The 144,179-nt window shown below is 35.9% G+C and overlaps 1 protein-coding gene across 4 annotated transcripts; it reads left to right on the top strand.

Annotated features, from left to right (window-relative positions):
* Positions 1–36,244: 36,244 nt before the first annotated feature.
* LOC149576126 (BTB/POZ domain-containing protein At1g67900-like) lies at positions 36,245–143,192 on the top strand. Of its 4 annotated transcripts, none has more exons than XM_089816392.1 (7): positions 36,245–36,644; positions 78,623–78,692; positions 78,818–78,853; positions 138,641–139,903; positions 140,050–141,294; positions 141,914–141,997; positions 142,403–143,192. In XM_089816392.1, the coding sequence occupies exons 1-5, from the start codon at positions 36,586–36,588 to the stop codon at positions 140,530–140,532; spliced, it is 1,911 nt and encodes a 636-aa protein (XP_089672518.1). In that variant the 5' UTR covers positions 36,245–36,585; the 3' UTR covers positions 140,533–141,294; positions 141,914–141,997; positions 142,403–143,192. The 4 variants fall into 4 exon arrangements, with proteins under 4 accessions (XP_089672518.1, XP_089672514.1, XP_089672526.1 ...); XM_089816388.1 differs by having other exon boundaries at positions 142,398–143,192; XM_089816400.1 differs by lacking the exon at positions 78,818–78,853 and having other exon boundaries at positions 36,246–36,644.
* The last annotated feature ends 987 nt before the right edge of the window (positions 143,193–144,179 follow it).

Raw genomic sequence — 144,179 nt, 5'->3', positions numbered from 1 at the left:
GAGGAGTTGTCATGGAGAGGATTAAGAGTATTGTTATCTCTTTTTTATTGCCATCCTTACATTTTTTAATGTTGATAATGTTTTAAACATGGATAGTAGCTAGGGTAATGAATATATAAGGATATAAGAAAATGAAAATGGGTAACAATATGATTACAGTTTTCATAATTTTTGTAAATGTTTTTGATGAAGTATGTGCATAAATAAGGTGGATAGATATAGGTAAAGTGGGAATGTGTTTCCCTCACTTAGTGTTTGATTAAGAACCTTTTGGAGGTCCAAAAGTTCCTTAGTTGGGAGGAATGATCTAGGTAGAACTCAAAGACCTCAAAATTCAGTAGCCCCCAAATTCACCAAGACCAACATTAATGTATAGAGCACAAAGAAATGTTCATAACATAGTTTAGAGTGTGTCAAATAAAGAAATGTTTTTTCTCAAGTTATGGATGGTCCAATAAGTGAAATAGAAGAGGGTGGAAAATTGACCATCTCAAATCCAAGCAAAAATGATGCCAAATTATAGTGCTCATCATGTTGATTCTATAACTATATTCAATTTTGAAAATGGACTATGTTTGTGAAAGATACAGTCAGACAGAGTTACCGAGGAGAAGTGCTAACTATATGACATAAAATGTTCTAATTTTTGGCATGGAATTACTTGCACTTTAAACATGGCAATCAAGGTGACATGAAAAAAAGTACTTAGCATGGAATCACTTGAGGCTAGCAAATGACAACAAATGTGTGTATGTGTGATGACATGGAGTGGTGGTATCATCGGGTGATATGGCATATGTATGGTAATGTGGCACATCTTTAATGTGTCATGTTTCACCCTCCTCCATTCTTCATCGACATTAAGAGGTCTACCAAAATAATTAGTTAAGGAAGTTTAAACCTCTAATCACCTCCTCCAAAATTAGTGAGTTCACCATTTTCACACGAGAACCTCTTGCCTATATATAGTTTGCAACTCATTTTTTCAACTCACAAAGTTAGTAAAGTACCAAATTGGGAGTCAAGTAGTTAGAACCTCTGACCTCCCACTTACTAAAATCCTTTGCATCAATTCAACCAATATTGATATTTTCAATATTGATTGGTGTTGTTTTATTTAAATAGTTCTAAGTTGACAACCCTTATTAAATAGGGTTTATAATTAAAACCAGCCCCTACATTGTGAATGTAACCAAATTTGTAAAAGTAAAGGGATTCTAATCACAGTATAAGGGATTTATAAGGGGTTTTTTTTTTGTTATTGTTTAAAACTTATTTAGGCATAATTTTATGTATTTAAAAGAGGTGGAAGAGTTTTTGGAGGGGTACTCTCATTTCTTTGTAAGAACTCTTGGAGAGTATGTGTTTCTCGTAGTAAGAATTTATTGGAGAGTTTGTTCATATCAAAGGAGCTAAGTGGTCTCTTGTGAGAAAAATGGAGAGATAAAAACATAGTATGTTCTTTAAGAGATTTTGTACAACTTTTAAAGTCTTTTGTAAAGGCTTGATGACTAATGTATTTGTGTACTCGTTCTGAGAGAGAGTGAGTTGCAATTCAATGCTTAGCATTGTAAAGGTGATGAAGGAACTACGCATGAACATGTTTCTAGATAGATCTTGTCATTAGAGTGTCAAAGCAAGAAGATTTTGAAGTGCAACAATCTTCCTTGAAATATATTGTAACTTGGGGAAAGAACATGGTGATGTAAAAAAATTTTCATCGTAATAATGGCATTGGTCACATGTTTTTGTGGATTTGGAGATGTAGTGAGAGTCTAGTGATCTTTGTTATAAAAATTTCTCTCCTTTTTTTGGTGCATGTTTTTGTGAGTTGATTTGGTTTCCTACATAATATGTGATTATTTTCTCTTTCATGAGAAAAGTCAATTATGATTTTAAATTATATTTTTATCCTAGTGAACATAATAGGTATTAAGTGATTCATTATAAATATTTAATGGATCATAGTGAGAGTAGTGAAATTTGGGAAACAAATAGGGAGAAACTAACAAACAGGGTCCCAACATACCCAAAAAGTATATGAGATGTAATGACACTGTGCTCCCTTCAAATCATCACTACAAAGTAAAATAATAAAAGAGGAATAATTCCATTAGGGAGATCTTCCACACTGAAATTTGATTAGAAATATTATAATTACATCATAGGGAAACTTAAACCTTCTCCACAAGACATATCATAATGAAGGAGTGTGTTGGTATCAGCCTCCAACCTGTCCCCTTTATTCCATGTAAGAATCCTTTTGTTGAAGACCCCTTTGTTCATGTAATAGTCAACAACCATATTTGACTCCCTAGAAGCATGAGATTTACATTTATCAAATGATGCTATAATCTCCTTGGACCTATTAATCCAATTTTCTATAGTCCATGAGGGTTTATGGTTACCATTAAGACATTGAATTATATTATTTGAATTTTCTAATGGTTAAGCATATTTGAAATTATGTTCTCACATCAAATTGAGACCCTAGAAGACACCTATGACCTTGACCATGTGGTTAGTCTAGAAACCCAACAAGATTGTCACGACCAAAATTAACTCCCTATTTTCATTCATAATCAATCCCTACACCTTGTTGGAACAAGATTACTCTCAACTAACCCATATTTCAACTTTTTTAATTGTTAGTGTAGTTAAGAGAGGAGCAAGAGTTGTAATTAGGAAGTCCTAGAAAAAAAAATCTCAACTATAAAGTTGTAAAAATATCTTCTTCTTCTTCTTTCATCAAACATATAGATTTCTTTGAAACCTTGTATCAATTTATGCAAGAGTATCCTATGGTGAGAGACGAAACTTGGATCACCTAAAAGTAATTTATTTTATTATAGTTTTTTATTTGTAAGTTTTCATTGTTATTATAGTCATTGCAAAACTTATCACATTTCATTAAACTTGTATATCTGACCCTGTAATTGTGAACATGTGTTTTAGCTTCATCTTTCAATATTGTATTCAATTCTTAGAATATAATTTGGATCTACACACATGCATAATTAGGTCTTTGACCTATGGCTAAGCATTACTAGATAATACTCAATTTCACTACCTTTTCTTGCGTAAATTCCCTAAAGATTGTGGCAATGCCTAGGAATATATTCCCATATATATTGGACCTAAAAGAGATTATAACATGAACCACATCATGATGAATTATTCCCATTATGTTTATTTCAGAAGAAAAAATAAGATGGTTGAGCAACTACATGTTTCATTAAGCATTAATGGGCGTGTCACCTTATGGCCAATGGAAGATCTCTTAAGGCTAGAAGCTGATATATTAAAATCTTTGAACATAATTATTAGACAACATATAATGTAGTATGAAGATAATGAATGTATAATTTGATATTATCTTTTATTTTCTTAAAATTAAAATTCTATAATATTATTATTTTTCATCAAATAGTTGAGGACCTAGAGTCTTGGAAGGTTGTTGCAATAGACTATAAATGAATAAATAACACATTGTTATATCAATATCACATTGATTTTTATCATTTTTTTTGGTTAGTTGCATAGATGGATAATCTTTTAGTGAAGCCTTTGGTTGTGACTACATCATCAATTTATTTGTATGTTCAAAGTTAACTATGTTGTTGTGTTAGATACTGACAGAAAAGTTGAAACGATCTTATTTCCCCTAGTACCAAATTTACATTCTTTAGGAATACTATTATTCTCTTTTAATTTTTCATTTTTACAAAATACTATTACCTTTTTCAAAAATTTACAAAATCTCTTCGCTTCATTCATTGCTTTTCATACCTCCTATATAATATAAAATGGTGATCAATCATAAACTGCCACTTTACACATACTTTGGAAGGGCCCTAAAATGTGATCCTTATTCCCTAAGTCTAATTTTCACAACCCAAATGGATGAAGGGGTGCTAAAGAAAAATCTAGAAAAAAAGGATACGATTCTAGAGTTTGTTCCCTATATGGACAAAAATGTAGACTATATGCAAGAAAAGTAAATAAAAGATTATCTAATATTAAAAAGAAAGGTATTAGATCTAATGTATCAAAGTAAGCGCTACGAAGGAACAAGGATAATGATGTACTTATCTTAAGGACTAGTAGATGCAAAAGCTTCAAATCTATAGAAACATTGTTAGAATCTATCATATTTGGAAACTATTCTAGATCTAGGATCCAAAAGACTAAATCTGCCAACTATGGAAATCTCAGAGCTCCAAGAAGATGTCAACATTCTCGGTATAAGTCAACTTTTTGGTATAGGTAGACTCATTTAAACATATATATAAGAGGGTAAAACTAGAAGGGTTTGTTATGCAATTTTTGTTTGATTTCATAATTTTACAAATCTAAACATGTAGATCTATCAACTATACCTACACACAAGCGAGAAGGGAAAATTACTGTCGGAAGAGTCTTGCCTTGGTCAAATCCCCTTTTTAGGAATTAACTTTGATTTGAAATAAAGGAAATCTCATCATGTAGTGAAAATAAAATATAGCAATGGGGTATATCATACCATGTAGATGAAATTGTGCTTAGTATGTGATCAAGTATGTTGATGTACAATAGCTTTTGACTCAACACAAAAACCAACAGGAAATTATATAAGATAAAACCCCATGTAGTAGATATTGCAATTTGCCTTAATGTTGAAGTGAAGAAGAAGAAGAGGAAGACTTGAATGGATGAATGTAGATCTCCTTCTTTTATTACAAACTCCTTTGCCTCCTATAAAGAAAGAAGTTAGATCTATGGAAGGAAATGCATAAATTCTTGATGGATGATGGATGAATGCCTTCAATGAATTCTTGTTTGCTTTCTTGAACTCATTGAATGCACAATAACTTGCTTTTAGATTGGTTCCTTCAAAGTGGATGTGATTGCTTGAATGATATGTCTTGCAATTAATGGAATGAGGTTTGAAAGTGAGGGGATAAGGCCTCGTTTTATAGTGATTTTAGAGTCCAAATTTGTGAAAGTTGCCTTCATTGGGAGAGAAAATGAAAAAACCTTGCATCAGGTCTAAAATTATTGTAGGAGCATCCTAGGTGTAAGAGCAATCTTGCATCACCCAAAAAAATATTTCATTTTCAGTCTTTTCTATTTTAATAAGGACTAGTAGATAGGGTGGTTACTATTTATGGGAACTTGATATTTTTAGTGAGTGTTTCATACGAGCTTGAAATGTTCTCATTTTCTATATGAAGGTTCATTTTAGAGTTGTAAGCCTACCATAAAAATCCCATTACTCTAGCTTAAGTATTGAAGAAGTTATTGTGGATTTTCGGTGGAAAATTTTGCAGAAAAATCTTCAAGCTCACTGTTGGAGGCCTTAAAGTGCTCAGATGAGGTCCAAAAACTTGTCCAAAGGGCACTGGTGTTGTTTCGAACCTATAGATCATGAGTTGGTGTTTTTCAAAAGTGGTTATAATAGGCAATCGGAGCAACGGTTCATGCGTTATGGCCTTTCAAAGTTGGGCTACCCGAAATATCTAAAATAATTGTCAAAGATGTATTTAGCTAAATTTATATGTATTGTTAGGGTATGTTTGCCCTAGGTATTGTAGAACCTTCTTGGGTAGCATAAAATTGCCTATTTAAGAAATGTTCAAACATTGTCTAGGACAGCTCTGGGTGGTAGTTCACAGCTTAGTCTTGCAAATTACTGTAATGAAGGCGCCCATGTGGGTTAGCATATTGTACTTGTGAATTCTATAATTTCGCATTTGCAAAAAAAATAAGAAGTCCATATTTTGTTCTTACATTTGTTGTTGTTTCTTTTTTTCTATTATGAGTTTATGGTATCAAGTGGTATCAAAGCTAGAGTTATTGAGTGTGTGGATAAATCACTGACTATGAGGCAGTTTGCACCACGACCGTGGTTTGGGCTGAGCGTGTAGATAGATCACTAATTGTGAGGTAGTTTGCACTAGGATTTTAGTGGAAGCACGAAAATGCCTCCACGAAGAGAACGTTGCAGAAGAGTTGAAGGTGTTACACCTGAGGGTTTCCAAACCCTCCAAAGACAAATGCAAGCATTGGAAGAAAAAATGTACAAAGGAATAAATCTTCCCATAAGAGATGAAAGTGAGGATGAGGACAAATTAGAAGAAAATGTTGAAGCAAAGGAAGTTCTAAACCCAAAAGAAGAGAGGCTTTTAGGGCCATCCCCAAGATTGGAAAAAGACCTCAGTTTGAAGTTGCCACATTTTTGGGAAATCTTAATCTAGAGGAGCTGATCGATTGGATCAATGAACTAGAGGAGTACTTTTAGTATGAAGATATTGAGGATCCTTATAGGGTCAAGTTTGCAAAGGCAAAACTGAAGGGACATACAAAGATCTATTCATACGACATTCAGTTGGAGCAAAATTGAAAGGGAAAGGATAAAATCACCAGATGGGAATAGATGGAAGCTAAATTGAAGTGACAATTCATTGATGTGGATTACGAGCTTGATTTGTTGAAGAAAATGTAAGGGTTGAAGCAAGTGGGAAAATCTATACAAGTGTATACTGAAGAGTTCTATTGAGTTCTCATTAGAACTGGCCATGCAGAAGCTGATAAGGAGAAAGTGGCATGTTATCTTTATGGGTTAAGGCCAAGGATTCAAGATGAGATGATTCTAGTTTGAATGAATAGTATTGAGGAGGCATACCAATTTGCCCTAAAAGTTGAGGAGAAACCGAGCAAGAATCTTGACAACAATAATAGCGAAAGAGGTTGCAGTGGAAGATCTGGCAGACGATCTTATAGATGTCATAACGATGATCAGAAGAACAAGGATGAGACTGGGAGTAGCAATTAGAACCAAAGGGGAAATAATTCCAATAGTTTCCATGATTAGAACAATAGAGATTAGAGAGGAAGAGGTAGAGGATAAGGATCTGGAAGAGGAGGCTTCCGTGGGAAATGTTTTCACTACGAAGAAGAAGGGCATAGAGTATTTAAATGTACCCAGCGCCAAGGAAGGATAGATCAAAGAACTAAAGGGCAAGCCAAAGTTGCACATGTTGATGAAGATGCAAAATCCTCACATTCTCAAGATGGTGAAAGAGGAGAAGTCCTAGTTAACAGAAGAGTCATGTTGAGTGGTGAGAATGAACTGATCAAAGAAGGAGTTTGTTTTGCACAAGGTGCAGATGTGAAGATAAGTGTTTTGATGTGATCATTGATGGTGGAAGTACTAAAAATCTAGTGTCATAAATGATGGTCACCAAGTTGAAGCCAAAGAGACAGAAACACCCGCATCCATACCGTATTTCTTGGGTGCAAGATGACCACAAGGTCATGGTCAATGAGCAGTGCTTAGTGAAGTTCAAGATTGGAAGCTACCAGGATGAGGTACTATGCGATATCATACCTATGGACATATGTCATATGTTGTTGGGTATGTTGTGGTAGTTTGACAAGCATGTTATACATGATGGGCGAGTAGATACCTACACTCTAACCAAGGATGGAGTGAAACATAAGTTAAAACCATTGAAGGATAAAGAAGAAAAGGTATGTAGTGCTACTAGAATATGTTTTGTTGATGGAAAAGAGTTTCTCAAAGGTATGAAGCATGAGCATATGTGTTTTTCTATAATTCCAAAAGATAGTAAAGATGAAGTAGAGGAGGTACTTGCAGAAGTTGCAGATATGTTGGAGAGAATTTCTTGATATTGTATCAGATAATGTACCTAATGGATTGCCCCCAATGAGGAAGATCAGCCACCAGATGAATTTGGTTCCAGGAGCTAGTTTACCAAACAAGGCAGCGCACCAGTAGAAAGTGAAGAGTTGAATAGACAAGTTTATGAGTTGTTACAAAAGGGGTTGATTCGATTCGAGAGCCTGAGTCCATGTGTTGTACCAACAGTATTAGCACCAAAAAATAATAGAGGATGGAGGATGTGCACAAATTCTCACGCTATCAAAAAGATCACAATCAAGTACAAATTTCCATTCCCAAGGATGGATCATATTATGGACTATTTGAGTGGAGCTGAGTATTTCACAAAGATAGATCTAAAGAGTGGGTATCATCAGAATCGTATCTAAGAAGGTGATGAGTGGAAGATTTCTTTCAAGATAAAAGGACTGTACAAATGGTTAGTCATGCCTTTTGGGCTAACCAATGCACTAAGAATTTTCATGAGGCTCATAAATGAGGTACTAAAGGAATTTCTGGGTAAGTTTGTCATTGTTTACCTACATGATATTTTGATCTTTAGTAAGACATTGGAGGAGCATTTGATTCATATTTGAAAGGTATTTGATAAGTTGAGGGAAGAAAAGTTGTTGATAAACCTGAAGAAGTGCAATTTTGTAAAGAATGAGTTGGTGTACCTAGGATTTCTAGTCTCAACAGAAGGTCTAAAAATGGACCCAGAGAAAGTGAAGGCTATCCTTGAATGGCCTACCCCAAGGAGTGCAACAGAGGTAAGATCTTTTCATGGCCTGGCTAGTTTTTATAGAAAGTTCATAAGAGGTTTTAGCAATATTTTTGGACACCTGACTAAAACAATGAGAGGGGATAGGAAAGAATTTAAGTAGATTGTAGAAGCAGATAAGAGTTTTAATTTTCTGAAACAAAAAGTTACTGAGCAGCCTGTTTTAGCACTTCCTAATTTTAAGAAGGTGTTTCAAGTAGATTGTGATGCTAGTGGTACTGCAATAGGAGCTGTTATGAGCCAAGAAGGTAGACCTGTTGCTTACTTTAGTGAGAAATTGAATGATGCCAAGAGAAAATATTTTATTTATGATCAAGAATTTTGCGCTACAATTAAGCTTTGAAGAAGTGGAGATACCATCTTCTTCCTAAGGAGTTTTTTTTGTAAAATGATCATCAAGATTTTTAATATTTAAATAGTCAAGGAAAATTGAATCAAAGGCATTTGAAGTGGGTTAAGTTTTTGCAAAGTTATACATTTGTTCTGAAACACAGGGGTGGGAAGTCTTACAGAGTTGCAGATGCTCTTAGTAGAAGACAACTATTGCTAACAGAAATGCAGATAGAGGTGGTTGGCTTCAAGGAACTTAGTACTTTGTATCTAGATGATCCTGATGTTGGTGAAGTGTGGAAGGCTTGTAGAGAATCTGTTACACTTGACGAGATAAAGTGGTTGGATTTCATGATCCAAGATAGTATGTTGTTCAAAAGAAGCCAATTGTGCATTCTAAGAAGTTCAATGAGAGAGAATCTCATCAAGGAGAAGTATAGTGGAGGATGGGCTGGACATTTTGGCAGAGCTAAGACCATTGCTTTGGTTGTTGAAAATTATTACTGGCCACAGTTGCAGCAAGATGTAAAGAAGTTTTTACTGAGTTGTAGAGTATGTTAGATGGTGAAAGGAGTGAAGCAGAATATAGGGTTGTATCAGCCATTACCTGTACCAGAGAAGCCATGGGAGGATGTGAGCATGGATTTTGTTCTTGGATTATCAAGGACACATCATGGGCATGATTCTATTTTTATGGTGGTTGACAAGTGTTCAAAGATGGCACATTTCATTCCTTGGAAGAAGACTAGTGATGTTGTTCATGTAGTAGACTTGTTTTTCAAAGAAGTGGTGAGACTACATGGTCTGCCAAAGACTATAGTTTCAGATCAAGATACCAAATTTGTTGGGTATTTCTAGCGTACATTGAGGAAGAAGTTGAAGACAGATTTGAAGTTTAGTTCATCACATCATCCACAAACTGATGGATAGATAGAAGTTGTGAATCGCAGTTTGGGAAACTTGTTGAAATGTTTGGTTGGAGATAAGCCAAAGGACAGGATATGATTTTACCACAAGTGGAATTTTCATATAATAATTCTATCAATAGGAGTACTAGTAAATCACCTTTCCAGATTGTATATGGGAATAGTCCCAGAAATGCTTTTAAATTGAGGTAGTTGGATAAAGAAGAGATAAGTAGCGCTGAAGTAGAAGAATTTGATGAACATTTGAAGAACATCCATGAGGAGGTGAGGAAACACATCATAAGGATGAATACACAGTATAAAGCTAAGGTAGATGTGAAAAGGAGGTATAAGTAATTTTAAGATTGAAAATCAAGTCATGGTTCATTTGAGAAGGAGTGTTTTCTAGTCGATACATATAATAAGTTGAAGATGAAGAAGTTTGGACTGTGCAAGATAGTGAAAAGGCATGATTCTGGAAATGCTTATGAAGTGGAGTTTCCTATCGAATTGAATATTTCACTAGTATTTAACATTTTAGATTTGATAGAGAATTATGAAGGAGGTGACATAGATGAAGTTGCAGAAGTGCAATGGAATATTCCAATTAGCTAGTTTGGCTACAAAGGAGATTGAGGAGATACTAGACAGTCGTGTTGGCAAAAGTACCAGGAAAAAAACTTATGAGGAATATCTGGTCAAATGGAAAGGGAGGCCAGTTGAGGATTCATCATGGCTAGTAAAGGAGGAGGTTGACCACCTTGGTTTTCCTCTGAACACTTGACACATGACAGTGTCACTTCTCAAATTACCCTAGGTGTCTGATGCAAGAGCATCCTGGGTGTAAGAGCAATCTTGCTTCACCAAAAAAAAATTCATTTTCAGTGTTTCCTATTTTAATAAGGACTAGTAGACAGGGTGGTTACTATTAATGGGAACTTACTATTTTTAGTAAGTTTGTCATATGAGCTTGGAATGTTCTCGTTTTCTATATGAAGGTTAATTTTATAGTTCTAATAAAAATCTCATTACTCCAACTTAAGTATTGGAGAAGTTATTGTGGATTTTTGGTGGAAAAATTTGCAGAAAAATCTTCAAGCTCACCGTTGGAGGCCTCAGAGTGCCCAAATGAGGTCCAAAAACTCAATGGAAGGGCACTTGCACCATTTCATGCCTGTAGATCAGGAGCTAGCATTTCTGAAAAGTGGTTATTTGCCAATCGGAGCAATGATTCGTGAGTTATGACCTTTCAAAGTTGGGCTACCCGAAATATCTAAAATAATTGTCAAAGATGTATTTGGCCAACTCTATATGTATTGTTAGGGTCTGTTGGCCATAGGTATTAAGTTTCAATGTCTAGAACCTTCTCGGACGGCATAAAATTTTCCATTTAAGAAAGACCCGAACATTGTCTAGGACAACTTTGGGTGGTAGTTTGCAGCTTAGTCTTGCAGATTACTGTAATGAAGGCGCCCATGTGGGTTAGCATATTGTACTTGTGAATTTTGTAATTTTGCATTTGCAGTGCAAATAAGAAGTCCATATTTTGTTCTCATATTTGTTGTTGTTTCTTTGTTTTTGTTATGAGTTTATGGTATCAAGTCTTAAACCCACCAAAATTTAACCCCCAGGGTATAGGTCAAAATAGGTTTGACCTATTAGAGTAATAAAGTATTTTCTTATTTATTAAATCATATTGATTTAATTATTAAGTCACTTATTACCTCTAGTTTACTTAAGCTAAACTTTGGGCATATAATAATTAATTCTTTTATTAATTATTATCATGCAACCTAAGTTAGTTACCTGTTAGGGTTTTAATCTTCTTTTACAAGGATTGACCTATTTGCAATTTATTAGCTCACTTTTGATTATAGCAATCTCTCTTTTTGCTCATCAAGAATGTCTCATAAATGGATATGGTAATTCCAGCCTCCATAGCTTTTGCTTCTCTCTTTCTGTGACAGGTGTTTGCATGCAGGTGATTCTTGGGAGTTGTAGGGTTGATCTTTCATCAACTTCAACATGATATCAAAGCTTCAGATCTTCATGCCCTTGTTTTGTTTATGAGAGGTCTGGCTTGGCTTTCAGATCTGTGCTTTTTCTTTCAAAGGGTTTCATTTTTCAGAGTTATCTTGTATTGAATCTAGGGGGTCACTAATTTTGGGGTCACTTTGAGTCCAAGCAGACATCACCGTTGAGCTTAGAGTGCCCAAAAACCCATATTTTCATATAAAATTTGTCCAATTTGGACACAGTTGGAATCTGAGGCAAAAAAATATTGCTCCACGGTTGGGCACATTTCCCGAGGCAATATTTTGTGATTTTCAGTATGCAAATTGAGGTTTTCTAGCACAAAAATCAATATTTTTTTGGTACGCAAATTAAGATTTTTGGCATGCAAATCAAGATTTTTGGGCATAAAAATCAAGAATTTTTGGTACACAAATCGAGATTTTTGGTATGTATCTCAAACTTTTTGGCTCGCAAATTAAGCCAATTTTGGTACGAAATTGGTACACTTCCTAAGTTCATTTAAAGTACTATCAGGCACATTTTCTAAGGCATTTTGGCTCAAAAATCAAGATTTTTGGCACAAATATCAAGATTTTTTGGTTCACGGATCAAGATTTTTGGCATGAAAATCAAGATTTCTTAGTATGCAAATCAAAATTTTTTGGCACAAAATCAAGATTTTCGGTATGAAAATCGAGATTTTTTGGGTACACAAATCAATATATTTATTGCACAAATCAAGATTTTTTTGGCACACAAATCAAGATTTTTGTTGCACAAATTGAGTTTTTTTGGCACACAAATCAAAGCAATTTTGATACAAAACTAGCACATTTTCCAAGGTAATTCCTGGTGCTAGTGGGAACACTTCCCGATGCATTCTGGCATAAATCCCAAGGCAGTGTTTTTAAAAAAATTTCTAGCACTTTTTTGACCTACCTATGTTTTTTTGTCTTAACTTGCTCAACTGGACTCCATTTTTTGCAAACAAGATATCGCTGGAAAGTTGGTTCCAAGCCCGTCGTAATGGTGTAGTTTATTTGGATTTTTTATGTTGTTTTCAAAATCTAGAAAACACTACAAAGGGGCCTGAGAGGGAAACAAATATGTGAATGGATGGATAAATGGGAAATTGTGCATAGAAATTATAGCCAACATAGATTTTTGAGCAAGATTGAAGGAGAAGGCAGGATCTTGATTTAAATTATGTATGCAATTAGGTACAATACGAGATCCTAAACTAAGAAGTTCATACTAAAGTGGGATAAAAATGGTCCCAAAATGAACACAAAAGTAAGTTCTTACTTTTTAGGACTATACATTACCATTCTTGGAAACATAATGCTATTAGTGTACAAATTTTTGCTTGAGATTGAACTCAATAAGTATCCTACACTATTCAATAAATTAATAATATTATGAACCTAAGGTACCACTTGAATTAAAAAAATCCACTATTGAGAATTTAAATTAAATTTATCATTCATCCACTTATTTTTTTTCTCTTATCTTTTGGCTACTACTATGTTGGAACTTCATTTTCAAATAATGTAAATAATTTTAAAAATATATATCGTATCATTACACAAATGGTATTTTTATCATTTTTAATATCCATCTCATGGTTGTTTAAATGAACAACATTTGTAGACAAACAAGTTCATTGTCAAAATAATCATCACCCTTATGTCCTTCATTATATTTATCATTTTCATATCCAAGTTATCATTTCCATTACATATCATGTATTTTGATGATGCAAGAGTAACCAAGGTTAAAAGAAGTCTCGCATCACCTGGAAATATTGTGAGTTTTCAATAAGGGCTAAAGATGAAAGGTTACTATTTTTAGTAAATTGGCAACAACGTCTTAACGTCTTAAAGAACCTCTTGAATTGTAAAATGAAGCCAATTGCTAAAGAACCATATTAATGGTGTTTCTTCAATAATTCTCCAAATGTGATTTTTAAGGACCATAGAGGCCTCATATTGGTTCAAAAGTTGAACAAGTTTATCGCTAACCTAACACCAATGTTGTAGTATAGCATCTATCCAAATTGACATAAAAAAAAAACAAAAATGTTGTTAAATGTTGTAGATTAATTAGTAAGGATAATAGTATGTTAATTGGTAACACCTTTAACTAAGATTCAAAATCTAGAGACCTACAGTAGGGTTAGGTTAGACCCTTATGCAATTTTTATGGAATAGTTCACCTTGCATCATTTCTACTCTATTCCTCTACCCCGAACCACATGCTTCACGTTTCCCATAGAAACTCATATCTAAACATATGCCTACACATTGTGTTGTCACTCGCTTACACCAATATATATGCAATCCAATATCATGTTGTCTCATATTTATACAATAAATATATGCCCATACATCATGTTGCCACGTACTTATACCAATACCTACACAATGCAATTTTTTGTATCATTAAATACAAAATATACGACAGACTTTTTCACTTCTCACCCCTACCTGCATGTCTCTTGTTTAATATATAAAATTATATTTAAATCTTTACTGCTAACAATTTGTCTCTTTTTTCTTGCAGAAAGTCATATTAAACATATGTCAACTCACTATGCTCTCACATAGTCCAATTTTTCTATCAAAATATAAAAAATATGACATACATTTTCATTTCTTATGCCCAGCCACATGCCTCTTGTTCCCTATAGACAATTGTATTTAAAACCTTAAGAAACAATATTATACAACAAACATATATATGTGCAACATGTTGCCACCTAAGTACAACAATCTTCCTATAGTCCCATATCATGTCGTCTTATGTCCATACAATAAATATATGTCTATTCACAATATTGTCTTCATATCCCTCCTATATCATGTTGTCGTTACATACCCAAATCTACATAACAAGTTGTCCTAATGTCCATGCAATAAATATATGCCTACTCACCATATTGTCCTTACATACCCAAATCTACATAACAAGTTGTCCCCAAGTCCATGCAATAAATATATGCCTACTCACCACATTGACTTTATATACCCAAAATCCATATAAACCCATTAGGCCTACTCCCACCCTTAAAAAAAACATAAAGATACAAGAATCTATGAGATTGCTTCCATTGCTTTCCCTAACCACGTGCTTTACCCTTCCTAGAATTTTAAAACCCAAAACCTTACCCACGTGCCCCTTGTTTCCAAGGAATGTGAACTTTGAAATCATTATGAAATACAAACTCATTTCTAAAAAATGGTACGTTGTGGGACAGAGGGAGTCAGTGATATTTCACATTCCAGGCGTATAATGAGTTGCGAGTGAAAAAGGAAAGTGTTGGAAAGGGCAAGCAGGATGAGAATGAAAAGCGAGTCCAATATTCCCAAGCCAGTCCCCTGCTTCGGAACCATGGCGCAGGCCCACTGACACACGTACCAACATGCACTGTCACACGTGCGAAGGTGCACTACGCGTGCGCACCTTATATATCATAGTCCTCATGGTACCACATTCCTGGATCATTTAAACTTCAGTGGGCAGTTAACCACAATGTGACATTCCTTTACACTTTGTGTATATATAGTTTGGAAAGCATTTCCAAAACTCCTAGGTAAAACTAAATCTAATTCTCATTCTCACGTAGGTCAGTTTGGTTGCTGATATAGGAATTGAAAATTAGAATAGAAAAATGGAATGGGAATGGAAATATTAATAGAAAAGGACAATTTTAATCTTGTTTGGTTCACTTGAAATTCGATTGAGAATAAGTTAATCCTTTGTTTGGCTATACAAAAATAGAATAGGAATAAGGTTAAGTTTTGTATTTTAAAAATATTTTTTTAAAATTTTTTATTTTTATTAATTATTTTTTGGTTAATTGCTTCAATAATGGTAAAAAGGTTAATTTATTTTCATTTTTATTTTATTCATTTCTTTTTTTTAAACAAATATATATAATAAAAAAATGTTATTAAATTTTTTTAAAAAAATTATTATAATTTAAAAAAAAAAAAAACAGATTGAGAATAGGAATGACCTATTCCAATAACAACTATTTTTTGACATAGACATATGCTCATTTTAGGGGCAACATTGGAATATGTCTTCCTATTTCCAATTCTGATTGAGCGTACCAAACAACGAATATGAACATATTCTAATTTTCTCTTCCTATTCCAATCCTATTCCAGCAACTAAACAAGCTGTATAGTTTGAGTTTTAGGGTGCACATGAATGAATTTTTTAAGTTCTTTTTGTTAAGGTAGGAGACTAATGTTTTAGAGTCATATTTTCATATTATTTTGATTCTTTAATATAGTGCATTTTTTGTTTATTCTATGCTTTCAAGAAATTCTTTTATTAAAGTGAAATTTTATTTATACTTTTTTTACTTCTTATTGGTTGTTTTTTATATTGCTTGTAGTCTTTTCTTTTTTTTCTGTTAGAAAATTCATAGAAAACTAGAAGAAAACATGGCATAGTGCATGAAGCCTTGTTCAAGAAGGTAGACGGTTCTTTCCCAGATTCAGTGGGTATTTTGTGACATTCAGGAGTTTGAAGTTTCTATGATGAGGGCAAGCATATAAAAGAGACCTTGAGAATGGATAACCATAGTGGGGCAAATGTTGAGGTATGGCCACAAATTTGAGTTTTGTCTCCGATTTGAAAAGCAATCTTTGTATTTCACCATCTTTGCCTAATACTTTCTATAAGACTCGATGGTATTTTGTTTAAGGTTCAAATTGCTTGAATCTTCAATACATATAGTTCACAAATTTGTAGTAATGATGGAAGAGTTGTAAGCAATTTTGTTGTATTGGTCAATGCTCCCTTTCTTTGTAAGATAGAGAGGTCACGCTTGTTAATCTGATATTTTATATTTTGTGATGTCGGTAGATCATGTCTGTTGGGAGTTATATCATAGGTAAGCACGCATCTAAATGGTATCCCTTTTATTATTATTATTATTTGGATGCCAAATTGAAGCATTGACTCTACATTAATGGAAAACAAATTTTAAGTCAAAATGCTAAATTGTTCTGGAAGCAATTAAGATTGCTTTCTTAACGACTTTATAGTTTTAGATGTTTACTTTTTCCCTCTTTTGTTGTCTTTGCCTCAATGGACAATGTGTTTTAGTTCATTTTCATATAAGTGGTATTTGATGTGTGTTTTATTCTATATATGAACTCTTAGGGCCGAAATTACTCAATTCAATTTTTTTGTTAAAAGCACATAGTGACTAAACCTAGAGTTGCATCTGGCCTTTTGCCATGTTTAAATTGCTAATAATAGAAAAAATGTAGAGTAAAATAACAATGGATAGGGCAAAACTTATGTGATAATTAGGGATATTTGTACTTCTTGTAGATTAGATCCATTTGTTTATTGATTCTAACTGTTGATTCTTAAAGCATACGGTTAAAATGCTAAGCCACTCTAGGATTCCTTAAGTTTTTAGAATAAGAAAGTAAATTTATCCAATTGAGGCTATCTATTAGCTTCCAGAGGCAACCAATCCATTTTTTATTATTGTTGAATCATTGGGTTAAAATGTTAGGCCATCCCAGGATTCCTCAAGTTTGAACTAGACTATAAAGTTATCCAATAGGAGCTAACCATGTGCTGCCAGAGGCAGTCAATCCCTAGTGATTGAGGGCTTTTACATCATTCATTGGAGGAACCATGTAAGAAATGTGAATGGTAGAAGTATAATACTCTTTACACTCACCTCTATATGCCTTGAAAGAATATGCTCATAATTGAGCATTGGACAAATCAATAGAGTGATTCATGTAGTGGAAAATTTGCTTTCTCTTAAATGTCAATTACAATTATGATATAGGTATAGGATATAGTCACTATTTTCATATTACTAAGTAATGCATGTTTTGTGCAAGGGACCTTCGATTGTCTATAGTGATGAGAAATAGACGAGGAATTTCCAATATGTCTCTTATGGTTATTTGAACATAGCAAGAAGAAGATTTGAAGTAAAATAATAAAGAAATTTATTTGTCTTATCAAATAGAATGTGGATAGTTCCACTTCATTATTTCATGTCCTATATTTAACTATGTATTTCAATCCTAAAGGTTGAATCAAAGTGTCCTATGAGACTAATAGAGGGTTAACATGTTGATTCATTCAGTCTTGGATACCTATGGAATTCATTATGTTGGAACGAGCACAAGTTAGTGTCAATTTTTATAGCTTTATGCTATTGAATTGAATGGGTTGCATGCTTAAGTGTCATGGAAATGAATATGACCATTATTTGAGATCTTCACACAACTCTTGCATTTGCAAACTAGATGTCTTGTAGATTGTCATCCATTAAATCTTCTTCAAGATTATGAATCTTTTGAATGCTTCGTGATCATACCAAGGGATTTTCTAATAATTTTTTTGCAAGTCAAGCACAAGAGGGCCCATGTATCTAAAAATGAGCCACTAAAGCTGATCAATAATTAAATCACAATATCCAAAAAGGGGAACTTCACCTCATACCATTAATTCATTTTATAAATGGAAGGGTAGAGAATAACACACAGATCAATTCCATCTTCCAAACAAGCTTTACCATTAGGTTAAAACTCAAGGCCTATAGTGGATGGAACATACAAGGTGGGTTCCATATTTCAAATTTGCATACTAGCTAAGCTACTAATTTTCAACAAACCTTTAAGTTCACTAATATGCTACATGGTATCTAATATCTAACAAACAAAAATATGCAATTTGAAACTTTAAATCATGAAGGTAACTTACAACAAGATCAGTAGGCACAATCTTAGGTTTGGAACTTTTAGGAAACTGACAATATTTTTGTACACTAAGTATTGAAAGATAAAGACTATTAGAAAAGAATAATTAGTTCCCTTATTCTAAATATAGTTCTTAACAAGGATACTAAATTCAGTAAAGAACATTGTCTACACTAACTAATAAAATGATATGCAGTTTTGTACATTGATTATAGACCGTTCAATTCTACATATCAATGATATTTATTGAATTTAGAAAAGAACATTGTCTACATTTGACTTTAAAAATGATATGGAGTTTAGCACATTGACTGCAGATCATTGAATTATACATGTCAATTCTATTTATTATATCCTCACAAGTTAAGTAGAACTTGGGCATATGCACCAAGATGGTGTGTGAAAACGTGGACACCATGAAAAAAAAGTCAAAAGTACACATAATGTGATTGTGTTATGTGTACTTCTGATCAAATTTCTAAATGGGCCTTGGCTCATTAACCAACCAAGAAAAAAATATTTTAAAAATTGGATTTGGAAATAACGTGATCGTGCTATAAATGTGATCATGTTATGCTTTACCAAACATAATCATGTTATTAAGAACTAGAAGTTGCTTCTAGTTCTCCATAACCCCATCAGATTATGAAGAACCAGAAGAAATGCAAGTGAGATAGATGGAGAGAGGGGGATGAAGGAGATGCAAGGGAGGAGAGAGGGTGTGTGTGTGTGTGTGTGTGTGTGTGTGTGTGAGAGAGAGAGAGAGAGAGAGAGAGAGAGAGAGAGAGAGAGAGAGAGAGAGAGAGAGAGAGAGAGAGAGATGATAGAATTCACGTTGCTCCATGGAAAATTCTACAACACTTGTCACTTATCTATCTTTTTTTTTTTGAGTGCATGTGCACTGAAGACCTTCTATCACTACTTGAGCTAATAGTAGATGGTGAGTATTCATCATCATCATCATCATCTAACATTGGCTCCCATGCATATCTTAGTTCTTTCATTTGTTGCTTTCCCCTTTCTAGCTCTTAAGGTCCTTATCTATAACTTTTGTCATGGGTCCAAGAAGCTCTTTCCGCTCATTTCCATTAACTAGGTGGGTTTTGTCTCTTAATCCCAAGTAATTCATTAATAATTTCATTCTTAACAAAATTCATAACTAGATTATCCATAGCCAGTTTTCTTCTTGATCGCTGCAATATTTTCTCTTCGACTAAAATTTTTGTAATCAATTGATATAAAACCATAGTTTTCTCTTGGCCAATCCTTTAGGCATGTAATCGAGCTTGTAGATCCATAAAAGGGTTGAAATTGAGATTTGGTAGAAGAATAGTATTAGATCCACTTAACACACTTAATGGCTATAATGTGTCAAAAGGGGCCATAAGGGGTCCTATAACTTCTCAAAAGAGACATTAGCTCACCCCTTGTGACCCCTTGGGACACATTACAACCATCAAGTGTTCCTTAAGGGGTACTATTCTTCAACTAGATCTAGATTTCAACCCTTTTGTGCATCTGCAGGCTCAATCACATTCCTAAATGATTGGCCAAGAGAAAAATGTGATTGTATATCAATAGATTACAAAATGTTTAGTTGAGAAGAAAATATTGCAGTGACTAAGAAGAAAACTAACTATGGAGAATCTAGTTATGAATTATGTTAAGAATGAAACTATTAATGAATTACTCAAGATTAAGAGGCAAAGCCCACCTAGTTAATGGAAAAGAGTGGGAAGATCTTCTTGGATCCATGACATAAGTTATAGGTAAGGACCGAAGAGCTAGAAAGGGGAAAACAACAAAGGAAAGAAGTAAGATATGCATTTGATCCTATGTTAGATGATTATGATGATGATGATGAATATGTACTATCTACTAGTAGCTCAAGTAGTGACATAAAGCCTTCAATACACATGTACTTAGAAACAAATTTTTAAGGGATCTTTTGGAATCTTAAGGGGTCCTAATGTCCCTTTCAACATACTAGGACCCCTCATGACCCCTTTCAATACATTAGAGCCAACAAGTCTTTGGAAGCAATTATATTTGTCAATGGAGGAGATACACCCATTGGATTTGCAATAATCTTATATATCTCACATCAATTGATGTCACTGGTTCTGAACCTTTCTCCCAACTAGACCTCCTTCTCCTTTTGTAGTACCTACATGAATACAAAAATCTGAAGTTCAATGATAAGCTCTATAGATATCTTGAAAAAAAAGGTGCGCTAAAACACAACTTAACATGATATTATAAAAATACATAGGAGGGATGACAATGTATAAAACATTCTAGTTATCAAAAGTCATATCAAACCTAGCTTGATTCAAAAATGTTATTTGTATCTTGACTTGATACCTTTGTTCATCTCTAAGCTAGATTGTTCTTGCTCTTGCTCTTGCCATTCTAAAGAATTTTGTGAATTAGGATTCAATGGTTGTATAGAAGCTTCATGAGAAATCCAAAAGAAATATTTATTTCATAGAAACAACAATATTTATAGAAATCTGGCACTAATGATAAAACTACATACCCCATTAACATGCATAGTCATAACTACATACTCATGTATACAAGTGACAAAATGATTGTAACATATGAAATTAAATGTACTGCATAGAATAATGATGGTTTCATTTCCATGCCCTCCAAATCTGGTGGTGGTGGCATATTGATAGGCTCTGATGATTCCTGAGATTGTTGAGACTAGGAAGACCTAGTTAACATTCACCTATGTTGCACTTAGCACATGATATGCATGTGAACCCATGTCAAATGATGATGAATACTCACCATCTACTAGTAGCTTAAGTAGTGACAAAATTCTTTAGTGTGCATGTACTTAGAAACAACATTTTAAGGGATTGTAAGGGGTTCTAATGTCCCTTTCAACACACTAGGACCCCTTATGACCTATTTTGACATATTAGAGACAACGAGTCTTCGGAAGAACTTTTATTTTTCAATGGAGGAGATACACCCATTAGATCTACAATAACTTTATATCTAGAGAGAGAAGGTGGTACTACTATACTGTCATGGAAAACTTGTGATGAAGATGGCACCTACAACTACTAGACTTTCATGGAAATCTGGTGATGTAGATGACACCTCCAAATACTAGGCTATCATGGAAAATTTTTGATGAAGATGACACATCCAACTACTACTCTATCATGGAAAACTTGTGATGAAGATGACACCTGCAACTACTAGACTGTCATGGAAAACTTGTGATGAAGATGGCACTTGCAACTACTAGATTGTCACGAAAAACTTGTGATGAAGATGACACCTCCAACTACTAGACTGTCATGGAAAACTTGTGATGAAGATGGCACTTGCAACTACTAGATTGTCACAAAAAACTTGTGATGAAGATGACACCTCCAACTCCTTGACTGTCATGGAAAACTTGTGATGACTATGACACTTGCAAGTACTAGAATATCATGAAAAAATTGTGTCTTGTCATGAAAAACTTGTGATGAAGATGACACCTCCCACTACTATACTATCATGGAAAACTTGTGATGACAATAGCACCTCCAACTATTGGACTATCATGGAAAACTTGTGATAAATATGGCACCTCCAACTACTAGAATGTCATGGAAATTTTTATCTCTCTTGTTTCAAATTTGGAAGAGAGAGAGAGAGAGAGAGAGGAATTGGGGCACCTCCACAATTATATCCATACATTCACCAAAGTGCTTATCAACATGTTTAATTGTTCCAAGATCTACACTAAATGGGCTATCAATGTTGAGCACCAATTTTCCTTTCCTCTTGGCAAGAGCTCCAATAATTTGCCTAGCCATTCAAGAAGAATATTGTTGTAGGTTTCCTTGTTTGTCATGACAATGCACCCTTGGCTCATTTTCAGACCCTTCTTCCTCCTATTCTTGACATACACACAAAAACCCATCACTAAATTTTCCTAGATGATAAAATTAAAGAGAAAGTTGACTAAAATGAATCGATGGACCATAGAGCCTTCACATGAAGTCTTTGTCATTTATTCAGAAGATTATTTATCTTCTAGTTCAACCACAAGAATCTCTCTCCTATATCCTGACCTTAAATTGTATTGTTGCATTGTAATTAGGTATACCCTGTAAGGGTCGCCATTTGGATGAACAACAAACTAAATGATTCCAAGATCCATGGCTTGAGTTCCAGAAGCTAAAATTCCCTTGATAGAATTGGCATTTGAATCTTTTTATAAAACCCACTATGCATTGCCCCTCAACCACACTCTTTCTATGGTGGGATTTGGGCAGTATTTGGTAATACACATGTTTTCCTTACAATGGTTTTTTTTATTGCTCTCACAATCTTCTAAACCAATGATGAAGCAATTGAAAAATGTGATGGTTCTAATGTGTCCCATGCATGTCTCATTCAAAGTTTGAAACTTAGGATTTAGAATTTTTTTTATAGTGCCCTAGTTGATCCAATCATTTATTTGATGAAATCAACTCATTTTTGGGTAGTTGCTTCATTAACTGGGCCTAATTAGGTCTATTGGGCCTCTAAACGATTGACTACACTTTTACATAAACATAACATGATTTCATTATGTCTATTATAGTCATAGTAGACATAACATGATCATGTTATGTATAGTATGACAATTTAGTCATACAAAGCATGACACGATCACGTTTTGTTAACAAAAAAGCATGATAAGATTTAGGCTTGTTAATAGGCCTATAAAACTACCCAAAGGCCCGAGTTGATGTTTTCCCTCCATTTTTCATTGCTTTAGACCTTTTTTTCATCTTCTAAGATCAATTCTTGTCTTTGACTTCATCAAGTTTGAAAATGGTGAAGTGGGTATCTCTAAAATTACCACCATAATCACATACATTTTCTTACCTTTCTAACCATTTAAAAAAAAAAATCGACAATATTAGTATTGTGAAGTTAATTTTTTTCTATATCAGTGTCTTGATAGTCCTCTCAAACATACATCTACCATTTTGTAACAACTTCTGATCTACTTAACCAAATGGAAAATAAATTAAATATTATTATTTTACACTTGATTCTATACACTTTTAAAAAACGTGTTGAGTTTAGATTATTTTGATGCAAGTTACGTGCAGTGCATGAAGAGGTACCAAAATTTCAAGATGGATTCACTTCACAAAATCATAGAAAAAAAAAAACAACTGGTCAAAAAATTATGAAAAAATACACAAATTCTAGATCTCACTCTTATCTATTATCTCACCAAAGGGTTTTTTTAATACTAAATATAACTATATGTTTTGTTGAGTGCATGAAATAACTATGTTATGTTTTTTAGCAAAATATAGGAATAATTTTGTGTGTGTGGGGTTTGACCCTCTTAATCTTATCCATTTTTTCAAAACCTTAGTAGTTTAGAAACTAGATTTAGAGTAATACAATTTTTGCATTTTACACATTTTCTCATTTTGAGTGCATGACCCTCAAATGGGTCTTCCAAGATGAGGTTTACCTGATTTCAAAAAAATGTGTCCACTTATACCCCCCTTTTTGCACATCATCTTGGTGTACACACCTAGTTTTCACAATAACTATAGGAAATTTATTTGTGCAAACATTTTCTCAAGATATATTTCTAATTTTAAGAGGGACTATCTTCTTGATTTTACCATAAAGATATTAACTATCTCTACTTCCCAACATCCTTCTCATTTGTATCAGAATGAAAGCTTTAGAGCAGGGTATGAGCATCCATCAAAAGATGACAAAAGATGAGTGTTATAGTCACAAATGCTTCAGTAGACATATATGAACAAAATATGGAAAACAAGACCAAACATCCTAATTGTTTGAGAGATTGTCTCAAACAAACTTGCAATTGAATTCATCTAAAATTTAATGATAAAGTGGTATTAGCCTTTTGATTGTATGAGATAATCTAGCATCTAATTCATAAATTTAATTTTGAAATGAAGTGTATCCACAATTGTATCTGTAACTATAAGGAGATTGGTTTTGATTCTTTGTGTTAGGGCAGTGATTCGTAGTTTTTTCTTGCATTCCCAACATTGTCATCATGATATTCTGTGTGCAAAATAATCAACTGAGTCACCTGTCATAGTAAATTAAATTTATTTATGCTCATTCTTAAATTTGTAATTCAATTAACATTGTGTTTTCAAACTTTGGCCTTATTAAAGTTCAAAAGAAAAACAAAAAATTACCAAATTTATTTAAACTAATTTTATATATTGTTGGACTCTCCTATTTTCCTATGTCTCCTCTCTATTTTTCCATAAGGTAGGGAATCCAGCTACAACTCTTACAGATCTTGTTTCAAGAGGTAAAGCTTTAAAAAAATTTACAAAAATGATTTTCTTATTTAAAATTCGTTAGAGAAAAGCCAATATGGAAAATAACTTGAACACAGATTAATTTGGTGTTTCTTAGTGTGTTAGACCACTAGGTCTTGTGAACATCATTAAAATACCTTCACTCATTCATTTTGTCTGAAGTATCCATTCACCCAATAGTTGAGCACCCTAACTTTGCACTTTTCAAAATCCTACATGGAAATCTTAAATAATTTCATATTTTTTACTGCAACTTACTTGGCAAGTCCTTTTCTAATAAGTAGGACTAATAATCCCCCAACCAAAATTTCACCTTCTTGTCACCAACATTTTCTTGCTCAATCTGATCGTTCTCATGCTCCTACTCCAAGCTTGGGGAAAGTCTTTGAAAGAGTCCCAACCTATTTGGGCCTTGGCTTTGCATTCCTACTAGTTACTTTAAATGCTCCAAACTAGAAAAGGCTACACCAGTGGCTCCATAATACAAGTGTATGAGTTTTTCCAAGGATGAATTAATGGTAAGAATCCTAAGAATAAATATTATAAGAGACAAATCATCAATAGTTACATAGTTAGTGGAGTCCACACAAAAACACATGGAAATACCATTTACACAACCATCTTTAAACAAGCTATATATCTCTTGAGACTTTTAGATGATTTTCCAAATATACCTGTGTTTTATTTCTCAAATAGAAGTTTGATTTCTTTGATATTCTTTTGGATTTTAAATATTTTTCAAAAATAAAATATGGAAAAATCATCAAGAATCTACAAAATATGATGAGTGTAAATATGCTAGCAACCATCTTAAAAATATTTGTGCTTCAAAAGGGCAACATGTAGCACATAATTTCATACCATCATCAACATCACCATGTTGCAAAATGCAATAATAGATCCTTTAAGAAGATTACAAATTACAAGATTCACTTCAAATATTTTGCACCTCAATATTAGATAGAGGCCATCAAATCTGTGTGGTACTTAAAAAATCATTTTCCTCACAAATTTGTGAAGGGGCAACTCTTGTTAAGCTTGGATTAGTCAAAAACCCATTGTGAAGAACTTTAGAGTGTCTGGTTATGTTGCATAGGATTACATTCCAATTCTTTGCATAATATGCCTTACAAATTTATTGGGTATCCAAATGATGTTAAAGGATATAAACTTTTCCATCCTACCACTCTTGATTTTTTATTATTATTGAGAGGCGTATTCATTTTGAGTAAAATTGCTCTATTTCTTCTCTTAACTCTCCTAATCTTGTTGAGTATTTTTCTTCTTCTAATTCAAATGGCATCAACAATAATGAGGATGCAGATCCCCCACTAGACGTCATTCAAACATTGATTTTTCTCTTCCAAAATATCTAGGCACAATACCTTTGTGGTCTCATGAATAATTTAGTTAGCAAGTAATTAGGTTGGTGATCCACCAAATGCAAGAAGAACAAGGTTACAAATTTAATATAGACTCTATTTCTTTATTACTTTAGCTTCTCACCTATACTTTTTTTGAGAAGCTTTAGATATTATAGAGTGGGATACTAAAATTAAGAGTTTAATTCCTTATAAAGGAATCACATGTAGGATTTTCTCCCTCTTCCTAGATGGAGGAAATTTGTTCATGCGAGTGGATCTATTAGGCAATTTTAAAGAAAATTCATTATTTTATAATAATAAGGCTTGCTTGGTAGCAAAAGGGTTCTCGCAAGTTGTTGAGGTTGAATACTCTAAGCCATTTTCTCTAATTTCTAAGATAAATTTCATCTAAGGTTTCCTTGTTATAGTGACAACCCATTATTGGTAAGATCATTAGATGAATGTGAAAACTTTGTTTCTTTATGGAAACCTTTAGGAGGAAATTTATATGGAGTGACCAAAAGGTTTTTTTGAGATGCTTCATTTGTGTACTAACTCTAGATGTTTCTTTATGGCCTCAAAATGGCTCTTTGAGATTAGCATGCCAAGATCAACTCCTACCTTGGGTTCACTTGATGCCATTATGATCTAAATCTATACTTTCTACATTAGGGTGACAGTTGTATGCACCCTAAAATGGTTGCCTAGACTATAGGCCCCAATTCTTCAATTTATCAATTTCCTGAATCAATGCATTGCAATATTTTATTGAATCAATTCAAATCATTTTCTTTGATCAAATTGCAATTAATTTAATTATTTCAATATTTCCTCAGGTTTGATCATTTCATCAATAATCTTATTTAATTAAAAGAAAACAACCTGTTAAATAAATAAAATAGTTTTATCTTATTTAATTAAAATCTTTCTTTTTATTAAAAATATTATCTCTTTTAATTAAATAGTTTTATCTTATTTAATTAAAATCTTTCTTTTTATTAAAAATCTTATCTTATTTAATTAAAAGAAAATCTATCTTTTAATTAAATAGTTTTATCTTATTTAATTAAAATATTTCTTTTTATTAAATAATCTTATTTAATTTAATTAAAAGAAAACATCCTTTTAAATAAATTAAATAATCTTATTTAATTAAAAGAAAATCTCTCTTTTAATTAATTATTTTATCGTATTTAATTAAAATCTTTCTTTTTATTAAATAATCTTATCCTATTTAATTAAAAGAAAATATCCTTTTAAATAAATAAAATAATTTTATTTAATTAAAAGAAAATCTCTCTTTTAATTAAATAGTTTTATCTTATTTAATTGAAATCTTTCTTTTTATTAAATAATCTTATCTTATTTAATTAAAAGAAAACATCCTTTTAAATAAATAAAATAATTTTATTTAATTAAAAGAAAATATATCTTTTAATTAAATAGTTTTATCTTATTTGATTAAAATCTATCTTTTAATTAACTAATCTTATCTTATTTAATTAAAAGAAAATCCCTCTTTTAATTAAATAAAAAATCCCCACTTAAAGCTCTCTTTTTGATGAAAAAAAGGAAATAAATCAAATAAAGATTCCTTTTTTTTGCACATATATCTAAGTGGTGAGCTTTTTCTTCTTAATTGTCTTTCTAGGGATTTATCCCACACTGCTCTTGTGAGAAGTCTTCCACCTCCACAGTTTCTTTTATAAGGAGCCATCTACTTCTCATTTGGATAGATATTAGTTGCTATAGTATTGTTATGCTGCAGGTTTGGAGAGTGATTTTGGGGAAGGAGTTTGAGCCTTAGAGTTTGGACATTGGAGTTTTATTACAACTTCTCTCTTCTTGTCTTCTTCTCTCATGCATCCATGGCTTCCATCGTCATGCTTCATCCTTGCATTTTCATATCAGCTTAGAGTCATATTTGCTTTCATAGATTAATCTTGCATTGTTATTTCCTTTTCATAGATTAGATTTCATTTCTTCCATTGCTTTGCATTGTTATCATTTAGATTAGCTTGCATATTCATTTGCATGCAAATTCTGATCTTTGAATCTCTTGTTTTATGGTGCACTTGCATGGGCATAAACTAGGCCGAATTGAGGGCCTCCATTAGAAACCCTTGCGCTCCATGAATAGAGAGCTATGAGTCGCCATTTGAGACCTCATTCTTGAGTAATCTTGGATTTAATGACTTATAGAATGTGTCAACATTTTAACACACAATAGTCTCTTGCATCAAGTTTCATGCAACCCTTAATATTTTCAAACTTCACATTTCTCTCATCATCATACAGGGATACTCATTTACTGCATTGTTTCTTCCTTCAAATACAATACACATGTACACATATAACACATTATTCATAAGAATTTGATCCAACTCTTCCAAGAGTAATTTTATTAGAAGGTCAAAACCATCTAGATTTTACCATCATATTATACTTTACATTCTATTTTGAATACACACTTTTATAGGTTACTTAATTTCTCACCCTACGCTATGCTTTTATAGAAAGTATATTGTATCAAACTCTAGTGGTTATTCTTGAGAATACTTTATAGACCAATTCTTGATATCTAACAATACATCATCTATAGATGTCTACAATAATTTTTCTATTATAATGACCAATGCTTTGTATGAAAGAGATTTCATTGCTAGGACTATTCATGGAAATGAAAATTTATTATGGTTTTTATCCTTATTATATGCTTTATAGAAACATTTTAATTCTTATTTATACAGTTCTTTCATTTATAAAGTATTATATTATATAACAACTACATACACTTTATAATGAATTTGTAGAGGCTGGTTTTAAAATACCTAGAATCCAATAAGATCTTAAGGAGACCCTATCAAAATTATTATTTGAAATGCTAGGAATCTAAATATAACAATATGAAATTTATGTAGTATAGAATGTGTGATCTTCATTTGGCATATTTATCCGTGTCCTACTAATCTCTATTAAAGAAGAACCATGTTATTGGGGAATTTCATTTTTTAGTTTATGAAATGCTATTCCATATTGAATTTAAGGATTGGATTGTTGTAATATAATCTTATCAAGATCATACACTCATAACACTTGATATTTGAACACAATAACCCATAAAAAGTAATATGTGATAGAATAATTGTCCATCAAATTATCACATGGATAAAAAAATTGGCACACAATTGCTTATAAATGCCTTGTCTTTATATGGGAGATTAATGGTAAGTGTTATTTGGCTGCAACATGCATCTAGATATGGGGTAATTTAATTTAGTGTTATTTTTTTATCGAGTTATTATTACTTTGGGACGTTTTGTCATTCGATTATTTGGACATGGTTATTTTGTTGTGAGTTATTGTGGTTGTGTTATTTTGTCTTGTAATAATTACACTTCTATATTGTTTAGGACAATATAAGGTTATATAGTATATTCATTATACACTTTATAAATCATACATCATACACCATTTAATCATTAACAAACCAAACAACTATTGAAAGTACTAATTATTTTCAAATAGTAGTTTTGAATGTATGAAACCCACCTTTTTTTATTAATTTTCCATCCATTATCTTATATTTAAGGAGCATCATGTTAGAATATGATATGGTTAATATTCAAATGCCTATAACACTTATACATTGTTAGGTAATTCAAGGTTATAAAACCTTATTGTTATTATACACTATTGGTGTAGTTAAATGTTCTTATTTACACTTAAATCAAGTTAGTTAGGATAATGCACCACATAGTAGTTTTCATATGAGATATTTAGGATTTTTTAACCTTTATTTGCGCATGGTGTAGGTGGAATTTCACTTTAGGTAGTGATAGTTGTTATTGCATTTCCACTTTATGTATTGTCTCCACCTTTAGTGCCCTTATCACATTATCATTGTTCACATGTTGCACTTCATTGCATAATGAAGGATGATCCACCTTGTGGGTGATTTCTTATTTACTCATTATAATAGTCTCTTATTGCCTTGCCTATATAAGAAGATACTTCCACATTGTAAATTATTCAAGTTGAATCATATCAGTTGAATTTAGTTAATTCATTATTGGTTGATTCAATTAATCACATTGGCGAGAATGTAGCCCTCCCCCCACAACCCCCCCCCCCCTTCTCTCTCTCTCTCTCTCTCTCTCTCTCTCTCTCTCTCTCTCTCTCTGCATTAGGCTATATATCTTGGGATATTTCCTTATACACATTTTTACACTGAACCAATGAAAACGTCTTACATACACTTTATAAATCATACATCATACACCATTTAATCATTTAAAAACTAACAAAATATCTAAGTATTGATTTTTCACAAAGATTATAAATTTGGTGTTAAAACCTAAAGACTCATAATTGTACTTCGCCCAACCCCATTAAATTGTCATTCTTGAGTGTTATGCCACTACTCCTTTTTTTATTATAGGAGAAAATAACCTAACCAAAACAATTTGCTCAAAATAACTCAAAAACAAAACATCCTAGGATAAAATAACCCAAAAACAAAACATCCTAGGGTAAAATAGCCCAACAGAAAAAGAAAAAGAAAAAGACCCTACATTAAATCACCCCATATCCAAATGCATGTTGCAACCAAATAACACTTAACATGAAATGCATGCAAAGACAAGACATAAATCAACAATTGTGTGCCCAGCTTTCAATCCATGTGGTATTTTAATTTACAACTATTTTTTTGTTGGGTTGTTATTACTACATATTATTTTGTCATTGGGATACTAATACCCCATTTTATTTTGTCATTGGGTTATGAATACCCTAGGCTATTTTTCATTGGGTTATTTTGGATTGGTTATTGTGTTTAAATACCCCTTTTATTATTTTTTTGGAAGCCATCTTAGTAATAGCTTGTGGGTCCATTTGTTATGTTTTACTATTAAACATAATTATTGGAGTGATTTTAAACATAGAATAAATAAAATTATTCAAGATCATTTCAATATTAGTAAAATAATTTAGTACATCTCCAACATCCATATTCCATCATTGAGTTGGAAAGTAAGTGCACATATTTTTATATTTAGTTTCTTGAATACAAGAGGTCTCAGTGTATCATTCCCAAACAATTCGATTCACCTAAATTCATCATACTTTATTATTCACACTATTTTAACTAACATCATATTGATAATTATTCCCTTTCAAAAATATCTTTAAAAATATTAAGAAACTTGTAAAAATAAAATTATATTGATTTTTAACATTATAATTATAATCATTTAGAGAAATAATTGGATTGTATAAGCATTGACATTTATGTGCTTCAAATAGGTGGATTACAAAATGATGTCCAATTGTAAGTCTAAATTAGAACTCACCCTTCAACTTCATTTTCACGAGTAGGGGACTATAGTTTTACAAGGTCACTAAGGGGCTAAACTTGGATTATGTGCACAAGAATTTAAACTTTCAAAGACACTAAGGAGTTGAACTTAGATTAATTGTGTCTCCAAGAATTTGAACCTTGGTAGATAATGTAATAAAAATACATAACAATCATAAGTAGGGTGATTGGGTTTGTCAAAATCGTCTAGGAATTAAACCTAAAAAATGTGTGTAAAAAAACATAGCATTATACTTACCAATTGAACTCAACCAATTCAATAACAAATTTCCAATTATAATTAGAGTTTAATTGATATTCATAATGAATCTAAATCAATAAAAAAGCCGATAAAATATTAGATCTTCATTATTAAAGATGTGTGAAGAAAGCCATAAAGAAAATCTTCACCATCAATCCCCACACAACCTCCACTTTGCATTGTGGGATACCCTTTACCCCAAACATAGACAACCCATAAAGCATGAGAGCTTGCATGAAAAAAGAACACTACACGCACTGAAAGGTAAATGAAAAGTGTATATTTTAACCATGACGTGTAAGTTTACATGTAAACTAGAAATCATCCTTCGACTTCATTGTCATGGATATGAGAATCTAGTTTGGAAAAGTCACCATAGGTTTGAACATTGATTAACTGGTTTCCCAAGGATTTGAACTTAGGTGGATGATATAATAAAAAACATACCCTCATCATAAGGAGGGAGATCTAGTTTTCCAAAATCGTCGAGGGATTCAACCTAGACTAATTGTGTCTCCAAGAATTTGAACAATGGTGGACAATATTGTCAAGAAAAACACCATTAACCTCACCAATTATACTCAACCAATTAAATGACAACTTTTCTATTATAACTATAATTTGATCAATATCTGTACAATTAATCAAAATCGACTAAAATAATAAAGAAGAAATAGTTATTTTTATAAACGTGAAAAACCTATAAACATCAAGTTTTACTATCAAAATGACAACTTTTCATTTTAGTTCTATTTTGATCAATATTTACAATTGCTCAAAATCAATCTTAAAATAAATAAAAAGATTAGATCTTCAGTGCTAGAGATGTGTAGAAAGTTCCATAAACATCAAGCTTTACTATAAATAATTATAATTTATTTTTTCGTAATGTAACTATAAATTTTTAATGAAAGCAATTAGGTTCACAGGTATCAACATCTATACATCCTTCAAATGGGTTGATAATGATGTGATATGTAAGGGTACATCTCAACTAGAAACCATACTTCAACTACATAATAAAATCATTGCAGGAAGGAACCTAAACTAATTGTATTTCCAAGAATTTGAACCTTGTTGGAAGATATTATCAAGAAATATAATATTATCCTTTCAACTCATACTTAAACGATTAATTATACACAACTTTTCAATTATAAATATAATTTGATCAAATATTTATAATTAATGAAAACCAATCACAAAGTTATTAAAGAGTACATCTTCGAAAAACAAACATAAACATCAAGCTTTACCATCAAAGCGACAACTTTTCCAATTATTAAATTATAATTCGTCCAATATTTCTAATTGATCAACACCAATCATAAGGTTGCTAAAATATTAGACCCTCATCATTATAGACATGTTAACAAACCCATGAATATCAAGTTTCACTATCAATTTGGACACAACCTCCACCTTGCATTGTGGGATACACTCAACCCCCAAGGCACACAAACCATAAAACATGAAAGTGTGTATGATAAGAAAACATTATACCTACTAGAAGGTTGGGAAAATTCTATATTATAATCATGACATGTAAGTGTACATTTAGAATATAAGCAACCCTTTTACTACATTGGTATGATTACGAGAATCTAGTTTAACAAAGTCACCAAGGAGTTGAACTTAAATATGTTTGCAAGAGTTTGAACTTTGGTGGGTAACAAAGTAAAATAGCATACCATTGTCATAAGTAGGGGGATCTAGTTTGTCAAATTCATCTAAGAGGTTGAACCTAAACAATTGCGTCTCCAAGAATTTGAACCATAGTGAATGATATTGTCAAGAAGCATACTGTTATTCCCACTAATTATGCTTAAACATTAAAATGATAACTTTTCAATTATAATTATACTTTGATCAATATTTATAATTAATAAAAATCAACTCCAAAATTATTTAAAAATAAAATAGATCTCCATTTTTATAGATGTGTGAAAAACCCATAAACATAAAGCTTTACTATCATAATGACAACTTTTCATTGCAATTATAACTTGATCAATATTTATAATTACTCAAAATTAATAAAAGATTGTATCTTCATTGTTATAGATGTGTTGAAAAACCCATAAACATTAAGCTTTACTAAAACTAATTTAATATTTTTAAAAAAATAATATAATTATAAAATTTTAATAAACAATTATATTCATAGACATCGACATCTATGTCCTTAAAATAGGTGAATTATGACATGACATGTAAGTGTACATCTCAACTAGAAGTCATCCCTCAACTACATAACACGTAAGAAAACACATACCTTTATTATAAGTAGGGTGATCCAGTTTGTCAAAATCATCGAGGGATATGAACCTAAACTAAATTTGTCTTAGCTTGAGAAACATACCATTATCCTTACCACTTGTACTCAACCAAATAATTGTACTCAACTTTTAAATTACAATTATAATTAGACCAATAATTATCATTAATCAAAATCAACCAAAAAGTGATAAGAAACTAAATCGTCATTATTATGGATATATGAAAAATCACATAAACAAAATGTCAACTTTTTAATAATAAATATAATTTGCCCAATATTTATAATTAATAGAAATTCAATCATATAACTAATAAAAGATCATACCTTCTTTATCATAGATGTTTGAAAATGCAAATAAACATCAAGCTTCATGCTATGAATTCCTACACAACCTCCACCTTGCATTATGGGACACCCTTTACCCCAAAGCTACACAACCCATAAAACATAAATAGTTTGTATAACAAATATTGTACGTACCAGAAGCTAAATGAAAATTCTAGATTTTAACCATGACCATGTAAATTTACATTTAAACTAGAAGTCATCCTTCAACTATATTGTCTTGAGTAGGGGAAGCTCGTTTGGCAAGGTCACTAAGGGGTTGAACTTAGATTCACTACATCTCCAAGAATTTGAACTTTGGTGAATAGTGTAATAAAAACAAATACCATTGCCATAAATAGGGGGATCTAACTTTTGTAAAATCATCTAAACTAGAAGTCATCCTTCGACTATATTGTCTTGAGTAGGGGAAGCTAGTTTGGCAAGGTCACTAAGGGGTTGAACTTAGATTCACTACATCTCCAAGAATTTGAACTTTGGTGAATAGTGTAATAAAAACAAATACCATTGCCATAAATAGGGGGATCTAGTTTGTAAAATCATCTACATGTTGAACCTAAACTAAATTTGTGTTAAATTTCTTGAACTTTGATAAATGACATAGTCAAGAAACATACCATTATCCTTCTGAGTTGTACTCAACCATTTCAATAACAAATTTTCAAATATAATTATAGTTGATCAATATTTATAATCAATCAAAATCAATTGAAAAGCTAATAAAAGATTATACCTTCATTATTATAGACAAGTGAAAAAAAAACCCATAAACATCAAACTTCACTCTCAATTTCCACACAACTTCCACTTGCATTCTGGGACATCCTATTACCCCAAAGCTACACAACCCACAAAAGGGACAGTTTGTATTACAAGAAAACACTATACCTACCAAATGGTTAAGGCAAATTCTATATTTTAACCATGATGTGCAAGTGCACATCTTGACTAGAAGTCATCCTTCAACTACATTGTCATGAGTAAACAAATCCCATTTGCGAAAGTTACTAAGGGGAACTTTGGTGGATAACACAATTAACAAAACATACTATTTTCATAAATAGGGGATCTAATTTGTCAAAATAATCTATGAAGTGAACCTAAATTAATAGTGTCTGAATATTTGAACCTTGACAATGGATATTGTTAAGAAACATACCATTATCCTCACCAATTATACTCAACCAACAAAATGACAACATTTCAATTATGTGTATTGGCAATTAATCAAAAATAAATTGTAAAACTAATAATAATAGAAGTTTAGATCTTCATTAGTGTAGACATGCTAAAAATTCATAGACATCAAATCTTCCTATCACTCCAACAACTTTTAAATTAATTAATTAAAAAATTAGACCTTCATTAAGGTGTTAAAAAAATCCATTAACATCGAACTTCACTATCAATTCCTACTCCACACCACCTCCACCTTGCATTGTGGGGCACCCTTTACCCCAAAGGTACACAACCCACAAAACATGAGGGTTTGTGTGACAAGAAAGCACTATACCTACCAGATGGTTAAGCCAAATTCTAGATTTTATTCATGGGACCATAAGGCAAGAACAGAAGCCTCTCCATGGGACCACGCCCTGAAGTAAAAGACAAAGGTGAGAAAACAAAACCGGCCAAAAGTTTTGCGGCGATAATTCCGGCAAGGCGTAGACAGCATGTACCTATCTGGGCGTCCCGGTCTGTTGGGCTCCCGACAAAACTGGGGCCTACATTTACCCACCTCTAGTTAAGTTGACCCACCTCTAGTTAAGCTGCTAGTTACAATCTAACACCAGTCCATTCTGTTACTCTTCATTAAACAACAAATTTGCCAAAACCGCTCAACCAAAATCCGTCCCTTAGCAACAAGCGGTTTCGAGATCACTAAAGGCGGTTTGGCGTTTTCAAGGCTGTACACAACCAAAATGATTTTATAGGAACTAGAAATGTTAACGGCTTCGCATTATACTCATTTAAAACTAGATGAGAATTTTGAATTTAGCAAAGAATTCAAGGGTGAATTTTGGCTGTGCCACGAGTTTTGCTGCTGCCGTTGCGCCCAAAAATACAAGCTGATGAGAATCGCTCGCATTTCCGAGAAATTTGGAGGCGATGGAATATTTGAAGTATTAAAGAAGAATTTGAAGCATTTGTAATGGGGGAGAGTTGACGAGGAGGAGATATTTCTGGTTGCAAGCATGAAGTTCATGAAGCTTGGATCGAAGCCGGACACCTTTTACACTGAAGATGGTGTCAGGTACGAGGAAATGACTTTGGATGTTTTGAGTTTTGAAGAAGAGTGAGTAGTGATGGTAGGCTTGTGTTGTTATTTATCAGCTGGTGTTGTTGAATTTGTGGAAGTGTTTCTGTATGTATTTAAGTTCGCTGCTTGAGAAAATCTTTGTGTTTTCGAAATGTTGATGCGGGATGACGATAGTACGAGTTTGCCGGGCGAGTGAAGAGATCTGAAGCATTTTAGGTTTCTATTTAACGGTGATGTTGTTGTATTTGTGGAAAATTTTTAAGTATTTATGTTAACGGCGGCATCAGAATTGATTTGGCTGTGTTTGTTTTTGAGGCGCACCACATGCTTGAACTCAAATAGTATTTTTTGAGATATACGGATTGCTGCATTTCCGAAAATACGAGGAAATGATAATTATTAACATGCACCGTGCGTTTGGACAAATTTTGAGGTGATTCGTTGCCGTATTTGTATTCTCAAGTTTTCTAATGTAGGACATGTAGTTTAGGCGTTTTCAAACGCAATTCCTTTTTCGTTGTCTAATAATTCTGACAACTTTCTAAAGGTTGGTTGTTTCTCATAAAAAAGATTTAGGCGCGGCGATTCTTTAATTGCGATGGATGCAATTGCGGTTGCGCTAGTTTTTTTGTTTATGCAGAAATATTTTCTGTCCTTTAGCACGCTGAGACGCCAACGTTAGACACAAAATAAGGGTGGTTCATGCAGATTGATATGATCTGAAACAGGAAAAGTTAAATTTATATAAACGTCGTATAGAATCTTATTTTTCCATTTTCTTCAGTACGTTTAAATTATCTGTTCGAAATAATCCTTCCCTTTCTGAGGTATCTTCCGAGTGCTAGGACTCGTACAATTTGGTAGATCCAGGATATCTTTGTAGCCTCTTTATATTAGTGGAGTAAGTTAAGAAAGGGCTTTACCGTAGCTGCTTTCAGGACTTAGTTTTTCTTGCGGCTGATTGTTCACTCCTCCGTGTCAGGATTCAGACCTTCCTGATCCATAAAAGATAAAAAAACCGATCAACTAATAGTCGAGCGCTGCCTCCCGCCGTACCAAAAACAAAGATCTAGGTTGCATTCGAGATAACTTTGCCATGACGGAGATTTACTTCGGCAGCAACAAAAAAGGATTCATTTGAAAGATGGCGTCTTTAATGACTCATCGAAGAAATGCAGATATAATCTAAAACATTGGAAGTGAAGCACAAAAGGAAAACCATCTTAGAAGGGGTCTCACTGCAGGATCCAATAAAGCTGAAATGTCCAAAAGAGTCTCTTTTTGGATTCTTACCTACTCACAAGTGGACGTCTATTGAATTGTATCAACGTGGCCACAAGCTGTTTAGCTATTTATTATAACTTATAGTTGCAGGTCATGATTGTTTTGGGAATCCCATCTCCTGTACATAATGCTTTTAGCATTATCTTTTTCTCGCAGTGCGCGTTCTTATGGCAACGTTCTTTGTTAGGCACGTTTATCAGTGAAGAAATATGCAATCATGAGGGAAATGAAATCAAACTCAAGAGTATGGAGCATTGGGGAGATATTCAGCACTTAGTTTGGCAAACCGCTGCTGTCACTTTGTACGGATAAAATTATGTCGCAGCATTATATAGGTAACAACTCCTAACTTTGTCTATTTAATGTTCCATCAACAAATAGTTACGATGCAAATATGCAGGTCAAGAAGTTTCCATATGTTATTATTATTATATGGAAGGAATGAAAAGTATAATTGAAAGAATATAGAGCATAAGAGCCTAATTCTAAATCACGTTTGCGAACTTTGTCAGTTGCTCGTTCATGAGGAAACTTATCCGCTAACATTGATAACACCAGAACTGCTCGTCAGCAGATTTAGGAACTGTTGCCCAAATTAAAATGATCAAGTGCGTAAGCTACAATTTGTTTTTGGGATAATAATTGCTGGTGCAGATGATAGGCAAGAATTCTGGTACCATATGACAGAGCAATACTGTGCTTTGGAATATTTTATCATTGCTGGTACAGTTACTATTTAAGAGTTGCTGGTTAAATAAGTACTATATTTTGATGTTAATGTCTCCATAGTTGCCACATCTCCTATGGTAACTACTACCGAAGGTACGGTTTTAATGATACAATTGTTTTAGACTGTTGCCACTTGAACACAATTTTCTCATAAATGGACTCGAAGTCATGCTGGAGAACTAGAGTCAGTTTGATACCAATAACCACAGTGCGACCATTCTTTTGGTAGTTTCTTTCTGAAAGATCGAAAGAGTATACCAAAAGGAGGCACGAACAATATTGTTGTAGTAGTAGCCTTGAAGCCGCAACCACCAAGATCACTTGCATAGAAAAGAACAATATTTCATTTGTTAGGTCAAATTCTTGGATTCTCTTCAACAACCATCTGGGGACGCCTCACCAGACTTACGGGAGTCATTTTAATTGAGAGAGAAATTATTTTAGTTACCATGGTCTAAACATTAATTCATCATGTTGTCAGTTTTTCTCTTGGGATGGAGAACATAAGGATCGTAGAAGGGTCCAATTATTCTCATTCCAATTCGGCACAAAATTCAACGTTAAATGATTCATCTACTGATAGTGTGGATAGAAAAGCTACAAAATCATCCTTGGAACTCAAAACTTTCCTGCTCTTTTTCAGATGAGAACAATTTCATGGACATAATACCAAGAAGATATGCATCCATAACCCACATCAGCTCTATTTAATGGGATTCAGGAGGTTCAGGACTACAGTCGCCTATTTAACTGTTTGTTTAGCGTATTTTTGGCATCTATTCTCTTTGTCACCCATCTTGCTTTTACATAATTTTAAGTGAATCTCTTACTTGAACCTTCTATTTCCTAGTTCCTACTTCAACCTCTCTAAGAAAAACACCATTTTCCTACTTTTTACTTGTTGGGAAGAAAGGTTAAGTACTACATAACTTTGCAGTCGGAAATTAAGTGTTGCTTGTTCATGGAAAAACATTCAATTAAGTGTACTTAATTGTGGAATACCATTAATAGATTTAGGAATGGAAATCAGCGATGGAAGAATACATCAAACTTCATGAGAACACACAATATTTATGTAGGAAACCCTTGTGTGATAAAAACTTCTTCAGGAAGAGATTCAGTTAATTTCTTCATGCAAGATTGCAATGCAGTACACTTCCTGCACTCCTTTGTCTGCAATCTAACAACACTTGTGCACCCGTGAACACTCAATGAAAACAATTCAACAAAAGCTTATCTAGGAAGGCATATTTGGCATATCTTACCACTATCCCAAGTTTTATTCTATAAAGATATAAGGCTCTTGTAGAAACCAAAGCTACACATTTTCCCTCCTTTTTAAGCACCCAACTCGGGGAAGTTAAGGGCAGGTCTCCATGAGCAACCTCAGCTTATTTTAGCTAGCAGCCATTGCTCAACTTTTTGAGCATCAATTTGTGTAGCTGGCAGCCCCATGAATTTTAAACATTGTTGCTTATTTTAAAGAAGTCGTCTAAAATGGCATTCTTAAATGAAATTCTTAATAATAATTGTTACTAAAAACTTTTGTAGAGAAAAATGAAGGAAAATAAAAGGAGAGAAAAATGAAGGAAAATAAAAGGAGAGAAAAATTTGTGCAGCCACATATCAATTTTCTCAATAATAAGCAGTTGCTGCTTATTTTCGGCCCTCCCCGCTCCGCTATGTGTTTATTTCAAAGCTTATTTAGGAGTAGCTGCTCATTAAAAATAGGGGAAAATTCAAATATATCATTTCCTAGTAACTTAATATTTGCATGGCCGGCTGCTTAAATTTAAGTGGAAATTGTACATAAGCAGCTGCATGGGGACATGGGGTAAGAGTTGGTGACTTTATAACAAAAATAGCAAAACACAAAGAGCAGAAAGTACAAAACACAAAATACAGAAGCTACCCTGGAAAACCCTCCAACTTGAGAGAAAGAATCTGCAGATGCTTAACAATTAGAACATAGAATGCTCTCAACCATAGTTGAAAATCTTGTTCTCTGCCACTAATTGGTGAGGCCAAAAAACAAAAAAAGATCTCGACAAATATTGGAGAGATGCATCTAAAGATGACTTAAATTTAATTAGAAATGCATTTTTTTTTGCCAAATTCAATAAGGAGATGCATCTAATGAATCAGTAAATGAGTAAACAAACCAAACAAACTGATCTAGATATATATAAATGCAGTATGTAACAAAATCGCATCCTCATGGCTGACACTCATAGTCAAAGATTCTGAACTCTGAAGCAAACTAGAAGGATAAGAAAATACAAATGTCAAGCACAGTATGAAACTAGTCTACATCTCCCTATTCCCTTTCCCAGTAGCTTTAGTAAAAACTATGGGAGTGGGAGGGGGTCTGGCCCTAGCAGTCCATTGTGGATATTGCAGTGGTTCTGGTTGTGACTTGATATCCATCTTGAATGTAGCTAGTGTTGGCACTGGCAATGATCATTGCATCGAAACTGTGGTGTATATATATATATATATATATATATATATATTTCCATTTGAGATCATAACTCAGTTCCATGTGATGATCAATATAAATCGATCCTTATTTGTTTAAACAATATCGATCTGCAAGTTATAATACTCAAGCCGTGATTGAATGGACACTAATACAGCTGTGGATTGGTGATTAACATTTTTTATGTATAAACAACTATTGAAAAGATATGGCGGTGAATGGTCATGTCTCCATTCAGAGACATGCCCATTCACTCCCATTGCCTTCTTTGATATATATATACACAATCAGCCCGATCTTGCTAGGCATTGAAATCAATAAATGCCAAAGCATATTGAAGGAATATAAGCATCATAATTTGGAGCCTATTTCTATTGTATCACTGTAGTAAAAATACAAAGATTCTGAAGTAAATCAGATCCATTGCAATTGAAGTTTGAACCTGCAAATAGAATAGTCATCAGTCAGTAATATACTGAAATTTAGACATATTTGTAAATCTGATATAAACTTAGTAAAACTTTACATGGTATCGGAGCCTTGTTAAGGAAAGATCATATTAAGATTGAGACATCAGATTTACACTTTGAATTACAATCACATATTATTCTTTTAAAATGTCACATGATAAGATTTGAAGACTGTCTTGCAAATGCTGATAACTTTGCATCATGGAAACTCTGAATAGTAATATTGCTAAAAGAGAACAAATTAGAATCTTTTGTGAAAGAAGAAAAGGAAGAACCAAAAGATGATCCAAAGAAAACTCAATGGATTGAAAACAATGAGAAGGCCATGAAAATGATAGTAGATGCAGTTCAAGATCATATAGTACCTATAGCAGCGAAACATGAAACAACATACCTCATGTTTAAAGCCCTCAAAAATGCATTTGTAGTAAATAAAATTGGCAGAAGACTTGCCCTTAAGAGACAAAAGAATCATATAAGCATGAATAAAGGAGAATCGCTAATGCATTTTTCATGGGAATCATAGATTAAGAGATCAATTGTCATCAGTTGGATACGAAATTGACAGTCAAGAGCTATCCCTAATAGCATTAGGAGGTCTACCAAATTCATGGGAACCATTTGTACATGGGATAAGTGCGAGATTTAAATTTCCAAAATTGGATTGATTAAGATTTGATTATCTTCAAGAGGAGTCGAGACAAATGACTAAAGGAAAAAAAAAAAGCCTATAGATGAAGACATTCATGTTATTAACACCAACTCTCATAAGAAGGGCAAGAACATCAAAAGAAAAAGGATTTTTCATGGAAAGGGATCATCCAAACAAAAGAAAGACCCATCTAAAATCCAGTGCTTCAGATGTGATCAATATGGGCATTATGCATTAAATTGCCCTGATCGATCAAAACTTCAAGCCTCATTTGCCAAAATTGATAAGCCAAATATAGATCAAGATCCTAAGAAGTTTGCCTTCTACTCAGCATTGTCTAGTCAAATGTCAAACAAATCCAACACTTGGATAATTGATAGTGGATCTTCAAGGCACATCATAGGATACCGAGAGAATCTAGAGAGCATGCAAGTAGAAACAGATGAAAAAGTTACAATCAGGGATGATTCTGTACATTCCATGAAGGGATTGGGACTCGCACTATCAAATTGAAATCAAGAAACTCTATTTAACTCTTTGGAATACTATACATACCAGGTATTAAAAGAAACTTAATATCTATATCAGCCCTTGAAGATGATGGATATACAGTTACATTTATGGAAGGTAAAGTACTAGCATGGGCAAAGAATTCAACTATAAAGAGGGCTCAAACTATAGGTATGAGACAAGGATGTTATATGAACTTTGCACTAAATCAAACCAAGCTCTTATTTATGAGACCTCAGATTCAAATGAAATTTGGCATCAAAGATTAGGCCATATCAACTTTCGTGCCCTAACCTCTATGAGAAAATTAGTAACTGGACTACCTAAATTAAGTCAATCTCATAATGTGTCTTGTAAAGGTTGTACCTTGGGGAAAAACATCAAAAGTTCATTTCCTAATAGTTTGAGTAAAACTAAAGATGTGTTAGAATTAGTACACTTTGACCTATCTGGACCCATGTCAATAGCATCCTTAGGAGGATTTTTGTAATATGTAATCTTTGTCTATGACTTCTCTAGGGAGACATGGATATACTTCCTTAAGTGCAAGGAATCAGAAGAGATGTTTAGAAAGCTTAAAGAATTCAAAGCTCTCACTGAAACTCCTCAGGAAAGAAAATTAAAATTCTAAGAATAGATAATGGAAGAGAATACACTTCTGAAATATTTAAAGAATTTTGTACAAATGCTAGGATTAAGACGGAGTTCACAGTTCCCTATAACCCTCAATAGAAAGGGGTTGCTTAGAGGAAAAATAGGACTATTGTAGAAGCTTCTATGGCCATGATATATGATCAAAACTTGAGTATGTCATTTTGGACTGAAGCATTTAATACAGTTATATACATTCAGAACAGATGCCCTCACTCACATTTGGACAAGAAAACTCCTGAAGAAGCCTTTTCATGTGTAAAACTAGACATTAGCCATTTGAGGATATTTGGCTGCCCTGTTTACATCTATGTACCTAAAGAGAAAAGGAAAAAATTAGAACCTACTAGAAGGAAAGGAATCCTTATTGGTTATAGTGAAACTGCAAAGGGTTATAGAGTATGCATACCTGGATAAAAACAATTAGAACTCAGTAGAGATGTTATATTTGAAGAAGACATTGCTTTGAAAAGGGCAAACGATTCAAATGAAATAGAGATTTATGACACGCTTGAAATTATAGAAGGGGTTCTTGCTCTTGAGATTCAAAGGGAGTACCCAAAAGAGATTACAAGTGAATATGAGACTCCTCCCGAGATTCAAGAAGAGAATCTTGAAACTAATTCTAAGAGGCCACTTTGGGCAAGGAAGATAATAGAGGAAGGAGATCAATTTGCCGCACCTAAAGGGACATTTAGAGAAAGAAAAAGACCTCACAAATTAACATCTAATGCTTTAATGTGTCAGATTCTTGACTTTGAACCTGTAGATGTTTCTAAATCTATCAAGCATCAAGTTTGGAAAGATGTTATGACAGAAGAATATCAATCTTTTTTGAAGAATAATGTTTGGGATATAGTTCCTAGATCAAAATGGAAAGTTGTTGTTTCATCCAAGTGGCTCTTCAAAGTAAAACATGCTGCAGATGGTAGCACTAAAAAACATAAAACATGATTTGTAGCTAGAGGATTCTCTCAAAAAGAAGGAATTGATTATGAAGAAACTTTTGCACCAGTGGCTAGATATACCTTAGTTAGAGCAGTAATAGTCGTTGCAGCTGCCAAAGGTTGGAAAATTCATCAAATGGATGTGAAAATTGCCTTTCTAAATGGAACCATTGGGGAAGAAGTATATTTAGAGCAATCAAAAGGTTTTGTGATTCATGATGCAACTTCTTATGTTTGTAAATTGAAGAAAGCTCTATATGGACATAAACAGGCTTCCTGAGCTTGGTGTGAAAGGATTGATAAATATCTATTGGCTCTTGGATTCTCCAAGAATGATGCTGATCCAAATCTTTAGTTTAAAGTAACTAATGGTGATATGTTGATATCGATCCTTTATGTCGATGCCCTTATTACAAGAGAACACCTCATTAATCAGTGTAAGAAAGAATTGGCTTTTGAATTTGATATGAAGGATTTAGGGAGTCTTCATTACTTCCTTGGATTGGAAGTTCGACAGAAGTCAGGGAGCATCTTCCTAAATCAAGGAAGGTACACTATTGATATTTTGAAAAGGTTTGGAATGTGGAATTGTCGACCTATGTCAACACCTATGGAAACCAATTTGCATAAACTAAAATAAGCAACAATCGAGTCCAAACTTATAGATCCCATTCTATATAGGCAGATGATTAGATCTCTGATGTATCTTGTGAGTACTCAACCAAATATCTGCTATGCCAAGAATGCCTTGAGCCAGTTCATGTGTGAACCTCGAGAGATACATCTTGTTGTTGTGAAGCTTATATTGAGGTACTTTCAGGGTACTATTTGGTATGGACTTAGATATGAGAATACCAGTTTGGAACTGCATGGATACTCGGATTCTAATTGGGCCAGAAGTGTGATTGACTAGAAAAGCACATCAAGATGTTGTTTTAGTTTGTGATCAACTATGATCTCATGGATTTGCAAGAAGCAATCTTCAGTAGCTCAAAGTTCAACTGAAGTAGAACACATTGCAGTCGTAATGGTAGCAAGTGAAGTAGTGTGGCTTCGAAAACTTTTTGTAGGACTATTTGGTGAGCCTTTGAATCCTACCATCATTCACTGTGATAATCAAAGTTGCATCAAATTATCTGTGTATTTGATATTTCATGATAGATCAAAGCATATAGAGATTCCTTACCATTACATAAGAGACATGGTGGAAAGGAAGGTAATCCAGTTCGAGTATATTAATACTAGAGATCAAACAACAAACATTCTTACCAAGCCTCTTCCCAAAGTGAAAGTTGATCACTTCAGAAAAAAACTTGGTATGGTTGAAATGTCAGTTTCTGAGATTAAGTCTCAAAATTTGTATTAATATATATAAAGATGTTTTAAGTGTAAACTCTTCTATCATATGTGTGACTCTATGATTTATGGGTCTATCCTATGTATATTATTGAAAGGTGACAATTTTCAATAATGAATTGTTGACTCTAACATTATAAGGTGATGACTTTATAATGATTAGATTACTATCATGATGAATATCATGAGACTTGATATTCATAGACATGTCATGATAGTTAATTGGACATATTGATAGATATCATGAGACTTGATATCAGTTGAAGATCATTATGTTTCTTATCATGGTAGATAATAGATATTACGAGACGTAATTTCTATGGATATACCATGACCTCTTATGGTAGACATTGTGAGACTTGATGTCAGGGCACATACCATAACTCAGATATACATATAAGAAGAATATCAGCTGACTTGATGTTCTTAAGCATATTATATCCTTTGGTATCACGAGTTAGGTGATATCGCTCTTTTCAAATAAGGTGAACTTGTTGACATATATATACTCCGTCTTCCCTCGCTAAGAGGGAGTGTTAAGTATGTAGCTTCGGTTAGACAATCTCCGTGATTGATAATAGGAGAATATATACATATGTGTATATACCAATATTTTTTGCATTTATATATGAAATTGAACTGTGTTCTGCATATAATTATCACTGCATCAAAACCTTGGTGTACATATATATTTCCATTTGAGATCATATCTCAGTTCCATGTGACGATTGATATAAACTGACCCTTATTTGTTTAAATAATATCAATCTACAAGTTATAATACTCGGGCTGTGATTGAATTGACACTAATACAGCCATCGATCGGTGATTAACATTTGTTATATAATTAACAACTATCGAAAGGGTATGGTGGTGAATGGTCATGTCTCCATTCGGAGACATCCCCATTCACTCCCATTCCCTTCTTTGATATATATACACAATCAGCCCGATCTTGCTAGGCGTTGAAATCAATAAATGCCGAAGCATATCTGAAGGAATATAAGCATCATAATTTGGAGCCTATTTCTATTGTATCACTGTAGTATAAATACAAAGATTCTGAAGTAAATCAGATCCATTGCAATTGAAGTTTGAACCTGCAAATAGATCAGTCATCAGTAAGTAATATACTGAAATTGTAAACATATTCGTAAATCTGATATAAACTTAGTAAAACTTTACAGCATTATTAGCAAGTAGCAAGAATCACTGATGTTGAGACTCTCTCAGCAAGAGCATCATTCTCCACTATACCAAGTTTATCTCGAAAATATGGAAACTTCACTTCGGAAAGTGGCTAGGTGAGGATGCCAACTGTCTTCTCATTAGTACAAATGTACTTTGTTCAATTGCTTTCTTTTGAACCATATCTTTTAAACAATGATATTTAATCTCAACATGTTTTTCCTATCGTAAAATATTGGATGAATAGAAAATATTACATAACTTTGATTATAACAATGAATCATAGTTGGTTCCAAAGTCTTCTTAAATAATCCTGGAAGAAGCTTTCAATGCCACACTACTTCTCAAGCTGCCACACAAGCTGCAATTTATTCAACTTCTGCACTACTTTGAGCCACACATGACTGTTTCCTCCAACACCAAGAAATCATGGCAGATTCTAAGTTGAAATAACCACCAGGAGTGCTTCCGGTCAGTTACACTCCCAACCCAATCAGCATCAGAGTAACCTTGAAATCTCAGATCTTCAATAGAAGTATATTTCAAATCATTTCCCATTGTACCATGCAAATGTCTCAATATATGCTTTGCTGCAACAAAATGAATGTGTCTAGGCTCACATATGAATTGATCGAGAGTGTTTACAACATAACAAATATCTGGTCTAGCATTTATTAGATACATCAACTATCCAATCAATTGTCTCTACATGGTGGGATCTACTGAGTCTGAGCTGGTTGCACATTCATTCAAGTTTTTCAAATTTGTTTACACAAGAGTTGACATGGACGTGCAATTTAGCATACCAAATCTCTTCAAAATGCTTATAGAGTATTCTCCTTGACTCAAAACAATCTTATTAGGCCTTTTCCACACTTTTTGTCCTAGAAAGTAATACATAAGACCGAGATCCTTCATCTCAAACTTAGAAGCTAAATCTTTCTTTCATTTGACAATGACATCATATGTTCTTTTGAGAAATAAATCATAAACATAAAGAACTAAAATTAAAGCTTTAGCATCAACTACCTTGAATGAAAGATTTGGATCAACATCATTCTTGGAGAATGCCAAACTCATTAATTATTGATCAATCCTTTCATACCATGCACACAATTCTTATTTAAGGCCTTACAAGGCCTTTTTCAATCTGCATACATGAGATTCCTTCCCATGAATCACAAAAATATATAGTTGTTCAATAAACACCCCTTCTTCAGTCACACAATTAATATACAATTTTACATCCATTTGATGTAATTTTGAGCCTCTAATTGCTGCAATATGAATGATAGTCCTGATAGAAGTATACCGAGCTACAGGTGAAAATGTCTTCTCACAATCTATATCTTCCTTTTGGGAGAAACCTCTTGCCACAAATCTTGCTTTATACTTTTCATTACTCCCATCAGTTGCATACTTTATTTTGAACATCCACTTAGAAGATACAACTAATTTTTCTTTAGGCCTAGGAACAACATCATTCTTGATGATAGATTGATATACTTCTGTCATAGTATCTCTCCATACTTGCTGATTTGACTAAATGATTTGACTCATTATTGCAACATAACCTAGAAACTTATGTGGTTTCTTGCTTTCTCTAAAGGTGCCACAAGGAGCAACATACTTTCCAGCCTCTTGCATGGTATCTCTAGCTGACAAAGCTCTCTTTCTATCTAAAGAAACATTGCTTTGTCCGTTGGTTGATTCTATGGGATCAACTAGATCAATAGATTCTTCTAATTCAGTAGACTCTGAATCTCAAAAGGAGAATCAGGAGCATCAATGTGCACATCTTGAGATGTCTTTTGTTTTTCTCTATCTGTCTCCATGGAAGTTCCCTTTTTGTCTTTTGAATGCTACTTCTTCAAATGTTACATCCCTGCTAATTTCAATCTATTTCTGTCCTGTATGTAGATCCTGTAGGCCTTGGAAGACTCATTGTAGCTAATTTAAATTCCTTTCTTGCTTGAGGGTTCTAACTTGGATCTTTTATCTTTAAGCACATGAATATAATTAGGACTCCCAAAATTTCTAAAATGACTGACTTCAGGTTTAATACCTGTGAAGGCCTCTTCAGGAGTCATATTTTTCAAAATTTGATAAAGACTTCGATTTTAGACATAAACAGTTGCTTTGCAAGCTTCTGCCCAAAGAAAGGTTTGCAGATTTTGACCATGACTCATAGTTTTTGCTGCCTTGAATAGGGATCTATTCTTTCTGTCTGCAACTCCATTTTGTTGTGGGTTATATGGAACACAAAACTCTCTCTTGATCCCTGCTTCAATATACACTCCAAAAGCATATTGCCCTCCATTATCTGATCTTAAAACTTTGGTCTCACTTTCATACATGTTCTCAACTTGAGTTTTGAACTCTTTAAATCTAGAAAGTAATGAAGAACACAGATCCTCTACTAAGGGGGGCGGGGTTTGGTGAATTAGTAGTGAATAACTTCAATTTTTCAAATTAATTCAAACTTTAAGTAGTTGCTTCAAGTTGATTTGTTCAAAACAGAATATAAAAGCAGCATCAAGAAACCATATAACAATTACAAGAAACAAGGCACAAGAAAGTGATATGGAAACCCAGTGCGGGAGAAAAACCTTAGTGAGAAATGGATGCTGCTATGATCTGCTGTCCTAATTTATCCTCACAAATTTGAGTCAATTACAACTTTGAGGGTTCCAACCTATAGGATCATCAAATCCCTGTCTTAGAGAGACAACTCCTTTATATATGAGCACCTACTCAGTACCTCTTAAGCAATAACTTTTCTCTCAAACAATCTGAGTGACAACTCAGTTACAAGAAACAAATAACAGATAAGTATATGTCTGCATCTTTATACATTAATTGCATTTGTTTGTGTATGCAGATATAAAAGGATTAAATACTGACATGCTTGATGAATTCTCTTCAAATACAACTTCTCTTACAATACAGAACCAACCTAGCCAAGCACATATATAGCAATATCTGAAAGTGTAGGCAAGTTTAATACTTCTCTTATGTAGAAGAAATCTTAAAGTGTGAGCAACTTCAATAATTTTGTTATGTAGAAGAAATCTGAAGTGAATGAGTTATAAGAAACCAAGATTGCCTTTCAACAGTTTGTATAGACTGAATTTAACTTTCAACTCTTCATGCAATTTACCTGAACCAAATTTGAAGAAAAAATGCTCACTGAATGATCTGCACTCTGCACTTCATGTCAATTCATAGTAGACTGCTTCAGTCAAACACCCGAGATCAAATCTTCCTTTTATCTGTCACTGATAAAACTCTATGCAATAGTTTTATTTCAAATATTCTCCACTTTATAAAGTCTCAGACAATTCACAGAACATTGTTTTTGTTCACTCACTATCTCACTGCTCCATTCTCAATTCCTAAATGAATAAAGGCTTTCAAAAGATTCGAACTAATAAACGCAGCTGGACCAGTTAGACCATCTTCAAACTGACATCAACTGTTTTCTTAATTAGTTTTTGTTGAAACTTTTGAACATCCCTGCGGTTAGAATAAACTTTTATTTTCCAATTCGTCTTTTATCATGTCAAAATCAGCTGGCTCCAATTTGTAAAGACTTTCATCTTTGTATATCTAATGTGGCAAGACAGAATCTTTTTTGTTCAGCATAAAGGAGCTGACATAGTTACAGAACTTATATAAGCTGATGTACAGAACTGTAATAATCATAAGTTGAATCTCTTCTCTTTGTCATACAGAGGATTCTTTTACTTTCTACGATTACAAAGCCTTCACATATGCATGCTTCTCAACAATGAAGAATACAATCATGAAGGATGCCACTAATAATGTCAGATAATGAACATCCAGAGCTGATAAAGACCACAGAAGGATTTTCATCCTAATAATGATTGCTCTGTAGAAAACTCACCACACAGACATTACCAACAATGAAGCTTCGCAGATAACTCGAACTATACTGAAGGAACTAACAGTGATGCTCTGTAGGTAAAGTGAAACCACATAGAAATAATTGAAGATGCTATCACAATAATTCATATAAGAAAAGAGTAGATCTCAGGTCCTCCTACTTTCTGCACATGTATCTGCAGTCTTCTATGATAAGCCCAGATGTCACCGCTTTCGGCTACTTGTCATAGTAAAATTATTGATGCAGAAAATATAGCCTTCAAGGCACAAATAATGTATCAGATGTTTTCCACCCATGGGAATATGCAACACCCTATATAATGAAATGAAGTGACATTACCAAGAAATGGTCAACTTCAAGAATAATTAAATCATTGAGATCAAAGATGTGTATGAGAGGAGCCCAGTCAGCAAGCCGAGTGCTCAATATATGACTAGACAACAGTCGATGATAAAGCAACTGATAGCATCATTAAATTTTTGACGACACTTGTACTTTGTCTTATTTGGGCAGTGAGGAGGAGTCGGTTCACCTTCAAGGGATCTGAAGATGCAAAAGAAAATGACCAGTGAAGAAGATATATCTGACAAACAACTTGAGCCCAACCAAGTAAGAAAATTGTCGGCGAAAGAAATGATACATGTACGATGCTAGACCAACGAGGATATGCAAGCACACAATGCCAACATATGCAATGCACGGCCAGCGAGGATATGAAGTGCATGATGCCAACATATATGAAGTCCCAAGTCATAATTGATTTTACCAGCAATCGATAGAAAAGGAAATGAAGTGATACAGAAATGTAATCGCAAAGAGAAAGGAAAGTAGAAGATTGTAGAGCTTTGATGGAAGCAATAGAGCAAGTCCAAAAAGAATGATCTCTATCACAGCTACCAAACTCAACATAGATTACTTCCTACATTACCTTTCTGAAAACCTTGCTATAAGAGATGTTGATCAAACCGGGAAGACCAAACTGTAGGTGCCTATTTAAGACCATATAAGGCATAGTTATGGGACACAGACTCGCCTCTGATTCAGAAAGTGAAAATTGGGCTTATACTCGGACGAGGCGACCGGACTTGACAAGGACTCGAAAAATAAAAAAATCCATGAAATTCAAAGATTTTTAAGGATTTAAAGAATTTTTCATGCATCTTTTAATCAATTAACATCAAATACACAATAGTTGAGATAAATAGAAGCTACTTAATACACATCCACAATTTTGCATAGATCACATAAGTATAAAAATTTGCCACCTCTATCAGATCTAAGGTATTCAATTTCATAATCAGTTTCTTTTTCAACCACAGCCCTAAAAATTGTAAACTTTTCAAAAGCTTCTGACTTTTCTTTTAAGAATGTCACCCATATCATTCCAGAATAATCGTCTACAAAAACCATGAAATATTTTCTTTTTTTAAACCTTTTGTTTTGGTTGGTCCACAAAGATCTGTGTGAATCAACTCAAGGGGTTGGTAGACTTGAAGATTCTTTTGGTTTAAATCTTATTCTAGTTTTCTTTCTTTGTTGACATTCTTTGCACACAATAGTTTTAGGTTTCACAATCTTGGGCATATTTCTTAATGATTCTAGAGAATTGATTTTTACCAGATTATATGTCCTAATCTCCTATGCCAAAGCCAACTTTCATCAATTTGACTCAACAAACAATTACAATCTTTTACTTCTCTCAAATCGTTAACATTGCTTTCGACATGTCAATAACCTTTCCAGAATCAAGTTTCCTAATCTCACATCCTTCAGCATTGAAATTTATAGAATATCCATCATCACACAATTGACTAACACTTAGTAAATTTTACTTTAAACCATACACATAACTGACATTGTTTGCTTCTAGCATACCATTGATACTCAAAGGAACCTTTACCTCGTATTGGTACTGAATATTTGTCTCCAAATTTTACTCGATCACCATTCCATTCTGTAAATGTAGAAAACTTTACTTTATCACTTGTCATGTGGTTTGAACAATCACTATCAACAATTCACATATTCTCTTTTGTAGTATGCAATGCTGTGACAACAAGAGATTTGTTCTTTTTCTTTCTCCAAACCTTTGTTTCCTTCTCAAATAACCTGTTCCCTGAATCAACAAAACTCAATTGACAGTCTTGCAGAATGTCCACCATTCTAACATTCAAAACAAACCAAGTAGAAATTTCTCAATGCATCAAAAGGGATTGGACTTACAAAACTGAACCTTCTTCTAGGAAACCGCTTCTTAGCTTCAACATAATTTGTTTTACCTTTTGCACTATTTGAACTTTCTGCCTTATCTAAACCTAATCCTTATTTGATGCTAGTGTCTCACTGTTGAGGCACCATAGCATTTAGAATTTCTAAACTTTTAGTTTTTTGACTTCATTTCCTAAGCCAACTATCTCACTTTCTAAGTTAGAGCAATTTTCATGTATAAGACCAAGTTCAAAACTTACTACTTCTAACTTCCTTTTAGTTTCTTCAATTTCAACTTTCAAATTAGTAGTAATCTCAATTTTAGCATCAACATTCTTTGAGAAATCTGCATTACCTTTTGAGACTGATGCCAATTCTTTTTCAACCTGCTGGTTTCTTCTAGTGCACATACTAAATCTGCTTCAAAATTGACTTCATCTCCTGAATCACTGCTAGAACCACCATCAATTTGATCTGCTGTTAAAGTTTTAGTCAATTCGGATGTCTTTATCTTATATATATATATATATATCATGAGGTATAATTATATATTTGTGTTTGTTATTATATGAGATAATTTAATATAATAATAATACATATAACTATGGTTATATGTATTATTATTATATTAAATTATCTCATATGATAGCAAACACAAATATATAATTATTAATTATCAAATAGAATCTATTAATGGCTTATGCTTATTTATATGAGGAGAGATGCCCTTGGAACACACATACCAAATACAATGGCAGTGCTTAGTACAATTGCAGCAATACTGAAAATTTACAAGTACTATCATTCTTAACGCACTAATTTTTCTTTTTCATTGCAAATGTTTTCAACTTGTGAGAAAATTGTTTCTTCTTACACCCTTATCACTATTAGAGTTAGGACACTTAGCAGGAAAATGACCACTTTTACTACAATTAAAACATTTTATATGTGATTTTCCTTTGTGTTTACCAAACCTTTTAAACTTTTAAACTAGGTTTGCCAATCGTTCTTCTACATCTTTTGATTGTGAACTTTCATCCTTTACCTTCCTAGTTGTTTTGAAAGAAACTTCCCTTTTTCTTTCTATATCACCTGCCAATCTCATCTCATAAGTTGTTAAAGTACCATGTAAATCATCTATCGTTATTTTAGTGAAATCCTTGGCTTCTTCTATAGCATAAATTTTAACATTATATTTGGAAGGTAAAGAACAAAAAAAAAATACAATACTTGGCTCTTTTACTCACCTAAAACTTTAATTAAATTCACAACTGTAATGATCTGAAGTTCGATCCACTTATTGGGTTGCCCGTGTGTGAGTTTGACGAATACCAGAAACCAAAATAATGCGTATACTAGTCCTAGTAGCCGTACGGGGTGGCTGGAATAGGCCATACGGTAGGCACAAGACAGGTATGAAGTGGCTGAGGGGCGGAGAGTTTAACGTACGGTGATGGGAGAACAACAATACAATGCTTGTAGGAAGGCCGTACGGTATGGCCTTGGGAGGCCGCACAATTAGTGCAGAAGGTCGTATGGTTAGTGCAAGAGGTTGTGCGGTGATTATGGAGGGGCTGCACCGAAGGGTGGCGGCCATGTGGTGGCTGAGGAGAGGGTGTATGGTGATGGTTTTGAAACTAGATGTAGACGAATGCGCTCTTGCTCAAACACAGACAATAATAGTTGTTAAAGTAGCTTGAACACAATATATATCAGAAATTATATAGCTTGTAAACAATAATGATATTCTAATTTACCAGATCTGAGTCAAAAAATACAGTGATGGAATAGGGTGAGGGTTGAATCCCACCAAAACTACAAGAGACAAATAGGGAAGATCTTTCACTCCCGAAATGACAAACAATCCAAAAATTCAAAACTCCAATAGGAATTCATAGTACAAAGAAATAATCCAAATCGCATACCAACTACTACCTACATGCCATGCTTAAATACTCGTCAGGGAAACCTTTTCAAGGGTGTACAAAGATAGCGAATGACCACACCTACCTACGAAAACAATTAAATAAAAAATGGGTCCGAGATACACTAAACCAATCAGCCCATTAACAAAGGTTAAAGTAAATATATTTTTTATGACAAGAACATTATAGTCCTCCCGTCCCAAACTTTGCTTGTCCTCAAGAAAATGCAATGCCAAATGCTGCAAAATGTGTTCACCTTCCCAAGTTGCGTTGTCCAATGACAAGTGTTTCCAGTGTACCTAGTATTCCTTCAAAGTATGGTTCCACAAGGTCTTCTCACCTACATCAATGATCTCGATCGGTTCCAATATGAGCTTCCCTTCATTGAGCAGCGGAAGGTCTACAGTTATCGTGATCTTCTGTCCCACAACTTTCTTTAGGTAGGAGACATGAAAAATGTTATGAATGCGACTTCCCTCTAGACATTCCAACTCATAGGCAACTTCACCGATGCGATGAGCTACATGATAAGGGCCATAAAATTGTGGCTTTAGTTTTTCTTTCCCTTTTGCCTTCAATGAGGACTGCCTGTATGGCTAGAGCTTGAGATAGACCAAGTCTCCCGCTTTGAAACTTCTCTCGATTCGGTGTCTGTTGGCGTACATATTTTGTTGATTTTGCGCCCTTTGTAAGTTCTCTTTCAAGCATCTCAAGATGTCTTGCCCTTCTTGAAGCCAGTTCCTGGCCCTTAATGTGTGACTATCACCCAACACCATGTCGACAAATGAAAGGGGTTCATACTTGTATAGTGCTTTGAAGGGTGTCATCCCGACGAACATGTGGTAAGTGGTGTTGTAACAGTATTCCCTTAGATGCATCCATTTGACCCATGCTTCTTGTTGTGTCGAAACATAGTTTTGAAGGTAGCCTTCTAGCTACTTGTTCACAATCTTCGCTTGTCTGAGGGTGGTAGCTAGTACTTGGTGACAACTCTTTTTTTGCCAACCAAAACAATTCTATCCAAAAAATACTGATAAATCGACCATCTCGGTCACTAACAATATTTTGTGGTAACTCATGTAGATGAAAGACTTATTTGAAAAATAATTCGGCTACCTGTGTGGCTTGGAAATCTGAAAAGATGGCGAAGAAGTGTGCATACTTCGTCAATTGTCAACTACCACGAAGATACAATCCTTTTCATTCACCTTGGGAAGTCCAGTAATGAAGTCCATCGAGATACTTTCCCACTTCCATTCCGGTATAGGCAAAGGTTGCAGTAACCGGATGGGTAGAGTGTGTTCGGATTTGTTTTGCTGGCAGACTGCAAACTCCCTCACATACTGCAATATGTCTCCTTTAAGGCCTTTCCATGAAAACTTCTACCTCATTTGTCTGTAAGTTTTGAGGAAATATGGGTGTCCTGCCAAGGGTGAGACATGTATCTTCTTCAAGATTTTCTGTTTCAGTTTGGATTCAGGCACTAAGTAATATCCGATTCTTATAGTAAATGATGTCAAATGATGTCATCCACCACTTTGTACTGATCATCATGAGTGTTGCCATCCATTAGCTCACAGGCAAATGTGTTTTTGGAATATTCCACCAATAAATGTGCTTTCCAGTCAGCTGAAATCTGAGTCAGTAGGCAGATGGTGGGTTTCCTGGACAAGACGTTTGCAACCACATTTTTCTTTCCCTTTACATATTCAATGTCGAAATCAAAAGCCTGAATCTTGCTTACCCATTTTTGTTGCCTCTCGTTCAAGTCCTGTTGCTCTAGAAAATATCTAAAACTATTATGATCAGTACGGATGACAAACTTGGCACCCACTAGACTCTGTCAGAATTTGGTCAATGCATGTACGATGACCAACATCTCTTTATCATAAATGGAATATAGACGCTCTGCTTATGTAAGTTTCTGAATCTCAATAGGCTATGGGGTGTCTATCTTGCATTAGTATCGCGCCAATGCCTTCTTCGGATGCATCACACTCCAGAATGAATGGTTGAGTGAAGTCAAGTAAGGCGATTATTGGGCAAGTTTTCATTGCTTCCTTCAACTTATCAAAAGTGTGTTGTACCTTTTCATTCCAGTGGAAGGATCCCTTTTTTGTTAGATTTGTTAATGGTGCATTAAGTTGAGAGAATCCTTTTACAAACCTTCAATAATAATTGCACAATCCAAAAAACCCTCATAACTTAGAGAGCGATTTTGTGGGGGGCCAATCAAGGATAGCCTGAATCTTCTCCAGATGAACTTGTACTCCATATTTATTGATGATGTGCCCCAGGTGCAATATTTTTGTCATCCCAAATTCACACTTGGATTGCTTGGCGAACAAGGACCAAGCCTTCATGATCCTTAGGACTTCATTTAGATGCTTCAGGTGTTCTTCCCACGTCTTGCTATAAACAAGGATATCATCAAAGAATACTAGCAAGTACTTACGCAGTTGTTTGCTGAAGATGCTATTTACACAAGATTGAAAAGTAGCTGGTGTATTCGTTAACCCAAATAGCACGACCAAGAACTCATAATGCTCGTACTGATTGCGGAAGGGTGTCTTCTCCACGTCTTCTTCCCACATGCAAATCTGGTGGTATACGGAATGAAGATCTATTTTAGAAAAATAAATTGCACCATGCATCTCATCCAACAATTCATCAACCCTGGGAATAGGGTATCTGTTTTTTATTGTCTTCTTATTTAGAACATGGTAGTCTACGCACATTTGCATCGTCTCATCCTTCTTTTTGCCAAAACCATGATGATGCCAAATGACTAGAGCTAGGGTGAATCCATCCATTCTTGAGCAACTCCTGAATCATCTTCTCGATCTCATCTTTGAATTTCTTGGGATGACGGTATGGCGTGGTGATAATTGGTTTGGCGCCGCCTTCCAACTCGATGGTATGTTCAAACCCGCGATGGGGTGGGTATGCCGAGAGGAATGTCTATAGAAAATTTATCATAGGTACTAAATATTTTGAAGATCATCTCAGTGGGGTGTTTGTTGTCCTTTTTTAGGTTCCGATGAAACGAAACAATGTGTAACCCACGCAATGTCATCATGCCGAAAAATTGCCTTCATCCATTGTGTTGAAACTTCCTTCGGTCCCTCATTGGCCATTCCATGGAGAACAACCTTCTTCCCATTGACAGCAAAAGTGAAGTCAATCCGTTTGAAGCTCTAAGTGTATTCATCGAGTGCCTTCATCCACTGTATGCCTAGAATAATTTCCATATCATCTAGGTCCACTTAAAGAAACCCTTTGTCATAGTGTGGTTAGCCATGTTGATACTTAGTTGGGGAACGAGGTGTGTGTAGGGCAGAAGGGTCCCTCCAATGACCTTGACCTAGAATCCTGCATGTGTCTTAGTAGGTAGGCCTCTTTGTTTCACCAAAGATGAGTTTATGAAGTTTAGAGTGGCTTTGCTATCGAGCATCACCATGACCCCCTTGAAGGGTTCCTTGTACATGAAACATCGTACATCTAGGGCTCCTGGCTAAAGCGATGGTTCCTCTACGCCATACCAAAGCTGCAATTCTCTCTATACAGTTTAGACTAAACATTTTGGTGTCCTAATGGGAATGATTGTCTCCGGTAGGTAGATCTTCTTGATCGTTCTCATCATTGGATATGACTTCAATGTAGTGTATTTTTCCTTTATCGAGGCATCTGTGCCCAGGTTCCCATGGTCCCTTGTAGTTGAAACATAATTTCTTCCTTCGGAGCTCCTGTCTGGTAGCTTCATCCAATAACGACTTCTTCGGTAGAGGTTTATTATCTGCGTTTTTGGGAAATACAGGTGGTTTGGAGTGTGAGCAACCTCAAGAGAATGATGTCGATGATGATGCCATGCTCCGAGCCTTCTTTATTGCCTCCAAAAGGGTGGCAGGATTGAAACCTTTTACCCAACCCCTCAGTGGTTCCATAAGTCCGTTCATGAAAAGCACTATCCGTCTCCTTTCAGAAATGTTCGTGACCAAAACAAAGTTTTTGAAATTTCGTGATGTACTGGTTGACCGATCCAATTTGCCTCAGTTGTGCAAATTCTTTGAAATTAAGTTTTGGATCTTCACCATCAAATCGATCTATCAATCTTTTAGTGAATTCTGCATAATTGTTTATTTGGTCTTGCCCTAGTGTGATGGTGCCGTGATGCCACCATTCATGCACCACTCCCTCCAAGTGTACAACTGCAAATTTGGTTGCTTCTTCTTCTGGCATTGGATTAAGTTGGAAGTATCGAGCTTCATTACCCATGCTTGAGCAAATATGGATCCGGATCCGTCAAATAGTGACAGATTTACCTTACTCAACTTTCTTTTGAGATCATCGTTAAAATAACCTCGATTTTCGCCTTCGGAATATCTCATTCTTAGTTCTGCGTAATCTTCGTAGGATATATCTTCCAAATTTGCATTCTTCTAGTCTTCTCTCAACTGTCCTTGAACTTCCTCAAAGGTTGTGTGCTTTCCTCCATGTGGTATCTCTGTTCATGGAGGGAAAGACAACATGGAAGGTCAAGAGTGTGCTGGATGAGGGTTTGCCTTACTCGACGCCGAGTCCGCATTGTGACCATTTTGTTCACTGGATATTTTATTGTTTGCCAATTTCTTGAGAGTTTCTTCCATAAGTCATTGTGTGTCACTGAGTTGTGCCTGATTCCTCAAAAGATCTCTCAGTAGTGCCAAGAGTTCGGTAGCAGTGGGTTCTTGTTCTGCTATTCTATCAACTGAATGGGATCTTCTTCTCTTCCGGCTCTAAATTCTCATTCACTATCCATAGGCTGGCAAGATGGTTAGCTCTGATACCACTGTAATGTTCCGAAGTTTGATCCACTAATTGGGTTGCCCGTGTGTGAGTCCGATGAATGCTAGAAAGCAAAATAATGTGTATACTAGTCCTAGTAGCCATACAGGGTGGTTGGAGTAGGTTGTATGGTAGGCACAAGAAAGGTATGAACTAGCTGAGTGGCGAAAAGTTGAACATATGGTGGTGGGAGAGCAACAGTACAGTGCTTGCAGGAAGGCCGTATGGTATTCCCTTGGGAGGCCGCACAGTTAGTGCAGAAGGCCATACGGTGTGGCCTTAGGAGGTTGTACGGTTAGTGCAGCAGGCAATACAGTGACTATGGAGGGGCTACAAAGAAGGCTAGAGGTTGTACGGTGGCTAAGGAGAGGGTGTACAGTGATAGTTTTGAAGCCAAAAGTAGACAAATGCGCTCTTGCCCAAACACAAACAATGTTAGTTGTTAAAGTAGCCTGGACACAATATATATCAGAAATTATATAGCTTGCAAACAATAATGATATTCCGATTTGCCAAATCTGAGTCAGGAAATACACTAACAAAATAGGGTGAGGTTTGAATCCCACCGAAATCGCAAGAGCCAAATAGGGAAGATCTTTCACTTCCGAAATGGCGAACAATCCAGAACTCCAACAGGAATTCACAGTGCAAAGAAATAATCCAAATCGCATACCAACTACTACCTACATGCCGTGCTTAAATACCAGTCGGGGAAACTTTTCCGAGGATGTACAAAGATAGCCGACGACCACACCTACCTACGGAAACAATTAAATAAAAAATGGATTGGAGATATACTAAATCGATCTGTCCATTAAAAAAGGTTTGGTTAATTATTTATTGTATGACAGGAACATTACAACAACCTCATCAACTCTCAAATTATAATCTCCAATGCTTTCTTCTTCTATAATTTTTAGTTCTTCATAGTTGGCCTTATAAGTTTGTAATTTGGCTTGTTTAACCTTATCATCCCCTTCATAAACTCCCTTTAACTATCCTAGATTTCCTTAGCAGGTTTACAATGCACGAGTTTGGTAAATTATATTAGCTAATCCACATAATAATGCAGTCCTAGCTTTAACATTATTATAGTCCTTATCTACAAGATTGGTTCAAGGAGCTTTGGGTAAAGTGTAGCCATTTTGAACATACATCCAAGCATCATAATCAATTGAAGCAATGTAGCTTTCCATTTTAACACTCCAAAACGCACATGTTCTAATTACAAAATCTGCTTAGATTGGTTAGGTCTTTTGACAGGCAACGACTTTGATACCAATTGAAGAACACAAATTCACTACTAAGAGGGGCAGGGGAGAGAGAGGGGAGTGGGGGTGAATTAGTAGTGAATAAATTTAGTCCAATTTTTCAAGATAATTCAAACTTTAAGTAGTTTCTTCAAGTTGACTTGTTCAAAATAGAATATGAGAGCAACATCAAGAAACCATATAACAATGCACAAGAAATAAGGCACAAGAATGTGATGTAGAAACTTAGTACAGGAGAAAAATCATGGTGAGGAATGTTGTTAGGATCTATGGTCCTAATCCAACCTCACAAATGTAAGGCAATTACAACTTCAATGGCTCCAAACCTATAGGATTATCAAATCCTTGTCTTAGAGCAACGACTCTTTAACTGTAATGCCCCTTTCCAGGACCTTAGTAAATTTATCTTACATTTCTCCTTTAAACTTTTGCAGACTAATTTTTCTATCTCCTCTCCATCTTTTTGTGTTTTAATATTTCTTTATATACTTTGTTGTCAAAAAAGGTTTCTTTTCATTTAATTATATTAATATTAATAAATAATAACATAATAATAATATTAATATTATTATGTTAGTATTTATTAATATCAATAATATTATTATATACACTTCAATTTGAAAATATATTTTATTATAATATCAATTATCATTTGTTTCATTTTTATTCTCTAATATTATTATTGCAAAATACTGTCTGATATTATAATATGATTATAATATTATAATATGATTATAATATTATAATTATATCCTTATTTATATAATATTATTCTTTTAATTTTGTATTTATGATTTAATCATATAAGTTTTATTTTGGCGAGGATATCATAGTCCTCCCCTCTCAAATTTTGCTTGTCCTCAAGAAAAAAACATTCATACATAACTTTGCTTGTAGAGTCAACATAGAAAGCATATAATTGGACTCAAGAAAGCCTAAGGGGTTGATGGAGTATGCATGAAGACACAAAGTAGACATGATGCAAACATATAATACATGCATTCTTAATTAATGCCTTACAATTTTGCAATGAGCTAGGGTTAAGAAAAGAATTTACAAAATTTACTTCTTCAATAGAATCCGGCAACCACAAGTGACCATTAGTACACACATGTATATATAAGTTTCAAAGAAAATGCAGGTCATGATAAATTACTCCAAGCCAATACCATACTAAGCCTAGGAACGGCACTTTGTCCCTCTTGGCCTTGGTGGCAGGTGTTAAGCATCCAATGAGGTGGCCTACTTAGTAGGATGCTTGTTTTGTTTTCCTCTTATTATTATTCTTAGTCGAGAAGAACACTTAGGATGTAAATAGATTGCTTAGACACCATCCTCAATGGTTTCCTTCGAGGATTTATAGATCCAAGCCCTCAAGCCTTTCATGGATGTGTCTGCAAGGTGCTCGAGGATGCTGATCCTATCCTTTCTTGGAATAATCGATTGGCTGGATTTACACTAGCCTCTACTTGAATACACCTTTATTCTCTCTCTTGGGGCTACCTCATAGTTTAGTTAGTCACAAACTATATGTGAATTGGAAAGGTCACGCTATATCATGGTGCAGGAGCACGTAGGTAAGGCTAATTGGTAACCTAGGGTTCCTAGTTGAGTTTTGGCTTGTAGTGGCCTTACCAAGCCACTAGTGTAGTAAAGGGGCTAGTGAGTCCTAGAGAGTGTCTTTGCCATTAGGAGGTCTAAATTAGGTCCTTAGGAACATGCAATATTACTTAGTTGTCCAATGTTGCTATGTGTGATGCAGTTGTTGTCATTCTTGTTAAAAGTGGCATTTGTGCATTTGGAGGGCTAGATTGGACAAGGAAAAGGTGGAATGGTAGTTTCATGTCCTAAGTGACATGTTCAATTAGACAAAATGTTGTCAAGTTGCATGACAACTTTTATTGCAAAAAGTGCAATTTCGAGCATAGGGTTGAATAACCACCTCAAAGCGGTTGGAGCATGTGTATTAGACTTATATAAGGCCTCCCTCGACTTGTGATAGGGGTTGGATGACATTTTGATGCAATTTTAGTTAATGAACAAACGTTTTGCTGAGCAATTTTGCCACAGTCAGAGCCTTTTTTCTTCATTTGATTAGTTAATGGATTGAACTCTATACTATGACCTATGAATGAGTAAATAGATGTGATTACTAAGTTCGATGCATTGTTAGATAGGCCTTTTGTACCCATTCCTTTGCATTTTGTAAATATTTTGGTTTTTGCAGTCGCTGGTCTGAATCAAGCAGTTTTGGAAGATGGAGTCTTAACTCACCTTTCCACTGTGGCATTTGTGTGGTCTCTTGGAATACGAGAAGACTTCTTGTACTATAGGCATGTAAGTGCTTGGGCCTTGGAAAGCAAGTTTGGCCTTTTTGTAGTGATGCCTTAGGCAAGCCAAGTGAGCATGGTTTGGGATCACAAAGATTGAAACAACATTTAATGGGATTGAGTGCAATGAGTGCTTCAGTCCAAGTGGATGGAGAGAAGGATATGAGAGTGGAGAGGTCCTGTGCCCAATGTGAAGTCCTGATGACATGATTTGATAGGGATTTGAACAAACCTGTGTGAACTCTATCGGCATATTTGGAAACCTTTGATTTTAGGCTTAAAAATAGCAACACACTGTACAAACGGGTTGGGGAAGTGAGACCAGATGAATCTCAAAGGTCTTCCAAAAGGATATCAAGATATGAAGTTTGTTTGCCTCCTCATTAAGCCTTTTTCCAAGTTGGGAGCCAAAAGGTGAGTTTGGAGGCCTAATTCCTTGTAGCCCTATTAGGCCTAATTTGGAGCAATTTCTTGCCTAATTTGGAGCAATTTCTTGAAATTGATAGAGATTTCTATGGATCCTTGGTGGATGACGGTTGGAATGGCCCCAATGCCCTAGGAACAACTCTTCCTCTCAATTTTGGGTAGATTGTGTTCATGTGTGGACATTTGGTGTGAATGAGCCAATAAGGCATCTAAGGAGTGTTGATTGGATGGAGTTGAGTTCTATATTGGTGTGGAAAAGTTGAAGGAAGGGTGGATTGGGAGTGTAATCCTTGTAAGCTAGGGTAGTGCAAGAACCCTAATAGGCTAGAGAAGTGGCCTAGAGGAGATCCTAGGAGAAGCTAGGGTTAAGGAGCAAGACTTGTCCTTACATCAGAGTGGTATTAGAGCCCAAAAGATTTGGGATTGTGGATAGATGTTTCAGACTGCAGAAGAGTTAGTAGGTGAAACAATAGTGGCGACTAATGCAAAGTTAGCCAAAGAGATGGGTGAGAAAAAGGAGAAAAACAAAATCCTTGAAGAAGCCCTAGAAGAAATGAAGACTAAGGTAGAAGAAGTTGGTGAAGCAGCCAAGAATAAAGACAAAGAAGGTGAAAGTAGTGATAAAGGGAAGGCAAAGATTGATGAGGAGGACATCATACCTAAACCAAACTCTCCATTGAATGAAGAACCTTTCTTGAAAGCCATCAAAGCATTGGGAGGAAAAGCCCTAGAAGGAATTCCATTGTTTAGTGGAAAGATGGACATTGATGCACTGATGGAATGGATTGAGGGAATGGAGAATCATTTTGAGTGTGGAGGTGTTACAGAGGCACAAAAAGTAAAGGTTGCCAAATCAAGACTTAGGGGTTCAACATTGACATTGTGGAAATACATGTAGGATGAAGGGATTAGTATGGGTAAAAAGTGTATAGCTAACTGGAATGCCATGGTGACTAAAGTGAAGGAGAATTATTTGCCAGAAGACTATGAAGTGCAATTGCATAGAAAGAGGCAAGGTCTAAAGCAGAAAGACTTGGATGTGGCTTCTTATACAGAGGAATTTAAAAAATTATGCCTAAGGTCCAAGATTCAAGAAGAGAAGTCTGTTAAAGTGGCAAGGTATTTTGGTGGACTAAAGTGGAAAATCTAGTAAGAATTGAGCTTATGGACCCCTACCACTTTTTAGAAGTGTCATCAGTTGGCTCTTAAGGTGGAAGAAAAGAATAGGAAGAAAGGAGACTCAAACTTCCGAGGTAGAGGCAGAGGTAATGATCAAAAAAGCCAAGGTGAATCTAAACTTGTTGAGCAGGGTAATGAAACTACTTCAAGACGAGGTTATACTGGAGGGAGAGGCACTCAAGGAGGCTCAAGTAGAGGAAGAGGTGTAGGTAGAAGTAATTCATACTTTGCAAGTATGAAGTGTTACGCTTGTGGACAATTGGGTCACCTTGCCTATAGATGTCCTGACAAACCTACTTCAAACAATGATAAGTGAGTTACCTATGCTCATGAGAATACCATGATTTCTAAGGTATCTGAAGTAGATTACATTGAGTCAGAGAGAGGAGAGAACTTGATGTTCAAGAGGGTGTTGATTAGACAACTAACCAAGGATGGACCTAAGCATAGAAGGGCCTTGTTTAGAATTAGGTGCAAGATTTTGGGCAAGGTATGTAAAGTTATTGTGGATTCAGGTTCCATAGATAACATCATACCAGAGGAAGCAGTTTATAAGCTCAAATTGGTAAAGGTACCTCATGTTAACCCTTACAAGGTGACATGGTTGAACAAAGGGCAAAGGGTGTTGGTTAATGAGCAAACTTGGGTTGAATTTTTAATTGTAGGCTATAAAGATAGATTGCTTTGTGACATATTGCCGAAGGATGCATGCCATCTTCTATTGGGAAGACCTTGGTAATATGACAGAGGTGTTGTATGTGATGGGAAGGAAAATTCCATTTCTTTCAAGAAGGATGGAAGAACTTTCAAAATTCAGTCCTTATTGGAGGAGGATGAAACACAGTCCGAGATTCTTGGTGTATTGTTGAGTAGCGGGAAGGAGTTCATCAAGGCCCTTAAGCATGAAGACAGTGAAGGATATTGCTATTCTTCTTAAACCTAAGGAAGAAGAGAAATTTAAGCAAGAACCCTTACCCATTGAAATCCAAGAGATGCTTGTGAAGTATAAGGACATTGTCAGTGATGGGACACTTGCAACTTTACCTCCTAGGAGAGTGATAAGTCATCAGATTGACTTTGTACCTAGTGCTTCATTGCTAAATAAAGAAGCTTATAAGCTTACCTCAGAGCTAAACAGAGAGGTAGCTAGGCAAGTGCAAGAACTTGTAGATCAAGGTCTGATAAAGAAGAGCATTAGTCCTTGTGCAGTGCCAGTAGTTTTGGCATCTAAGAAAGGAGGAAAATAGAGGCTTTGTACAGATTCAAGGGCCATAAACAGGATCACTATAAGGTATAGGTTTCCCATACCTAGAATTGAAGACTTGATGGATTGTCTTGGAGGAGCTCAATACTTCACAAAGTTGGACCTCAAAAGTGGTTACCATCATACAAGGATAAACGAAGTTGATGAGTGGAAGACAACTTTTAAGACCACAAATGGAGTGTATGAGTGGCTTGTGATGCCATTAGGACTCTCAAATGCTCCTAGCCCATTCATGAGACTCGTGAATGAAGTGTTTAAAGATTATACAGGGAGGTTTGTGGTGGTATATCTTGATGATATGCTCATCTTTAGTACGACAAGAGAAGAACATCTTGAGCATGTGGAGATGGTGCTAAGGAAGTTGCATGAGGAGAAGTTGGCAATCAATTTGGAGAAATGTGAATTCATGAAGTAAGAGCTTGTATACCTAGGGTTTGTAGTATCCAAAGGGTCTTTGAACATGGACCAAGACAAAGTGTCAACTATCCTAAACTGGCCACCACCTACCACAGCAACAGAGATAAGAAGTTTCCATGGGTTAGCTCAATTGTATAGAAAATTCATTAGGAACTTCAATGGTATTTGTGCACCATTACTAGACACCATTAAGGGTGGGATGAAGACCAAGTTTAGGTGGACTTCTGAAGTAGGAAATGCATTTGAAAAGTTGAAAGAACAAGTAACCACACAACCTATCCTTAAACTGCCTAGTTTTGACAAACTGTTTACCCTAGAGTGTGATGCAAGTGGGATGGCAGTAGGGGGTGTGTTAAGTCAAGAAGGTAGGCCAATAGCCTTCTTCAGTGAGAAGCTAAATGAAGCCAAGAAGAAGTATTCTTCTTATGACTTGGAATTGTATGCCTTGGTTTAGTCTCTTAGGAAGTGGAGGCATTACCTTGTACCCAAGGAGTTTGTGGTATTTACTGACAACCAAGCCCTTAGTTACATCAATACCCAAGAAAAGTTAAGCAATAGACATTTGAAGTGGATGGAATATCTCCAAGCATTCACATTCACCATCAAGCACAAGAAGGGGCAATTGAACAAGGTTGCAGATGCAATAAGTAGGAGGATGCTTACCATTCAAGAAGTTCAACTATATAGCATTGGCATAGAGAATTTCCAGGACCTCTACAAGGATGATGAAGACTTTGCTGAAGTCTACAAGGTATGCTTTGAATTTCAGAATAACTTTCATAGTTCTTTTGCTGATTATACTTTGCAAAGTGGCCTATTGTTCAAGGGATACCTGTTATGTGTTCCTAAGGGTTCCATGAGGGAGAACCTTATACAAGAAAAACATAACGGAAGCCTAAGTGGCCACTTTGGCATCAACAAGACCCTAGAACTAGTTCACAAGTTATACTATTGGCCAAAATTGTCAAGAGATGTGACAAGATATGTGGAACAGTGTGTAGTGTGCATGACGGCAAAAGGAGGAGCTAATAATGCAGGTTTGTACTAACCTTTACTAGTCCCTAATAGGCCATGGGAGTGTGTTAGCATGGACTTAATTATAGGGTTACCTAAGACAAAACAAGGATAGGACAACATCTATGTTGTAGTGGATAGATTGAGTAAAATGGGTCATGTTATACCTTGCAAAACTACTCATGATGCTAGCCATATTGCACATCTATTCTTTAAAGAGGTGGTGAGGATCAATGGACTACCCCTAAGAATTGTGTCAGAGAGGGATGTCAAATTTATGAGCCATTTTTGGAAAACCTTGTGGAATAGGTTGAGAACTAACTTATCTTTTGGATTAGCTAACCATCCTTAGACTAATGGCCAAACTGAGGTGGTTAATAGGGTATTAGGTAACTTGTTAAGGTGCCTAACTAAAGACTATGGTCAGACATGGGATGTGATTATTCCTCAAGTAGAGTATGCATATAATGACAGTGTGAACAGAACAACAGGTAGAAGCCCATTTGAAATTGTTTATGGAATGCATCCAAGGGGTGTGTGTGAACTTAGAGACCTTGGAGCTATGGAATATAGGAGTGGTTAGGCAGAAGACTTCACTTAAACCATGAAGGAGATTCAAGAACAGGTGAAGAAGACTATACAAGAAACTACACAAAGGTTGAAGGCTAAAGTGGATAAGAAGAGGAAGGATGTTCAGTTTGTAGTAGGTGACTATGTCATGGTACACTTGAACAAGTCTAGGTTGTAGAAAGGAGTACCTACCAAACTACAAACGAAGAGAGTGGAACCTTGTAAGATTTTGGCTAAATATGGAGCTAATGCCTATAAGGTGGATCTACCTAGTGACTTGAACATCTCACCTGTCTTTAATGTGGCAGACCTAATCAAATTTAAGGGACCTCTAACTGAAGTGGATATGAAGAAACAAGAGGTTGGCAAGGATGTAGCATCTAATGTCTTACCTCCTAAGTTGGAACTAGAGCCAGAGAAAGTCCTAGATTCAAGAGCCAAGAAGACTACTAGACACAAAGTGTACATGAAACACCTCATCAAGTGGAAAGCTAAACTAGAGTTAGAGGAAACATGGGTTGCAGCCGCAGATTTCAAAAAGTTGGGAATTGCTGAGAACATCTTGTCTACAGGAGTGACATGACTTACTCTTGTGGGGAGCATGGTGCAGGAGCACCTAGGTAAGGCTAATTGATAACCCAGGGTTTCTAATTGAGTTTTTGCTTGTAGTGGCCTTAGCCAAGCCACTAGTGTAATAAAGGGGCTAGTGAGTCCTAGAGTGTGTCTTTGCCATTAGGAGGTCTAATTAGGTCCTTAGGAACATGCAATATCACTTAGTTGTCCAATGCTCCTAAGTGTGATGCAATTGTTGTCTTTCTTGTTAAAAGTGGTATTTGTGCATTTGGAGGGCTAAATTGGATAAGGAAAAGGTGGAATGGTAGTTTCATGTCCTAAGTGACATGTTCAAGCATTTAGTTGAGTTTCAGAAGGCTTTGACCAAGCCTGGTCCTATTAGACAAAAAGTTTTCAAGTTGCATGACAACTTTGCAAAATTGCAAAAGTTGTCATGACAACTTTATTGCAAAAAGTGCAATTTCGAGCATAAGGTTGAATAACCATCTCAAAGCGGTTGGAGCATGTGTATTAGACCTATATAAGGTCTCCCTTGACTTGTAATAGGGGTTGGATGACATTTTGATGCAATTTTAGTTAATAAACAAGAGTTCTACTGAGCAATTTTGCCACAGTTAGAGCCTTTTTGCTTCATTTGATTAGTTAATGGATTGAACTCTATATTGTGACCTATGAATGAGTAAATAGATGTGATTACTAAGTTCTATTCGTGGTTAGATGTGTCTTTTGTTCCCATTCCTTTGCATTTTGTAAATATTTTGGCTTTTGCACAGTCACTGGTCTGAATTAGGTAGTTTTGGAAGATGGAATCTTAACTCACCTTTCTACCGTGGCATTTGTATGGCTCTTGAAATGTGTGAGAAGACTCCTTGTACTATAGGCATGCAAGTGTTTTGGCCCTGGAAAGAAAGTTTGGCCTTTTTGTAGTGATGCCTTAAGCAAGCCAAGTGAGCATGGTTAAGGATCACAGAGATTGAAACAACATTTAATGGGATTGAGTGCAATGAATGCTTCAGTCCAAGTGGATGGAGAGAAGGATATGAAAATGGAGAGGTCTTTTGCCCAAGGTGAAGTCCTGGTGACATAATTTGATAGGGATTTGAACAAACCCTTATGAACTCTGTTAGCATATTGGGAAACCCTTGATTTTAGGCTTAAAAATAGCAACCCATTGTACGGAAAGATTGGGGAAGTGAGACCAAATGAATCTCAAAGGTCTTCCAAAAGGGCATCAAGATATGAAGTTTCTTTGCCACCTTATTAAGCCTTTTTCCAAGTTGGGAGCCAAAAGGCGAGTTTGGAGGCCTAATTCCTTGTAGCCCTATTAGGCCTAATTTGGAGCAATTTCTTGAAATCGATAGAGATTGCTATGGATCCTTGGTGGATGAGGTTTGGAATGGCCCCAATGCCCTAGGAACAACTCTCGCTCTCCATTTTGGGTAGATTGTGTTCATGTGTGGACATTTGGTGTGGATGAGCCAGTAAGGCATCTAAGGAGTGTTGATTGGATGGAGATGAGTTCTATATTGGTGTGGACAAGTTGAAGGAAGGGTGGATTGGGAGTGTAATCCTTCTAAGTTAGGGTAGTGCAAGAACCCTAATAGGCTAGAGAAGTGGCCTAGAGGAGACCCTAGGAGAAGCTTAAGGTTAAGGAGCAAGACTTGTCCTTACATTAGAGTGGTTATTATTCTAGTCTATGAGAGTGCCGAGATGCAATAGATTGCTTAGATACCAAACTCAATGGCTTGCCTCAAGGTTTTTTGGATCCAAGCCCTCAGGCCTTTCTTGGATGTGTTCGCAAGGTGCTCGGGGATGCTTATCTCTACCCTATCTTGGGAATTACCTATTGGTTGGATTTACATATGCCTCTTCCTGAACGCATCTCTTCTTTTCTTTTCAGACTTAGAAATAATATCTAGTCTTAAACATGTATGGTTAAATAATAGAACACTTTGTCATTATGCATTGTCAAAACAATATTGTACATCCCACTTTTACTTAAACTTATTGGTGTCAGCACCTTTGGTATTCCTATGATTTTGGTTTGTTGCTAGATACTGGTGGAGCAGTTGTATGATATTCTTGTCTGATAGACTAGGATGTCAATTTTTGCGTGTCACCTTCGATTCACTTAAAAGGAACAACCTTAACAAAAGTTTTGATTGACTTAATTAATCAATTAGTGGTGCCTGACTAGATTTTTATATTACTGCCATTATTCATGGTGCTATGTCTGATTATTGTCTTACGCTTGTTTGTTTGTCACTTTGAAGTAAAACAAGTTGGTGACCCCTTCTTACTGGTTTTCTAAAGGTTCTTTGAGTGCTACGAATATCAAATAAGATTATCAATTCATACTAGCCATAATCATATTATTGTTATTAAAGTCTAATAATTTGTCAATACACCCCAACAGTCATATTGCAAATATTGTTCAAATTTGTAGATAAATTGACCCAAGAATAAAAGAAAAGAACATGCATAGCAATTAGTAATGCTTTCCTTCAATTCACATTGTCCAATATGAAGTTTCTACATCACAACCTTCATATAATAGGACTTTTTCTGTAGGGGAAGAATGAAGATGCTTATGCACATAGCACTGCAATTACCCTTCTCTCACCAATAAAGATTGTTGTGATGAATTCAGTTCTGTCAATTTAATCCACCTATATCCAATTGTGATTTCTTCCCTTGTTAAAATAATTAAGGACTTCCTTCCATCTTTCATCTACAAAGCGTAGAATTAATCATATATGACTCTAGCCATGCCATTTAGGAATCCTACATACATCTTAACTATGAAACGTTTGTCACTTGCCCAAATACAAAGGATCCCGTTAATGTAATAGAAATGTTCTCTCAGAATCAATTACTGATAGAGTATGACAATACCCGATATCAGTTATAAGCTCGACCTACAAGGACTCCCATGTTTGCTTGATCTAAGAATTTATTTGGAGGTTTCCAATCTTTCTCTGTGTTACTAATCATTCCACCTAGAATATGTCATTATGAGTCACTTCCTGTTGTTTCCTTCAATCTGCAAGGTATCCATTTATTTGTAAGGCCTGTAGATCTCGACCACAATTTTCCTTTTATCCATTGGTTCCTATATTTATCGCTAAGAAGTTCAATACTACTGTTCACTGCAATTCCAAACTTCCATGACAACTATCAAAGGTGAAATATAATGCACGGTTGATAAAACTATTAGAACCAATGGAAGATGCTCCCCTTAACAAATATTTAGCTTGACACTGAAGTCTTGACCAAGGTTTTATAATGTTTCCCATCAATGAGAGATGTTGAATTCAAATGTTCTAATGAATATATAATTTGACTTCATTCATGAGCTCGAAATATTTCCTTTAAGTTTGCAGGACCATTTTTTATCATCTTCAACTATAGTCTGGCATAAGTTGACCACAAGAAAAAATCGCCTAGCTTGAAACCTTAGCAAGATTGATAAATAATTAATAATAATATTCCAAACTATTTCACTTTTATGAATAAAACTTCACCCATTACGAAAACTCTAAAAATTTCTTCCACACTTAATATAAAACATGGGCACAATAATAACATTCGCTTAAGTTTCAAAATATTTCAGTAGTCCAAAAAAAAAGCAACGCACTGCTTTTATATCCGACGATCCCCACATAATGTTACTTCATATATTTCGAAACTCAAGCACTTAATTAAATCCAATCCTTTGAATTTTCTTGGCAAATACACGCACGATATAATTTATAATCAAACCTTATAATATATTCATGCTTCCCACGACAAACATAATGTAAGCCTCTCTGCAATGAAAAATTGCAATACCCAACAGGATGGCAGGTTTGGTGCTTTAATACCAATTGTAATGTCCCCTATCGGGACCTTAGTCAATTTATCTTACGTTTCTCCTCTAAACTTTTGCAGACTTATATTCCTATATCCTCATCTTCATCTTTTTGGTTTTTAATATTGCTTTATAGACATTATCCAAAAATGTGTCTTTTCATTTTATTATATTACTATTTATCTAAGTTGCCAGTTCGGATTTTGGTTCGGATGTGGGTTTGACATTTGGGTTTGAAATTCGCTAAAATCTTTTTGGGCTAGGTTCGGGTTCGTTTTGCGTTCGTCCGTACAAGAATATTTATTTCATTTTATTATTTTATATATATGTAAATATATGCTGCAGCAAATAAGTTCATACACCACTATGCTAATCTAAAGCAATTTAGCAAAATACACCACTACATATATTAAAGATTTTAATTTTTGTTCGAATGGCATTACAAAATGTCAAAATACACAACCATATGAATGTTTCAGTTCAAAAACTTTAAAACAGCAATGTCAACATTACTAATCAGTAATCATTAATCAGTCATAGACTCATATGTGATCAAATATCAATGTATCATCGAAAATCATCAAAAACTTCATCATTAGTAGGTAGTTGCTGATTAGGAGCACAATTAGTGCCACTAGTATTAGCAGTCTCAGTCGTAGCCTCAGGATCAGCTCCATCATCACTATGTATCTCAGGATCACCATCTTCAATCGTGTACATCAAAGTGGACTTCTAACTCTGCAGCCTTTGGTTGGACATCCCATTGTTTTGCCTCCCCCCTTTTGTAGGTATTCTCTTTGTGAGTTGTGAGGCTCAAGTTTGAATGCACAAACACAAGTTATCTTCCTTCTTGGAGTTTAGTTGGTTGCGTTTTATTGAGTGGTAGAAGGAGTATGTGCTCCAATTTCTCTCAGATGGTGATGAACTAGCAACCTATCAAGATTTGCAAATTTACCAATAAGAAACTAGAAATTAGAGTTTTGAATATTTACCAACAAGAAACTAGAAATTAGAATCTTAAGATTAAATAACTTACCTGTGATAAAATTTAGACGGTAGTGGGCTGCAAGTGTTGGTACATTTGTCCATGAAAGTACCACAATTTGTGAGCATCAACATTGTTCTAGTCTTAAAGAGCGTCAAGACCACAATCATCGGTGCTCGCAAAGCTCATAAATTCAGACCTCACTATAGGTCGTAGGTGCTCAGGAAAGAGTCTTCAAAGGACTGTCTTATACCCTTGAGCAACTTCAGGATCTTTGTACAGGGAAACACTAATGGTACTCCCCTTGAGGGCCGATTGGCTATAGAACCTGGGGCTCAATGCAAAGGCAAGTAGATGCAAAGGGGTAGTCATTTTGTTCCATCTCTCTACCATGATTACTTGTAGCTCCTTGAAGAACATTTCATCAGGATCTTGCTCTTTCTCATTTATGATATTTCTAATGTCTGTAATCATGGAATCAATACCATCATATACCTCACCCAAGCAAGGCCTATCCATATCAGTGTATTGGATTGCTCAATATAGGCTCAGTGATCTTCAGAAGGTACTCAACACGATCCCATCAAAATTCATCTAGTATCAATCCCCTTATGATAGATACCTTGGCACTATTAAATTGCCTTCATATGCTCTAATCAGCATTGGTTACCATTCTAGACAAATTCCTCTTTAACCTTGACAAAATGTCTCAAAACAATAGTGTTGGAGGCAAAGTGGGTCTCAACAACCTATTTTAAAATCAAAACAATAATAGATTAAAAATTTGAAAACATAGAAAGTTTACTAAAGTGACTAGATTCGTAAAACATGTTTAGATTTTAAACAATTGAACTTACCTTTAAGAGCTCCAATTTCGAGAAATGTCTGAATATGGCTTGAGTCATATGGTGGATCGTGACAAATATTTGTATCTCTTGTGCCTGTTCATACATTAGTTTTATCCACTCATCCTTAGTGCCAATTTTTTGTAGGATTAGGTTGAGTGAGTGCATAGGCTACAATGCAAGGTGTCCAAAAATGTGTTCATACCGCTCCTCAACCAATAAGCGGACAACCCTACAATTCTTCGCATTGTCGGTTATTACTTGAGCAACATTCTGAGGGCCAACTTGCTCAATAACTTGGATTAGAGTGTTTGCAATGAAAAGACCATCCTTTACCTCTCTTCACAATCCATAGCTTTCAGAAACATAGCACCTCTTGTAGACACTGCAATAACATTCACCAAAGGATGGTTCTTTGTATGTTTCCATCCATCTGATACTATTGCCACTCTTGTTTTGGTCCATGAATCCTTGATGGGCAGCATGGAAGCCTCTACATAGAGCACCTCCTCATCCAGTAAAGTGGTGCATATCTTCTCGTAACCAAGGTCCTTGAACCTCTTTGGAGCCTCATTAACAACTCTCACCATGTATTGCCAATACGGTGAGCGAACAACATTAAATGGCAATGCATTTGCATATACGCATCTAGCAATGGCTTGATCAACAATGTCTATAGCTTCATTTTGAAATGATGTTTCCAAAGATCCCATCGGTTTCTTACTTACAATTTGTTCTTGAGGGGAATGCAAGAATGGATGGTCCTCTACGGGTGGTTCATTGGTAGTGGAAGTTGAAGACAAAGATTTTATTTTTCCTTTCTTTGAAGGCCTACCACTTTGCAATGGATGAGAAGAATTTTCCCTCCCAACAGCTTCATCTACTTTTTTTTGTTTTTGAATGTATTTGTTCACAATGTGGTTTGGAAGGAAGCTTTTAGGTGCCACTCTATCAAGCTTTGGCTTCATAATGCCTCTTTGAGGAACAAAGCACAAATGTGCTTACGCTCTACTATAAGAGCTACTAATTTCCTCTTTGCAATGGCTGCAAATTCATAGATAACCTTCGCCACTTGGCATTGGTTGAACTATTTCCACATATTTCCATAGTGGAGAGCATCGGTCTATTTTGAATTGGAAGTTTCCAGTAGTAGAAGCACTTGCAGCCATTTTGTGAATCTACAAAGATGTTATGAACAAGCAAAAGTCCAAACAAAAATGAAAAATTAAATCATAGAAAGCTTGAAACTAATAAAATATTTAGAATAGATCATCATGCATCATAAATAGATGATGATTTAGAATTGAATGCATAATATGTAGAATAGATAATGATCCCGTAATTTTGATCTACGTGGTTTTAGTTTGTGTTTATATTGGAGATTTAATAAACTTTTGGTGTTTCAGACCAGAAAATTTGCCCGAGGATAAGTGTTCTGTATCTAAAATGTTATAGTGATTTCAAGTTCTTCGATACTTCATGCTGAGACTTGGCTATAGTTTAATGATATTTATGAGTTGCTAAAGTATTTGTACGATACAACTATCTTAATATCTTAAGAGGATATACTCCAGCTTCTTATTTCTCCTACTGTGTCACGCTTGAGTTTCTTGCTTCAGCTTTAACTTGCGTGAGTGTGCAGGATATACTCCAGCGAACAGTTAAAACTTAATACTCCAGGTTATACTCCCGCGAATACTCCAGCAAACAGATATTCGGGCAAACAGTTAACAGGTTGAGATATCTCCCATGTGAATGTTCCAGTTCACCCGCGTGAATGTTTCAACTCTCCCGTGTCACCAATGTTTTATATCGCATTTGACATCCCTCTCCGGCACGCACAGTAGTATGCTACGATTCCAACCAGAGTCTCCCAGCTTGCCGCCTAAAATCCAACGAGTGATAGACGGATGTTGAAAGCTTTAGCCTGCTTGCTCTTCTGATACTTACCATTTTGGACTGGAATATATTCCGCTGTCTCTCCTCCTTAAATAATATCCAAAATGTCCGCTCCATGGCTGCGTTGGATCTTCCTACTCTACTTGACCGATGACTCTTATAACACCTCAGTTTCCAGTCCATGTATAGCCTCCTAATGGTACCTTCTTCTATCGCTGATTGTATAGGGTTGGAGCCAGTGATCTACTTTCATTCCCTTATGGTGGTATAGCTGATTTCGTCTTATATATTTTGATGCATCTGTTGGTAGTTTTCCCCTGTGTATTGTAGTCGCTATTCCTTGACTGTGATAGTTGTATTACTGATTTAATTCCTTCCTACTCAGTCTCCCTTCAACTCATGTTTGCATCTTTTGAATCATTTTTAAAAAAACTGTAAGTAATCGATGTGTTTCTATTTATCTCTGTGTTACCTCAAACTTACATTGAAGTCCCCCGTAAATAGAAGTAGCTCACACCATAATGGAACTTTTATTTTTTTGACAGAATGAATCAACTCATAATTGAATTCAATATTCAGCTGCACTGATATTAACATGACAGTATACAAAGGGTGTTTGCAGATGGCGTGTGAATATGATAGCCACTGAAGTGAGTCTCTGGATACTGACGTAAGGAAAGCAAATTATATATTGATTAATGCTATCACTTTCTTATTATATATTATATTCATGGCCAAGTTGGTGATAGTCTATTTATCTGATGCCCGATATAGCCTTAGCACCAAATCTAAAGAAATATCATGAACTTTGAACTCACTGTAGTTGACATTTAGAAGTTGATACCTTGCTGCAAATACAAATGATTCAGCCTATTAAATAATTCACACACATGAATTGCACCTATGTTCCTGCATGAATGAATGATTTCCCTTCCAACTGCATTTTCTATCTGTTATGTGATTTCTCTCGTGTATATTTTCTGTTTCCTATAATCTTCCTTATATAACCCATTTGATGTGAGATTGTAACCATTCCGATTAGGTTGCAACCTTTGGTTCTTTTAAATAATATATTTATTATACTTGTTTGATTTATATTTATAATACATTTGATCTATATATTTTTATAGTTATATTAATTGCATTATAATCATATGATATATATACATTATATGTTATTAATTTATTATTATAATTGTAATATATATAATAATAAATTATATTATAATTTATTAAACTATTACTTAATTTATAATAAAATCTTATAAATATGGGGACATGACACCTTCCTCATCATTTCCTTGCTAATTTATTTCCAAGTAGATGGGATCAAATGTGATTTTTTTTGTCTATTATGCACTTACTATTATGATAAACAACATCTAACCCTTTAGAGCTTTAACTAGACAAATACATGATAAAAATCCTTAGATGGGTAGACGAAGCTCATTTTAGATGACTTTCCTAAATCTTCTACTTGGACATTTCTTAGCATCTACTTGTCAAGATACACAAATAAACAGAAAGCCTTCATGTAAATTAAAGCAGCCTCCTATACATATATCGGGTAGTGAATAGCATTTGTTAAGTGCTTTCTCAGTACAAATCATGTAATGACAAGACATTAGCCTACTTACCATCATGAACTTCATTAAGATTTCATAATCACATGTTCATTTATTATATTTTTTGTGACTATTTTGTAGTTGTTAATCATTAGGGGTTAAATATATTGTGAGCACATGCTTCATGACTACATGGTTGTTCTATTCATAGCAAATGAGTTCACAACTGATATGTTTTTGCATAGAAAATGAGGAAAGAAAGTCCCTTATTCTTTTATGTTGATTAACAATTGTGACAAACTATGAAGCTAATCTTGAGGGGCAACAACTTAATACTGATGAGTAAGTTCATTCACATTTGCACTTGCTGATTCCAATGGATTAATTATATTTCTCGATAGCGTATACACTCTGTTTCAAATGGATTGATTATATTTAGGTTGAATTGCATTAACATTTCCATTCAAATGGATTAATGTTATATTGGTTGCAAAGATTCTAATGCCACCCTTTGCAAATTTGTGTTCCCTTCTAGACATGTTTGTGTATGCTACATACCTTTAAGTTTTCTTTCCTTTTCATTGTAGATGTGATTGATGTTTATGATAGTGTGCCATTTGTAAGCATATAAGTTCTATATTTTCCTTGATACAGGTCAGTCATTTCAGAAGTATCAAATGATGTAGTTATTGAAGTAAAGGATGCACACTTTTTGTTACACAAAGTAAGTATATTTACCTTATCATTATCTAAAGTAAGATACCTTCATATCCATAGAGTTTAATCTCTCTTCCTCTCTCTTGTAATTGATGTGTACTTCTAGTCAATTTTGTGTTTGTGTTATAGTAGAAGTCATTGCAGATATGGTTGGAAAGAGATTGCCTGGTAAGTTCTGCTCCCTTATCTTAATCATTGCCGGATGATTATAAATTCACAGGATTGCTGGTTTATACTCTTATGGTTTAGGCATGTGAAACCTGTTTTCTATGTCATCACATTAATGTTTGGATGAGATAGACTATATATTTTTGTTTTTGAAAATGTTTCCAAGAGATTAAGGGCAAGGTTAAGAACACTTTTTCTTGATATGAAAGTTGAAACATCTGATACGTTGTAATTGATACTAATGATTTTTTATTATACAAATTGGGTATCACAAAACACTAATGATTTTTAATTATACAAATTGGGTATCACAAAACAACATATGCATATTTTATGCACTAATACATCTCGAATAAGTAAGATGGGAAACAAAGTGCAAAGGTTTCATTAGGTGATGTCTGAGACCCTGAAGTTTGAACTAATGTAACTTTAATTGAGTATTGTAGGCTAATAAACCTCTATCAAGTTAGTTGTTGAAGTTAGTCTGGCTAATTTTTGGGGATCTGAGGATCTTAAAATAGGCCATGGAAGTATGTCACAATACAATTCAAAGGGATAAACTATGTGGAATAGAGATTGATTATATCTATGAGCCAAAAATGTTGGTTAGAGATCATGCAACTAGTTAAGAGATTTACCAAAATTAATGGATAGTGAGTCAACCCCATAAGTGAGGTAAAATAAATTATTAACGTCTAGCTGAGACCACCAAAAGGGTATAAGAGACTGAAAGGTACAACAAAGAGACAACCAAAAGTCGCGACACCAAACGGTGCCCAAGGAAAGAACAAGCAACCGAGAAACAAAAGAGAGAACCACAAAAACATCACCACAAGGAAGACCAATTAAAAGTCCCTAGCCATAGGAAAGTACACCAAAAGAGAAGGGTGGTTATTGAGGCGGAAGGGGATCTAGAGCCATCTCTGAAAACAACAGGTAGTGGAGAGCTGCCGCTAGGGTATAAAAGCAACAGAAAAATGAAGGATTTAATCATATAGATGATAAGAAGATTATATTGGAAATGTTGTAATTAATGTCATAGTTTTTTTGTTCAAGAAGGGAGATTGCTTAATATGGTCATTATGTCAAAGCAAGACTGTTGGAAATATTGTCATTGATGAGAAAGGTTGGGAGATTGTTGTTATATTGGCTTTAATTGAAGGTCTTCTCATGGAATTTATTATTTTGAAATAAATGTATTTGGAGGCTGACTCATGCATTCTTTATTTATGAAAGAGCTATAATTGGAGGCCGACTCATGACATTTTCTTATTATTATATTAAATGGAGAGAATGATAAGGTTGTTCTATTAGAATGATAAAGGAGATTCTTGAGGTAATTCCTTTAATGACAAATTATTGTGACACTCATATTAAAGAATTATTAACTCTTTTAACTAAATGAAGGAGAAGGAAATGACGCCCAACCATACCTTGACCAAAGGTGATTAGTGACCAACAAAACCAAACTCTCGGTGACCTAATGACCTGGATACTTAGCTATTGCTTTTGACTCAGATGCCAATTCTGACTTTCTTCCACATGCCTACACTCTATCTATGATGATACTCTCCATCCCTTCACAACGACAATCTTCTCTTGCATCTGTTGACATTAAGAGGAAATTATGCATATGTTTATTCCTTAACAACTTTTTAAATTTTGACATTTAGATCATCATCCTTCTTTTCAGTTATCAATATACAACATTATTCATCCTTGATTATTGATTCTACAAAAAACATCATTAATCCATAATCCTCATAATTAAACCAAACAACTTCATTAATTAATAATCTTCATGGATAAACAAAATAACTTCAGCAATCAATAATTCTAATATTTGGACACAATAATTTCAAACTTTTTGTGAAATAGTTTTTACAGTTGTTTGACAAAGTCTATAAGGAAGAAATGTAACAATATTGTTCATAATGAGTTGAAGCTGGTCTAGTTTAGCCATGGGATCATTGGCATTCTCAGATTCCTCATGGTATTTAAGATTTGTACTTTTAGATTCTATTTAAACAATATTCTCAGCAACAAAAAAAGAAAAAAGTGAATATACATTGAATTCCATAAATTGCACACAACAAACTTTTAGCTAATATTGCTCAAGCCAAATTGCTTACATATTCCTAATATTTCTATTTGCTAAGAGCCACTATTGTTATTGGTGATCGACTCTTCTTCCCTGTCAAAAACAAAAGGAATGAGATGATATCCCATGGTGAGGACATGGTGGTCTTTTTGACCTCCTATTGAAGTTCTATCCTTGGATACATTCTTGGTTGAGTTTTCAGGTTTGGAAGTTAACTTAGTTGAAGTTTCAATAGTTTTTTTGTTTGGAAGGGGCCACTTGTGCCTTTCTTTTCAAAGTAGTTGGATAGCTTCAGGTAAAGATAGATTGTTCGATGGGGGTGAGCAAAAAGAATAGTCCTACATGGTTTTGGTCATTCGTAGACGAGTGACTCTTGGATCACGTTGGGTTTGTTGGATCCGCATCCTATGAAACTTCCACAAGCTGGTTTCAGTTTTCTAGGTGAAGTGGTGGCAAGCTCCTAGATCAAGTGTGAATTTGATTGCTTTGATATTGTATGTAACATGTCAACTAATTTAAATAAATAAATGTTCAATTTCCACCTTTATTAATTTACCAAGCTGATAAAATTAGAAACTGTACATTTCTATTTGTTCTAAAGCTTTAATTGAAAACAATTGTAACTCCTGTGCATAAAATTTCAGAAAAATAAACGCAGTTGCACGTTTCATTCTTAATAAAATGAAATAGAACAGATAGAAGAGATTGTTAGTGTTTACTGATAATTTTTTTCCATTCTAGAATCTCTTACAAGCTAGATCTTTTTCTGGGAGAGGGTGAGCATCATCAGGCACTTTACCTCCAACCACAAAATTGGCAGTCCCTTGTAGACCTTCCTTCTGAAAGGGGCCCTAGCCTTCAGGAGGGCGCTAATTACCATCTAAGCCTGGTGTTTAGAACATACACAACTCTTATTCGGCAACACTCTAGTGACTATAGGCACCTCCTAACTAGTATGGCCATGTGACTACAATGTGTATATGATTCATGTGAACTGACACTCACATGCAAAGCACTGTGTCACCCTGGCCGAGGTTTAAAGGATGCAAGCATGTTTTAAATGCTGTTAGTATTCACTACCGTTATTTGGCTTGTACTTATACATTTGAGATCAACTGACTTGGTAGTTTAAACAAGCTATCTGCTAAATGTCTGCTGATTCGCTGACATTAACAGTTATTAATGACCTTCAAGGGGATGATACCCGCTAATAAGCCAACTGCTTAAATGTCTATTGACATTAACTGTCACTAATAACCTTCATGGGATTGTTCACATATAAGACAATTAACAGTTCCCTTCGGTCAAATACTTAACATTGACAACTTTTCCTCTCAGCTAAACGTGCCCCCCCCACCTTCCTGACATCTCAAGGGTTCTCTAAACCCACTATTGATTTAAATCAGAGATTATTTTATGATCAGTTTATCATAATATGATTTTGAAGCCTTATCAAGTAACTGCAAAGAATGCTGGTCAAATTGATCAGGGTCAAATGACCACCAGAAAATGACATATGTACCTTAAACAGGGATTATTCTTCTGAGTGATAGAATAAGCATATACGGAGCAATCATCAGCTCAATGAGACTTCATGATAATGCACATAATACGATATTTATGCTTTGAAATTTTAATTTACATTCAGATTCTAGCTACTATTGTTGCGCTCATTATTCTATTCAGTTTCAGCTTAACATATGCTTTTGAGACTTTTTCTCCATTCCCTATTGGGATATCAAGATACAGAAGCTGACATGCATGTACTTGAATAGATCAACGATAAAGTGATAAAATACTTGAATTATTCTTAACCTTTCCATCTCCCGCACAACTTCCTTTAAGAAGTGGCCCAACCCTACACGAGAGGTGCAGAAACGGGATCTGGTTTATCATTGCCATCCAAGTCTTGGTGTTTAGGACTCACAACAATATTTGACAGTCACACCCTATAGACATCCACGCCTAGGAGAATGACCTTCCTGACTAGATATGTACTGCTGGTTTATGTAACTGACAGTTATTATACCATTGCATAACACCACCTTGGCCAAGATTTACATTTGCAAACGCTGTACTTTGTGTTGTCAATATCACCACCATATTTGTATAGTTCCTTAAGATTCTTTGGTCTTCCCTGATGTTATCAGGACTTACAATCCAATAAGACAAAAGTGGCATTCACTGGCATATGGAAAAATAGACATATTTTGTGTTTCACTAGGGTGTCCCTTCTCAGCTTTTACTACGATTCATATCTAGTTTATGGATTACTAGCTGAATGTGCTTCGTAATACAATCAAATAGTTGGGAATTCTAACTGGTGATCTAGCTTTGTTAAACCCTCCAAGAAATTCATTTGGCACTACAATATTAATTCTTGATGTTTCACCATTGCGCTGGCAGAAATCATACATAGCATCGAATGCTGTTAGGAAAAATGAGACCCACAACAGCTAAATCAGATTTCTTTATTCTGAAGAACTCATAAAAGGTTACAGGTTTCCTCTAACCCAAACTTTTGAAATTGATTCAATAATAATGTATAAAGTTCTGAAGATGTTTGGATGAATAATAGATACACTGATAAATTGCAGCAGAGCTCTCTCAGTGGTACATAACAATAAGACAAATATGCATGGCATTCTGAGTTCTTTGGTTCATGTAGTAAATCTCAGATTACTTATAAAGCAGCAGAATAAAGATAAGCCAATCATAATTGCTCCATCTAACAATACCCTTTTCATTTATTCAGTACGATTTTATGCCAACTATGATGGTTTGAAGTGCTATATGATGCTAACAAAATCAGGACTTAATTCTGATGCTTTACTCTTTAAGACTTTAAGATGGTATCTTTAATGATGGATAGACAGAAAGACCAAATTCAAGTGTAACATAGGATTTTCATTCTTTCAAATAGAAGTTTATGCATTCAATAGGTATACAGCTGCAACTGTTATGCTCATTCCTACTTTTCAGGCGTTAAGATCATGTTTCAATTAAATTCCATTCATTGATGATGATTAAAAACTGTATCCACAATGAAATCATGGACCAAAAAAAATGCCTTGCCTAACCTTAGCAATAACCGGAGATAAATGGGATTCAATCCCCGAGGAGATCTGAGCTGAAAAAATGAAGTTTTTGGCAGTTTGATTCAGTGAATGCTTAACAGGTCGATGAAATCTCAAAGATTCAATTGCTGATGCGATCTCAGAATTCACAGCTTCCAAAATGGTCATAAGGTAATCTCCAAAATGATGGTCACAAGGTTATTATAAGAGAAGTCATACTCCCAAGGAGCAGCTCAAGAAGCCGATAGAGAGCAAGAAGGGTAAGACTGAGTTACCTTCAACAGCTTTGATAAAACAATATGCTTGCTGCCAAGGTAGAGATAAAACTATGAATAAGAATAAATTAGATGTTAATCATCTGTCTTCAATTATATTATTCATGTGTGTCCAAATGTTATACATATACATGCATACATACATATATGTTTACTACGTATGTGCTCACAATACTTAGTGTCAATCTTCACATCTAGGGATACAATGTCCAACTCGTCATAGATACATACTGTATTGTCTTAAAATGGAAGCACTTCCATGTTAAGAGCGTTTAGCCCTCCAAGTAAGTGGTCTGGGGTCATGTCAAGCGCTTTGAATAGGTCTTTGCTTGGATTTGGCTGTTTTCCCCCTGTTTCCAGCCTCTTGCTGACAACTTTCTTTGAAAAACTGAAGACTTTGACTTTCTAGGTCAATGATGACCTGATGGGTCAAGGTCAACCTTGACCCTGACCTAAGTCAAGGACAACCTCAACCTTGATCTAGGGCAGAGTCGACCTCAACCTTGACTCTAGGTCCAAATTTCAAGTTTCGGAGGTTTCAGGATATTGGGCTTTGGAAAGTTTCATTTTCTTGCCTTCGGATGGGCTATTTTGGGTTTCGGAATGGTAAAATCTTAAATTGCATTTAATCTAGGTCCATTTCTAGGGGTTAAGGTTAATTGGGATTTAATTCTCCAATGTTGGCCTCTCTAGAAGTTTGTGTCCTAGATCACTATATAAGGAAGCCTTCTTATCTCATTTTGGGAGCTATCATCCATCATCCATTATCCAGGAGGAGACATCCACTTTTCATGATTAAGCATTCCCCTAACATTGAATTCAGGTGAGCAAGCAATCAACCATTCAAGCATTCAAGTTTTCTATTGAAGATCAAGGATTCAAGCATTCAAGCCTTTGAAGGGATTCGGTTCAAGTATTCAAGATTCATCATTCAAAATCCTAGATCTAACCATCATGGTGGTGTGATCTTCCTTCAAGATCCTTTGTTCATCTTCAAGATCTATTCATTCTTCTCTCAAGGTGGATTCTAGGCATACAATCATGGAGGTTTTGATTTACATTTGCTAATGTTATGTTAAAACTTTCATATCAACATACTTGTTTACATTTCAAATACAATTGCATATCTATTGAATATCATAGCTTCATTGTTAGATTTACTTCTACTACTTGCTAGCATTCTCTATTTCAATTCCATTATTAAGGTTGATTCCAAACCAGGGTTTGACCAAGGCAAATCCCTCATCCAAACAACAAAACCAATTTTCATGCAAGTACAGGTACATGACAGCGAATTGAAGATCAGATTTGGATACCCTTTTCGGTGAACTTTTGAGATCCGTGAACAAAATTTTCCTGTCAGAGCTATTTAGGTTAGGGACAACCTTCAGTGAGGGGTAACATTGTGCCTTGCTATTTGGGTCAATGTCAACATGACCTCAGAATTTGCCTTATTTTGAGGTTAGTATTTGCTTTTTATTCATTCAAGATTTCAAGTACATACTTTCTATAGTAGATTATAGGATTTCCTCCTTTCTTCATATTCTCCATCGTTTGTTTCATTTGTGCATTGATCACTTCTTTGTGATTAATCATTTTTGATTTTTCCTTTCGGGAAATTTGGGTTTAAGGATAGGTCCTGTATTCCCCTCTTACATCATATCATATCATGCACCACACATCCATTTTTATCCTATTCTTTTTGGTGAACCCGACAAGCTTACCCCCTCTCTTTTGTGGAATTAGATGCCCTATTGTGTTTTTGGTGTTAGATTTCCCTTCATATTATCTTGCGTATTCACCTTCACTATTCATTTTGGTGAACCCGACAAGCTTATGCTCTTTTCTTTTGTGGATTTAGATGCCCTATTTTTTTTTAGTGTTAGGACTTTTCTTGCATTAAGATTGGCTTTAGTTTATGTTCTTGCATTTTAAATTCAAAAATACCAAAAAATCTATATATTCAGTAAAATACAAAAATATTTCTTGCATTTCATTTACTATGAAGATCATTAAGATGCTTGGTGTGTGGTGATGTTCCTTATTAGCCTTCTTTTAGCATCTCTTTACCATACCTATGATGTTTATGAGAGTATCATTCACTTTATTATGTTGATGATCCTTCATCTTATTCTTGCTTATGCTTTTGTGAATATGACCGATACTAGTCTTCCTACATTCAAAACCTTCATTAAAGATTTATGTGGTAGACTTATTATTCTCTTCGATTATGTGAAGAATTTGGTAGATGATACACCATCTCCTAATTTTCCTTTTCCTAATCCTATTATTCCTAATCCGATGCCTAATTCTCCATTTGTTAATCCTAGTTCTTCCCATACTTATGATGGAATTCAAGCTATCGTTTAGGATGTAGATGTGCAAGACTTCTTTGATTTACCTTCTCCGATTCATGATGATCTTAAAGGAAAGGGTAAAGAAACTTCTTCAAAACCTATTATTCCACCTTATACAACTTTTACTCATGAGCATGATAAACAATCACCTCCTGTAGAAGCTTTACATGATATGTACACTATAGGATATAATATGATAACTAAACAAGGTTATAGAGGTTTAGGGTTTGGAGTTAATGAGTATGGTATCAAGTATCTAGTTCATATACCCTCTAAACAAGATCTGCATGGTGTTGGTTGTTCACAATCTCATGTCAAGGTAGGTGATGTTGATCATTGTGCTCCTCTTCATGTTCTTCTCCCTACACCTAAACTAGACAATCCTGCTACTTGTCAAGATATAGCTAGGATGGTGTATGTTCAATTAATGAATTCTAAAAAAGAAATCTTTAAACCTATACCAAAAGATGCCTTATCCAAGTACAAATGTCCTTTTCATTATAGTAATACACGCTGATTGTAAACATTTCAAACTATATGTTCGAGAAAGAGCTGCTTTAGGAATTATATCTCACTCTCGTGCAATTTTACAATTCCTTCATAATTTTGATATAGGGGGTTCCCTTGATTCTGATATAATATAAATCTCTTCTCCTCTTGTCTCTGGACTGGGGGGCAAGAGGTGTATTTCCATCCAATCTCCAAGGATCCATTAGGCCTTTTATTGGGCTTAATTGGTATTCTTTCTTCATATTTTTTTCTATGATTTTGTATTATGTTTTCATAGAATCTATTCAAGATATCTTTTCTAAGACATTTGTTTTGCAAAGGTATCCCTTCTCTTCATCCCTAGGGGGCAAGGTTCTTCCTTCTTTCTCTTTGTCTAGGGAACTGCTTTCCTTAGCTTAGTGGTACTTATTTATATTGCAATATAATTTCATCATACTGACAGATGTTTTGACTATGGATAACCTTTTTATATGAGAGGTTGTCCTAGCTCATCACCTCTTTTCTATATTGTAACTTGGATTGGCGATTAATTACTAGAAACTGCCTAACTTGGCAATTCATGTGATTCAAGCAAAAAATCGCCATAAATCACTGCCATGAATCAGGATTTGAAAACTCCATATGACCAAAATCACACTTAATTTCACCCAAGTTGGGATGCAAGATTAAAATGACATGTGCAGGCAGTATTTTATTGTTAATTTGTTACTATATAATCACCAGATGTGAATCAGAACAATTACTGTTTACATCCAAGATTTCATACAATTTAGGTAATTCTAATCAAAAAACTTGTCAACTAAGATCAACCTACAGATATTAATTTCTACAAAGACAAAGAATGAACAACAATGCGCACAGTTACCAGTGGTTAATAGTTATCCTCTCTGAACCACAAATCCTCACCACCAACAAGTAATATAAATGTCTTTTAATATATAAACATAATACATTAAGAAAATTTGAGGTACAAGTTTGGGAGAGAAATTAGGAAAATTATCTCAATCATCTAAGCATTTTAAACACGTGCATCCCAAAAACCTCCCTTTTGATTTAAGGCCAGAGAAATAAGTGAATGTTATTTGAAATTTTAGATTCACATAAAATGAACTATAATTAAACTAGAGCATTGAATGAAGTATGCTAAAAAGTCAAGTAAAAAATTAAAGTAACATGAGAATTGGCAGCATATGCAACAAAATTGAGGGCATTCTAAACGACCGCACTTATCATTTTACGTATGTGATGGATTTATCATTTATGTACTTTAGCTTCTATTTGGTGATGTTATAGTGTATTTAAGTTATATTCAATAAAGGGTGCGTGAAATAAGTTTTAAATTGTTAAAATCTCTAAATTTCAAGGGTTTTTTCACTTTGCCTATTTGTAGCTGAGTCATAGTGGATTCACGAGTCAAGTCGGCCTTGCCGATTCCGAGTTTTGAGTCTCTAATGTACATACATATGTAGTTCTATGATTTTGTTGTAGGAGACAAATTGAATTTTTGAATCAAGATTGTCCTTTGAAAAAACTATATAATAGTACGAAGAAAAAACTTCTTTCAATTCAAAGAAGAAATGATCGTTTGTTTAGATGGATGAAATTTGCTAAATATTTTATTCAAACAATAATGGAAAAGATTCTAAATGGAATGATTTCGAATCTCTTTTTATTAGTGAAAAACTTTCCCCTACTTTTGAGTTATCAAAACAAGAACATTTGGAACTAGTACTGAAATTGCTTTAACTGAAACGATCTCTAGAACCTCAAAAACAAGCTATCAAATTGGTTATCGAACAAACTTTGATGCTAGGACCTACTACATGAACTATAGACACACCATTAATCTTTCTTGTTTTCTAATTGGTTAGTAAAGACCCATTTACGATAATTTCTAAGTGAAAGGTAAAAAATATGTTTCAATTCTTTTTTTCCTTGGTCGTGTGAATACCAATTTTTATTGAAGAAAAAAAAAATTCACATTCACATTAAGAAAAAACTTTTGATATAATGCAATGACCAATTGTAACATACAAATTTTCTAGACTGAAATTAAATACTATATTTTGAAAATAAAGTAGTTAGGAATGCACTACATATAACCATATTATCAAAGTAAACATCTTAAATCCATTTCACGTGAAAATAACTGAAATATTGATTAATTGACTGACTACTATAACAATACAAGAGAAACTAAATCATTTACATCCATTCCATGATATATATATATATATTACGAGAAAGAAAAAGCATGATAAAGATTGGAAAATGAAACATACAAAATCTGGCTGAAGTGTCTTATGATGTTGTGGAAGCCTCGGCTTTCAGGTAAGAGGAGAAGCATTAGCTTAGGCTTAACCTCCCAACAACGAACCTTATCAATCCCCACACAATCTTATAGCAATAAAGGCCTTTCTTACCCCAGGGTTAGGCTTGGGGCACTCTCTATCTAGCCCTCTAAGCAATACCGGTGTTTAGAATGTCCACTCAGTAATAGGTGGACATGCCTGATTAAATGGTACGATAGACATCATGTGATCAATAGAAGGCAAGTATGCCTTTTAAACGGCCTTGACCAAGGATTTAGATGGGTTTATGATACCTGATCACCACCGCTTGACTTGACAACAGGTTATATGAATTGGACAACATGAGCTTACTTGGAAGTCTATAGAAATTAATTATAAAATTTATCATCTATGATAGTTCTGATTTCTATTCTTCCTTTTGCAGGGATTTTCTTCACCTTTTAACCCTCTTTCATTGGCCATTTTGGCTAGGGTGAGTCCTTGGTGTTTTTTCAGCTTGTAAATCATAGAATTCTTTCCATTAGTGGGTACACCGCTAGCATAAAACTGATGCAAAGATGAAAATTCAATTCTGACATTAAACCGTTCTTATGAATTAGAACCACACTTGTTTAATTAAAAGACAATTCATAGACGTAACATAAGAAGGACAGGCTTGTTCTTTATGAGAGCCACACATTGTGTATATTGGTTCCAAATTTGATGTTGATAGTCTGCATTTGATCTTGAAGGAAATGAAAGAAAATCGGCAGAACATGAGCTGAGAACATATAATTTGAATGTACAGTTGATACATAATTGGAAGTGAGATGAGTGCATGATTTATCTATCAAGAAAAATACTTGCATCGATTAGGAGCATGAAGAAGAATGTAAGTAACATCAACATAACCTGAAACAGTGCTTAGTGAGATTCTAGAAGTCTTGGTCGAGCGGCTCAAGCCATTCTAGATTGTGAAAGAAAAATGCTATTCTTTGGTGTGGAGAAACCCGTAAAGAAAATAGAGTATGATGCTCTGTGCACAGGTAACAATTAGAGCCGAGAGAAAGGAAGGAGAAGAATGTTGTTCTTACCAACATGAAATGTTTTTAAATTGGCAATTTTCAAATCATGACCATCAGTTTCTTAAGCTCACCGATTCAAAAAGAAAGGGGCGCCAAGTGTACATGTCGCCTCTCATAGAGAGTTATAATTTTGAAATATTAAAGAGCTCCTTTGAAAATCTATTAAAAAAAAAAATATCTTATATATATATATATTATTTTCAAAATGATGCCATCATGCTTTATTATGTCTATGGTCGTACCCATTAAAATACGTATATCTATATATGTGCGTAATTCAGAGAATTGTGATTTATCTCAACCTCATATCCTCTCAATATATATGCATGTATATATTTATACATATGTTAATAGAGATGAACTAGAGATTTCATATCATGGTGGCATCATACATTTATATACATATATGCGTGTATATATATATATACACACATATATATGATGATGATGATGAAGAAAAATGGAGACGTCATCATAGAACAACAAAGGTAATGGTTCTGAATATGAATTTTTGATTATGATTAAATATGTAAGTGCTTTATATGTTGTCCAAGTAGCTCATGCGTGTCCAATGTATGTACCCTGTTATGAAGTCGCTAGATCCTTACCAAGATAGTTAGAGGCCATACCTAACAATTAGACCAATGGACTAAAGTAGGGCCCATTCCTTAAATCCCATTTAGCAATGCTTTCTCCTCTTTGTTTGCTCCCGCAACCACATGTGCAACATTTTCACAATAATAACAAGTTTTTCCATTTTGAATCAATACTAGTATATAATACAGATAATTGTAACAACGGCTAACTACCATCATCCAGTAAATATAAAAAGCAATAGCTAACTACCATCATCAAATATATGACAAGCAATGGCTAACTACCATTATCATTAAGCAATTATACAAAATAATAGTTAACAACCAAGTTCACATGGAATAAACGGTTAACTATAACTTCCCTTTTCACACGATCAAAAGAAATGATGTTTTTAACCTAAGTCAAAGGATTTAGGCAATATGAAGTATGGAGTTTGGATTTAATTTGAATTTCAAATAAAATGGTAAAGTTCGCCATTAGTTCATATAGGAAAATCGACTGTGTTTTTCATTACACAAAGCAACTCAAAAATGTTATTTTTAAAGATTCTAAAAATATTACAAGTTTCCCGCCCATGGTTTTCTGTAAACAACTATTCTAGAGCCCTTTCTATGCACATATTTCATGAACTCGATCCAATTTCTCCATGATTTTCTTGCAAATTTCTAATTTCTGGGTGTGTTCATTTGGTAGTCTGAGTGTTGGGCACTTGAGTGAGATAAATCTTTGGTAGATTGTGGTTTTCAGGTGACTTGATTGTTGACTATGATTTGGAAAGCCTAAATTTAATTCTTCTATTGTCGCTACAGATTTGCCCCTTCTCTACCTTGCTGAGGCTACATCGCTTCTTTATCGTCGCTGCTTCTCTACCTTTGAACACCGCTCGTCCTTGGCTCTGCTCTGCCGTAAAGCTCTTAGGCCTTTTATGTTTATTTTTATATGACTATTGTGCCATTCTATACTTTGTAATCTATAAATTATTATTTTAAAATATTATATTGTGTAATCTATAAATCAGCTATTAAAATTATTAAATTCTATATACATAGAAAAGTTAATATGATTAAAGGACTGTTTTGTAATAATTTTCATTATATATGTAACAAATTAAAGTAAGTATTATTTCTATATATTTTTTATCATGATTTTATAAATTGAAAAAATCTTATATCAATTTTGTAATAATAGAATGATATAGATCTTCATAGTAGTTAATTATATATATAATGATACTATTATTTTAAGCGATACAGTAAAATTTAAATAAAAAGTAAATAGTATTATAAATGTTTTATAAGACGATTTTTAAATTTTAATAATAGACTTACATTACTATTCCTAAATTTTATCACCTATTTTATTTAATTGTTAAAAATGAAATATTTTTTATATAAATGTTAACGTTAAAATTATTTTATTTCTATTAGTTTTTATAAAAGTTTAATAAATTGAAATATCATACAATCAATTAATTTAAATTTTAAGCTAATATTCAACAAATTTCTAACAAATATGGTAAACACTAAGTTATAATTTCATTATTATATTATTTTATTATTAAATTAATATACTTAAATATTAAAAATATAATTTGAGTTTATTGAGTTATTTTGTTTGTAGAGTTAAAAATAAAAATAAACGTGCCATCTTTTCATAATGATTTCAAATATTACTTACAATTTAAAATAATTAAATTTTATATAAAGGCAAATTCAATCCGATTTTTTATCTTTGATTTTTTATCTTTGTCAAACCTCCTTCAAATTTCATGGTTGCCGAATTCGAATTCGAATTTGAACCTTGTGACTTAAGTTTTAACTAATCATCTCAATGGCTATAAATTATTTTTAATTAGGTCAAAAATTTGGGATGTAACACCAATAAAGCTATGAATGATAGGGATCCACATAAAAGAGTTGCATAATTGAGCAATATCATACTTACCTGCATCATTAACCAATGAGATTGTAAAGTGGGCACTTGCATAAATGCACACCTGACAATTGGCATACAACATACATGCTTATATGTGTATGTGTATATGTATACAATATTTGCAGATTCATGTAATACATATTGAATAGAGAGAATGATAACCCTTTCCATTAAATTGATAAAGGGGTTCTCAAGGTGATTCCTTTTATGATGAATTAATCCGACATTCTAATTAAAGAATAACTAGTTCTTTTAAATTAAACAAAGGACAACAGAATGACTTCCAACCCTGCCTTGACCAAAGGTGACTAATGACCAACTAAACCAAACTCCCAGTGACCTAATGACTACGATACTGAGCTATAGGTTTCAACTATGATGGCAATTTTGACCTTTCTCCATGTGCTTGCTCTCTCTCTCTATGGTACTCTCCCTTCCTTCACAATGGCGATCTCCTGGATCTGTTGACATTAAGAAGAAATTAGGCATACCTACATTTATTCTATAGTAACATTTTAAACTAGCATAATCTAGATTATCCTTCTTCTTTGAAGTTGTCAATATACACCATTATTCATCCTTGAATATTGATTCTATAAAAACATTGTTAATCCATTACTGTCATAATTAAACTAAACAACTTTATTAATCAATATTCTTCATAATTAAACACATCTACTTCATCAATCAATAATTCTCATAATTAAACAAAATAATTTTGTACTTTTTGTTAAACAGTTGTAATAGTAATTTGAAAAAATCTATGGGGAAGAAATGTAACGGTTTTTTTCATGAATAGAAGCTAGTCTAGTTTAGTGATGGAGATTGTTGGCATTCATAGATTCCTTGTGGTCATTTCTAAAGTTGTCCATACTGTACTTTTATCCTCCTAGAGGTATTTTAGATTTGTACTTTTAGAGTCTATTTAGACAATATTCTCAGCAACACAAAATAAAGAGAATATACATTGAATTCCATAAATTGCATACACAACAAACTTTTAACTTATGTTGCTCAAGCCAAATTGCTTACATATTCTTAATTTTCTATATATTACAAAATAGTACTTGATCTAAGAGACTATAATCACCGGCGATCAAATCTTCTTGCCTATCAATAATAGAAGGAATGAGATAATATCCCAGAGTACAAAAAAGGTGGTCTTTTTGACCTATTGAAGTTATTTTGTCAAATACAATCTCGGTTGAGTCTTCAAATTTGGAAGTTAACTCAATTCTAGTATAAGTTTTAACTATTTTCTTGTTTGAAGGGGTCCACCTACACCTCTTTTTTCAAAGTCATTGGATAACTTCTGCTAAAGTCATATTGTTCAATGGGGGCGAGCAACAAGAATAATCATACATGGTTTTGGCCATCCATAGAAAAATAACTTTCGAGTCACAAATTGTTTTTCATGGGGTTTGTCGGATTTGCATCCTCGAAATACTAACGAGCTAGTTTCAATTTCTAGATGAAGTGTTGAATTTGATAGTTTACCATATGTAACATGTTGACTGTTAAGTTTAGGATCACTGCAAATGTAATAGCATTGTCTGTAATTTCTTTGTTTTCCAAAGGCAGCAATCTCTCTTGCATTTATATTGAGGATGAGCCAAGGAGAGACATGTCCCTTCATGGGACGTCTATTCATTATTATGTGATTAATAGAATGACAATTATCTATGCCTGTGTGTGTGTGTGTATGCACATAATATCTCTTGGATCATTATATTAATTTCTTCAGCATTATATAATAATTATATTTTAGATATATATATTATATATGTTAAATATATATATCATATCTCATATATACTAAATATATCTGTGTGTGTATGTGTATCTTGAGTAGTTTTTGTCTTATAGGATTTATTCGACAAAAGCTACAAAAACATCAACACTCTTTAGCTAGGGAGATACACACATGGTCTGGTATTACCTCAATGTAATATCAAGAATGGCATGATTATGGATATCTTTGGTCAGAAGATATTCATTATAATGATATCATCTCATTATACACACACACACACATATAACAACAATTGTCATATGGACAACTCAAGAAGCTCAAAGCGGTCAAACACCTCTGGCTGTCATGCATGCAACTCAAATAGGTCAAGCTGGTCAAGCAGCTCAAATTGAATTCTTTATTGGTGACAATCGTTTGACATCAATGACGAAAACATTCAATAATCTCCCATTTTTCTCATTGATGGCAACCCATATTTGAACCGACTTTTGAACCAAAACATAGAACTCCCCCTGAAGACATACTCCCCCATTGACATCAATGGCATTGAGATTGAAACCAAGACTTATATATTAAAAAGATATAGAAATGAAGGTCTCCGCTTGAGTGCAGGTTGTTTAATGAGGTAGTAGAACACCAAACTTGCTTTGAAGATACTCAAAGAGATCTCATGATAAAGTTTTTGTAAAAATGTCAACTACCTATTCCTTTGAACAAACATATTCCTGCTTAAAGAGATCAAATTTTCACAATCCATTGCATAATATTGATTTGTTTCTAGATTTGATTATGTAAAGATTCTTACCATCAACGTTTCGAATCACTCTATGTGATCCATCATCAGGATGAAAAGAGAGCAAGAGATGCAAAACAAATCAGTTTATCAGTTTGTTTGCATCTCTTGCTCTCTTTCCGTCCTGATGATGGATCACGTAGAGTGATTCGAAACGTTGATGGTAAGAATCTTTACACAATCGAATCCAAAAACAAATCAATAATATTCCTGCTTGACAACGTTGTTAGCAACTTGCTTCTTCAAATAGTGATATTTAATAGGAATGTGCTTGGTATTAGAGTGCAGGACAAGATTCTAAGAAATATCAATTGTGGTCATATTATCACAACATATGCAAATAGGATCAACAAATTGTATCTTATTATCAATCAACGTGTTCTTCATCCAAATTACTTGTGTCCGACATGAGACAGCTGCAATGTACTCCACTTCAGCAGTAGATAGAGAAGTACAACTTTGTTTCTTGCTGAACCAAGAGACTAGACAACCACCAAAAAAAAATGCACAACCACTTGTGCTCTTTTTATCATCCATTGAACCACCCCAATCTGCATATGTATAAGTAGTTAGATAAGATAAGATAAGATAATAATATTAATGTCCAACAAGAGACCACAAAGAGGTCTATGGGATTGGAAGATTACAATAAAAAAGTTGACAACAACAGGAACATCAAACGGTGTCTGAAAGAAAAGCATACAACAACAAAGAAGAAGAAAAAGAATAAAGAGAGGCCAAGACAAAGACTAAGAGTCCTTTCTAGGTAGAAAGAAATCAGTCATAGAAGGATACGCCTGCCGATTGAGAGAAACTATACCCTGTCTTTGTGAACTCGTAGAAGAGTGCCCCTGATGCAAGAGGCCGATATGGGATTTAACAGACTTGGAGTGACCGGAACAACTGGTAGAACTAGACAATCTTTTCACAACACGCAAAGGGGATAAGGGTGTAAAAAAGGAAGTAATGGGCTGAGTAGATGTATGCCGTTGAGGGAGTAGTGACTGTAATGTACTATCACGGAGTATAGTGACCTGAAGATAAAGTGCAAGGCATTGCTGGTCATAGTAACTGAAAAAACCAGAAAGAGAGAAAAAATCTCAGAACAGGCAGAAAAACTTCCCTTTGGTCTCGTAATAGATAGGGCAACAAAAAATAAAGTGAGTCTCAGACTAAATCTCCTCTAAAGTACACAGCTTACAAATGCATTCCCCGCTATCAATATGATGGTCAGTCTGAGCCCAAAGACGGTGAGAACCAACTTTGAAGAACCCCAGGTAGATACGCAAGGCGTGAGACCATTGTTGAGAAAGGTAACTAGGACAAAGAATAATCCCATCAGAGATCTCCAAAAAGTGCTCCACATAGAAGGACATCCTCGGAAAAAGACCACCAGGCAGGTTAATCTAGGTAGTAGTAATATATTGTCTATAAATGTCAAGTTTGACATGCTCGTTTAACTCTTGCCGAGAGGGGAGGAGATGAGTAGGGGCATTCAACAAGAACTGGTAAGGAGGGAGACGGTTAATATCAATCCCAATTGAACCCAATAAAGAAGAGGCTTGTGCATACCAGCAACGAGCTCGAGAACATGAATCATAACTTGCAATAGTGACAAAAGAACAATATGGCATTATGCTAAGTAGGATTATCTATCACGTTCACCAACCAAATCCGCAAAACCACGTAGACGATGGAGGAACCAAATTAGATCAAACATGGCCGCGAGACTGAAGAGATGAGCACCAAACTCTGCAAGAATGATACTATGAGGAGTAAACCTACGACATCTAATGATGTGCCGCAAGAGAAAAGTCTGAACCTACTCAATCGTTGCCCAATCAAAACCAAGGAGAGACGAGCCCCAAACCATAGATCCATAAAGAACAGTCGGCCCCACAAGGGAGTCCAAGAGGGATAACTTGGATGAGGTATCCTGAAAGTGATGTCTAAAGCACTGCTTCTCAAGCATAGCAAGAGAGCCCATTCCCTTGTTGACTTTGGGCTAAATCGTCGGTCTCATACTGAACCGAGGACCAGAAAACTTAACCCCTAGGTACGTATAAGATGAAGTGATCTCAATCTCCTATCCTTGAAAAAAGAAGTGAAGATGAGAAGTCTTTAAGCAATTAAACATCATAACCCGAGTCTTACCTAGATTAACCACAAGTTGTCTCTGGACACAAAAAGAAGCCAAGCCATCAAGAAGCCTCTGCAAAACTGTCCGAAGAAAAAGCAAGAAGTACCACATCATCCGTGAAGAGAAGAATGGAGATCATAACCTGATGTAAATAGCAACCATCACCAGGGAGCGAAGACTTCAAAAGGAAGTCTTCAAGCTCGTCAATATATGAACCGAACAGAGTAGGAGAGAGAGGACATCCTTGTTTGACCCCAATGGTGCTGTGGATCGAATCTTTAAAACCATCTGGGGTCCTGAATCTACCAATCACAGTCTCATACAATCTCATAATAGTGGTAAGTAACATCTCAAAAAGATTAGAACATTTGGAAAATCAAAGACCAAAATCAATAGTTCCTTTCAAGTATTTAAAGATTCTCTCAACAACATGAACATGTGTTTGCTTGGGTGAAGCTTGAAAGTGTGCAATATAACCAATTACCTGCATAATATCTGGTCTATTAGCCAGTCTATAAGCTGTGACAAACAACAAACTTCCTATGATAGACGTGTAGAAAGTTTGATCAACAACGGGAGACACATAATCCTTACTTAGCTTGCATCCAGTTTCCATGGAAGTGTTGACTAGATTGCAATATTCCATCTTGAACCTTTTAAGCAACTCTCTTACATTGCTTGTGAAATGAAAACACCTTCAACAAATTAACTAATTTGCAGCCCAAGGAAGTAAGACAACTCACCCATCATAGACATTTTGAATTCATTTTATATGCAATCAGAAAATTTCTTATTCATTTTAGAGTTGTCACTACTGAAAATTAGATCATCAACATATACAACTATGAGAATGTTGTTACCTTTAACCTTGACATACAAGTTGTCCACATTCCTTTTCTTGAAACTTTGCTGCTCTAGATAGTCGTACAGCTTGTCATACCAAGCTCTAAGAGCTTGCTTAAGTTCATGAAGTGTTTTAGTTTGTACACATAATCCAAATTATTAGTTAGCACAAAACCTTCCGGCTGCTCAACGTATACTTCATTTAAATCACCATTTAGAAACACTGATTTAACATCCATTTGAAATGCTTTAAAGCCTTTGAATGAAGCATAAGTAACAAACGTTCTAATAGCTTCTAGTCTAGCTATGGGAGCAAAAGTTTAGTCAAAATTAACATCTTCAACTTGAGAGTACCCTTTGCAAACCAAACACGCCTTATTCCTTATAGCTTTACCTTCTTCATTTACCTTATTACAAAACACCCATTTTTTCCCAATTACATTCTTGTCCTTGGGTCTAGGCACAAGCTCCCATGTATTGCTTTTGTCAATTTGCTCCAACTTTTCCTTCATAGCTGCAATCCAATTCTCATCTATAATATCCCCGTCATAAAATAGATTATTAATCAAATCTTTGTTAATGGGCCGATTAATGTAAAATATCTTAAACCCATTTTAGTTTTGTTTCTGTAAGTAATTGTAGCCGTCGGCTATCTTTGTACACCCTTGGAAAGTTTTCCTGATGGATATTTAAGCACAATTTGTAGGTAGTCATAGGTATGCAATGTGGATTATTTTCTCTATACTGCGAATTCCAGTTGGGATTCTTTGTTGTTCGCCATTTTGGAAATGAAAGATCTTCCGTACTTGGCTATTCCAGTTTCGATGGGATTCAACGCTCACCTTATTCCGTTGCTTGTATTACTTTGCTCGGATCTAGCAAATCGGAGCACCATCTTTCGACAAATATTAATTGAAGGATTATATGTGTTCAATCTTCATTCTTGTTTGGGTTTATAAATTTAGATCTCTAAGCGTTTGGGTTACAGTTACTCAGCATTCCCTTTCTATCTGCACACCATTTGTCACCATCACCGTACACTTGCCCGTCACCCCTCCATATGACCATCTCTTGGTATCCTCCTTACGACAGTTTTCCTACTCCACCCACCGTACGGATTGCTCCAGCCACTATACGGTCCCCTCCACTGACTGTACGACCATCCTGTGTGTCTATTGCCTAAAATCGTACAAACTTGCAATATGCCTGCATACCGTACAACCATCATTACTACTCATCTTCTCACCGCACAACTTGATACGGTACGGCCATTTGCTGCTCACCCTCCCACCGTATGGCCTGTACCATACGACCTCTTCCTTGTTTGTACCTTTTCAATTGGTGTCTGTAACACCCCGTACTGCTCTAGTAATATCGTATTGCCCCCACAGTAGCTCCACTTGAGTGCCATTTTCAGTATTTGACAGAGAAAATTGTTTCTAGTGAAGCTGTAAAGAACGAGAACATTACAGTGGTATCAAAGCTTCAATCCTTCCAGCTTGTGGACAGTGAATGAGAGTGTATAGCCAGAAAAGAACCCATTCGATTGATAGAATGACTATAGAACCAGAACCCATAGCTGTCGAACTCATCGCATTGCTGAGAGAACTTGTGAGGAATTAGACACAGATCGATGATACTCAACGTCTCATGGAAGAAACTCTCAAGAAGTTGGCAGACAATAAAATATCCGGTGAACAAAATGGTCACAACGCGGACTTAGTGTCATGTAAAGAAAACCCTCATCCAGCATGCTCTCGACCTTCCATGCCATCTTTTCCCCCACAAACGGAGACACCACACAGAGGGAAGCAACCAACCTTTGAAAAAATGCAAGAACAATTGAGAGAAGACTGGAGGAATGCGAATTTGGAGGAAGGTATATCCCACAAAGATTACGCAGATCTGAGGATGAGATATTTGGGAGGCAGAAATCGAGGATATTTTAACGATGATCTCAGAAGGAAGTTAAGTAAAGTAAATTTGTCTCCATTTGACAAATTTAGATCCATATGTGCACAAGTGTGGTTAATGAAGGTCGATACTTCTAGCTTAATCCTATGTCAAAAGAAGAAGCAATTAAATTTGTGGCATTACATTTGGAGGGAGTTGTGTATGAATGGTGGCATCATGACACCATCATATTGGGGCATGATCAAATAAATACCTATATGGAATTCACTGAGAGATTGATAGATCGATTTGACGGTAAAGGTCCAAAACTCAATTTCAATGATTTGGCACAACTGAGGCAAATTAGATCGGTTGACCAGTACATTGCGGAATTTCAAAAACTCTCTGTTTTGGTCATGGACATTTTTGAAAGAAGACGGTTAGTGCTCTTCATGGATGGACTGACGAAATGATTGAAAGTTTGGGTAAAGGGCTTCGATCCTGCCACCCTATCGAAGGCCATTAAGAAGGCATGGAGTATGGCATCATCATCGATGTCATCTTCATGAAGTTACTCACATTCCAAACCACCCGGTGTTTCCAAGAGACAAAGATAATAAACCTCCGTTGACGAAGCTGTCATTGGACGAAGCTATCAGATAGGAGCTCCGAAAGAAGAAACTATGTTTCAATTGCAAGGGACCATGGGAACCTGGGCATAGATGCCTCGAGAAAGGAAAAATCTACTACATTGAGGTCGTGTCTGAGGATGAGGATGAACAGGAAGATATACCCTTCGAAGAGAACCAACCCCATTTGGACACCAAAATGGTTAGTTTGAATCATACGAAAAGAATTGAAGCATTGGTACGGCACGGAGGAACCATCGCTCTAGCCGATAGCTCGAGGTGCATGGTGTTTCGTGTATGGGGAACCCTCCAAGGACAAAGAGTTATGGTGATGCTCGATAGCGGAGCCACGCTAAACTTAATAAACTCATCTCTAGTGAAATGAAGGGGTCTACATATGGAGACACACGTGGGATTCCAGGTCAAGGTTGCCGGAAGGACTCTTCTGCTCCACACACACCTTGTTTCTCAGCAAAGTATCACAATGGCGAATCACACGGTGATCAAGGATTTCTTCATAGTGTACCTTGATGATATGGAGGTTATTTTGGGCATACAGTGGATGGAGACACTTGATGAATACAATCAGAGCTTCAAACAGATGGACTTCACTTTTGTTGTGGATGGAAAGAAGGTTGTTTTCCGTGAAATGGAAAATGAGGGTTCGAAAGAAGTTTCTGCACATCAGATGGAGGCAATTTTTTGGCATGATGACATTGCTTGGGTTGCACACTGTTTTGTCTCGACAGAACCTATAAAAGGGAAACAAACACCTTTCCAGGATGATGATCTCCAAAATATTTTGGGTGATCATGATAAAGTTTTTATAGATATTACTCTTGGCATACCTCCTCATTGAGGGTTTGAACATACTATCGAGTTGGAAGCAGGAGCCAAGCCGGTCATAACCACTCCCTACCGCCATCCTAAGAAATTCAAAGATGAGATCAAAAAGACAATTTAGAAGTCGTTGGAGAAAGGATGGATCCACCCCAATTCTAGTCCTTTTACATCATCTGTGGTATTGGTCAAAAAGGAGGATGGGATGATGCGCATGTGTGTGGACTATTGTGCATTGAACAAAAAAACAATAAAAAATAGATACCCCATTCCAAGGATAGATGAGTTGTTGGATGAATTACATGGCACAGTCTATTTTTCAAAAATAGATCTTCGTTCCGGATACCATCAGATTCGCATAAGGGAAGAAGACATGGAAAAGATGGCCTTTCATTGTCACTATGGGCATTAAGAGTTCTTGGTCATGCCATTCGGATTAATGAATGGACCTGCTACATTCCAGTCATGCATGAATCGCATCTTCAACAAACAATTGAGTAAGTACTTACTCGTATTTTTTGATGATATTCTTATTTATAACAGGACGTGGGAAGAGCACCTGAAGCATCTGGATGAAGTCCTAAGGATCATGAAGGATTAGTCCTTGTTCGCCAAGCAGTCCAAGTGTTAATTTGGTATGATAGAAATATTGTACCTAGGGCATGTTGTCAGTAAATATGGAGTTCAAGTTCATTAGGAGAAGATTTAGGCTATCCTTGATTGGCCTCCCCCAAAATCACTCACATAATTGCAAGGATTTTTCAGACTATGCAGTTATTACCGGAGGTTCGTTAAAGGATTCTCTTAGCGCAATGCACCTAACGGACTAACAAAGAAGGGTTCTTTCCAGTGGAATTAAAAGGCGCAACTCACTTTTGATAAGTTGAAAGAGGCAATGAGCACTTGTCCTGTACTTGCATTACCTAATTTCACTCGACCATTCATTCTAGAGTGCGATGCATCCGGAGAAGGCATTGGTGCGGTACTGATGCAAGATAGACACCCCATAGCCTATGAGAGTAGGAAGCTTACACAAACAAAACGCTTATATTCAATTTATGACAGAGATGTTGGCCATCTTACATGCACTAACAAAGTTCCAGCAGTATCTAGTGGTTGCTAAGTTTGTCATTCGTACAGATCACAATAGCTTGAGATATTTTCTGGAGCAACGAGACTTGAATGAGAGGCGACAAAATTGGGTAATCAAGGTTCAGGCTTTTGATTTTGACATTGAATATGTGAAAGGAAAAAAACAATGTGATTGCAAATGCTTTGTTCAGGAAACCCGCCATCTGCTTATTGACCCAGATTTTAGCTGATTGGAAAGCACATTTGTTGGTAGAATATTCCAAAAACACATTTTCTTGTGAGTTAATGGATGACAACACCCAGGATGGTCAGTACAAAGTGGTGGATGACATCTTTTACTATAAGAATCAGATATATTTAGTGCCAAAATCCAAATTGAAACAAATTTTTTTGAAGGAGGTACACAACTCACCCTTGGCCGGACACCTGGGCTTCCTCAAAACTTACAAACATCTCAGGGAGAGGGTTTCATGGAAAGGTCTTAATGGAGACGTATTGCAATATGTAAGAGAGTGTGCGGTCTGCCAGCAGAACAAATCCGAACATACTCTACCCGTTAGGTTACTGCAACCTCTGCCAATTCCAAAACAAAAGTGGGAAAGTATCTTGATGGATTTCATAACTGGACTTCCCAAGGTGAACGGAAAGGATTGTATCTTCGTGGTGATTGACATACTGACAAAGTACACACATTTCTCCGCCATCCCCTCAAATTTTCAAGCCACACAAGTTGTCGATCTGTTTTTTACAGAAGTCTTTCGTCTACATGGGTTACCCCGAAACATTGTCAGTGATCGGGATGGGCGATTTATTAGTATCTTTTGAACATAACTGTTTCGGTTGGCAGGGACAAAATTGTCACCAAGTAGTAGTTACCACCCTCAGACAGACGGACAAATGGAGATTGTGAACAAGTGGCTCGAAGGGTACCTTCGGAACTACGTTTCAACACAACAACAGGAGTGGGTCAAATGGATACACCTAGGGGAATATTGTTACAATACCACGTAACACATGTCCATCGGGATGACACCATTCAAAGCTCTATATGGGTACGGACCCCTTTCCTTTATTAACACGTACTAGTTACCACCCTTAGACAGACGGACAAACGAAGATTGTGAACAAGTGGCTCAAAGGATACCTTTGGAACTACGTTTCGGCACAACAACAGGTGTGGGTCAAATGGATACACCTAGGGGAATATTGTTACAATACCACGTACCACATGGCCATCGGGATGACACCATTCAAAGCTCTATATGTGTACGAATCCCTTTCCTTCATCAACACAGTTCTTGGAGATAGTCGCGTACCAAGGGCGAGGGACTGGCTTCAGGAGGGATAGGACATCCTAAGATACCTAAAAGAAAACTTAAAATGGACATAGAATCAACAAATGATGTAAGCCGATAGATACCAAATAGAGAGGAGTATCAAGGTAGGAGACTTGGTCTAACTCAAGCTCCAACCATACCGACAATCCTTATTGAAGGAAAAGGGAAAAGAAAAATTGAAGCCATGATTTTGTGGCCCTTATCGTGTCGTTCGCCGCATTGGTGAAGTTGCCTATGAGATGGATCTTATGGAGGGGAGCCGCATTCATAACGTTTTTCATGTTTCTTGCCTGAAGAATGCTATGGGACAGAACCTCAAGGTAGCTACAGACCTTCTGTCGTTCAATGAAGAAAGAAAGCTCATATTGGAACCAGCCGAGATTATTGAAGTACGTGAGAAGACCCTGTGGAACTGAAGGGTGAAGGAATATTTCGTACGCTAGAAACACTTGCCACTGGATGACGCAACCTGGGAAGGCGAGTACATTCTACAACATCCAGCATTGCATTTGCTTGAGGACAAGCAAAATTTTGGATGGGAGGATTGTAATATCCCCATCATAAAATAGATTATTAATCAAATCTTTGTTAATGGGCCAATTGATGTAAAATATCTTGGACTCATTTTAGTTTTGTTTTTGAAGGTAAGTGTAGCTGTCAGCTATCTTTGTACACCCTCGGAAAGTTTTCTCAACGGGTATTTAAGCACGCTTGTAGGTAATCGTAGGTATGCAATTTGGATTATTTTCTCTGTACTGCGAATTCCAGTTGGGATTCTTTGTTGTTCGTCATTTCGAAAGTGAAAGATCTTCCCTATTTGATTATTCCAGTTTCGGTGGGATTCAACCCTCATCCTATTTCGTCGCCTATATTACTTCACTCGGATCTGGCGAATGGGAGCACCTTTTTTTGACAAATATTAATTGAAGGATTATATGTGTTCACTCTTCATTCTTGTTTGGGTTTATTAATTCAGATCTCTAAGTGTTTGGGTTACAGTTACTCAGCATTCCCTTTCTGTCTGCACACCATCCGTCACCATCACTAACACTTGCCCATCACCACTTCATATGGCCATCTCCTTGTCTCCTCTGTACGATAGTTTTCCTGCTCCAGCCACCGTATGGCCCCCTCCATTGACCATATGGTCATCTTGTATGCCTACTGCTTGACATTGTACAGACTCCCTATATGGCTGCATATTGTACGAACATCGTTGCTGCTCATTTTCTCACTTCACGATTTGATACCATACGACCATCTGCTGGTCACTCTCCCACCATACGGCTTGTATCGTACGACCTTGCCCTTGTCCGTACCTCCTCAATTGGTGTCCGTGCAACATTCCGTATTGCTCCAGTAATGTCATATTGCCCCCACAGTAGCTCCACCTGTGTGTCATTTTCAGTATCTAACGGACAAAATTGTTTCCAGTGAAGCTATAGGGAACGGGAACATTACATCATCCTTGGCTGCCTCTTCATAAAATTTTGGCTCGTACAAAGACATCAATGAAAAATCATCATCCTCAAAGTAATTAACATTTTTTCTTGTGGCCATGCTTCTTTTATTAGCTATAACTTGGTCTAGGAGACGTTTCTTTTGAACGAACTTAGAAGGAATTTTAAAAGAGGAATCAACAATTTCACTTTGAATGTCATCTTGGAATGTACATGCGGGTTTCAGCTTCATCAAGAGTAGAGATTTCACTTCCACTATTTGATTGTGTCTTTTCTTTGGCATTTTCTTCACCTTTGCTAGCTGCTCCAGCTTGTGTGGGTGGAGATGATGTAGGTACAACATTGTTGGTTTGAACTTTTTCTTCATCTATGTTGTCCACAATCTCACTAGACTTGTTAGTGAGCTCATGAATTTTAACATTTGCACTTTCAACCAATTTATGAAGCCTCTTGTTGTAGCATATGAAAGCTTTTTTCTTAGAGGAGTAACCAAGAAAGATTCTTTCATCAGCTCTAGAATCAAATTTACCAAGCCATCTCCATCTCTTCTAGATTAACACGGGCTCCACAAAATTTTAAAATATTTGACGGTGGTTGGCTTACCTTTGAGTCTTGTTAAACTTAGACCTGAACAATGTCTAGTTTTGAATGTAAAGAGTTGTATGGACAACATCCCTCCAAACTATATCACGAACCTTTCTTTCTATTAATTTTAATGAGTATCGTTGCATATGTACTCAACACTGGTAATTGGTATGTATTTTTCAAATGTAGCGACCTCATATATCTATATGAGAATTGATTCAAAAATAGACATGTCCCTTCATGGGACAAGTCTATTCATTAGCATAATGAAAATCATTACAGTTATATATATATTATATATAATACCTCTAATATATATATATGTGTGTATGTGTGTGTGTGTGTGTTTGTATATGTATATATATGTATATATCTTTGCTACAATTTATCCAAGTGCAACTACAAAACATCAACACTCCCTCTTAGCTAGGGAGGATAAACATTAGACAAATATTACACCATTTATAATATTAGGAATGACAAATTTTAAGGATATCTTTGATTAGAAGATATCCTCCATTTTGATATCACATTTGATATCATGAGCATTGGCCTATTAGAATATCAACACATGATATTCACCAAGTACTCAATAGGGTTTGATATCACATATGATATTTGAGTATTGGCCTATCAGAATATCAACACATGATATTCACCCAAGTACTCAATAAGGTAATGGCCTATCATAATATCAAGGCATGATATTCACCAAATACCTATCCTATATCTACACAAACAACTCATAGACTGTCAATTGAATGACATCTAACACTTAGTTGTTGGTTTACAAGATATGGCCTTTCATGATCTATTTCAACATTTACATAAAAATGCATATCATGATTTAAGTTAGTGTAAGATTGTCACCTTCCAATAACATTTGTAAATACAAGTGATGATCATTTAGAAGTCGTCACTTCCTCGTGATGTACATAGGGGTAGACCCATACACAAAGGACATCAAAAGTTTACATGAAACCACCATAGATACTATCTTATGGTGTTGTCATGACATCCACCATGAAACATATTAGAGAATAAGGTTTTCACCTCAAGCTTATCTCTCATAGAGAAGATTGTATCACGAGGGATTTCACTTGGAACTTCTTCTTCACGAAGAAACATAAACCTTTTGACCTGCTTGTCAAGGTTCAATAAGGTGTCAAAACTCTCTCTGAATTTGAAACATATCCTCTATCTACTCCCTCTCTTTGTCCAAGGTTGCCTCTAGTGAATTGTCATGCTCCCTGATTCAACAAGTATCCATCTATTTAAGAATGTTATAATCTAAATATCCTTGGTTCACATGGAACTTCATCCCATGAATCATAGTCCCTTTTGTTAAAACTTTATCCCAAAAAATAAAGATGATAAACAACAATAAAGAATAATCAGAAAAATGCAGGAGACACTCAAAACTATCCAGAGAAAACCCTTCTAGAATGAAGGGAAAAACCCAGCCACAAAAAAAAAAAATCACTTTATCAATCATAAAATGTTCAAGTGTACAATTTCTTGATGCTATATATATAACCCATAGAGAGATTCTTCACATTACAACTGAAGGTCTCTTGAATTTCCCATAACATAACTCTTTAGTTTAAATACAACTCTACGAATTTTCATTCCCCAATGCATGTTGAATGACACATGTCATTACATTTAATATTGCAATTTTTATATAACTGTCCTGTTCAGCTGAAGGTGACAATAACGGTAATAATATCCATATTTCTAGAGATAAAGATTTCTATTGCACCTACAATCTTCAACAGTCCCTCCTAGCCAGAGAGAGATCTTTAGTTGATCAATCACATAAGGCTGCAACGAAAATGTCAATGATAAAATCTAACCACATGGATCCTATTAAATTTCATGGAGTCACTCAACATAAAAACCCTGCAGAAGACAAACAGTTTTCATGGAATCTCTCAACATGACACTAAGAGAACACTTTACTAATTGTTAATAATCATGGAATCACTCAACATAACAGTTTTGTAAGACTCACAACTAAGTCTTTAATCTGGACTTTCTCAATGTGAATTTTCATGGAATCTCTCAACATGACAATTAACTCCCATCATGGAATCTTTCAATGTGATCACATCATGGACTCTCTTAACATGATGTTCACTATCGCATAGTGAAAGAGTTATCATAGCTGATTTTTACAATCTCATCTATTCACACAAGAATAGAGATTGGCATAACAAAACAAGACTTTGTTCCATTTAAGTCTCAAATTATACAAATTCCATGAGCATCACAAGCATATATGAGAATGAAGGGGATTCCATAAGCACTTCCTCAGAAAATGAAGCCTCCCTCTGAAGCTGAAATCTCCCTCAACAGCTCAACATATCCCTTTCAATTAAAGCAACGCATTGCCTTTCTTGCTCAACAATTCATGCAATACTTATCTTTTCATCCTGTACCTAGACTATATTTTATGCAGAGTCTACACATATCATCAAGATCAAGTTTGCTCATTATGAGAATCCCCAAAACATGATGCTGACACAGTGATATGAGCTTCAAAAAAAACTCTCTATAAAATCCAATGCACATAACTCAAAGGAAATTACCACAGCCGCATTTCTCCTCTTGCTCTAAATTCACACATGCAATATTTAAAGCCCCTCTGCCATGTAATCTCTAACCAGCTTTGGAGTAATGGAATATTTGGAATAAATCCTAAGCCTCCAAATAGTATTTCTCTTGCTCCAGCAATTTGCATTAGAATTTAATATTTGAATGGTTAACTGTTTTATAAGAAGAATGATCAAACACGAAACGACAACACCCTCAAAATGGATCCAGTTGTTGAAGGAGAAGGAAAATAAACCGTCACAAAACAATGATAGGAAAGAGTAGGGACAAATAAAAACACCGCAGACAAGACAAAATGAACTTCTGACCTAGAAATGAAAGGCAATGCTGAAGAGAACAAGCTTGCGGCATGAATAGACTCAAAAAATGAAGCTGACTTCTACAAAAAATCTTGTCAAAGCATTCAAGGCCAGAAGACGTGCTGAGCAATGACAAAGGATGGTGGTTACCATCACTGCTTGATAAGCAAAAATGAACATTGAAAGAAAATTTAATAATTGCAGGCTCGGGAACAATGAGCACACCATCCAAGTCTAGTGGAATAAATCCACACCACTATTTGATTCAATCCGGTAAATGGATTGTAGGAAACATATGAACATCTAATCAATGGATGAGATTGATCACTTATAACAAACGCTTGTTGTTGATATCTCTTTACCAAGTTTTTCGACATTCCCTTGTTACTTTTGTCGGTCCAATGCAAAGATGGACACCAAAACATATAAACACTAAGATGAAGGCTTCGGAGAATTCTATAAAAGTCCAACCCACCAAGAAGGATAATGCAAAATGAAGACAAGGAGACTAAACATAGCAAAGCTTCAAAATTCTTGGCTAGAGTATCGAACCAAGTAAATTGCAATATTGAGAAACCACTAAAATATAACCAACACCACATAATAATGGGCAAGGCAATAAAATGGAAAAATAGATGGAAGCTATGCAGAGAGCATGTAAAGAACTGAGAAAAAAAAAAATAGAAACGTCTGAAGAGAAGAGAGCACCCTGCTGCAAGGAAGTGCACAAATAGCAACAAGTGGTATTAAATATATGATAAATAAAAATATTCCTATACGACTTAGAGAAAGTCAAAGACAGAGCCAACGATACAAGGAAAAGACAAATGGAGGAAGCCATGATCATCAAAAGAGAATATAATATCAAATGCCAAACTTAATCGACGATAATAAAAGAATAATAAAAAATGGAATGCCCATATTCAAAAGATTGTGTGAGAGAGATATAAGCAAGAGCAACTCCCCAACCTTCATCTGTCCAATTCTGCATGAAATTCTTTATTACTTCATTTGTAGAATCCGTCATTAGCAGAATCCGACACATCTCCTTTCAATGGCTCAGGTAAGTTCTTTATCATACAACTCTTAATAATCTTCCAATCAAATTGTCGTAGAAATAATCCAATGCTTCCCATGCTCAACAACATGCAATATACAAGCAATGTCCAATGTCTAGGCTCCCATGGCTCCTTACAGGACAAGCATAGCTTCCTCCTCAAATCATTCCTTGTCTCCTAGTCCATCATGGGAGGTCTAGTTGATGGTCCACCTCTATTCTGTGAGGTATTGGCCTTTTGTGGAGGTTGTGAGTCTTTGAATGGCTTCTTATCTATCTGATAAGAAGTAGGAGTGGTGTCCAGTCTCAATGTCACATCAATGGCATCCTTGAGAGTGGTGGTCTGAAAGAACGTACCAATCCCTTAAGCCTATCCTGCAGTCCCTCAATAAATAACATCACACTTTGCCTCTGAGGCATATCAGGTACCATAACTGCAATATGCTGGAACTCATTAACATACGGCTCTACATGTCCTATTTGTCTAAGATGTGCCAAATCCCTATAGTAGAGTTCTGTGTCCTTACGGTCAAACTAGGTAATGAGACGCTCAATGAACTTTGCATGGGAGTGAACTATGGCATGATCCTGGGTGACCAATCCATGGTGCCACCAATCATAGGCAACCTTGTCTAAATGCAAGACTGCAAACTGAATAGCATCACGCTAAGGCATGAGCCTCAAAGATAGATATATATCCAGCTTGTGCATCCAAGCTCATGCACTCGTACCACTAGTACCATCATATGTAGCCAATGTGATCTTCCCAATAGCTCTACTAAGGTCATTATTCTACTGTGGCCTATAGCCACTGTCTCCTCTGAACTTGGCAGCATCTCTTTGCCGTGCACAATACTGAGGAAGAGGAAAAGCGTCCCTAACCTTCGGAGGTAGGGCTCTCCACTCATCCGTGGCTGTCATAACAGAATCCTGGAATCCCACCTCGGGTGCCTCTACTTGTGTCAACTGCTCACTCGGTACAAACTGCAAAAGTAGGGTTTTATCCCTAACTGGTGTATGAGGGTGTGCCTGTCTATTAGAATGAAGGGAGCTCCCAACTAATGTGTGGGATCTATGACTATGTTGACTTCCTTAGACTGAAATTGATATGCTTCGCTCCTGTCTCTCATGCTTGCCTCCTTGTCTATCCAACTCCATCTATTCCAGGGTACCCTCTAAACTATTTTGGGTTGTGTAGTGATGAGAGTTCGCATCATCTCCCTCTCTTCCTCCTCCGTTTGGTTTTGTCAGGCACCTCTCTGTTCATCCACCATAATAGTTTCTTGTTTAATTCCAAATCCTTGCACGAGTTGAGCTCTCCTACATGTGTAAAATTTGTTTATCTCAGCTCTACCCAGATGCATAGAAGTGTCAATAAAATTCACATGTTGGCAAGATCAAAGCTCTAATACAACTGAAAGATTCCCAATTCTGGTGAATGTAGAAATTACCATTTGTTTCAAAATTTGAATCTATGACTAGCATTTGTTACCACTGAATGATCTTAGCTGAATTCTGATTTCTTTTTTCTTTTCCTTGTTTTTTCAAATTTTTTGGGTTTTTCGGAAATAAAATAATTGCACGACAAATAGTAAATAAATAGCACTTAAGAAATGTAAACATATGCTGCAAATTTTATCATTACTGAATTTTGAAATAGTACATACCCGAACTTTCCAACAACCTGATATATTAATTTCAAAGAGATCACTGCCAATATACAATACTGTCTTAAATAGGGATCAACACCAGCTATAGGGAGATGCTTTGAGAATGATTCAACCCTAAAGAAATTGCTGCAATGAACCATCCAATGCCAAAGGGAAGCTATGGCGTCCAATGACAAAGAAAAGACCTCGTCCAACCCCTATGTGAACTGCTACAATGAAATGCCTGTTGCCAAAAGCTGGCTGCCTAACTGCAAGTGCCCTACTCCAATCAAATGATAATGCCAAGATAAATCGACCACCTCCTCTATCAATCTGAATGCAATGAAATACAATTTCAATCACCAAGACCTTCTGAGGTTTGCGTCCCAACAATCCAGACTTGAGGGTTTTGTCCCAAGCCACAAAATCGCCCTTCCAGAGCAATTTCACAATTCATAAGTTTCAAAATGCCAAAAGATAATGAACAATTAGGTCTTCATCTCCTTATAACTCCTCCCAAGTGAAAATCGAACCCTAAATGAGAATTATGCTTTGCACTTTATAATAAAATAACATTTTTCCAAATAAAGGCGTCCAGGCTATAGGAAAAACATTACTTTATTAAAATGTCATAACTCATAGCACCAAAAAGTCTCCGCATAGCAAAAATAGTTTATAATAATTCAAGACCTTTCCAACGAGCTATAATAGAAGGGCACATCTGATCAAATGAAGCCATATTCCCCTTATTTCTCTAAAATGGCTATATAAATAGCCTTATTATAAATTATTTAAATATTAACTTAGGAAATATTTAAATATATTTAAATATCGCCCATTTTCCCTCTAAAAGCCCAAACCAACCCAATAAATGTGAAACTGACCATGTCACCTGTTTGTGACTGATACCGGACGAGATGGGTCAACTAGCAGTCCCTTCCCTATAATCTAGGGATGCTTCTAGAAATTAGGGAACACACCGTGTCATCCTGAAACTAAAACCATGGAATGGTCCTGTGGAACCTCACATCTGGAAATTGCCACATCCTCCTAAAATGTAGGGATACCCCCTAAGATCAAGGAACTGCACGCAACTGGTTCCCAACTATCTATAAAGTTAAGCTTAGTCATTGAATATCCTGTATGAGTCTCTATCCACAACTACTAGCCTACGAGACCCCCATGATAGGCTAACTCACATAACTCTACTAGTAAGACTAAAGAGGGGACATGACAACAACGTCTTGAGAAGTTATATTCAAGCACAAACAAACTTGATGGACAATTGATGACACAAAAAGCTAAAGGAGACATGACAGAAATTGGTTACATTGAAGGTGGATCATCTAAATGATTAGAGATCACAGTTGAGCATGGACTTGAGAAGGAACCTAACTCACCATTAGATTAAATCAATTGTTGTCGGTAAAATTATAAAACAGCCGGTGGGCCCCTTTTGGAAGGTTCTTGTTATGTAGCCAAGGGGCCCTTCGGTAATTGTTATGTAGCTGACGGACCCCTTCGGGAAGGTTCTTGTACACCATTCAAGATCATTGTAATCATTATTGGAAGCATTATGTAATCCCTTTGTCATATGTGAATAATAAAAGGAGTACTGTTGTTACATGTTCTTGTTTATTTTCTGTATGCATTAATCTATTTAACCCATACGGTAAACATTTGGCGCCATTTCCAGGGATCGAACATGGGTCACTCGCGTGACAGGTGAGAATACTCACCACTTTATAGGGAGGTGTATTACACTCTTCAGAGAAGTTAGGCAGATGAGGTAGCAGCTGAGAGGGCTCGGGAGGAGTCAACTGCGAGGTTAGCCTTAGAGAGGGCCGCCTGGGAATTTGAGAGGACAGCCCTATTAGACAGACAGAATCAGCTACAGAAGTTGGTAGCGGAAAAGGAACAGGTGGCAACAGAAAATGAGAGAGTTGGGATAAATTGCAGAGATGATGCAGTCAACTTTAGAGCTCTAGATGGAGTCAGAAGCAGAACTGAAGGTTAGAAAAGAGCAAGTCTACAAGCTATGGGCGGAGCTGAATGAGTTGAGAGCGCAGACGACCACTACACAGGGACGCATCCCTCTATTTAGTATTTATGCATTGATGTACTTTGGTTATTTTGAGTTTTTTTGTATTGTCGTCCGGAGATGACTTTTTTTTGGGGGGGGGGATGATGTTGTCGGTAAAATTATAAAATAGTCGATGGGCCCCTTCCGGAAGGTTCTTGTTATGTAGCCGACGAGCCCTTCGGTAATTGTTATGTAGTTGACAGACCCCTTCGGGAAGGTTCTTTAGGAAGTATATGTACACCATCCGAAATCATTGTAATCATCATTGGAAGCATTATGTAATCCCTTTGGCATATGCGAATAATAAAAGGAGTACTGCTGTTACATGTTCTTGTTTATTGTCTGTATGCATTAATCTATTCACCCCATATGGTAAACATCAATTAGAGAGAGTCAAGGACACTTTGAGCAACCTAGAGATCAAAGGAAACCATTCAAAGCTAGATCGTACAACAAGTATGGACACATGAAGAGGGATTGCAGAGGTAACTTGGATACTAAATCTTTTATTGGATATTGTTACAATTGCTTTCTTTATAGACACAAATCACATGAATTCAAGAAGCCTAATAAGAGATCAAGTATGAGGATAAATGAAAGGACTATCATGACAGCTAGCAGACCTTTGGGAATGAATAACATTATCAATAATAGAGCTATGTGCTACAAATGCAACAACTTTGGACATTTTGCTAGAGATTGCAGATTGTAAATCAATCAGTTTGGACCAAGGTATGGGAATTTATCCATTGCTTGTCATATTTGCAATAACTTGGGACGTATAGCTAGATTTTGTAGATTCAATGGATTCAATAATAACATGAAGACACCTAATATGAAAAGAAACAATAGTAATAGAAGAAGGAATGAGAATACAAACCAAACACAGATTGAGAGCATTGATAAGACACTTGTGAGAGAAGGGTCTATGACAAACACAAAAGTATGGAGGGAAAATTCATAGGATAACGTAGAGAACAAGTTCGAAGCAATGCCTAGCACTGAACCTTCTACTTCATCACGAATTAGCATTTATTGCCTAAAGGGGGAAATTTTCACCAGTAAATCATCAGATCCCTAAAAGATCAAAGTAAGTTCTGTAAAGTCAAATATAACATTTTCAAGCATTGTGGATTCTAAATCTCAGTTCCCAAACTCTAACTTGAAGATATTGAAGATCGTTAAAGATTTTTAAGGACTGTAAGTTTTCATCAACTTTTTTTACTTTTACTTATTACAATTAATGCAAAAGTATTTTTGGAAGAATTTAAGGGTAAATTCGGATGCATTCTTCACCATTTGAGAAAAAGAGATCGAGCAAAGAGCCGAGTGATTGGAAGAAGATTTGAAGTGTTTGACAGAGAATTCTTGATGCCCTAACACAGAATCGAATTAAGGTATTTATCAATTTGCAAAGTAACTTTAGGTCTTAATTTTCAGTTATTTGAAGGAAAGAGATAGTATGGCTACTCTACAAGTTTGCAATATTAAAGATAGACCTCGTTACCAATTTAAGAAACATCCATTTATATCTATGGGAGATGACCTTGTGGGTTTGTTTTCACAAACCCTTGAGGGAGTGTTGCACGTGGAAGACATAAGGTCGTACAAACATTGTAAGTTGGAAACAATAGTGATATTGGCAAAGACCTAGATGAGATATCCCATGATGACAAAGCATTCAAACCAGTGTTTGAGCACTTAGGAAACCTGAATATCCTGTCGTATATTGACTATGAAGAGTTTGAAGAAACGTAATTGATTTGGATTGTGTTAAGTAGGATACGTGATGATATGTTTTGGATTGGTGAACAATCTATCATGATAATTAAGGAGTTCATTCACTTAGTTACTGGACTAAACAATGCTAGCAGCATACCAATTTCTACAAAACTTGTCAAGAAAGAAGTTGAGAAGAATACAAGGACTAAATGGGACAAGATAGCAATGACTTTATCAAATATTAGACAAACACAAGTGAGGTTGATTGCTAAAATTCTTGGATATAAGATGAACTATAGCTCTAGGTGCAGCAGGTGTAATACATACAACTTATAAGATGGTGATAGAGAAAGACCACTTTGATGTCTGGGAGATTCTTAGACAACAGTTAATTGAGAACATCAGGCTAATCAAGCATGACAAATACCAACCATTTAGATTTGCATCACTAGGCATGTATTTTTTCCTTCACATCATGCATAAATTTCTTTAGAGATAAATGATAAATGCACAATGGAGATTATCATTGATTATTATAACATGCAGATGAGAGCTAACATTAATGCAACTATCTATAGAATTCTTAAGGGTTTTCAAATGCAGATGAAACAAGGGATAAGGGTACCTAGAGGGATTGGTGAAATGTATGCAGAGACTATCTGTTTTAGTGTGGAAACTAACTATACATGCATGGAGGCAGTAGAGCCAAAACAGATCTTGATACCCCCTATGGGATATGAAGTCAGAAGAAATGTTGGATGGTTATACAAAAACTATGTTGGACTTATCAAAAGACACCTCATGTGAAAGATGGGGTACCTATCAAGAGAAATCTAATGCATTTAGAGAGCAGTTATATATTAGAGCTAGAAGAGAAAAGTGGCAAAGATGGGTGAAAGAATAGCTATGGAAGGTGGGGCGAGTACAAAAGAATGGCAAGTGAGCTTCATGCTAAATACAAGCTTGAGGCATCAAGTGGTGAGTAGGTAAAGGAGCTCACTACAGAGGACACCGAGGATGGCGATGAGATAGAGATTACAAGAGTGCAGTAAAGGAGGAACAACCTAAAAGTGAGAAAAAGATGTCAACAAGGTCTACACAAGCAGTAAGGTCAGAAGAGCAAGTTCAGGAAGACTCTAAGAAAACTACTAGCCAAAAGGCTAAGGCTCATGGCCTCCATTTCAAGAAACCAAAGATTACTGTGAAGTAGAAAAGTGCCAAGGAAAAGGAAGAAAAGAAAGATGCAAAACTAGAGATAGAACATGAAGCAAGAGATGCACTTGGAGTCAGAAAATAAAAAGTGGAAACCGGACCTAAAGAAAGTCACTACAAGAATTGAACATGATGGAAACCTAGCTCAAGTTCAAAAGTGTCGGTTTTCTTAGGACCGCTGCAGATGTAATAGCACTACCATGTATTTGGTATGTGTGTTCCAAATGCAACATCCTCTAAGATTTATATTGAGAATAGGTAATGAACAGACATGTCCCTTCATGGGACATGTCTATTTGATAATCAGATAATTAATATAACAATATATTTAATCATATATATATTATATTATATTAATTTCTCTCATATATTTATATCTCATATAATAATATGTAAATTTGTCCAACAAAAGCACTCCCTCTTAGCTAGGGAGGATAAACACAAGAAAAATATTACACCATTGGTAATATTAGGAATGACAAATTTTACAGATATCTCATTTGATATCTCAAAAGTTTTCTACCATTTGATATCGCATTCGATATCACAAGTATTGGTCTTCTAGAATATCAACACGTGATATTTCCCAAGTACTCATAAGGTTTGATATCACAACTGATATCAAGAGTGTTGACCTCCCCAAATATTGATGATATTCACCAAGTACTCAAAAGGTCTTGATATCACATCTAATATTAAGAGTATTGGCCTACCAGAATATCAATGATATTCACCAAGTACTCAAAAAGTTTTTGATATCACATATGATATCAAGAGTATTGGCCTCCCAGAATATCAATGATATTCGCCAAGTATTCTTTGAGTAATGGCCTTCCAGAATGTTGAGATGCAAGACATTCACCATATACTCAATTTTGTTTGATCTCATAATACAAGTTATTGTAAGATCGTCACCTTACAATAACTTCTACAAATACAAGTGACACAATTTGGAAGTCGTCACTTCCTCATGATGTACATGGGGGGTAGGCCCATTAAAATCATATAGTCACACATGGACTTTTGAACTCCCTCTGAATATCAATCTTCAGAGCTCCTTATCCAAACTTGCCTTTAACAAGCTGCAAGACTCCCTTTGGATCTCAATCCCCCTCTTCCTGCAAGAGCATCCTCGGAAAAGATCAAGGCAAATAACTGTTATAGTATGTATTGAAATAAAATAAGAGAGAGTATAATAAACAGATAAATGTAGCACTCAGGGAAAATACTTATCTCCACATTAATTAATCCTTTTATATTTAATAATGTCAAATTATTAAATTAAAAGATATTAATCTTATAGATTGATCTCAAAAAAGTAAGCATTATTTATATAATAACAATATTTTATACATTCTCACATGTATATGAATATTCATAATTACAATTAAACTGTTAAGAGTCATACCTTCCTTACCTTTACTTGATCCAAACGATTCTTTGATTAGTCCAAAAGAATCCCTCTTCGTATTGGATACACCACTTTATTATATTGTCTTCCAAGATCTTTAATCTTCTTCTTAGTAATAGGCAAATGAGTAAGGAAATATACCTTTTTTTATTAGTAGTTTATGTTTATAAATATCCTCATATATCTTGGGTTGACATCATTATTTGAGATGTATGAGCCGTCGATTTCATATAACATGAGACATGAGTGCCCTTTTGATTCCACTGGGCAGGCATCTACATGGAATATTGTTTGTGAAACTCATTCTCCCATTTCAAAATCACATACGAGTATGGTTCTTCCACGGTGGCAGACCCTCAGTCGCTGTCAGTATTGTTTGAATGGTTTGTTTTAAATTCTGATATGGTAAACGACAAATAACTTCAGCAGCGAGGGATTACTGTAACCGCATGTTCACCTTGGGAAGCTTGCACATGTATGCCAGGAATGTGTGTGGCTGAACTAGCTGCCTGTAACTCCTCACGTTCCCTTACAACTTTGCAAGGGTATTTTGGTTGTCTCCTTTGCAATATCAGCCTCCAGTGTACTACAGCTTTTCAGAATCTGTTTGGATACCAATGAAAGTATCTAATTTTGCACAATAGATAAGATATAAGCATTCGATGTTCCAATCTGCCAATATACCTATCTCAGCTATCAGCTTCACCATTTCTTCTTGACCTCTGAACTTTCTCTTGATGACCAACACAGTCTGAATGCAACCATTCTTTGCTATGCTCATGCACATTATACAACATATTCTATTAGACAAACTTTCATTACATATGCAGTCCTGCTCTGATACCATGTTGGTTTTCTTAGGACCGTTGCAGATGTAACAGCACTGCCATGTATTTGGTATGTGTGTTCCAAATGCAACATCCTCTTAGATTTATATTGAGAATAGGTAATGAATAGACATGTCCCTTCTATTCGATAATCAGATAAATAATATAATAATATATTTAATCTCACACACACACACACACACACACACACACATATAATATAATATTATATTAATATCTCTCATATTTATATCTCAATTATATCTCATGTAACTATATGTATATTTATCCAACAAAAGCTATCAAACATCAACAAAAAGTTCTACTAGAGGTATGATGAGAATCAACAAAGAATGCTTGAAAATTTAATTATAGTGTATTTATTAGAATTCAAGAAGAATGTTGTAGAGCTTCAAGGCAGTATACTAGATCATTTATTTGAGAAATTAGAAGAAAGAAGACTTAGAGCAATGGAAGAGAATAAGAAAATGAGAGAAGATACAGCGAGAAAATTATGTACCTTAATTATGAAGCAATGAACAATGTTCTTTTGAATGTCAAGCCTATACTTGGAACATCTATGAGAACAGTTAAACTCGTGACAGGTCAATAAGATGAGGTTGAAGTAGAGACAGAGAAGACACTTCTTGAGGTATTAAAAGACCCCAATTTTATGAAATTTAGACCCAAGAAGTCAGTTGGAATAACAATTAATGAGCCGACCATTGACACAGGAGATAATGAGGAAACATAACAGTTTGTATGTACAATAAAACAACCTGATTTTTACATTGGTGGTGTACCTATCACACTTGATGCAACACCTGGAGAGAAAGAACAAAATAAAGTAGAGGACAATGTTGATGACATTGGTGATTGGGTAACTTAATGACTGAGGTAGTTAGTATGGCAGAATCCATTAGTGACATTGACAACGAGAAGAATAATCAAGTAGAGGAGGAAGCAAAGCAGGACGAGCATGAAGAAGAGGAAGAATATAAGTAAGTTGAGCAACAAGAGGAAGCTGAACAAGGTGATCAGGATATGTAGACAGATCAGCAACAACAAGATATGGATGTAAATTAGGACACATTGTCATCTGTGGAAACTCAAGAGGGATCTTCGTTTCCCCCAGTAGAGGACTCTATTAAGAGAATTGATCAAGACACAATTATTGATGAGAGGAAAGAAGAGATAGCACAAGAAGGTATTCAGAACCCCATAATTGAGCGGAGAACAGTTGAGAAAGGTAAAGACGTGCTACATCTTCTACACCTATAATTGCAAGTAGAAATGTTGAAGAGGACTTCAAGAAATTAGCCACAGATGATTTAGATGAGAACAACTTCCTGCAAATTTCAGCATTTGCATTTGCCAAGGCATGAGAGCAATCAGAGAAGAAATCAGTAAGGAGCCAAAGATACTTGAAATGGCACAGGATAGACTACTGAAGACATTGCCTACACCCTTACAATTGCAAGGAGCTAACGTGGCAGAGAACTTAGAAAAGGTGATAATGAATTTGATAGTCACTTCACCACTCTAACTGAGATAACAAGAGTCAATGCGCAACAACAATTTGAGATTTCACAATTTCACAAGGTATGTGACAATATAGCAAATGATCTACAAGTCATTGATGTATGCATTAAAGATACTAAAAGATGTATATAGCACGCACTAGGTCACATCACTATGTTGAGGATGTTGTCAAATGCATCAAAGAAGATGAGAAAAAGAGTAGTTAGCAGGAGATATTGAGAACAATGAGCTAAGTGTGATTGAATTCAACAAAAGGGTAAGCAAAGCATACAATTCCATTCACATCTTAGAGCATGAGAAGAATAGAGTGTTAGGAAGATTTAGTCTTTTGAGAGACAATTTGACCCCTAAACTAGATATGCTACAAAACGAGTCGAACACTTTAGTGGAAGCAAATAATTCATATGAGAAGTTCACTCCAATGGACTTACATGGAGCAGAGATAGCTGCATATGCAATATATGCAATTATACATGTCATAGAATCAGTTATGAAGACTTGGCATTATGAGTGTGAGACCATAAGAAGAAATTTTTCAGACTATACAAGATTCTTGAAATAGGAAGGAGTGGCATCACAATTTTGGCATGTACATATATGCAAATATGACTCACCTTTGTCATTGATGTCAAAGGGGGAGTGAAAACAGTGAAAAATGTAGAAGGACAAGGTAGATAAGGAAAAAGAAGTTATGAAGAAAGGGGAGTATGGAGAATAGATTATGAAGTATGAAACATAAGGTATGGACAGTATAGATATATTTTTTATGGCCAAAATTTTGTTATAAAAATTCTGAAGATCATTTTGGTAATTAGCCAAATTTTCACAAATGTTGCCATCAATGTCAAAGGGGAGGTTGTTGGCAAGGGTAAGACCACTTATGTTAATTATATAGTTTGATATATCGCAATGACGGAAATTGTCAAGTATGACTTAGGAAATTAGTGAACAGTCAGATTGTTTTTGTCAGCGAGCTTCACTGGATGCATCTATAGAGCTATAAATTTGGGAAATGTTAGTATGGAGAGTCTAGATGAAATATCTAAGACCACTTAAGTTTGTTTTATATTTGACACATGTTTTGGAAGGAAAACCAGCTGACAGGTTGTTATTGCAGAAACAGAGTATACAGGACAGCACGATCCTTTTGGCTAAGGAATTGAATTGACTTGTCAATGCAAGGACTTGGAAAGGTAGGGACAACATCCTAGATACTAACCCTCAGCTAGAAAAAGTTAATAATTTTTGGTAATGTGTTGACGACGTACAAGGTTGACTAAATAGAGGAGTTAAGAAAAAGTGTAGAAAGGCGGATCTTTTGGATGAGTGAAGATGCCAATGCTTATGCCAAGTCATGATTGATATGTGTGAGTTTTATTAATGTCAGTTAGATGGTATTTTGATGACCAGAGCAGAGCAGAGGTATATGGGCATGATCAAATGCAAGGAACAACAAAGGACTAATCAAATATTTGGGACATCAGCATAGTCAGTTTTGGTATTTCTCTATACTACTTGTAAAGTTGTATGTTGTTGTAAGAGCAGGGAGCTCACCTTTGTACTACAACTCCTAACAGGGTTGAAGCCTTTCACCGCGTACTTTTGATTAGTGGATCATTTTGTGGGTATCATCTGCACCGGGGTTCTCTCTTGGCCAGGGTTGTCCTAGTTAACAAATATGGTGTTATGTGTTTTTTTGTGGGTTTTTTTTATTGTTGCTCAGGACATTATTATATGGATGTAAATTTTATATCTGATATACATAATTGGGCAAAAGGTGTTGCAATACTGATTCATTCCCCCCTCCCCCCCGTCTCCCAGTCTCTCAATATTCCCTATTTCTAACATGGCCCCCCTTCCTTGAAACTGTCCCCCATTTATGAAACTCTGTGGAACAATACTTTTAAAGAGAACTTTGTATTGTTATGATTCTATAAGGCTCAGTTGCATTCTGTAATTTGGTAAACCAGTTCTTATTAAAACTGGGCCAGGTTCCCTCTTGACTGTTGATATACATATTCTTTTGTTAAGACATTACTTATCTGAAGTGTGAGTTGTATTTGATCAAGAATGATTGCAACTTAGTATCAAAGCAGGCCAATTTTTCTTTTTCGTGGCAACCAATTGCAGTAATTTTTTATTTGGAGTAAATTGTTGTGTCGTTTTTATTTTCATGAAACACAAACAATCTTTGTAGTTGGCAAGATAGTTCTTACTCTTAGTATGAGAGTGTCAGTCTTTCTTTATTGTGTTGAGTGTGTCCTGTCTTCTTAGACGCCTAGAGATTAAAGTTGAGAGAATCTGCTATGGGGGAAAGAATCCTTTATCTGATATTCATGGCAGTATCTGTGGGAAGTTAATAAAAGCTGCAGATACATTTAAAAACTAATAATATGCATGTGTACAAGATCCATATCATCAATCATCTTAGCCAGCTGTGAAGTGTAAGCATTCAAATTTCAAACAAATTCTTCAGTTGAGATGTGTAATAGAAATGAATATATTTTTTCTCAACCGATATGCTTTATAATGACATTGGATTTAATTGCACATATATTTTTTGCAAAATAAAATTATACATGAAGTTTTGAATCAAGAAAACAAACTTTGATCTTCTGAATAATGTTCAAATACACTCTGATTTGTCCTATGGACCATGTTATGGAACACTACCTCCTAGTGAAAGATACATTTAAAAACTAATAATATGAATGTGTAGAAGATCCCTATTATCAATCATCTTACCCAGCTATGAAGTGTAAACATCCAAATTTCAAACAAATTATTCAGTTAAGATGTATAATATAAATAAAATATAACAGATTTTTTTTTTCTCAAACTATAGGCTTTATAGTGACATTAGATTTAACTGCATAGATATTTGCAAAATAAAATTATCAATGATGTTTTCTATCAGGAAAACAAACTTTGATCTTCTAAACAAAGTTTAAACCAAAGAACCAAAACTCAGGATCGGATTAGAATTGGCAAGGCTGACTCAACTGGTCAATAGGCTATGACTCGGCAAAGTGGAAAAAACCCTTAAAATTTACAGATTATAAGATTTAAAACTTATATCATGCATCCTTTATTGGATATAACTTAAACACACTATAACATCATCAAATAGAAGCTAACATGCATAAACAAGGAACATAAATGATAAATACATCACATACAAAGTAAAGTATTATTCATTCATCAAATGCTTCCGTATAAAGTAATAATATTCAATACCAACATGATGCCAACTACATAAGTGTATCCCTTATATATAATATCCGATACGGTGCCAATGAAATGACATAGCCATGCTTGTACCCATAACCGTCTAACTACCTAGTTCGCCATACAACATCATCCCCCCCAAAAAAGGAAAGTCGTCTCTTGATGACTCAAAACTGACAAAAGTAGGAGACAACAGACAAATATAGAAACAAACATAGACTAGGGAGGAGGTTGCGTCCTTGAAGTGTTTAGCAGCTGGCACAACTCGTAAACTTGATCAGTGCATATACGTAAGTCCTATGTTCGTGTGTTGACCTCCACAGCCTCCTTCAGTAGGAGTGTTGCCTTCATAGCCTGAGTCTGGGCCGCCTGCAATCCTTTTTCAACCTTTTCCTTGTCTTGCAAGAGTGCTGCTCGCTCTATTGCCCATGTTGCCTGTTGACTAGCCAATTCAATAGCTAGCTCCTCTCTAGCCTTTGCCTCGACTGCCCTGGACGTCACATTTGCAGTCCTCTCTGCTTCTCTATCTACCTCTGCATGCCGATGAGCATAGTAGACGTCTTTATACACCTCTACTATCTCATGTGCTAGCTTTTCCATAGCACTGTTGCTCGGTCCCAACTCGGGTTCCATAGTCCAATCAACCAACATCTTAGACATTTCCACGGCTGGCCATCCTCTGGCCTCAAAGCAAGAGCGGAAACGCTTCGAACAACCCCTCTAGATCAACTACAACTCCCTTCTATAGGTCAAAGCATGCTGTCCAATAATTCGACCTCTCTCCAACACAACCTCCATGGCCCTAATGTAAGCCATGGTCCTCTCCTCGTCCGACCCATAGTCTAGTCCCTCTTTAGCCTCAGCCTTAACATCCTGCTCGGCCTGTGGGTCAATATCCATCTCCATTCCCTCTATGGCAACAACTGCCACCTCCAATGTAGCCTCCTCTGTACTAGGCACATCCTCGGACTGTGGAATCCTCCCCCCTAGGGGTGCTGGAATGGTCAATACTCCTGTCAAGCCCTCCCCTTGCCTTGAGGACTAGATAGAGGGGCCGACATTTGCAAGGGTGAGTTGGAACTGTTGTCTTAAGAAGACATTGGCTCAGTCCATCACTTCAACGGCCTCGTCCCTTGGCTAGGCCACACTCGTTGGTTTGGCCAACAGGGATGAAGCTATAGTGACAACCGCCTCTGTGCCAATCACGTCTAGTCGAACTTGAGGCTCGGGCTCGTGCTACTAGATCTAGGGTAATTGAATCAACAGGGATGTCCACAACTAGAGTTCCCTCAAGGGTGGCTAGCTGGGATGGCTCCTTGACAACCTCCATTTGAGCCAATACATCTGTGCTCTCTGCCATGGCCATGGGTGGATTCATAACAACGGGCGCATGCCTCTGGCCGAATGGAGGAATAAGCGGCATGGGATTGGTGGCTATCAAGTGTGTCGAAGTCGACAATTGAGGAGTGGAGTGCCTTAGGTGGGGACCCTGCAACTGTCTCATCATTCCCAACTTCTGCCGAGGTACTCACTCCCTCTAAATCAGTCCCACTACTCTGTGGTATCCTCCTGTTTGCTATCAATGTCACTGTAGGCGTCTAAGCCTTGCAGTACCCTCTTTTGGCCAGCCGTCATGCCACCTGTGTCCAAATGCCTCCAGTAGAATACTAGGGGTTCTCTTGGCGCCAATCTTCCTCTCAATGGGACTTCAAACTCGTTTGCTAGAATTTGATGGAGTGTTGTTTCAAGAAACAACCCAATAGAATAGTGCGGCATATAGAATGTGTGATGCTGTAGCATCATGAATTCCTCCATTTTATCAGCGAGGATGGTCGCCCAATCATATACCATACCATTCATAATGCCATTCATGAAGGTAATCTGTGGTAGAGTGATATTTGAAGCCCTACTTGCCCCAGTTAACCTACTCTTTATCACGTCCATGATACACTGCCAATGGCCTTCCCGAATGAAGTCCCGCCGCAGTCCTCGACTCTTAGCACCTTTTATGACAGACTCAAATTCCTTTGGCATGAGGTCACGTCCCACCAACTTCCACAAGAACAAATGGAGTATTGGGTGAGACAATGCTCCATTTGTTCTTGTGGAAGTTTGTGGTTCGTAGTTACCACTTTACGACCTCCTTGGCCAGGAAATGCCAAGAACCCTAGTGAAGTTGCAGGCTTTGAACGAGACCGTGAGACAATGCTTCTTGTATGCGAATGTACTTGTTTTGCTGCGTCTACTGTATGTTTTAATCATGCCTCTTAATATTGTCACAAACAACTATATGGAAAATATCGGAGTTGAATCGCCCAATGTACTTGTGCACGGATCAGTATTTGTTTGATGAGGTCTATGTCAGCCATTTCCTACCACCATCTACGGCACTCAGTATCATTCAACCCTTCAAACTGTAGTGTGAGATGAGAAATGTCGGCCTTCTGTGTGGTTGGATGTACTTTAGGGCGCACCTTTTGCTTCTTGCTACTCGATGCTCCTGGCCTTGCAACCCGGAATCCTGAGGCCAATACTCTCGCATTCTTGTCCATCTTGGCACTATTCTCCTTCAACTAATCCTTCCACTGTCTCTTTTTCCCTACAGACTGCATACTCCAACTGATTAACAGTCTCCTGTTTTTTCTTTATTGCAACAAAAATGGTTAGGTCTTCAGCTACATCTTGCTTCAGCCCCTTTGATACCTCTATCTTTTCTAGCTCCTGCAGCACCTTGTTACCTCCAAATCCCACGACACCTTGCATTGTAATCAATACCCAAGGAGTGCTTCCTTCTTTCCCTTGTGGCATTGTCCTCTTTCCCCAGACGACAATGCTTTTTATTTCTTTCTCCTTTTCCGTGGCTAGTCTTTACCGGTGGAGTTTTGTTTCTTCTCCTCTTCGCGAGATGTGCCTGTTCTTCCCTTCTTCCCCCACGGGATGTGCTCGTTTCTCTTTTCTCGCCTTCTTCGCCCACGGGATTTGCCCATTTGCTCTTGTTTTCTCCACGGACGCTTTCTTTTTGTTTTGTTCTTATTTCCAATTCCCTTCCAACTCCTCCGTAGTATAGTTTTTCTTTAGCTCTCTTGGTGATTCTCCTTCCGCTCCCTCCAAATGTTTTTGCTTTTTTTTCCCTTCCCTCTGCTACACGAAAGTGGTTTTACCCATGGCCCACATTGCACCCACGGGACACTTGTGTCTTCAAATAGTATTAATTTTCATGAAAAAATTTCAAAGTCTAATTTTCAGCTAGTATTACCCCTTACCTCACCTTCTTTTTGTTCATGATAGATCTTCAGCTTTGATCCATTAATGGCATCAGGAATTTCTCGCCTATTCAAGGTCCATAATTTTATAGAACCATTATCACGAACTTCTCTAATTTTATATGGTCCAAGCCATTTGACCTTGAATTTCCCCGATCTTATCTCTTTGCGGCCATTGTATTGAAGCACCAATTGGCCTGGCTAGAACCTCGTCCTTTCAAATGTTTATCGTGCCATGCCTTGTGACGAGTTTGCGCCACCTTCGACACCCATTGCGCCATTAATCTTTGTTCATCCAATTTGTTCAGTTGATATAGGCACTATCATAGAATTTCCATATCTTTGAGTCTATTTTCAATTGCAATCTTGAAGCTTGGGACCATGAATTCAGTTGGTACCACGACTTCTTGCCCAAACATTAACTGGAATGGCATTTGTCCAGTTGTGACTTTGAACGTTGTGCGGTAGGCCCATAGCACCAAAGGCAACTTTTCCTCCTAGTTTGCCTATCCTACTCCACATGATTTATATATGATAGCCACAAGGATTTTGTTTGTCGCTTCTGCCTAGCCATTGGCTCGTGGGTAATATGGACTCAACAATGAATGAAAATTCTTGAATTCAATTGTCAATAATTTGATCACGTGATTCACAAAGTGACCTCTGTCACTTGTCAACTGGATGGGTATATCATACTTCATGATGATCTGCTCATATAGAAACTTTGTGGTGCTTATTGCAGAGTTGTCTGGTAGTGCTCGTGCCTCTACCCACTTTGTTAAATATTCAGTAGCCATTACCAAGTATCGACAATGTTGGGCCCTACTTGCTTTCAGTGGATCCACGAAGTCTATTCCCAACATGCAAACAATTCCTGAGCGTGGGAAGGGTTTAACGACATGAAGTCTTGCTTAAGTGGTTTACCGACTCTTTGGCATGTATCATAGCTTAATACCCATTGCTGTGCATCATTGTAAAATGTGGGCCACCATAATCCGGTAAGCAGAACCTTCTGTGTAGTTGTGTCGGGTCCCATGTGGCCGCTTGCAAGACCTTCACGTGTCTCCTTTAAAAACACTTTATACTTCCTCTTCCATTACGCATTGCCTTAGTACTTGGTTTGGGTCCATCTTATATAGGAGGCCATTTATTAGTTGGAAGGTCCAACTCCTTAACAATAGCTTTTTTCGTTCGCTTGGCGACATCTCCCTCGGAAATTGGGACGTGGTTAGATATTCTCCAATAGACTTATATCATCCTGGAAGGATGGCGATCCTGAACAAGTGTGCATCCGTAAAATCATCATTGACCCCTTTTGGTGGCTCTCCTGACTTCACTCGAGAGAGTTGGTCGGCAATGACATGACTTTTCCCCAGTCGCACAATAATGGTGAAGGTGAACTCCTGCAGGAGTAATAACCATCTACTAATTCTTCTTTGGATGATTGGTTTGTTCATGAGGTATATCAGCGCCTTCCTTGGATGATCGGTTTGTTCACCAGGTACATTAGCACCTAGTGGTCCACATAAAAGGTGAATGGCGTAGCCAAGAGGTAATGCTGAAACTTTTGTATAACGTACACCATCCCGAGGGCCTCCCTTTCAATGGTGTTGTAATTCTTCTCGACTTTTGAAAGTAGGTGGCTTGCAAAATATACTAGGTGATCAAGGCCATGGTCGCCAGTTTGCGCCAACGTTGCACCTATGGCGAAGTTAGAAGCATCCACATGGACATGGAACTCATTGTGGTAGTTTGGATATGCCAAGATAGGCGCGCCCCCAACAATCTATTCTTCAACTCTTTGAAGGAAGTCTCCTGCTCGGAGCTCCAGACATACGAATCTCCCTTCCATGTCAACTTGTCAAGGGGAAGAGCAATTTGGGCATAGTTCTTTATGAATCATCTGTAGTATCCAATGTGCCTAAGAAAAGATTTCACTCCAGGTACTGTCGTCGATAGATATTGTGTAGCTCGAAATCAGGAGTGAATCTGATCAGCATCGGTGCCGACGAAGAAGTCTTGGCAATCATCCATAAACAAGAAAAACTGTACCCCGACCCGACGGAAGAAAAGAAGAGATTGGAAGAAGCGCGGGCGGAAATTGAGAAAGCAACACAAGCAAAGAAATCACAATTGAAGGACACTACTGGTACCTCAACGAGGAATTGCGCTGAGCAAAACATAATAAGGCAGTGATGCAAATGGAAGTCCTGATCAAATTAAGTGACCTCCTCACAATGCCTAGTTACGGACGGCCATTTTGAATATGACACCGTTTCTGAAAGCAATGGAGGAAACAGGAAGGGACGGTAGTGGAATGACGACAATAGACCCAATGCTTCTGGCACTCACAACGGGAAGGCATCTGGCAGTAGTCGAGATGGGCATTCTGGGAACTGTTCTAACAAACACAATTGTAGATGGAGGGTTAGGCGTGAATGTGTTACCAGAAGATGTATGGAAAAAGTTGGCCACCAACATTGCAGTTGCTCACGATAGACTAGCACGAGATCAAACCGTTGGGAACCTTGATGGCACAACCGGTAACTATTGGAATATAGCCATTTTTATTGGACTTCGTGGTCATCCCATTGAAAAGAAAAGGATATGACACTATTTTGGGACGGAGTTGGTTAGTGCAAGCAAAAGTAAAACATGATTGGAAACAAAATACCCTATCAATGGAGTGCGGAGGCAGAAGATTCACAATTGACTTGCACACACAAATGGGAGGTGAGGAGGCATCATCGTCAAACTTAGAAGGTGAAGGCGAGAGTGACGATGAAGGAAAGAAGAGAATCGTGAAGGAGTATTGAGATTAGGAGGATCGAATGAGGACAACCTAGACTCGGTGAATAGCCTTTTCCACTGGCAAATGGAGGATTATGAACTCTTTTCAAGTTGTAATATGTTAAGGGTCAATGAAAAGGGAGAGGAAAATGAATGTCCAGAGGAGTACAGAGAAGTGGAAGAAACAAAGGCGATTACGGCTAAAGCTAAAGGCAACAAAAGGAAAGATTCCACCGTCTAGTACACTATGAACGGACTACACGGAAAGAAAAAGTTACACCACACCATGAAATTAGTAGAAAGGTACCGATAGCAAGGAAAACACATCGTACGGTCTGCATAGGAAACAAAGAGGAAGGGCTTAATAAAAACTTCAGCAGTACAGAGTGAAGGTTCTAAAATCAAGAATACAGCTATTGACGGCAAGGAGTGGCAACCGACGAAATTCATGGAACCGAGTCTCAAAAACAAGCTTGGAGATATGGAAAGTTTGAGGGAGGGATTGTATAATTTAAATAAACTAGATGAGCGACGGCTGCAAGCACAATGGGCCACGAAAGTTACACAAAACAGACGGAAGATATGGCATGAGAAGCGTTTGAAATTGAATAAGTTTCAACCAGGACAGTTGGTGTTGAAGTATAGCAGACAAAACAAAATCAAACCGGGGAAGTTTAAAATCAAATGGGTCAAACTGTACCAAATACGGGAAGTAGACGATAATAGAGCAATCAAACTATGGACATTGCACGGGAAAGAAATACTAGAAGCAGTCAATAGTTCAAAGTTAAAGATATACCAGGGGAGAACGACTCCCTCGTCGGCAAAGAATGACGAAGGTTGGAGGGAGATATAGCAAAAAAAGAAAAAAGAAAAAATAAAGAATTTGAAAAAAAAAAAAAAAAAAAAAAAAATTTAAAAAAAAAGAAAAAAAGAAGTGAAGGCGGAACTTTCTGCGGACATGGAGGAGTTCCGCAGACACTTGCCCGTAGGGGTGTGCCACAAACACACTTGTTCCATGGAAGGTGTCCCACGGACGTAGCTCCTTGGGCTCCACAACTTCATCTTGCTCCCACAAACATCCTCTCCTCCACGGACTTCTATTTGGCTTCCGCGACTACGCTTCTCCATGAGCGTCTTCGCAGCTACATTCTCCTCCGTGGATGGTTCCCTATCGCTCGTGGATTGTTTTTTTCCTATCCTTCACAGGTCTACATTCCGCGTCAAACGAATGCAAGGGGTGTTTTGTGTGAAGTTTAGTGGTGATGCAGCGATGACACTAATCTTCAACTTGGAAGCCAAAAGCATCAAAGCAATTAGGAGTGATAGAGAGGCAGAAAAAATGAAAGAGGCACAACAGCAGATGAGCAGAGGAAGGAACCAAAAAAATTTAAAAATGACGACAAATCACAAATGTTCAGAATGAATAACGCATGATGTCTTGCGAGGGCACTGCCCCTCGACCCTGTTGGCACCCTAGACCCCCAGTTGATTCAGTTATCAGTTGTGGGAAGTGCGACCAGTTGATGAGACTTGGAGTTTCTGCACGCATAGTGTGCCAGAGGTGGAGAGATCAACAGAGCAAGCCTTTTGAGAGGGGTGATATGCTTTGAGACACTTGGAGTAGGTGTTGGACGTGAAGCTATCATGGTGGATGCATAGAGAGCTCAGGAGGAGCTGATCATCTAGTTGAAGGCAGTACAACAACACTTGGCTCAGGGTACCCAGAAGTTGGAAGCAAAGAAAGGAGCATGAGTGGCTATCAAGGTCAGCTTGACTAAGGAGACAGTATTGTGTTAGCAGAGGCTACAAATGCAACGTGGTTTGGAGACCAGTTTGGTGCAGGCATGGGACGAATGTGAAAGTGGTGTGGCAGAAACAAATCTATCTTGTTGTAGTTAGTTAGTTAATGTATTCCATTTTATTAATCTGGCTTGGATATTTTGTAATTGTCATCCGGAGATGACTTTTTTCTTTGGGGGGGGATGATGTCGCCGGTAGATATTGTGTAGCCGACGGGTTGATGTCGTCGGTAAATATTGTGTAGCAGACGGGTTGATGTCGTCAGTAATTGTTATGTAGCCGATAGGCCCCTTCGGGAAGGTTCTTCGAAATGGTATATGTACAACTTTGGATCATCATTGTAATCATCGCTTGGAAGCATTATGTAATCTCTTTGGAAATATATGTGAATAATAAAAGGAGTACTGTTGTTACATATTCTTGTTTATTCTCTGTATGCATTAATCTATTTACCCATACAGTAAATAGTTACCTCTGTCAAGGCTTCCATTTCCACAATCACCCGTACTTTGTTTGGGTTGGTCTTCAATCCCGTCTTGCACACAATGTGCCGAAGTAATTTGTCTTGAGGAACCATGAACCGACACGTTTTAGGGTTTAGTGCCATCCATGCCCGTCGACACCTTTCCATATATTCCTAGAGTGCCACCAAGTGGTTGTCTTGTCCACTGAAGATGGACCAATCATCCAAAAATGCTCGGAAGTTGCCTACTAACATTTTGTCAAAGATGTGTAAAATGATTCTCTGAAATGTGGCGGGTGTGTTACACAATCCGAAGGGCATCTGGTTGTAAGCGTATACTCCATCCTCCACCACAAAGGTAGTTTTCAATTTATCTTCTTCAGCAATGGAGATCTAGTTATAGCCAGAGAATCCATCCATGAATGAGTACATCTCGTGTCCTGCCACTTATTCGAGATTTGTGTCCGTGAACGGGATGGGGAAGGGATCTTTTATCGTGACAACATTCAGGCACGTAAAGTCCACACATATCTAGATTTGGTTCCTGTCCTTCATGGATATCATGATTGGTGGCACCCACTCACTTGTTTGGACTTTGAATATTATGTCGGCTTCTGGCATTCATTGTATTTCCTCACCTACACGTGTTGCATAGTTCTTATTCATTTTGTACGGTCTCTTCTGCATAGGTATGGCTTCAAGCACAAAAGGTATGCGTTGAATGAACATCTCTGGAGGGACCCTTTTTAAATCCTTAGAAGTCTAGTCAAATACATCCTTATACTCGATGAAGATTTTAAATGTTGCAACCTTCAGTACGGGGTTCCAGTCGTCCCTGACAAGTATGTTCCTCGGGTTTTCCGTATCGCCAAGATTGATGGCCTCCACTGACGGCTATTCGTATTTAATGGCTTTCCCTTCATAGCAATGGGTCAGGCTCTCGTTGATCTCTGCATTGCCTTCTTTGTATTCCACAAACTCTGGTGGAAATACCTCCTTCTCACCTTCAGGTTCCTCGATGCCAAGCATGTAAGAATGGAAGATCTCATAGTCTTCCATCTGCCAATGGAAAAGTCCATTCATTGAACTAGTCTCATCTCCTGAACGTTCCTCTAATTCCAAAATGCCTTCTTCGTTTTGATCCATGCAGGCTCTCTCCTCATCCATCTGATGTTCCCCGTTTGACTTGGACTCTAATGATGACACCATCTCTTCACTTACTATCTATGTTCAGAGGTCAATGGAGAACTTCCGCCCTCCACTTTCCATAGACAGAATGTTCTTTTTCCAATTGTGATTCACCCTAGCTGCCACTAACCATCCTCTTCCAACAATGGCATCATATCCCTTTTTCTTTAAGGAAATCACAATGAAATCGAGCACAAATGGTTGTGTCCCGATGGTTACTTGTTGAGCCATCAGGGTCCCCAATGGCTTTATCCCCTGCTAGTTGGCGTCGAGCAGGTTGAATGTGGTCAGCCATAGGGTAGGCTTGTCGAGTTTCTTCCATGTTTCCTCGGGAAGGACGTTCATTCCAGATCGACCATCCACAATGGTGTCCATCAGGATGGTTTCGAGGATTCCCATCTCGACCACTGCTAGCTGAAGGCCATTGCTCACTATCAGCAACATGGGGTCTTTGGTTGACCCTCCTGGTAAAGTTGGCTATTCATTCTTCTCCGGTACCGTTGGTGGGTTTGTGTAAGTGTTTAATAATGCCGTCTTTAATTGTGGTACCGTTTGTAAGAGGTCTTGAAGTTTGATGGGCACCTCCATTTGCAACATCTAGTTCAATAAGTTGTTCTCCACCTACATTCGTCTAGAAGTGGTTCCATTGCTATCTTTCCTACCCTTCATTGCCCTTTCTATATCTTCTCGTGCCTCTTGTGGTCTCTGCTTCTTGGTGCGAGGATTTGGATACGTTGCTTGCTTGGCTTGGTTGCGGGTGAGGACGAGGACCTTCTCCTCCTCAATGTTAAGGAGGTTCACTTGTTTTGGATAGTTGGCGTCTTCGTGGTCCCCTGGACCACACCATCAACACAATTTTCTGAGGAGTGTCACCCTTTGGGCAATCTCTGGCAAAGGGGCCCCATTGGCTACATGCAAGGCATTGGATTATGGGCCTTCCCTTAGAGTCATATTGTATCTGATTCTTGTCATTTCCACCCCGTCCCCCTCAGCGGTTGTTTTTGTAAGCGTCAGATGTGGCATTGTTGTTGTTCCCCTATGTCTCATTATTATGCTAGAGGTGGATGGTTGTTCTTGTGTGAAGAGTATTTGTTGGCTTTGTGTCTTCATGTTATAGTGGCACTCTGTAGAGTGACCCAAAACTTGACAAATATCACACATCACCTTCTTACGACATGCTCCCCATGTGTGTCCTTTCTCTTTACAATCAATACACCATATATCTCCCTCCTCTGTATGGCTAGTGGTTCCCTTCATGGACTTGAACTCCTTTATCATCTGCTCCATGTCCTTTTGGAGGGCCTATACCTTCTTGTTGGGTTCTTCATCATTGTTGGCACTACTTTCCTCTTCAAAGGACTCATTAGTCTCAAAGGAGGATGAGTATTTATTCTTCTTTTTCTTTTTCTTTTTCATCTTGCCCTCACTTTCCAAGTTCATGGCACGATCGTAGGCATCTCTGTACGATGTGGGTGGGACTATCTTAATCTTCCCATATAGTGCCCGACGGAGTCCTTCTACGAACGATCCTTTCTTTAATTCATTGGTGGGTTGAGTACCCATCCCGCCAAGAAGATCCTTGAGCCTTTGATTGTAGGTTCGTATGGTTTCCTTTTTCCCTTATTTGCAATTGTAGATTTCGGCGACGACCTCATTGTCATCCTGCAGCAGTCAAAATTCTGCTTGAAATTCTTTTTTGAGATTGTCCCATGTGTTGATCTTCACCTTGTCCATATCAGAAAACCAATCCACTGCCACTCCCCACAAGGTGGCTGGAAACTATTGCAACCACTCGTCCACGCCTATGATCGAGTTGGTGGTCCATATGGTTTGACATGTACGAAAATGCCATATGGGGTCTTCCTTTCCGTCGCATGTGAACTTCGAGAGTTTTTCTTTCTGAGACATTGTTTCTCGTCCTCTGACGACCTATTGTGTGTGTATTACTCAATTGTGTCTCAAAATTGTTAGGAATTGGTCCTGGCGGGTTACTCTAACCACTGTGCATTGTCACTCCAACACTTCCTTGTGCCCCGATGTCCTTTGTTGGCCTCATCTCCGTTCCTACTTCACAAATTCCCTCTCGTAGTGATGTACGAGATGAATGTAGAAATTGTTCCCTTGTCTCCTTGAGCACAATTAATCTATGCCGTGTTTCCTTGAGCAACTCCTCATTGCTTTGTACCTGCTGTTCAAGCAAAACTATGGCACCCTTCGGTGGTTCCACGCCACCCGTGCGGTTGCCTTCTCCACACTTGGAGATTCTTCCGACTACCCCGCAGTCTGTTCTTCGGCAAGTTGTCTTAATCACCGCCTTCATTTGGCTTGGATTAAATCTCCACGCACAGATTGTAACTCATCAATATCCTCCCTCAAGTTCCTATTTTTATTTAAGAGGTTGGGCATTTGACATAACCATTATAAAAAAAACAAAAACAAAACACTCTTTTATTTATTCACTCTGTATACATCATGTGGTCAACTCATGTGACAGTTACAAACTCTCGAGTGCTCTTGGTACCATGGCTCAAAAGCTCATGGCTCAGTTTTGCAACACCGTACGTCTCTCATAGAAATTCTTGAGGGTTTTTTGATGACGTTCCTCTTGCTCCACTTCTTCCCTACGTCTCTTCTGCGATAGGTATGCTTGTGCAATTAAACAGGGATAGTCGGTCTAGGAACGTGTTTGTTGTTGGGCTTGCATGCATGGCATCCCATATAGTATCTTGTGCAACCTTGTTTTCCACCACTTCTCTCCACACGAAGGTTTTGAGGCTTACGCGATACAGGATGTGGAAGTTCTAGGTCGCCTCGTGCTCACCTTCCAAGAGTTTTGTCTCGTCCTCATCATTAGTTTTCTGGTTGTCTAGTACATGTATTCCCATTTATCATCGGCTTTCCATTCGTTGCCACTCCGGATTTTAACTGGCAATGGCCCCAAATGTTTAGCCCATAGGTGAACAGGAAATAAACATATAATTTAACAAAGTAAAGTATTATTCATTCATCAAATGCTTCCGTACAAAGTAATAATATTCAATACCAATATGATGCCAATTACATAAGTGTATGCCTTATTTATTATATCTAACACGGAGCCAATGAAATGACACAGCTGTGCCCGTACCCATAACCGTCTAACTACCTAGTTTGCAGGACCACATGCTCTAGTTTAATTATAGCTCATTTTATGTGAATCCAAAATTTCAAATAACATTCACTTATTTCTCATGACTTAAGTTAAGATGGAGGTTGCTGGGATGCACATGTTTACAATGCTTAGAGGAGTGAGAGTTTTCCTGCTTTTCCTCTTAAAATCTTACCCTCAAATTCTTTTCATGTAGAATGTTTGAATATTAAAAGACATTTATATTACTTGTTGGTGGCGAGGATCCATGGTTCAGTGAGGAAAACTGTTAACCACTGGTAACTGTGCGCATTGTTGTTCATTCTCTGTCTTTGTAGAAATTAATATTTGTAGGTTGACCTTAGTTGACAAGTCTTGTGATTAAATTTACCTAAATTGTATGAAATCTTGGATGTAAACGGTAACTGTTCTGATGATTATATAGTCACAAACTCATGGTAAAATACTATCTTCACATGTCATTTTAATCTTGCATCCCAACTTGGGTGAAATGAAGTGTGATTTTGGTAATATGCAGTTTTAGAATCCCGATTCATGGCAGCAATTTTTTGCGATTTTTGCTTGAATCAAATGAATCGCCGAGTTAGGCAATTTCAGGCAATTAATTGCCGATCGGAGTTACCAAGTCACCAAAACTCGGCAAGGTTGAATTGAATTCTGAATCACGACAATTCTGGGATCTCTTGTTCAAACACACTTTGATAGGTCCTACGGACCATGTTCTCAAACTCTACCTCTTGGTGAAGTCAAAACTTACCATAAAGTGAACACCCAGAAAAAAAAAGGAGTTAGAATCATCATTGGTAGTATTAATTTTTGGCATGATATGTCCTATTTTTTGGAAGATATAGAAAGAAAAGTTGGCTACAACTCAATAAAGCATAATTATAGTGCTTATCACCCAATCTGGTTTTCTGTTCCATGGCAAGATTAACTTCCTTTTTGTAGGATAAAGGCTTGTGATGCTGAAAACTTTCTGAAGGAAGTCTCAGAGGTATTTGGAGCTATTCAATTGCAAAAAAACTGAACCCTCGCCAAACATAATTTTAATTGCATTTGGTCTAAGTTGCTATGCACTTCAGAAGCCATATGCCATACAAATAAAGCCAAATGCCTTTTTGACACATTATTAGATAAATCTGGCCAAATTGGTGACTGCACAACCTGCATAGTTGATCTTGAGCTTTTTGCCAGCAGGATTGACCTGTGAGGTTGCACAGAGTTGGTTGCTTGTCAGTTTAAGTCTTTGTATTCTTGTACATCATTTTTGTCTGTTTTACATGTATGTCACGAGTGTTCAGAGGACTGGCATGGTATATGAACTCTTGATAGACACTGGCATTCTCAACAATAAATCTACATCTTCATGAGTAATGATTGTTATTAACAACTAATAGAATGCTTTAAATAATGTATATACCTGTTTCACCTTTTCTATTCAAGAAAAATATTAATGTTAAATAAAGTATCAATCCATTTAAAATCTTTGTTCCTGAATTCTGCTGTTGGTTGTTCACACTTGATTGGGAGTCCCTGTAGTTACAACCAATCCTTTTAAATGAGAAACACAATCATCAATGGCTTGACTATATTTTACTGTGAGCCTCAAAAATAAGTATATATGTTCAAAAAATTTACCACTTTAAATTGCTCTGAAGCCTTCTTTTCAGATTTTCTGAGTGTGTATCATGTGTGTAAAATTATATTGAACCTACAATATTTTCTAATCTTAGTTGGTCTGTGTATCTTCAATGTCATGCCTACTCCAAAAATTTTAAGTTCAGGTAGATGGAGACATAGTACTTAGCTTTTGATGTGCTGTGATTTGTTCACAGTTTTCTTTTTTTGTAGTTGTCACTGAACATATCTACATTCAATTTTTTTGTTTTACAGTTTCCACTTCTTTCCAAATGTGGTAAATTACAAAAGCTAGCTGCAGAAGCTCGTCAATCTAAGAAGGATAAGCTGGAGCTTTTTGATTTTCCTAGTGATCCAGAATCATTTGAGATCTGTGCCAAATTTTGTTATGGCATCACAGTCACTTTAAGTGCCTTGAACATAGTGGCAGTCCGATGTGCTGCTGAATATCTTGAGATGAATGAGGATGTAGAAAAAGGGAACCTAATTTTCAAATTGGAAATCTTTCTAAGTTCTAGCATCTTGCGGTCGTGGAAAGATTCTATAATGACACTGAAGACAACCAAGGCATTAATGCCTCATGCTGAAGATCTCAAACTTGTAAGCCGATGCATTGATGCAATTGCTTATAGGGCATCAGTCAGCCCTTCAAAAGTGGACTGGTCTTACACCAATACTAGATTTTTTCTGGCAAAAGAAGAAGGAACGTCCCATAATTCGACGACTCCAATAGGGAATGGAATTCAAAGCCGGCACTGCCCTCCTGCTCCTAAAGATTGGTGGGTAGAAGATGTTGCTGAGCTGGAGATCGATTTGTATTGGAGAGTAATGGTGGCAATTAAATCCACTGGAAGAATATCTCATGAGGTGATTGGGGAAGCACTACGTGTGTATGCCTTTCATTGGTTACCAGGTATGTCAAAGGAAATAACTCATAGTCAATCCTCTGATTATGCTGACATTGCTGCCAAACATGGACTTCTGTTAGAGACTATTGTCAGTTTGCTACCAGCAGAGAAAGGTTCCACCTCATGTAGTTTCTTGCTGAAATTACTCAAAGCTGCAACTATATTAGGTGCATCACCTTCTTCAAAGATAGAACTTGCTAGACGTGTAGGAATGCAGTTGGAGGAGGCCTCTTTGAATGACCTGCTAATTCCATCTCTCTCTTATGCCAATGAAACTCTTTATGATGTAGACGTTGTACAGACAATATTAGACCACTTTATAATGCAAAACCAAAGCCTTCCCACAAGCCCTAACCGCACAACACATGCATATGAGAAACGGCGAACACGATCAACTGAAAATATTGATTTTGTGGATAGTAGGACATCAACAGCTTCAACACACAGCGCAAAATTTAAAGTAGCAAAACTTATAGATGCATATTTGATAGAGATTGCTCGAGATGCAAATTTGCCAATCTCCAAATTTGTAGCCCTTTCAGAGGCTATACCAGATTTGGCACGTCCAGCACATGATGATTTGTACAGAGCCATTGACATTTACCTTCAGGTAACTTGCAAGGCTTCTGTTTGATTATTTGTTTTTAATTTATATTCATTTTCTGGTACACTTGTAAGGATTTGTTTTATTTTTCTAGATATTCTATATACAATTGAGTGGTTTCTTGTCAATTATTTGATGGATGTGTTTTGCAGGAGCATCCTGGATTTACTAAAAGTGAGAGAAAGAGGATATGTCGTCTCCTGGATTGCAAGAAACTATCAACAGAAGCTTGCTTGCATGCTGCTCAAAATGACCGTTTACCACTGAGGGTTGTCGTACAGGTCCTATACTTTGAGCAGGTAAGAGCTGCAATGGCAGGAGGTGGAATAAATGAGTTACCAAGCAATCTTAAAGCCTTAATATCAGCTGAAGAAATTGATTCTCAGGATGTTGGCCAATCAAGCTCATTGGATGAAGGATGGGATGCGGTGCAGCAAAATTTCAATGCACTGAAAGGTGATTTAGCAAAAATGAAGCTACGGCTAGCAGAGGCAGAGAAAGAAAGAAATGATTTACGGGAAGAAGTTGCAAAAACCTCAAAGTCAAAAGGCCTATGTGCTTTCCCATCCAAGCCAAGAAAGATTTTTGGTAAAATATGGCCAAGTACGAAAAGCAGTGTTAGTGAAAAGAATTGAAAACATGGTAATGCTAAGAATTTTATATCATAAATCTGTTGGTGTGGATGGTTTCTGTACTTGTAATGGGATTTGATAGATGGATGCTTCTTTTGTGCCCTTCTATTATCATATTACCAACATTTTTATGAGGGCAATCAAGCATGGAGAACTCAATATATGTTTGAATACCATCCATTGTTGACAGCTCAGAAAGTGATCCCAGGAAACAGCGAGAGAGACTGTGTCTGATATAGCTATGTATTGCTGACAAAATGATCAGGCATGTTGTTCAGACCGAAGTCAGTAGTTTTAAAACTGCTTAACTTCAATAATTCATTTTTAGTGGTATTAGTGACAGAAATTGCAATCCTAGAAAGGTATGTAGGTTGCATATGTTTTGTAGGAATGATTTTTGGAAGATTGGAAGAAAACATGGCTGATTCAGGATCACTTTATTGGCTGTGCACTGATCCTATTCACTAATATGTGATTCTATTTGGTGCTTTTTGAAATATCTGGCAACGTTACGAGCTGTAATATTTTTTCCACCTATTTTGAGTGAAAATAGTACTGCCAACTAAGGAAATGTGGCATATCTATTTTTCCTGATGCCCCAAGTTGATATTGTTCACTGGAGAAGTGGCAGGGGATGTGCAAAATGCAATTAAAATTTTACTAGCTTGCTAGCAGTGATTCTGGAGGTTTGGCAGATTTTTAACAAGCCATCTCAGCTATGGGTTCAATTCCACAAAAAGCTGCAATAATTGCACCAATCAACAGGTAAAGAAGAATTTGTCTGACTGAGATCAGTTATACTTTTCACCATGTTAATGGAGTAGTAACAAATTTAAAATGCATTTCACTACACAAAACTGTGGCATTAGTCTTATTAGGGACTACCTTCTAGAGAAGTTGAGTGAAAAGCAGGTCAAAATGGATTTTGTTGCATTGTCAAGAATGAAACAGGAGTCAAGAAGCGTAATAAATATGAATAATATGTTATACGAGTAAATTTGTAATTAGCTGTTTCTGGTAAATTACATTTTTCCGAAACTTATTTTGTTCACATTCGAAAGTGCGATCTGTAAATCATAAGCACTGAATATAAATTTTTAATATCCTTGGTTTTGCATAAGCATACAGACACATTTAATGATTTTTAGGCATCATAAATAGTCTGAATTGTTTTCTCTGAGTACGCATACAAGTTTATTTTCACTGCTTACAAGAGCTAGTAAGCGTAATGTCTTTCTTGTTAGTAGAAATCTGACCAGAAATGATAACTGTATATTGTAAATGGATTTGTGCCTACAGACTCTCACATATCTTGATATGGTCATCTAGTATATTTTGATAGTATCTGATACACCCTTTTTCTTTGTTTTGATTCTTTTTTCAGGTACAGAGTTCCAGCTGCTGGCAGTACATAGATGAAAAGAATGATCTACAGATGCAATTCAATTTGTCTTGGCAATGCTGCGAGGTAGGCTTATAATACTGTCCAGGTGACCTAGCAACTACATTTATTTTTATGTAAAATCAGAGAGCATAAAAATTTCTACATATCTTTTTCCAATAGTGGGTGAACTGTTTGAACTTCACAAACTATGCTAAGCAGAATTATATAGTAGCACAAAATAGATTGGATATAAAAGTCTTCACATTTATTCTTGATTTTTAATCAGATGGAAATGAAAAATTACAACTATTAATATACACGCAAAAGCTCAGATTACTAGAAATATGATTTTTATCAAGCCTCTAATAGCTTATTTTTCTTATCAGGAAAGAAGGAACTTGTATGAATTTCTATTTTGAAATGCACAATTTATAAATTAAAATAAGAACTGTCTACTCATGTACTGAGTCCTGATATTGTGCAGAACAGATAGTATGGGACCAGAGGCAGTATAGCTGAAATAAAAGTAGGAAATCAATAAAACAATGCTTGGATGTGGAGATCGCTGGATCCAGAATATACCAAAGAAACATGTATTATCTGAACAGTAATTGAAGCAACTGTCAGAATATGAAACAAGTTAGTATAGAATATGTAAGACCTGCTTTCAAATGTAGCCTCATTTACTATATGTATAAGAAGAGGTGTGGCTAGTATGGTCCAGATTCTGGAGATAGGTGTTTATGTGAGCTTACAGTTGCTGTTGCAGAATCGTTCTTATCTTATTTTTGGCATCTGAGGCTTGATAACTTGTATTTAGTTGTGGGCAAAATACAGTGCAGAAGGGATTTGCAACCATGTTGGTACGTTGTAGTGATACTTGTAAGCTGTAAGAATATTGAGATAATAAAAGGACACAAAAATGAACCCCAGAATTTAGTGGTAGATTTCTTGCACTTTCTGTAGCTGAAGCAACAAGTCTCTCGTTTGTCTTTCTATGTTATTGACCATAAACTTGAAGTAGTGTCAGTAAATGTTCATTAAAAATGTGGGGTTTGCCTCCTGTCATACCATGATCTTGAGGGATGTACATATAAAGGGATTTGTAGCTAGCTGAGAATTGATGGGTCTGAAAAATGTTAGGATTATGGTCTTGAAGCCCTGGGATGCCCTTTGTGCTGGCTTCAATGGCCAAAACTGGGCCGACAATCAGTAATGCCCCATTATTGATTACATTTTAGGAATTGAATGACAAATATTACAGATTACTACAAGTTCATATTCTTGTTTAAATGAGCAATAAGAAATTGTAGAATTGGATGGTGTGTATACACCGGTTGATTAATAGCATATTTCTAAATAATATGTGGTTTATATGTGAAAATTTATGCTTTGTCAAATATGTTACCGTTATCACAACTTATTAGATGTCACTATGGGATACACAGCCTTTTTCTTATTGTTATTTCCAATACCTAAACATTACTAAACTGAAGTTTGTTTAAACTAGGTTTCAGAAACTAGGAATCTGGATTTCTTTTCATGCTTCTTACGTATGCTTTCTGTAGTCTGCCCCATCTTTACTTCTCTCTTATCTAAAATAAACTACTTCCTATTGAAAAAGTTCCTCAAAATTTAGTTCTTTTCTGTTCTCATATTTTTTTTTTTGGCTTTTAACTAATACGTCCAATACATTGCTCAAATTGCCCCATGACATATTATGTTGATTACTCTAGCTAATTAATTCCCTATCATGAACAATTTAATTTAAAATTATTAATATAAATATTATAGTTAACTTTCAATTATAATCAATTTAGCAAATGATCATTTCAATTTGAAGTGATCAAATTAGTTCCCATTGCTATCACTATCTAAAAAAATTATATTTATTTAGATTGCTTGACTTGATTCTTGTCATGAGCTGATTAAATAAACACTTCCTTTTTAATTTACCTACCTTAACATTTCTTTTGATTGATAATTTTTTTTGGCTTGGTGAGTTGCAGTTTAGGGATTGTTCCATATATTGATCAAAATAAAATTTAGACAGTCTAGGCTTCTATCCTCTGCATTTCTGAGAAACCAGGGTATACTAAGTCTTGGTGTCAACAAAGCTACTTACTAACTACTGAGATATCTATCTATATACCAATGGAGTCTTTGATATGACAGAAGTCCAGCTCATCTCATCGATTTACTTAATGCCAACTACAATATTAACTATATGATTTGATTGATGTTATTCACGGTCAACTTAAAGCTA

This window comes from Cupressus sempervirens, chromosome 1, assembly GCF_028749045.1.
Source record: "Cupressus sempervirens isolate cs-2001-9-10 chromosome 1, ASM2874904v1, whole genome shotgun sequence".
NCBI lineage: Eukaryota > Viridiplantae > Streptophyta > Pinopsida > Cupressales > Cupressaceae > Cupressus > Cupressus sempervirens.
The sequence above is the reverse complement of the archived record's forward strand: the minus strand, read 5'-3'. Positions and strand labels throughout refer to the sequence as shown.

What these genes read in the sequence shown, in the direction of transcription:
- LOC149576126 (XM_089816392.1), top strand. Translation starts at nt 36,586, where the DNA reads ATGAAGTTCATGAAGCTTGGATCGAAGCCGGACACCTTTTACACTGAA. An exon ending in CACACTTTTTGTTACACAAA is followed by an intron (nt 78,693 to 78,817) that starts GTAAGTATATTT and finishes GTGTTATAGTAG; the next exon opens with AAGTCATTGCAGATATGGTT. An exon ending in CCATTGACATTTACCTTCAG is followed by an intron (nt 139,904 to 140,049) that starts GTAACTTGCAAG and finishes TGTGTTTTGCAG; the next exon opens with GAGCATCCTGGATTTACTAA.